Source organism: Muntiacus reevesi, chromosome 18, assembly GCF_963930625.1.
Source record: "Muntiacus reevesi chromosome 18, mMunRee1.1, whole genome shotgun sequence".
Lineage (NCBI taxonomy): Eukaryota > Metazoa > Chordata > Mammalia > Artiodactyla > Cervidae > Muntiacus > Muntiacus reevesi.
The window spans coordinates 51,191,072-51,302,902 of record NC_089266.1 but is presented as its reverse complement, the minus strand read 5'-3'; the positions used below and the strand labels follow the sequence as shown (position 1 = coordinate 51,302,902).

The following is a 111,831-nucleotide window of genomic DNA, read 5'->3' as shown; positions in this document are numbered from 1 at the left end:
CAAAGTACCCAGAGCAATGACATCCATGGAGACAGAAAGTATAATGGTGGTTTCCAAGGACTGGGGCAAAGGGGCATGAAATGCTATTGTTAAAAGGATAGAGTTTCAGTTTTTCAAGATGAAAGAAAGTTCCGGAAATAGATGGTAGTGATGGATGCACGACAATGTGAACAGATTTAATGCCACTGAACTGTACAGTTAAAAATAGTTAAGATGGGTTAAACAAAAACATGATTTTAGGAAGTAAGTTCAAAATAGATTTGATAAATTTGGGGTGGTGAATAAATAGGATTTTTCATCTACAGCATCATCTCCAGAGGTTACAAAAGTGAAGTGAAAGTTGCTCAGTCATGTCCTACTCTTTGTGACCCCATGAACTGTATAGTCATGGAATTCTCCAGGCCAGAATACTGGAGTGAGTAGCTTTTCTCTTTTCCAGGGAATCTTCCCAACCCAGGGATCGAACCCAGGTCTCCTACATTGCAGGTGGAGTCTTTACCAGCTGAGCCACAGGGAAGTCCAAGGGAGCCTGTAATTTCTGCTAAAGTATACTACCTCACTCATTTGAAAACAAAATGTGAAAGTCTATATGTGTGTAATTGACCAACTGACATTTTATTAAAACTCCGTCCAAAACAAAAATTAATATAATAAATTTTGTGTTATGTGTATTTCATCACAATTAAAAATTAAAAGCAATTTTTAAAGTTACTAGTAGGTCTAGTAAGACTGACAATTTGGGGAGATAAATGTTTATTTCATTTTGGTGGGGGGGGTGGGGGAGCAGTGTCACACTCTGCAGCTTCTGGAATCTTAGTTCCCTGACCAGGGTTTGAACCCCAGCCCTCAGCACCGAAAGCTCTGAGTCCTAACCACTGGACCACCAGGGAATTCCCATTTCATCTGTCCTTAAACAGAATTGGGATAAATGGAAATATTTTAGATTTTAATACCTTTAGAATTTTAGCATTTATTGATCATCTGTTCCAAAATTACCCAAACAGAAATACTTCTACCCCCATCAAAGAACATTTACTCTCTAATTATGTTCTTCCAGTGATTGGGAGCTTTTATAGTGATGGGAGGCAACTCATTCCAGCTCCTTGATGCTCACTTTGGTTTGTAATTCAAATTTCCTATGCTTTGCTGCTTTGTCCACCTGTAATCTACAAAAATGATCACCCTGTTGCACTAGAGTCAGTCCTATTCTGATACCACCATTTAAAAGACTACACTTTATTAATGAATGTACTTTTTGTGTCTGTGTTCTAACTTACATGACTTTTCCAGCATATGTTTTCTAGTCTTCAGGAAACATAACAGGGTAAAAATGTTATGCTTTTAAAAATACATCAACTAGAGACACATAGATTAAAAAAAAATAAGGGTCACTCATTCTTCATTTAGCCTCATATCCCAAAGACGATAATTGTCTGTATGTGTTTGGAATATTTTCAAGTATAAACAAATCATTCCATTGTATCACAAATTATATCACACTATGAGAAGGAAATGGCAACCCACTCCAGTATTCTTGCCTGGAGAGTCCCAGGGATGGAGGAGCCTGGTGGGCTGCCATCTATGGGATCTCACAGAGTTGGACACAACTGAAGTGACTTAGCAGCAGCAGCAGCATTCATATTGTTCTATAGCTTACTTTTCTCTTTTTGTGATCTATTCTGTGTTAATTATCAAAACTTATTCTATTCATGGAATATTTTGAGTCATTAATGGGCCTTTCCTAGTGACTCAGACCGCAAAGAATCCACCCGCAATGCAGGAGACCTGGGTTTGATCCCCAGGTCAGGAAGATCCCCTGGGGAAGGGAATGGTTATCAATTTCAGCATTCTTGCCTGGAGAATTCCATGGACAGAGGAGCCTGGCAGGCTACAGTCCATGGGGTGGCGAAGAGTCGGACATGATCGAGTGACTAACATTTTTTTTTTGAGACATTAGTGAAAACATATATTGTTATGACCGTAACAATGCATTGGGAAGGATTTTCATGATACTGCTCTGTCTTATCTCTTCCTTATTCAAAAGTGAAAGCTTTCTTACAAAACAGGTTTTGATTTGAATAATATCTAAACCTAAACTCTGATTAAAAACAAATTTAAAATCTGACAAATTGCTTTTGAAGAGTTCCTATGGGAGAATATCAAAGTTAATGAACTTTTACTGTACTTTGAATTTCTGGTGTCTTTTTTTTTTTTTTTTTTTTTTTGACTTCTTGAAACTGTTAGCACTAATTCTTGAAAAAATTCCCAACCAATAGAAATCCTGTAGTCTCGCTGGTACCCTATTTTTTTCTGAGGATATTAATTGCTTCTTCCTGCAGAATCAGATAGAGGTCATTTTTTTGTTCCATGATCATTAGAATCAGATAGAGGTCACTTTTTTTTTGTTCCATGATCATTCTCTACACTATCTTTGAAATGTTGCTTACATTTTGCTCCTTAATCTCTACTCCCCTATACAACTGGTATTTGCTTTAGGGTCAAGTCTGAGATTCTGCCAGGCTTGGAAGAAATATCTTCTATGACATTCCTGACATATAGTCATTTAAATCGTAGGTGGAGGACTTCCCTGGTGGCCCAATGGTTAAGAATTCAACAGTGTAGGAGACACAGGTTCTGTCTCTGGTCTGGGAAGATTCCACATGCCACTAGGCAACGAAGCCTGTGCTCCACAACTACTGAGCCTGCGCTCTAGAATACGAGAGCCACAACATTTGAGCCTGTGGGCTGCAACTACTGAAGCCTGAGTTCCCTGGAGCCCATGCTCTGCAACAAGAGAAGCCCCTGCAAAAAAAAGCCAAAACTGCAACTAGAGAGTAGCCCCCACTCTCCACACCTAGAGAAAAGCATGCACACAGCAACGAAGACACAACACAGCCAAAAATAAAAGTAAGTAAATATGTTTTTAAAAGGAGAAAAAGTCCACTGTTATCTGACATAGAAAAAAATTAATATATTGAAATCTGTTGTAACTCTATACATTTACAACTAGCTATCAGAATAAGAAATTAGGAAAACAATCCCATTGACAATTAAAGAATAAAGTTGCTAGGAATAAATACAACTAAGGAGGTAAAACACCTGTATTCAAAGAACAATATATACATGATGAAAAATTGAAGACACACACAAAAAGGTAGAAACATACACTCTGCTCGTGAATTGGAAGAATTAATATATTAAAATGATCACACTGCCCAAGGCAATCTACAGATTCAATGCAATCCCTATGAAAATGCTAATGATATTACTCATAGAACCAGAACAAATAATTCTAAAGTTTGCATGGAAACACAATAGCCAAACAATCTTGAGAAAGAACAGAACTGGAAGCATCACACTCCCTGATTACAAATTATATTAAAAAGCTACAGTAATTAAAACAATATGGTTGTTGTTGTTCAGTCGCTAAGTTATGTCTAACTCTTTGCAATCCCGTGAACTGCAGCACACCAGGCTTCTCTGTCCTACACCATCTCCTGGAGTTTGCTCAAATTCATACCCAAAGAGTCAGTGATGCCATCCAACCATCTCATCCTCTCACCCCCTTCTCCTGCCCTTAATCTTTCCCAGCATCAGGGTCTTTTCCAGTGAATTAGCTCTTCACATCAGGTAGCCGCAGTATTGGGGCTTCAGCTTCAGCAACAGTCCTTCCAATGAATATTCAGGGCTGATCTCCTTTAGGACTGACTGGCTTGATCTCCTTGCTGTCCAAGGGACTCTTAAGAGTTTTCTCCAGCACCACAATTCAAAAGCATCAATTCTTCAGTGCTCAGCCTTCCTTATGATCCAACTCTCACATCCATACATGACTACTGAAAAAACCATAGCTTTCACTATATAAACCTTTGTCAGCAAAGTGATGTTTCTGCTTTTTAATATGCTAAGTTTGTCATAGCTTTTCTTTCAAGCAGCAAACATCTTTTCATTTTGTGGCTGCACTCACCATCTGCAGTGATTCTGGAGCCCAAGAAAATAAAATCTGTCACTGTATCCACTTTCCCCCCATCTATTTGCTATGAAGCGATGGGACCAGATGCCATGATCTTTTTTTTTAATTAATTAATTTTTTACTGAAGGATAATTGATAATTGCTTTACAGAAGATCTTCGTGTTTTGAATGTTGAGGTTTAAGCCAGCTTTTCTACTCTCCTCTTTCACTTTCATCAAGAGGCTCTTTAGTTTCTCTTCACTTTCTGCCATCAGGGTGCTGTCATCTGCACATCTGAAGTTATTGATACTTCTCCTGGCAATCTTGTTTCTAGCCTGTAAGTTATCCAGTCTGGCATTTCACATGATGTACTCTGCATAGAAGTTAAATAAATAGGCCCTTGGCTAAGAGGAGACTCCGCCTTGGGCCCGCCGGTGTAATAAACTGCACTCCACTATCTGCATTGTCCTTCTGAGTGAGTTTGTTTCCCGGAAAGCATGGCTATAACATTTGGTGCATTGTTGGCCGGGAAGCTCCTCACTTTGAGGAGACAGGTCTCATTTGAGGCCACCCTGAGGCTTTGTAGCTTGAATCTCCTAGAGGGGGGAAGGCGCCTCGCCCCTCTGGAAGGATTCTGCTTTTCAACGCCCGGACCTTTCACGTCAGCAGGTAGTGGACGGCAGCAGGGGAACTGAGCGCTCAGTTAAACTTGCAGGTATTGTCCCTTGATCCATCACACCAGAGTGTAGAAGGCATACCACGCTGACCCAGAAGACGCCGAGTGGACCACCCAGAAGGACCCCACCGACCCACGGGAAACCAAGATCATTCTGAGGAGGAAGAAGAAAACGAGGTCCCCCCTCTACAGGATGGAGCTGGGTAAACGACTCCTGCTGCTCGGCCTCACCAATGTAATTCTGAACTTGGGTATGTGGTGCTATGCCCCTGTCAGTAATAGACAGACTCCCCTAGTGGGTATCGCCACTCCGTTATGGGGACTTTAACAACAGAAAGGAACTTTCCTCTCTCTCACCAACCATAACCTTTCTTTGCCCCCTGGTGTTGGAAGAAGCTATCAATGAGCCAGGGACATAGGGTTACATTTAACATGAACATCAGCCTTATGGAAATAACAAAGGCTTATACCTCATATATGAGAATTAAAGAGGAAAAGGGCTCCCTTGCAAAAGGGGGACAGGCCTCCCGGTGCCTTGAGCAATACTACCAGGTCTGGGATGAATATTTCTGGATGACTCCTGAGAAAGGACAGTTGATTGCCCCTGCTACTATTTGCTGGGAACAAAAAGAACAGAAAGTTGGATTTGGAGACCATCCCCTAGACCCAAAAGAATTGTTATTTGTCCCCTGAACAAAGTAAACAAATCTTGGAAGTTACCTATCACCCCAGTCAGTCTGCTCAGTGGCCCGGTTCCGACTGGTCTGGAATCCGCTGGGTAGACCCCAGTGGGACCCAGTGGCTCTGTGGGCTTAACTTATGGCCATGGTTACCAGTTGGCTGGGTGGGGCGTTGAACATTAGGATTTGCTTTCACCCATGGCAGAATTAAGCCTAGCCTACACCAGCCTCCAGTAAACCTGCCTTATCTGCATGCAAGATGGACACGATCCGTGTTCCAATGGTATGACTATCTTGCTGCCTTGTTTGTACCCTCTGTAGGGACAACGGATATCATGGTTAAGGTAGAGGCCTTAACTAATTTCACTAAACAGGCCCTCTTAGACAGTACTAAAGCCATTCAAGCTTTGAAAGAAGAACAGATTCAGATGAGGAAGGCAATACTTCAAAATAGGATGGCATTAGACATACTCACAGCAGCCCAAAGAGGGACTTGCACCATAATTAAAGTTGAATGTTGTGTGTACATCCCTGACCTGTCTGGAAATGTATCTACTGCCTTGGAGGATATGCAAAATCAAGTAAAAGCCATGTCTAATGAACTGTTGTTACAGTAATCTTGATCATACTGCTTTGTGGGCCCTGCTTCCTACAATGCCTTATGAATTTTGTAACCCAGAGGTTGATAGCATTCCCTCATGTGGGTGGCAGGAGGGCTAAGGTACAATATATCTCAATAAATGATGCTCGTTATGGAAACTAAGAGCATCAAGAGAGGGGAATGAAGAAGGAATTCATAGGGCCTGGACTCCATCTCAGGCCTGTCCGTGCTGATCGTGCGCGGCCACCTCTCCACTGGACTCTGATCTCTGTGCTTAGTGCCTGTGGGAATGACAATGGAAGGATAAGACCCCCTCTGGGCAGGGGAATCTTGAAGAAGAGAAAACAGACACTAATCACCCCTGCCTCCGGACAGTATCTATCGAAATGTAATCACAGGCTTATTGGTTATTAACTGGTTGGAATGTAACCGCGGGCTTATTGATTATTAACTGTTTGAACACATAACACGTGAATGATGGGGTTATTGTGATTGTATTTACCCTTCCTTTGTAAGCCTCAAGGTATTTGAGGTGGTGGGTTTGGACACGTACACATGGGGTATAAAAGATTTTCACAAATGCTGGTTGGGGCCCTTGGCTAAGAGGAGACTCTGCCTTGGGCCCACCGGTGTAATAAACTGCACTCCACTATCTGCATTGTCCTTCTGAGTGAGTTTGTTTCCCAGAAAGCATGGCTATAACATGACCATTAATCTATTAGCTGTGTTATCAAACATTTTGGAGAGAGTTTTAATTTATTTTGAAATATTTCAGATATATAAAATGTATAAAAGCATAAAAATACTTACCTCCACTATTAGCAAATAAAAGTGAAAGTGTTAGTTGCTCAAAAAAAAAAAAAAAAAGAAGTTAAATAAATAGGGTGACAATATACAGGGTGACAACTGAACACCTAGAAGTTCTTGGTTCATGTATTGCTGGAGCCTAGCTTGAAGGATTTTGAGCATTACCTTGCTAGTAGGTACAATTGCCTGTGTAACTGTATGGTAGTTTGAACATTCTTTGGCATTGCCCTTTTTTGGCATTGGAATGAAAACCAAATTTTCCCAGTCCTGTGGGTACTGCTGAGCTTTCCAGATTTGTTGGCATAGTGAATGCAGCACTTTAACAACATTATCTTTTAGGATTTGAAATAGCTCAGCTAGAATTCCATCACCTCCATTAGCTTTATTTGTAGTAATGCTTCCTAAGGCCCAAATAACTTCACACTCCAGGATGTCTGGCTCTAGGTGAGTGATCACACCGTTGTGGTTATCCAGGTCATTAAGACCTTTTTTGTACAGTTCTTGTGTGTATTCTTGCCACTTCTTCTTAATATCTTCTGCTTCTGTTAGGTCCTTGCCATTTCTCTCCTTTATTGTGCCCATCTTTGCATGAAATATTCCCTTGGTATCTCCAGTTTCCTTGAAGAGATCTCTGTTCTTTCTTGTTCTATTGTTTTCCTCTATCTTTTTGCATTGCTCACTTAGGAAGGCTTTCTTGTCTCTCCTTGCTATTCTCTGGAACTCTGCATTCAGGTGGGTATATCTTTCCCTTTCTCCTTTGCCTTTCACTTCTGTTCCCAGCTATTTGTAAGTCCTCTTTAGACAACCAGTTTGCCTTCTTGCATACTTTTTCTTGGGGATAGTTTCCCTGACTACAAACTATATTATCAAGCTACAGTAATGAAAACAGTATGGTATTGGCACAAAAAGAGACATATAGGTAAATGGGACAGAATCGAGAGTCCAGTTGATTGGGCAATTAATCTATGGCAAAAGAAGCAAGAATATACAATGGGGAAAAGAAAGCCTCTTTATTTTTTTTTTTTAATTTATTTTTTTTTTTCTTTTAGGCAACGTGCTGGAAAGCCTCTTTAAATAAATGGTGTTCGGAAAATTGGACAGTTACATGCAAAAGAATGAGACTGAACTATTTTCTCACACCATGCACAAAATAAACTTATAATGGATTAAGGACTCAAATGTTAAACCTGAAACCATAAAAGTTCAAGAAGAAAACACAGGTAGTAAGCTTTTTGACACTGGTCTTAGTAATATTTTTTTGGATGTGTCTCCTCAAGCAAGGGAAACTAAAGCAAAAATAGCCGAATGGGATTATATCAGATTAAAAAGCTTTTGCACAGAAAACTACAACAAAACATAAAGGCCACTTACTGAATGGGAGCAAATATCTGCAAACAATATATCTGATAAGAGGTTAATATCCAAAATATACAAAGAACTCATACAACGCAACATCAAAAAAATAAACAACCTGATTTAAAAATGGCAGAAGATCTGAATAGGTATTTTCCCAAAAAAGACATACAGATGGCCAACAGATTCATGAGCGTCTTTGTTCAGCACCACTAATCGGATATATGCACCTTTATGTTCATTGCAGCATTATTTAATAGCCACTATGTGAAAGTATTGAGTTAAACAAGACTGTGGTCCTGTGATCAAATTGGCTAGTTTTCTGTGATTATGGTTTTAGGGTGTCTGCCCTCTGATGCCCTCTTGCAACACCTACCATCTTACTTGGGTTTCTCTTACCTCGGATGTGGGGTATCTCTTCACGGTTGCTCCAGCAAAGCGCAGCTGCTGCTCCTTACCTTGGACGAGGGGTATCTTCTCACGGCCGCCCCTCCTGACTTTGAACGTGGAGTAGCTCCTCTCGGCCCTCCTGCGCCTGCACAGCAGCTGCTCCTTGGACTGATCACTCACCTAGAGTCAGACATCCTGGAATGTGAAGTCAAGTGGGCCTTAGAAAGCATCACTATGAACAAAGCTAGTGGATGTGATGGAATTCCAGGTGAGCTATTTCAAATCCTGAAAGATGATGCTGTGAAAGGACTGCACTCAATATGCCAGCAAATTTGGAAAACTCAGCAGTGGCCACAGGACTGGAACAGGTCAGCTTTCATTCCAGTCCCTAAGAAAGGCAATCCCAAAGAATGCTCAAGCTACCGCACAATTGCACTCATCTCACACGCTAGTAAGGTAATGCTCAAAATTCTCCAAGTCAGGCTTCAGCAATACATGAACCAAGAACTTCCAGATGTTCAAGCTGGTTTTAGAAAAGGCAGAGGAACCAGAGATCAAATTGCCAATATCTGCTGGATCATCAAAAAAGCAAGAGAGTTCCAGAAAAACATCTATTTCTGCTTTATTGACTACGCCAAAGCCTTCGATTGTGTGGATCACAATAAACAGTGGAAAATTCTGAAGGAGATGGGAATACCAGACCACCTGACCTGCCTCCTGAGAAACCTGTATGCAGGTCAGGAAGCAACAGTCAGAACTGGACATGGAACAACAGACTGGTTCCAAATCAGGAAAGGAGTAAGTCAAGGCTGTATATTGTCACCCTGCTTATTTAACTTATATGCAGAGTACATCATGAGAAACGTTGGGCTGGAAGAAGCACAAGCTGAAATCAAGATTGCCGGGAGAAATATCAATAACCTCAGATATGCAGATGACACCACCCTTATGGCAGAAAGTGAAGAGGAACTAAAAAGCCTCTTGATGAAAGTGAAAGAGGATTGTGAAAAAGTTGACTTAAAACTCAACATTCAGAAAACTAAGATCATGGCATCCGGTCCCATCATTTCATGGCAAATAGATGGGGAAACAGTGGAAGCAGTGTCAGACTTAATTTTGGGGGGCTCCAAAATCACTGCAGATGGTGACTGCAGCCATGAAATTAAAAGACGCTTACTCCTTGGAAGGAAAGTTATGACCAACCTAGACAGCAGGTTAAAAAGGAGAGACATTACTTTGCCAAAAAATGTCAGTCTGGTCAAGGCTATGGTTTTTCCAGTGGTCACGTATGGATATGAGAGTTGGACTGTAAAGAAAGCTGAGCACTGAAAAATTGATGCTTTTGAACTGTGGTGTTGGAGAAGACTCTTGAGAGTCCCTTGGACTGCAAGAAGATCCAACCAGTCCATCCTGAAGGAGATCAGTCCTGGGTGTTCATTGGAAGGACTGATGCTGAAGCTGAAACTCCAGTACTTTGGCCACCTCATGCGAAGAGTTGACTCATTGGAAAAGACCCTGATGGTTGGAGGGATTGGGGGCAGGAGGAGAAGGGGACGACAGAGATGAGATGGTTGGATGGCATCACCGATTTGATTGGCATGAGTCTGAGTAAACTCCGGGAGTTGGTGATGGACAGGGAGGCCTGGCGTGCTGCGATTCATGGGATCACAAAGAGTCAGACACGACTGAGTGACTGAACTGAAATTATATATATATATATATATATATATATATATATATATATATATATATATATATAATAAAAATAATGGAATATTACCCAGCCATGAAAAAATGAATGAAGTGTTGCCTTATGTGACAAATGAATGAACCTAGAGGGTATTATGCTAAATGAAAAATCAGACAAATACTATATGATTTCACTTATATGTGCAATCTAAAAAACAAAACAATTGAACCAACAGAACAAAACAGAAGTCATAGATAGAAAAAACCAATGGTTGCCAGTGGCAGGTGAGGAAAGGAGTAGGTGAAAGAGATTAAAAGTACAAACTTCCAGTTGCAAAATAAATGAGTCATGGGTATGAAATATATTGTGTTAAGAATACAGTTTATAACTGGTCATTCAGCTGATAAAAATACACTTGCAATACAGGAGATACCGATTCGATTCCTGGGTAGGGAAGATCTGCAGGGGAAGGGATAGGCTACCCACTCCTGTATTCTTGGACTTCCCAAGTGTTAAAGAATCCACCTGCAATGCAGGAGATCTGGGTTTGATCCCTGGGTTGGGAGAATCCCCTAGAGAAGAGAACCCACTCCGGTATTCTGGCCTGGAGAAGGGAACCCACTCCAGTATTCTGGCCTGGAGAAGGGAACCCACTCCAGTATTCTGGCCTGGAAATTCCATGGACAGAGGAGGCTGGGAGGCTACAGTCCCTGGGGTCGCAAAGAGCTGGACTTGACTGAGCGACTTTCAACACCTTTGTATGGTGACAGGTTGTAACTAGACCTATTGAGTGATCATTTTGAAATTCTAGAAACACGAAATCACCTGTGTAACAGGAACTAACATAGTATTGTAGGTCACTTATACTTCAAAAACAAACAAACTCACATAAAGGGAAGTCAGGACTTACTTGGCATGGCCCTCTGGCTCGTGCTTCCGATGGAGGGGATGTGGGTCCGATCCCTGGTCTGTGAACTAAGATCCCACATGCTGTGGCATGACTAAAAACAAAACAAAACAAACAAACAAAATAAACCAGAGACCAGATCTGTGGTTGTCTGAGAGGGCAGGGGTAGGCGGAAATGGAATGAAGGCAATCAAAAGGTACAAAATTCCAGTTGTAAGATAAATAATTTAAAAAAAAGATAAGTACTAGGATGTAATGTACCACATGAAAAACACAACTAACACTGTTATACATTATGTATGAAAGTTGTTAAGAGTGCAAATCCTGAGTTCTGATCACAAGGACAAGTTTTTTTCTATTTTTAAAAATTTATATCTATGTGAGATGATGAATTTTCACCATAGTTACTGTGACAATCATTTCATCATGTATGCAAGTCAAATCATTGCTGTACACCTTAAACATACATAGTTCTGTATGTCAATTACATCTCAATAAAACTGGAAGAAAATAAATAACACACAAAAGCAAAGAAGAAGACTGATACATTTGACTACGTAAAAACCAAATTTTCTGGAATTGTATGATACATGAGTTATATCTCAGTGAACTATTAGAAATCTGTATTTCCTATGTGTCCAAAAATATCCTCAAGTCAAACTGTGAGAATCATTTGCAGCACTTACGGTAGTTAAAAGGGCTTCCCAGGTAGCGCTAGTGGTAAATAATCTGCCTGCTAATGCAGGAGATGCAAGAGCCATGGGTTCTATCCCTGCGTCGGAAGGATCCCCTGGAGTAGGAAGTGGCAACCCACTCTAGTTTTCTTGCCTGGAAAATTCCATGGATGGAGAACCCTGGCAGGCTACAGTTCATGAGGCTGCAAAGAGTTGGACACAATTAAGCATGCACACACAGACACACAGAGTTGAAAGATAAAGTTCTTTAGTGTACACAGAACTCATACAAATGATGAAAGAAAAGACGAACAATCCAAAAGAAGTAGGATCTAATAATATAGATAAATTAGAGAAAAACAGAAAACTTTGAAAATAAATTTTTTGTTTTAAACCAGATGTTTTGAAGGTATTTGATCTTTGGAATTTAACCTTGCTGCTCTGCACCCCCAGTGCTTCCAATCCTACTTGATCTTTTAATTTACCTGATATCTTTGTCATTGTTCTATGTGGTTAGTTTAATTGATTGGAACCTGAGCTAAGGAGACGCCAGTGTGACTTTGAGCCCCATCAAAATTAGCCACTTCTTGCTGAGAACTGTTTCATATCATGGAACTTTGGCAAGCTGCCTCACAAGTGTGTGCCATTATTCTCAGAAAATTTGAGAGAAATGTGGCTGGGTCATTGCAAACTGTTGAAAGCAGTTTGTCGGAAACCTGAAGCATAATATCCAACTGATGCTATTGGTAAAAATGTCTTCAAAATAAAAGGCATCAACACTATCAGTCTTGGAATGACTTTTTCCCTTAAAATTGCATTCAATTTCCTTAATTTATACACTCATGTGGAGTGTCTAATGTGTATAAAACTCTGTGGTTGGGCCCTACTTTCTGGAAAATCATGTTTTAATCATTTATTTATTTAGGTTTATCTATCTTTTTTATCATTAAACATTTTTATTGACATCTAGCTGATTTATAATATTATGCTAATTTCTGCTGAATAGCAGTGACTCGGTTATACACATATACACATTCCTTTTTTATATTCTTTGCCATTATGGTTTATCTCAGAATATTGAATATAGTTTCCTGTGCTATACAGTAGGACCTTGTTGTTAAGGAAAACCATATTTTAGAGAGAAAGACTCAAAATAAGAGCTTAATAGTCCAAGGACATTTTCTAACTTGGCATCTTACATTCAGTTACTACCCTGTTATTAATCCAGAAACTCAGAGAAAGACAAAAATTGTATGATTTTACTCATACGTAAAATCTAAAAAAACAAAAGCTAACTCACAGAAAAAAATCCACAAACTATAGTAAAAATTTGCTATAAAACAGCTGGTACTGACGTAGTAAAGAATTCCTTCATTCAAAATTAAATATCTTCTAGGTAGCAGGCACTGTCCTAGACATTGGGAATTTGATAAGGAATAAAATGTTGTCTTTACTCCCCAGGGAACAGTGAAGAGTTATAATTTAAAAAAATATTTGTCTATTTACTTGGCTGTGTGAGGTCTTAGTCGTGGCACTCGTGATCTTGGCCGCCTCATGCGGGATGTTTTCTTGCGGTGCACGGACTCTCGAGTTGAGGCATCTGTGATCACTGGTTGTGGTGCGTGGGCTTAGTTGCTCCAAGACATGTGGGATCTTAGTTCCCTGACCAGGGATTGAATCCATGTACCCTGCATTGCAAGGCAGATTCTTAACCACCGGGCCACCAGGGAAGCCCCAGGAATTATAATTTATAAGGCATATTTATATACATTGCTTTCTTTGATTCTCACAGAAGTTCTATGAGGTAGTCATGAAGAGACAGAGGCTCAGAGAGTTCCAAGAATTGCCCAAGGCTATTCACACTGAAGTTTTTCTGAAGGCAAATTTATATACAACAGGGATTAATATTTTGTGTCTGAATCTGGAGAGAATCTGGTGATCTGACTTCTTTGTAATTCCTTTCTTTTTATGGTAGGCAAAAGGAAAAATTTATCTTAGCTAGTAGTGCATTTTACTTAATATTTGGAAAACCAGCAGTGTTCTGACTGTTTATCTCTTGAGACTACTTAGACAACAGTCTTTGAGAGATCTGAAATGATAGCATAAAAACTCTAAAGTTCTCTCATTGGAATTTTTGTTATTTTCATAAAACTAACATAAATTCTGTTTAATGGAGTAGAGATTTCTTTTTTTTCTTGTCTGTAATGTGTAGCATAGGAATATATTTCATTTTCTCTTGGGGTGTTGCAGTCACACAGACACAAAAAACAACTGTTATTGCATGGAGCTTCTGGAAGGCAAGAACCTCATCCCATTCAGCTCTGTTATGTCCCTCTTTCCCAACTTGGCAAGATGCTATGAGCTACTTGGTAGATCTTCATTTAAACCTCAGGTTGAGGGACTTCCCTGGGGGTCTGGTTGTTATGAATCTGCCTTCCAATGCAGGGGTCACAGGTTCCATTCCTGGTTGGGGAACTAAGATCCCACATGCCGTGGGGCAACGAAACCTGGGTACCACAACTAGAGAAGCCCCTACCTGCTGCAAACAGAGAAACCCAGAGCAGTTAAAGAAGCAAAAAACAAGCCCAACAACAAAAGCCTTCAAGTTGAAAAGAGTTAGGAAAGAGAAACTGAGTTATAGAAACAGTCTTTTGGGGGACACAGCAACATTCTTCAGGGTTACTATTTCAGATAATGTGGTTAATTCCAAATTTGCAATAAAAAAGTTAGCTAAAAGTTCTACGAGTTTCTTTCAGTATTTAGTGAAAATAAAGTGAGGATGAAATGGCTTCTGTATGTAAGTAAGAGCGTTCTGGTTTGTGTTTTGTGTTGGCCAGTATTTTCTTCCCACATAATTGACAGTCTTTGAACAAAACTTCAAGAAGGAAAGAGCTTTGACTGCAGAAAGAGGAGGTGGAGAGATTGAGCAGCGTTGTCAATGTGACTCTGCTTATACCACCCCACAGATTGTCTGATGTTGGGCAACCCAGTAAGCTGGAATAAGAAACAAATCTTTCCGTGGAGTCTTTACTCGATAATAACTATTCTTGCCCTTTGACATAGGCACAGAGGGAGAGACAAGGGGCCGCTCGGATTTTGAGGATTCTAACCCTGAAGTGGAGCAGAGGTCTCAGGTGTTGCTAGTCCAGTTTCCCCAGAGCAATCAGAGGCCAAGAACCAGATGTCTCATTTGTTGCTTGAAGGAAATACGAGATCTAGTAGCCAACTTTCTTCAGAAGTGTGTGCAGATATTTGAGTGCTTAAAGGGAGAGGTTCTAGTGTACTTCCCAGGTGTCACTAGTGGTAAAGAACCCGCCTGCCAATGTAGGAGATGTAAGAGACAAGGGTTCAACCCCAGGGGTCAGGAAGATCCCCTGGAGGAAGGCTTGGCAACGCAGTAACCCACTCAGTATTCTTGCCTGGAGAATCCCATGGACAGAGGAGCCTAGCGGGCTACAGCCCACAGGGTCACAAAGAGTTGGACGCGATTGGAGTGACTTAGCACACGGTGTACAGTAGTGAAAAAAGGCAAGCAAGGTCTGCTCTGAAAACCTTCTCTAAAAGTTTTAATCCAACTATGTGCGTGTTGACTGAATCGCCTATTATCTGAGTCTAAGCACCCTTTTGTCTTTTACTAACTCACCATGAAAAAGACAATCTGAGAGCAGAAAGCATGAATAGTATCAGATTCTAGCTGATAAAATGGATTAGGATCCCTTTCCTTGGAAAAGTGACCACTCTTTCTACTACCTGGAAAGAATGAACACCATGTGCTGCAGGTCAAAGCCAGATTCGTGCAACATTAATGAGTTCCGTTTCTCCATTTTTCCATTTCTAGGATGTGTCCTCAATTGCATTTTGGAAATGTAAGTTCTTTCAAGTGTGATTTCTATCTTGTATATGCCAGTGTGACTATGAGTAGGGAGCTGGCAAACTTTTTCTGTAAAGGATTACATAGTATATATTTTAGGCTTGCAGGCTATAGCGTCTCTGTCATGACTACTCAGTTCTGCTGTTACAATGCAAAAGCTATCAGAGAGACTACCTAGATGGATAAGCTGGCTTGTGTTCCCATCAAAATTTATTTATGGACACTGAAATTTGCATTTTATGTAATTTTCCCATTTCACAAACTATTTTTCTTCTTTTGATTTTTTTTCTTCAACCATCTAAAAATGTAAAGACCATTCTTAGCTTATGAGTAATCTGAAAAAAAAGAAGGTATATTTAGTCCATAAATCATAGTATGCTGATCTCTGGCACAAAGGACTGGTTAGTTCAGTTAATTAGGACCTGGTGATGATGCAAAAGCTGTGGATTTAATCCTCATGTGAATGATCAAACCAACTTTGCAGTGATGAACCTGTAGCATTCTCAAGTCTCACCCTCAGTTCTGGCTGGGGACTTGAAGACGTGGGCACCACGACAAGCCAGCAAAAGACACCACTTCCTCATGCTTTCGTTTCTAGGGGAGCTTGCTGATGAGTATTCACACTTTTTCCATCACTTGCAAGTTTTCAAATTCTGTTTTTTTCAGAGTAGTGTGACACAAACTGTTGTGTGCATTTGCATTACCTGTTATTAAGGTAGGAAAGTCAGGAATCCATGAGGCTTTGTTGTTGTCATGTAGGGAAACTGGCTCCTAAGCATTTTGGATAATTTTCTGAGGAAACCCAACCGCTGTGTTGTGCATACTTAATATTAATCTTGGACTTTTTTTTTTACCAGGAACATTTCATCCTGTGAATGCCCTAAGCAATTCCCTTAGGCTTACTCTTGCACTAGGGAAAAACAGGAATACTTTTGTTTCCTGCTTAGGTCATCTTTGAACAGTTTTGTAAGACCCAGAGTTCTATTTACATTAACTAATCATTGCGCTTAGCTTTGTGCTATTTTCTTATCATTAACTTCCCTGACCTAAATTTTCTTGCCTCTTTCACCCCTTGTAATTTTCCGCTTTTGAAATGGCTTTGTTGTTGAGGTGAAGAAACTGGCCATAGGGGATTTGTGAAGTGTTTTAGAGGCCTTGGAAGAGATTTAAAAACAAAGCCACTCTTTGTCTCTTATAATTGTAAACTGACTTAAATTTCTCCAAAATGATTTTTCAATTATAGGTTTAAGTAGGTTCAAGGCTATTCCAGAAAGGTTTTGTCATGGGAAACATTTCCTAAACTTGATGTTACTATTTTGAGGTTTGAAGGATTGACTCCTGCCAAATTCTCTGTGTCATTGATTACACAAAAAAGCTTGTGCAAAAGACCTGGGTTCAATCCCATTCTGCTCAGGTCTGAAAACTGAAGATCATGCCTGATAACTCTTTTTTTCTTCTACCCCAATTCCATGAAAAACCCTGTCAAATCTGCCTTCAAAATGCATTCAGAATCAGATCACTTCTGACTTCTTCCTACAATTGCTGCAACCCTGACCCAAGCCCAAACCTTTCCTCTCCTGGGTTACTGTGAAAGCTCTCCCTGCTTCTTCCCTGCTCTGATTATTCCATTTCTCTTCTTCAGACTTTTCTCAACAGAGCAGCCGAACTGTCCAGTTAAAACTTAAGTCAGGGTCTTAATCAGGGGAATGGTAAGATGGCAGAGTGGGAAGATCCTGGACTCACTTCCTGCCATGGGTCCACCAAAATTATAACTATTTACAGAGCAACTATTGGTGAGAAAGACCTGAAGACTAGCAAAAAACATCTTCTACAACTAAAGATATAAACGAGGAAGCACCATGAGACAGGAGGAGGGGCAGAGACGTGGTATAGTCAAGACCCATAGTCTCAGATGAACAACCCCCAAACAAGAGGATAGTTACAATCTCAGAGGTTCTCTGCAAGGAGCAAGAGGTCTGAGACATACGTCAGGCTCCCAGCCCGGGGGTCCTGCACTGGGAGGATGAGCCTACAGAACCTTTGGTTTTGAAGACCAGAGGGGCTTACTTCTGGGAGAGCCAGAGGGCAGTTGGAACAGAAACCCTCCTCTTTTCTCTTCTTTTTCAAAAATATATTTATTTTTTCTCTGGAGAAACTCCTCTCTTAAAAAAACTCACTCATAGGACTTGCCCGGTGGTCCGGTGGTTGAGAATCTGCCTCCCAAAGCAAGGGGACACGAGTTTGATCCCTGGTCTGGGTAGACCCCACATGCCTCAGGGCAACTGAGCCTGCGAGCCACAAGTACTGAAGGCTGAGTGCCCAGAGCCCTGCAAGAGAGGCCGCCACAGTGAGAGCCTGCACACCGCACTAGAGAGTAGCCCCCGTTTGCCACAGCTAGAAAAAACCAAGACCCTGTGCAGCAAAAAATAGACAAATAAAAACAATTTTTAAATGTTAAAAAAAATAATCACTCATGGGGAGTTGCCTGGTGGCCTAATGGTGTGTTGGCAACAGATGTGAAAAAGAGAATCCACATGCACTGTTGGTGGGAGTGAAAATGTGTGCATCCATTATGGAAAGCAGTGGAGATTCCTCAAAATTTTAAAAACATGGAAATTCCCTGGTGGTCCACTGGTTAGGGCTTGGTGCCTTCACTGCTGGGGCCCATGTTCAATCCCAAGCCATGTGTTGTGCTAAAAAAAAAAAAAAAATTAGAACTACCCAAGTAATCTAATCATTTCACTCCTAGGTATGCTTCCCTGGCGGCTCAGAGGTTAAAGCGCCTGCCTGCAATGCGGGAGACCTGGGTTCCATCCCTGGGTCAGGAAGATCTGCTGGAGAAGGAAATGGCAACCCACTCCAGTATTCTTGCCTGGAGAATCCCATAGATGGAGGAGCCTGGTAGGCTACAGTCCACGGGGTCACAAAGAGTCAGACACGACTGAGCGACTTCACTTCATTTATGTGAAGAAAATATAAACACCAAATAAAAAACAGATATATGTACCCCTATGTTCATTGCAGCACTATTTACAATAGCCTCAGTATGTGTGTGTGTTGCGTATATATATATAAATGAATATTACTCAGCCATGAAAAAAGAATGAAGTCTTGCCATTTGTGACAGCATCAATGGATCTAGAGGATATTATGCTAAATGAAATAAATCAGACAAGAAATGAAAAATACTGTATGATTTCACTTATGTGTGGAAACAAACAAATGTAACAAAACAGAAACAGAGTCAATAGAAGCAGAGTCCAAACAGGAGGATTCCAGAGGGGAGAGACGGGAGGAGAAGGTAAATAAGTGAGGAAGATTAAAGGTACAAACTTCCAGTTGTGAAATAAGTAGGTCATAGGTATGAAAAGTACAGTATGGGGATATAGTTGATGATTATGTAATATCTTTGCATGATGACACCCATCATAATAGATATTGTGGTGTTCATTTTGAAATGTATAGAAATATGGTATCACTATGCTGTGTAACAGGAACTGACATAGTGTTGTAGGTCAGTTGTATTTCAAAAACAAGCAGACTCATAGATAAAGAGATCAGATTTATGGTGGGGGAGGAAGAGTTGGATGAAGGCACTCAAAGGATACAAACTTCCAATTATAAGATAAGTAAATACTAGGCGTGTTACCACATGATAAATATAATTAACACTGATGTGTGTTGCATATGAAAGTTGTTAAAAGAGTGAATTCTAAGAGTTCTCATCACAAGGAAAAAAAATTTGTTTTTCCTATTTCTTTAATTTTGCATCTTTCTAAGATGATGGATGTTCACTAAACTTATTGTGGTAATCAGCTCACAATGCATGTAAGTCAAACCATTATGTTGTATGCCTTAAACATATAGTGCTGTATGTCAGTTATAGGCCTTTCCCAGTGACTCTACTCTAAAGAATCTGCCTGCAACATAGAAGACACACAGGAGACGCTGGTTCAATTCCTGGGTCAGGCAGATCTCCTGGAGGAGGAAATGGCAACCCACTCCAGCAATCCTGCCTGAAAAATCCCATAGTCAGAGGACCCTGGTGGGCTATAGTCCATGGGGTCACAAGGAGTCGGACATGATCAAGTGACTGAGCACAAACTGCCTGCAAGTCAATTATTTCTCAGAGATACTGGAAGGAAAAAAGGAACTGAAGTCAGGTCATGCATGCATGCTCAGTCCCTTAGTTGTGTCCGACTCTTTGCAACCCCATGGACTGTAGCCCCCCAGGCCCCTCTGTCCATGGGATTCTCCAGGCAAGAATACTGGAGTGGGTTGCCATTTCCTCCTCCAGGGGATCTTCCCGACCCAAGGACTGAACCAGCATCTCCTACATTGCAGGTGGATTCTTAACCACTGTGCCACCAAGTCAGTTCATATCTGTTCTTAAAACTCTTTAATGATTTCTTCTGTATCTCAGCATAAAAGCCTAAAAGTCTCAGATGACTTTATCCTTCACCCCAGGCCCCCCTTCTCTTACCTTATATCATTTAACTTTCCTTATTGTTTACTCAGTTCCAGCCACACTGGCTTCTTTTTTTGCTTCTCAGACAGCACACTGCTGCCCTGAGGCCTTGGTACTTCTCTTCCAGAGGCAAATGTTCCAAGCAGAGTATGCTTCTTTCAGATCTTTGCTTAAAAGTCATTTTTACAAACACATAGAATGGCTAAAATGAAGAAGGCCGAGGGAGTTCCCTGGTGAGCTAGTGGTTAGGATTTGGCGCTTTCACTGTTGTGGCCCAGGTTCAGTCACTGAGATCCCTCAACCACAAGATACAGCCAAAAAAAGAAAAAGACGGGCATATTCACATTTTAGCAGAGATAGGAGAAGTTTGAACTCTCATACTTTCCTGGTGAGAGTATGAACTGGTTCAGTCATTCACTATTAATCATTAATTACTAACACTAAACATACCCACTGCATGACACAGGGATCCTGCTTCTAGGCAAATACCCAAGAGAAATGAGTACTTATGCCCACCAGAAGACACGTATAAGAATATTTATAGCAGCTTTATTTATAATAGCCCCAACTCAGAAATAATCCAGATGTTATCAACGGGAGGATGGATAAAATGATTGTGGTGTAATCATGAAATTGAGTACTTGATAGCAATAAAGAGAATAACTACCTTTACTTGCAACAGTATGGATTATTTTTTTTTCAACTTAAATAATAAACATTTATTTCTCACAGTTCTGGAGGCTAGGAAGTTCAAGATCAAGTTGCTGGTGTATTGGGCGTCTAGTGGGGCTCTCTTCCTGGCTGCCTTCTCACCGTGTCCTCATGGGATGGAGAAGTTGTCTCTTCCTCTTGTAAGGACACTAATCCCACAATAGGGGCTCCACCCTGGGGACCTCATCTAAACCAGACTACTTCTTTAGATTCCACCCCCAAATACCATCACGTTGGGGATTAGGGATCAATATATCAATATAGAAGCACGCAAATGTTTAGTCTATAGCACAACTTTTGCTGATATCAAGCAGAGAAAGGAATGCATGGTGCAGAAGAACTGACTGACGAATTTTATCAGTCGACTCCCTATGCCCACGGACTTGATTGATGAAAACCTTAAGACTTCTGTTAAGTCACTCAGTCCTTTGATCAGTTACCATGGCTTTAATTACGGTTCAAACCAGTCAATCCTAAAGGAAACCAACCCTGAATATTCATTAGAAGGACTGATGCTGAAGCTGAAGTTTCAATGCTTTGGCCACCAGATGCAAAGAGCTGACTCTTTGGAAAAGTCCCTGATGCTGGGAAAGATTGGGGGCAGGAGGAGAAGGGGGCAAAAGAGGATGACATGGTCAGATGGCATCATCGACTCAACGGACGTGAGTCTGAGCAAACTCTGGGAAGGATAGGGAAGTCTGGCAGGCTACAGTAGTCCATGGGGCCACAAGGAGTCAGACACGACATAGCGATTGAACAACAATAATGATTGTTCATCACTCAGTATAAGTGTAGACCTATCTAACACCATCTTTCACTACTTAGCCATATAAACAGAGGCTTCTCCAGAAGCATACAGGTTTATCCAGCTCAGGGCTACGGAAAGGTGATACCACACAGCTCTTCCCCAGCTTGGGGAATACATGTCTATGACCTAATGCTGATTTAAGGCAGGAAGCCTATTCCACAAAGCCTTCTTCACCTCAACATAAGACTCCTCAGGCCCTGACACCTTAAGACACACAACCAACCCTCAGGTAAGTGTGAAGTTTCACCAGATCATCAAATAAACCACAAAACTTAAGGAAGATTACACGAGGGCTGACATTTTTGAGCCTGTCATAAAATATGTCGAGAATATAGATCTCAGTGTTCCTTTAAAGGAGGTGGTTATCAGGAAGGAAGTAGCTGATATCATTTGTTTTTCTTTTATGGCATCAAGAGTCTTGACTGGGTCTTAAGCTGTAGAAAAATGCCAGTATACATGCCCTCTGTCATCTGCTGTCTTTTGGTATAAGCTGTGTCGGTGGGAAGGAGGAACTGGTGAGAAATAGACGCAGTGTGCACATGAGATTGTATGTATCAAAGAGCAAAGTCAATAGTGAAGCAATGCGTCTAAGCATAATTAGGTTTTTAAGATCCAGATTCTGGGTCACTAAGCAATTGTGTTACTTTCCTCTGAGTCCTGTCTGTCTTTTTTCATCCCCTCTGCTAGTGGTTTATGGGCCGAGCTAACTTCCAGTGCTGCACTAAACATCACCCAGAGAATCTAAACACAAATACCCATTGGGGCTTAGCTTCCATCTGGGGAGGGAACCGTATGGATTAATCTCACAGATGTTACATTGAGTGGAAGAGGCCAGAATCCAAATGATATGTACTTTAGAATTCCATTTATCTGAAGTTCAAGAACTAGTAAAACATCAGTGGTAATAGAATAGTAGTGCACTCCTAGACTTTATTTTTGGGGGCTCCAAAATCACTGCAGATGATGAAATTGATGATGAAATTTCATGACTGCAGCCATGAAATTAAAAGACGCTTACTCCTTGGAAGGAAAGTTATGACCAACCTAGACAGCATATTAAAAAGCAGAGACATTACTTTGCCAACAAAGGTCCGTTTAGTCAAGACTATGGTTTTTCCAGTAGTCATGTATGGATGTGAGAGTTGGACTGTAAAGAGAGTTGAGTGTTGAAGAATTGATGCTTTTGAACTGTGGTGTTGGAGAAGACTCTTGAGAGTCCCTTGGATTGCAAGGCGATCCAACCAGTCCATCCTGAAGGAGATCAGTCCTGGGTGTTCATTGAAAGAACTGATGTTGAAGCTGAAACGCCAGTCCTTTGGCCACCTGATGCAAAGAGTTGACTCACTGGAAAAGACCCTGATCCTGGGAGGGATTGGGTGCAGGAGGAGAAGGGGACGACAGAGGATGAGATGGTTGGATGGCATCACCGACTCGATGGACATGAGTTTGAGTAAACTCTGGGAGCCGGTGATGGACAGGAAGACCTTGCGTGCTGCGGTTCATGGGGTCGCAAAGAGTCGGACACGACTGAGCAACTAAACTGAACTGAACTGCACTCCTAGAGGGGCATAAAAGAACCTTCTTGGTTGCTGTAAATATTCTATATCCTGACCTGGTCTGTGGTTACAATATGAACATACGGAAAAAGTCATCAAGTTGTACAGAGCTGTACACGTTATATACTTTATATTATGTATATTATACTTTAATGATTAAGAAGAGAAAAAGTAAGCGACTTCCCTGGTGGCCCAGTGGTTAAGAATCTGCCTTCCAATGCAAGGGACATATATTCGATACCTGCTCAGGGAGCTAAGATCCCATAGTCCACGGGGCAGCTGAGCTGGTGAGCTGCAACTAGAGAAAAGCCCACACACCGTGACTAAGACCCAGTACAGACAAAAATGAGCAACAACAAAGAAAAGTAAAAGAGAGAAACAAATTCAGTTATCTAAAATAGCTCTTTCTACCTTCTCACCTCTCCCTTATGATCTGTTTTATTTTAATGCAATAGCACATACCACCAGCTGACCTAGTTTATGTATAGTAATGTACTTGCATATTTATTATTCATATCTGTCTCTCTCACTAGAATGTAAACTCTATGGGAGCAAGGACATTTTCTGTTTACTGCTGTACCTCAACGCTTAGAACAGTGCTTGGCACATAGAAGACCTCAATAAAGACCTGTTAAATAAATGAGTGGCTGTGTTGCAGCTTCAGCACTGGATCTACTTACAAGTCAGTTTTTGTCTGGCATATGAAATACTCTTCTTTCCTGCTAATCAGCACCACGATTAATTTACAAACTGATTACAGATTGAAAAATGGGTTTCAGGACAGTGATGCCAGTCTTTAGGTTGAGCTGCAAGTGCTGAGTTTTTACTGACAGAGATGTTAGTTGGTTGATTTCTGGGTCCAAAGTTAAGAAAGCAGAAGAATCAGGGTATCAGTTCACATTTCTTACTCTACCAAGATAGTTGAGTTGTTCAGTGTGATTTTCTCAGAAGCCAGACGAAGAAGAATAAGGCTTTGTCTCCCTAAGCTAACTCGCTGTGCTGTCATCAGGATCTTTGACCCTGGAATCCCATAGAAAGAATTAGCAAAGCAAATCTTAAGAAATGTGATATCTGGGGAGGGAGGCGAGAGGGGGGATCGGGATGGGGAACACATGTAAATCCATGGCTGATTATGTCAATGTATGGCAAAAACCACTACAATATTTGTAATTAGCCTCCAACTAATAAAGATAAATGAAAAAAAAAAAGAGAAATGTGATATCGTAAAATGAACAGGATAGTGGCGGTGGTCTCTCCAGACCTAGAAAACTCTGGTTGATTGCAAAAAACACAGGGAGAGGATAAGGAATAGACAGGACAACTAAGCCTATGCCCCAAAACCACAGTCTGTATGCTGCAGCCCCTGAAACCTGCCGGCCTGGAGCCCTCACACAACTAGAGAACCCACACGGAGCAGCAAAGACCCAGCACAGCCACGACTTTCAAAAATAAACAAATAAATTGATAAAGAGAAATACTTAAGTGAAGAAATACACCATATTTCTGGAGAATATTAATTGGCATAAAGATATTGATATTATCAAATTGACTTTTATCCACCAGATCCTCATAGAGGATCTTTTTATATTCTTGAGTATTTATTTGAGTTTTGAAACAAATTAAAGTGTCTTGGGGTTTTCACTGTATAATTCTTTCAACCTTTCTTACTCTTCAAAAATTTTCAGAACTAGTATGGATGTAGAGGAGTGAGCAGGCAAGACCAACAAGGAAAGTGTTACCGAAAAACAGTGGATATGAGTGTGGGCTTGCCCTTTCAAAGTATAATGCTGTTTCCCTAATAAACACTGGAACAGAAACCAAGACAGGTCAACAGAATACAAACAGGTATCATTGAACAGACCTTAGGATAGATAAGTCCATGACATTTTCATCATAGTTACTAATCAAACATTCATTCCAAGCTCACCATGTGCCAAACACTGTTCTAGATTCTTTACATATACGAACTCACTTATTTATTTTTAGGTAAACTTATCTCTTTCTCTTTATTTTCATTTAAGCTTTTTATTTGATCTTGGAATATAGCCAATTAATAACGTTGTAATAGTCTCAGGTGGACAGTAAAGGGACTCAGCCATACATACACATGTATCCATTCTCCCAAATTCCACTCCCATCCAGGCTGCCACATAACACTGAGTACAGTTCCCTGTGCTACACAGTAGGGCCTTGTTGGTTAACTCATTCATAAATTAACTACTTTAATTAAGAATGGGTCTCTGGAGCCACACTGCCTGTGTTCAGGATTCTGTCTCCCATCTACTACCTGTGTGACTTTGGAAAAGTTATTGAACTTCTCTGTGCCTATTTTCTTAACTTTAAAATGTGAATAATAATAATTACCTATCTCAGGGTTCTTAAGAGGTTAAGTTAAAGTTGTATACAAGATGTATCACAGTAGATAAGAAATGATATGATCAATTGTGTGAAGAAAATTGGATAAAAAGACCTAGTTGGTACCATATACTGAAAACAATTTCCAGAACTTAAAGAAATATATGTTAAAAATAAAAGCAGGGAATTCCCTGGCGGTCCAGTGGTTAGGACTTGGCACCTTCACTGCTGAGGGCCTGGGTTCATTCCCTGGCTGGGGAACTAAGATCCTGAGTAAGTTGTGCAACACAGTTAAAAAAAAAAAAAGGAAGGAAGCATGAAGTATTTAAAAGAAAATGTATATATTTAATTAATCCTAAAATGAATGGGTTTCTAAGTATACAAGGAAAAAGAAATAATAAACTTGTTAGTCGCTCAGTCCGACTCTGCAACCCCATGGACTGTAGCCCTCCAGGCTCCTCTGTCCATGAAATTCTCCAGGCAAGAATACTGGAGTGGGTTGCCAGCTCCTGCTCCAGAGATAATAAACTTAAATACATCAAAAATTGAAAGTTAAGAAAAAGAAAAAACTTGGATATAGATAAATTAATGGACTAGATGATGGGTGGATACACTTTAAAAAAAAGGCTGAAGTATAGTGGGGCTTCCTTGGTGGCTTAATGGTAAAGAATCCGCCTGCCAATGCAGGGGACATGAGTTCGATCCCAGGTCCAGGATGATCCCACATGCCTCGGAGCGGCTGAGCCCATGCACCACAGCTCCTGAGTGGGGCTCTGAAGCCTGGGAGCCTCGAAAGCTGAGTCCACATACCCTAGCTCCCGTCCTCCACAAGAGAGGCTGCTGCAGTGAGAAGCCCTCGTATAACAACTGGAGGGTATCCCCCACTCTCTGCAACTAGAGAAAATAAGCTCAAAGCAACGAAGTTCGATCACATCCAATAAATAAATTAAATTTTAAAAAATGGAGTGTAGTTGATTGACAATGTTGCTTTAGTTTCAGTGTACAGCAGTGATTCCATCACACATGTATGTGTTGATCTACATTACTGTTTGGACTCTTTTCCATTACAAGATATTGACTACAGTTCACTGTGCTATACAGTAGGTCCTTGTCGTTTACCTATTCTATCCATAGTAATGTGTATCTGTTAATCCCAAATTTCTAATTTATCCCTTTCCGCAACCTCTGCTATCCCCTTTGGTAACCATAAATTTGCTTCCTGTGTCTGTGAGTCTTATTTCTGTTTTGTAAATAAGTTCATTTGTATCATTTTTTTAGATTCCATGTGTAAGTGATACAATATGATATTTGTCTGACTTCACTTACTATAATAATCACTAGGTCCATCCATGCTGCTGCAAATGGCATTATTTTATTCTTTTTTGCAGCCAAGTAATATTCCATTGTATACATGTACTGCTTCTTATTCATCCATTAATATTTGATGGATATTTAAAAGTTTTCTATGTCTTGACTATTGTAAATAGCGCTGCTATGAACACTGGGGTGCGAGTATCTTTTCAAATTAGAATTTTCATCTTTTCTGGGTATACGCCCAGGAGTGGGATTGCTGGATTAAATGGCAACTCTATTTTTAGTTTTATAAGGAACCTCTGTACTGTTTTTCCATAGTGACTGCACCAATTTACAATCCCGTCAATAGTGGAGGAGGGTTCCATTTTTTTCCACACCCTCTCCAGCACTTTTTATTTGTAGACTTTTGGATAATAGCCATTATGACAAGTATGCAGTGATAACTCATTGTAGTTTTTATTTTTCCATTTCTCTAATAACTAATGATGTTGAGCATTTTGAACATGCTTTTATAAATCAGAAAAACATAGAAAACAGGCAAACTATATAAACATTTACAAAAGAAAAAATACAAATTGCCTAATGGCTACAAGCAGATGGAAAAAAATGTTCAGTCACACTGATAAAATATAGCTCATTTAAATCAATGAGATAATAAACTAATAAATTGGTTTGGATTAAAAAATAGAATGTTTAATGTTGACAAATGCATCATAAAATAGACACTCATGTAAAGAATAAATGTGACATGACCTTCTGGAAAGTATTTTGGCAGATTGTACTGAGAGTTGTAAAATGTTACATATGTTGATCTTGTGATCTATTTGTTGCCGGTTGAATTGTTTCCATCCAAGCAGCATGTTGAAGTCCTAACCCACAGTGCCTCAGAATGCAACCATATTCTAAAACTAGGTCATCACTGATATAATCAGTAAAGACAAATTCATATTGGAATAAGGAGGGCGATGACCTCAATATGATTAGTGTCCTTTTAAGAAAGGAGTATGTCATAAGAGGCTTCCCAGGTGGAAGAGTGGTAAAGAATCTGCCTTCCAATGCCAGAGACACAAGAGAGACAAGTTCGATCCCTGGGTCAGGAAGATCCCTTGGAGGAGGAAATGGCAACCCACCCCAGTATTCTTGCCTGGAAAATCCCGTGAACTGAGGAGACTGGTGGACTACAGTCCATGGGGTCGCAAAGAATCGGACACGACTGAGCAGGCACGCATGCGCCCAGGAAGGCACACGCCCTGTGAAGACAGAGGCAAAGAGAGAGAAGAGGACTGAATGGCTATGAAGGCAAAGATTGGAATGATGTCATCTGGAGGCAAACCAATGCCAAGGATTGCCATCAAACAACAGAAGAATGAAAGAAGCAAGGAAGAATTGCCCCCTGCAGTTTTTAGAGGTGGTGTGGCCCTGCCAACACCTTGAACTGCTGCTTTCCAGAACCATGAAACGATACATTTCTGTTGTGTGAAGCCACCTAGTATGAAATAGTTTATGTCAGCCCTAGGAATCTAAAACACTATCTTTGGGGAATGATTGATATGAATAAAGATATGTCCAAAGATATTTATCACTAAATTACTTATAATTATGCAAGTTTAGAAGTGACCAAAATACATAACAATAATAGAATCATTATGTGAAATATATTTAGAATGCAGAATATTATAGTGCCAATAAAAATCATATTTTTGAAAGTCTGGATAAACATTTCATAATATAATAAAAGTGAGAAGAGGTAGCAAATAACACTGCTTTTACCATAAGACTGAAACTTTACTTTTAAATCATAATTTTACATAATTATATATTTATAGAAAAAAGCTGATGGTAAATACAGGGTCAATAGTGGTTAGCTTATGTTCTATAATTTTAGGTTATAGATTATTTTCTATAATTTTCTACAGTTATCATTGCAAAGTATAAATATTAGAAATGTAAGAAAGAAGAGACCTAGTATATTTAAATTTGATGGTCTCGGAGACCAGAAAGAAAAAAAAAAAAGGAATTACAGGCATCCAGTTTATACTATTTCATTTCTTCACACAGCTGGGACTTGTTTTCCCCTTGAAATACAGCCTATTTTTAGAGCAGAAGGTGGCAAGGACGTAATTCAGGCCCAAGCCCATGTTCCTAAGTACAGAACCAAGGGTAGAGGCTGTCAGTTTGACTCTGGTATTTTATTTTTTTTATATCGTAGACTATAGAGACTAAGAAAAACACTGAGAAGATTCCAAGGAGATACAGAGGATATTCATTCTCACTTGAAATGCTCAGTTATACTTCAAGATAACCAGTCCCTGTGACTTCCCTGGGCGCGGTCCAGGGGTTGACTCCACTCTGCCACTGCCCGGAGCCGGGTTCAATCCCTGGGTGGGGAACTAAGACCCCACAAAGCTGCAATGACCAGTCTTAGGTGACCCCAAGTGCCCAGCAAGGAGTGAAGCTTCATAGGCCTGGAGGAGCTGCAAGAAAAGGCATTTACAGGAGGAAGGGTATGATGCCACAGCTGCAAGTGCCGTGGGCTCTAGAGGGCAGCAAGGCCTCACCCAAGGCCGTGCATGGCAGTTACGTTACTTCACCTCACTGCATCCTCTCGGAGGAGTGATACAATCTGATGGCTCTCTTCCCTCCCTCCCCTCTCCCTCTCCTTTCCTCTCTCTCGTCTTTCCTTCTCTTACAACATGGTGATTTTCTACAATGGAAGTGCTTCCTTAGGATGCCTTTCTTTTGTTATTGCTGTTTGTTGTTTAGTCACCGAATCGTGCCCAACTCTTTGCCACCCCATGGACTGCTGCGCATCAGGCTTCCCTGTCCCCCACCATCTCCTGGAGTCTGCTCAAACTCATCACTGAGTCGAAGATGCCATCCAACCATCTCATCCTCTGTTGTCCCCTCTCCTTCTGCCCCTCCCCTCCCCTTCCTCTCTAGATCAGTTTTTTTTTGCATTTCTGCAACATTGTAACTTGGTATAATTTTGTGGTAAGGCGACATGACAATAAGTATCAAGAGCTTTAAGTTAAGGAAAACAAGAAAAGGAAAATAATTACAACGGTAATTTGTCTACTTGCCAGTTCTGTGCCATATACATAGCATACAGGATCATAACCTCAATCCCCAGAGGATCTGGGAGCTTTAAGCAAAGCATTCAAGTCACACAGGTGGTAATAGGCAGGGCTGAACTTTTACCCAGGTGTTCTAATTCCAAATTCTGTGTTTCTATCCACTCTGCTACTTTGCCATACTATTCATACTCTTTGCCTCTGAATTCTGACTCCTAGAAAGGTATCCTACAACTCCTAGAAAAGTAATTATGTGTGGATGTGAGAGTTGGACCATAAAGAAAGCTGAACTCTGAAGAATTGATGCTTTTGAACTTTGGCATTGGAGAAGACTCTTGAGGGTCCCTTGGACTGCAAAGAGATCAAACCAGTCAATACTAAAGGAAATCAGTCCTGAATATTCATTGCAAGGACTAATGCTGAAGTTGAAACTCCAATACTTTGGCCACCTGATGTGAAGAGCCGACTACTTGGAAAATACCTTGATGTTGGGAAAGACAGAGGACAGAAAAATAGGGCAACAGAGGATGAGATCGTTGGATGGCATTGTCGACTCGATAGACATGAGTTTGAAAATCTCTGGGAGATAGTGAAGGACAGAGAAGCCTGGCGTGCTGCAGTCCATGGGGTAGCAAAGAGTCAGACACGGCTTGGAAACTAAACAACAAACAACAATAACAAAAGAAAGGAATCCTAAGAAAACACTTCAGTTGTAGAAAAACACTGTGTTGTAGTGTTAGAAAGGAGAAAAATTTGAAACACTATTATTGTCTAACAATAGAAGAATACCTGTACTATGGTGCACCTATGTTATAGAATATCATATAGACTCCCATGAAGACTCTGTAGGTATGAAAAAAATATTTCAGATACACTATTTGGTGAAAACAGCAGAATATGAATGGTCGTATTCATTAATTGCAGCAACATAAAAACATGTGTATATAGGAAATATAATTGAAAGTAGCTGTGGATTGAGGTTGTTTAATTGGACGGGCTGAATTTTTTCCCCTTAGTTTTAAAACAATGATCTGAAATGAACAATCTCACATAATCCCCTTCTCAGTACGCTAGCCTCAGTCCAATTTCTTTACTTGTTCCTCTTCTGTTCAGAACAGCTCCCCAGTTTCCATTTGCTTCTGTTGAACTCCACAGCATGAGCTTTTGACACTCAGGTCCGTGTGCAGAAGACTGGCCCAAATAGGAGCCACACATTTCCAAAAAAAGAAAGAAACTGCATGTATCCAGAACTCACTTCACCATTTCTTCCATCTCAGCCGTGATCAACAGTGTTGAGCTGCATTTTTAAAAAATTTTGTTTTATTTTAAAAGATATTTATTTATTTAATTGTGTCAGCTCTTAGTTGTGATACGCAGAATCCTTTTTAGTTGCAGAATGTAGACCGTCAGTTGCAACATGTGGGATCTAGCTCCCTGACCAGGGATCGAACTCGGAACCCCTGCATTGGGAGCGTGGAGTCAGTCACTGGATCACCAGGGAACACATGAACTGCGTGTTTTATTGAAGAATTTGTCCTTCTGTATTGCCCCTCCACAAAACAGGGTCTTTCCCCCCCCACATACCTCCATTATAACAACATTCCTTTGAGGACAGTTGTCCCGTTTATACACTTGCATGCAGCTGTTGGTCACGGGGCTTCTCAACCTCAGCATCACTGATATGTCAGCGCAGGTAAATCTTGGCCGTGTGTGTCCTATGCATTGTAAGATGTTGAGCAGGATCCCTTACCAGACGTCAGTAGCATCACTGCTCAAAAGTGTGACTCCAGATATTGCCAAACGTCCCCTGGGGCTGGGGGCAGAATAACTCTGGATGACAATCCAGCGAATGTTGGCGGCACAGTGAGAACCTGTAGCTGACTGTTATGCCCCACTTTGACCACAAGAGGTCTCCCTAGACCCCATTATGGTTCCATTCTGGCACACACAGGGCGATGGCCGCCACCAAATAGGTTAATCATCATGATTCGGTGGGTGGCAGCAGCAAAAGGTTTGCAAACAAAAGCATTTGATCTTCTGTGCAGAAGAACTCCAAATAAATTAAGGAGACATTTCACTCTAAAAGAGGGAGCTTTATTCCCATAGTGCGGTCATTCAGTCGCTCAGTCGTGTCCGATTCTTTGCGACCCCATGAATCGCAGCACACCAGGCTTCCCTGTCCATCACCAACTCCCGGAGTTTACTCATACTCATGTCCATTGAGTCGGTGATGCCATCCAACCATCTCATCCTCTGTCACCCGCTTCTCCTCCCGCCCTCAATCTTTCCCAGCATCAGGGTCTGTTCCAGTGAGTCAGCATCAGGGTCTGTTCCAGTGAGTCAGATCTTCACATCAGGTGGCCAAAGTATTGGAGTTTCAGCTTCAGCATCAGTTCTTCCAGTGAACGCTCAGAGTTGATTTCCCTCAGGATTGACTGCTTTGATCTCCTTGCAGTTCAAGGGATTCTCAAGAGTCTTCTCCAGCACTAGCATCAATTCTTCGGCGTTCAGCTTTCTTTATGGTACAATTCTCACATTTGTAGCTTTGATTACATGAACCTTTGTCAGCTAAGTGATGTCCCATAGTGTAGGCTGTGCATTACTGATTTGTTGTCAAAGAAAGAGGAATGGAAAGTTAACTGTAGTGGAGAAACTCAACAAACATGACCTCAGCCAGGGGACTGAGGTCAACATCAACACTGATAAATCATAATGATAGTACCTACCCTTGACATACATGATGAAATGGCACTTTGCCTCTGTGATCTGCCTCCCCAGTACCCTGTGACCCCACTCTAATCATGAGAAAAAAACAGCAGACAAATCCCAGTAGAAGGCATCCTACAAATACCGGGCCAGGACTACCCAAAACTGTTAAGGTCATTAAAAACAAGAAAAGTCTGAGAAACTGTCAAAACCAAGAGGAGCTGGGAGACACGACAACTAAAGATAAGGTGGCACCTGGATGAGATTCTGAAACAGAAAAAGAACAATAGGTAAAAACGGAGGAAATTTGACTAACTATAAACTTAAATTAATAATAAAGTGTCAGTGTAGGTTCATTAATTAGAACAAAAGTACCATATGCTCAGATGCTCAGTCGTGTCCAACTTTTTGCAACCCCAGGCTCCTCTGGAGTACTAGCCCACTAGGGTCCTCTGTCCATGGGATTTTCCAGGCAAGAATATTGGAGTGGGTTGCCATTTCCTGCTCCAGGGGATCTTCCTGAGCCAGGGATAGAACCTGGGTCTCCTGCATTGCTTACATTAATACTAATATAAAATTTTAATAGTAGGGGAAATTGTATACAGGTGTCAGGTTATATGGGAACTCTGTACTCGGCTCAATTTTTCTTTAAAACTATAAATTAAGTCTATCAATTTTTTAAAAAGCATCCGATCAAGCACTGCATTGGTAAAATAGGTGGAGATCTTAAAATGGTGGATTTGCTAGAACTCTGATCTAAAAGGAATCATTTGATGACTAGTGAGAAATGCTACCATCACGAACCAATCAAGCCCATTGCTTTCTGCTGTGGTATCAGGTAAGAAAGGCAAAGACTGATACTGAAGAAAACTTTGAATGGAATAAAGGAGCCCAGCTAACACATTGGTAAATGCACCCTGACCATACAGTGAGAATATCAACTATTTATATCTCACTGATACCCCCTTTCAAGTTGATTATATCTATTCCAGTTGAGGAAAATTGAATCTCAGCAAGATTATATATCTGCCTAATATCGTAGAACTATTATGTGGCAAAACGAAAACTCAGCTTTTTACATCCGATTTTACAATCTTTGCTTTTGACTCCTGTTCAATATTTCCTCCCTATATGTGACAGCTGAGGTTATTCATGTCTCTGTAGAGTATATATTATGTAATTTTAAAAGCGTTGAACAAAAACCAGAAGTCTGCATCCTCAGTTAGCTCAGGATACCAATTTCCTTACCAGAAAATTGTGGATAATAATACCTGTCTTGCTTACTTCACAGGGTTATTTTAAGAGTCAAATGAAAGAATACATGAGAAAACGTCTTGGAACCTGTGAAGCATGGCATTGTACCCTTAACACATTTTCATTCATGCAGCTTTTTGCAAAGATGTCTGTGAGCTAATTGCCAGATGGAATTTGTGGAGCTGACGGAAGGGAGCTTTAGACTGGAAGGCTTAGAAGAGAACTGTGTCAGCCTCAAATCCTCCCTTGGAGGATAAGATCCCCAGCCTGTGGTCTTCACCACTGACTGCACGTACCAACTTGGGAGCTTTTAAAAGCATCCATGCCCAAGTTCCACGCCAGACCAATTAAATCACAATTGCTCATAGTGCGGCACAGGCATGCTCGGTTGGAAAAGCTCTCCAGGTGATTCAAATATGCAACCAAGGCTGAGAACTGCCATCCTAATTGATCTAAAGTTAGCCCAGTTCCGTGGGGCCCACCCTACCCTTCCCGAGTAGGCTGTTCTGCTCTTCCAGAAACTGCTGGCGTTGGCGCATTGCCATCAGGCAGTGAGGCAAAAATAAAAGTCTGGTCAGCCAAGCTGCTGAGACAGCTGATGATATTGTCATTTGACTAAAGGAAATAGATCTATGTCAGTTTTATTCAAAGAAAGAAGAGTCCAGTCACGGGAGGGAGAATGCTACAGAGGCTAGCTTTGCAATCCTGCAGCCCTCTGCTGCAGCAGCAGGCCGGGAGAGCAGAGAAGCTGCTCGGAGCCTGTGTAAACTCAGCTCTGTGGGTCAGTTTATCTTGGCTATTGTGTTGTCTGAAGAGCTTTTTTTGTTGGGAGCCTGGGCCTTGGGGCCTGGCAGACCAAAGCAACCATCAGCTTTCAAGTCAGTGAATTAACACTGTTCAAAAACTGAGACCGAAGAAGAAAAAGCTGTTGAGCAGGAATAACATTAGATGTGCTATAGAGTGAACACAATTCAGAGCTGGAAACTCCCTTGTTTTAGAAACCAGGCCCAGGTTCTCATATACTACTTTTTCAGGGTCTTCGGCAGAAGGATTTAGGTTACTGCAATGCCAGAAGAGAGGGCTGAGATAAAGTCATCTGGGGAAACTGAGGGTCCCTGTCTTCTAGGGTCTGGGCATTACTTTGACAAATTCAAGCATTCATTTTGCTCTTTGTTTCTCTGGGGAAGGGGCCTGCTCCACAGCATGGAGGATCTTAGTTCCCCAACCAGGGCGCCCTGCATTGGAAGAACCGAGTCTCTAACCAATGGACCACCAGGGAAGCCCCAATAATTCATCTTGTCATAACTTAGGGGTGGACCCACGTTAACCAAGCTCACAAGAGTCCGATGTTGAATTATGCAATATCACTGGATGGTACGTTCTCAACCATCTGTTAGAAAGACAACATGGGGAGCCATGTTGGAATCAGAAATTATACTTGAAAATCAAGAATGCAATTAAATGAGTTAGGTGATCTTACAAGATGGTGTCTTCAAGCTGAATTCATTCAGCCTTTCTGCAGGGGTGAACAGTTAAGCAGAATAAAGTACCCCAGACTCTGGCTGGGCGCCTTCTGTCTGAATCATCATCTTGCAGTTGCTGATAAATCCTTGCTGCGGGGGAGTCATTTTTTTCAAACCAGGGGTCTCCAAATGTTTCTGGTTGTATTTTCCTAACAGCAACAACAACAACAAAAAGTAAAGTCAGTTTTCCAAATCATCTGTGGATAATTTTGATTTTTTTTTTTTTTTTTTGCTATCATCTTCTTGTCAGATTTGACAAGACAGCTATTGCTTTTTCCTGAGTAGTGTGGCTGACGGCTGATATTAAAGGTAAGAGAAATGTCAGCCTCACCATTTTCTTGTTTGCTTGGGCCTTAATTAGTAGCATTATCTTTAATTTGTGGTTTCTCTGCAGGAAACTTGGTAACCTCTTGTCCATTTTACGAGGGTTAACTTAATGGAAACTGAACTCGGTAGTGTAAGATTACCTGTAAATCCATTAAATGGGGCACAGTAAACTTCAAGGTGCCTCAGGCTCTGCTCTCCCAGTAAGGGAGGTGCCACTGTCAACATTTCCACTGTGGAATTCCCATTCTTTGCTCAGATACCGCAGCCATGAACGGAGCTATTCTTCAGACCATATATAACACAATGCATTCACTCAGAGACTAGGATATTTTATAGCTTTGGATACAGTAACAATATACAATTGTTCTTATTTAGACATTTGGCCTTAATCCCCATATGGAAAGTCCTAGATCTCTATCTAGGGCTTCCCTGGTGGTAAAGAATCTGCCTTCTAATGCTGGAGACAAGGGTTCGATCCCTGGCTCAGGAAGATCCCCTGGAGAAGGAACTAGCAACACATTCCAGTATTCTTGCCTGGGAAATTCCACGGACAGAGGAGCCTGGCTGGCCCATAGGGTCACAAAGAGTCTAACATGACTTAATGACTAAACAAATCTCTATCCATTTGCTGACTAGGGGAGTCTTTTGTGTAGACGTCCAGTCTCTTCCATCACGGTTTGCTTCTCCTTATTGTTACTTCTGGAGGGGACTTTTATCTGAAGTTTTGGGGGTGCCTAAGGAATACACTGCTCTACACAGAACCATAAAGCGAGCATGAGAGAACCATGAGCATCGTCTCATTTCACTATTAGAAGAATGGTTTTATTTAAACTCAGAAGCAAAACAGCCCAAAGCAGAGCTAATTTGGTTGACGGGATCAGGATGAACTAGTTTTACCTCTCTCTCTTCAGAGACTTCCATTCCTGGGAAACTTTCCACTGGGTTTGAAAATTATGGCTCTGGAACATTTAAAAATTGGCTGAGATGAAATTTTCATTGTAATTGGTGTTCTGCTATAGGTGAGTCTGCAGGCATTTGAGACATTTGTCTGCAATGGATTAACAGCAAAAGAAAGTCTCCTGATCCATGGCTTGCTCCCAAAGACAGCACGGAGTTTGGACTCTATAGTCAGACTGTGTTGGGTTGTTCTTTTTATTTCCTCCATAGAGAAATTAACTTTATTTTTAATAGGTGATACATATACACGATACTTAGTGGGAAGGCTCCCTCCAACTCCTCACTCCCAGCTCCCAGTTCTTCTCCCAGCAGGAAAAACAGGTACCAGTTTCCTGAGCATTCTCCTAGAGATAGTAAATGTGTATTCAAGTATACTTCTATATATCCTACATATATTTATATTTAAAAAACTAAACAGTGGCATACTTTGTACTGTTGTACTGCCCCATGCCTTCCCCCCACCCCTGCTGCCTGGAGTTCTTAGAGTTTGTTCTCTCAATTCATTCATTCGACATGTATCAATATTTACTGAGCACTATGCTAGATTGAAACATTGTTCTCCACTCCTCAAGGGAGGGGTATACATCCTGCTCTCTGCCATGTGAATTTTGAGGCTCTTTCACAGAAAAAAGTGAAGTATACTTCTCTTCTCTCTTGATTTTGGACTTGATCACATCATTTTCTTTGAATAGTGGGTTGCAGACCCAAGTGACAATGTGTCAGTCAAGGGAGAGGCTTTAAGAGGCATCATATGTTACCACATACTTAAACACACATCAGTGATCCCTAAATGAGAAGACACCAGAAGCCAATTTCAACCCAGCCTGTGACCCTTAGCCTGGAGTACAGGTGCCTGACAGATTCATGAGAAAAAAATCAATGTGTTTTGTGTGTATGGGTAAGCTACTGATATTTTGGTATTGTTTTTTATGTGCATACTCGGTCATGTCCGACTCTTTGGGGCCCCATGGACTTTAGCCCACCAGGTTCCTCTGTCCATGGGATTCTCCAGGCAAGAATACTGGAGTGGGTTGCCATTTCCTCCTCCAGGGGATCTTCCCAACCCAGGGATCGAACCCAGGTCTCCTGCATTGCAGGCAGATTCTTTAATGTCTGAGTCACCTGGGAATCCCCACTGTATGTTAGCCAGAAGCAAACTAAGACCTCTATGAGCCCAGGCACTATTCTAGGTGGTTAGGTTCATTGGGAAACCAAAGACCCTTGCCCCCATGGAGTAGATATGTAAAACCTGCCCTTTATAATGGCTGCATAGTATTCCTTCAGGCAGAGGCACTGTAATTTATTCACCCAGTCCTTTATTGACAGATTTAGAGTATTTCAAAGCATTAGTTTTAAAAGATGAAAATCCTATTTTCAATATAAATGCATAGAAACCATATATTAAAATTTTTTATTTAACCCATTAGTGAAGAAACTACCAGGATGACAAAGTTGTTTCAAAACAGAATATGCAAGTTGAAAATCATAAAATCAGTGGATAAAAAGAAATTCTGAAATAGCAATTATGGTAGATAACTAGCTAATGTCCTACAGGGTGAAAATAATAACATTTTAAGTTCTCTACTATTGAACAGAAAAAAATGATCATCCCCAATTATCTATTTTTTGGAAGATATTCCCTGGTGGCTCAGTAGTAAAGCATCCACCTGCCGGTGCAGGAGATACAGGTTTGCTCCCTGGTTCAGGAAGATCCCCTGGAGAAAGAAATGGCAACCCACTCCAGTATTCTTGCCTGGAGACTCCCAAGGACAGAGGAGCCTGGTGGGCTACAGTCCATGGGGTCACAAAAGAATTGGACATGACTTAGTGACTAAACTGAAACATTATCAGTTTTAGAGAGTCGTAAAATTTCTGGGCTTTAATCATTTATAAAATTACATTTCCCGGAGAGTCAGAGTTTTCGCTAAAACTAACAATTTTACAATATCCTTTAATGTCCATCTTCATGCACATGTGTGACTCCATCTTAAGGATAAATTCCTAGAAGTGAAATTTCTGAGTATATTAACTTCTTATTTTGAGAGAGGTTATCAAATTGCCCTTCATAGAAATCATACCAATTTACCTTATTGCAAACAACATATGAGTGTGTATTTTGTCATGGGTTCTTCAACACAATGTTTTTATTTTGGGGTTTTTTTTTTTTTAGTTTTTATTGGAGGATAGTTGCTTATAGACACTAACACTGTTGTTAGTGTCTACTGAGCAGCAAATCCAACACAGTGTTACTGAGCTTTTTACTACTTGTCAATCTGATAAGACAAAAATAGTACCTCACTGTAATTTTAATTTACTTTTTTCTTGTTATCTGTATGGTTGAATATTCATATCTTTACAAGTTATTTCTTTTTCTTCTACTGTGAATTGTCACTTCCTATTTTTGCCTTCAGAAAAACTAGCCCTCAGGCTGTCGCATGTGTTCCAATTTTTTTCCACAGCTGCAGACTATTTCTCATTGTAGTTCTACTATTTACTATCTGTGTCAGCCTGGGCAAGTTACTTAACCTCTCTGAATCTAAGTGACTTATCTGTGCTGCTGCAAAGTCACTTCAGTCGTGTCTGACTCTGTGCGACCCCATAGACGGCAGCCCACCAGGCTCCTCTGATCCTGGGATTCTCCAGGCAAGAACACTGGAGTGGGTTGCCATTTCCTTCTTCAATGCATGAAAGTGAAAAGTGAAAGTGAAGTTGCTCAGTCGTGTCTGACTCTTAGCCACCCCATGGACTGCAGCCCACCAGGCTCCTACGTCCATGGGATTTTCCAGGCAAGAGTACTGGAGTAGGTTGCCATTGCCTTCTCCCAAGTTACTTATTTGTAAAGTTGGGATAATACTATAGTCCTCAGTCCCATAGTTGAAACCTTGGCATAGATGTGTTTTAAATTCTAGAATCTGATATTCTAGATATAGAATATATCTTTCTATATATTACATAAAACCCCAGGGTGTATGAGCTCTTCCAAATATTAATATTCCAGTAAGAAAGGTATGAACATGTCAGATGGAACTAATAAAGCCTATGAATAACCTCATGTCAGTTGAAGCTTGCCATCAAATAAGCTATGTCAAAGTTTACAAACAAAATCTTGGGGACTTCCTTTGTGGTCCAGTGGCTAAGACTCTGTGCTGCCAGCACAGGGGGCCTGGGTTCAATCCATGGTCAGGGAACTAGATCCCACATGCCTCGACTAAGAGTTTGCATGTGCAACTAAAGATCCCCACATGCCACAACATAGATTGAAGATCCTAAAGCACAAAGAACTGCCACAGCCAAATAAATAATTTAAAAAATCTTTTAAGGCTTTTTACATCAGTTTAAAAATTATGCAGGAAAAAAATAAAAAAAAATAAAAATTATGCAGAAGAGAGTCATCTGCAAAAATTATGCAGAAGAGGGGTAATTGATTGTGAGGCATAACCTATTAATTATACCAATATTGAGACTAGCCCACCCAGGAAGAGTTGGAAATGTAAAGACACTCAGTAAGAGTGAAAATAAAGAAGGAAAATGCAATTGCTTGCATCCTCCCAAATATTTTTTACCCTACAGATTTAGCTATTGAGTACCACTGCTTTGTTATTGTTTCATACAGGTTGTGTCAAATTTTTAATTTTTTAAAGCTTGTTGAATTTTGGAACTGTGGGTAAGGTATGTAATTCCCTTTCCCCACAGTGGCAGACCTTCTCCCCAGTCGAATAGTAGGTAGGTTTGTAAGGTTAGTACACCTGTGTTATCTTCCTCATAAGGTTATTGTGAAGATTGGATTAAAATGCGTGGAAAGTGTATCAGCTGTTGCATTTAAGATGGAAGTTCTCTTGCTTCTGGGCCCTTTGAGTTTTGCTTTGTGGGGGTAATCTGATGTTTGGATGAGTTTCCTTGTCAAAGTGACTGGAATATTTGAAGAGAAGAGGAGCGAAGACTTTGTCCTCTTTGATGGTGGAGAAGAATGAATGAATGGGCTTTGAAGCTAGAAAGATCAGGGTTCTTAATTCCATAGGACCAGCTTCTGTAAAAAAAAAAAAAAAAAGAAAATGGAGGAAAATACCTATCTTGCAGGTTGCTTTGAGGATTAAATATAACGAGATAGAATAGAAACTGCTCTGTCCACAACACGTGCTCAATAATGAGAGCAGCTGTTTTGTTCGGCGTGTGTTCAGGAGGGCTGACGCATAACCCTTACCCACTTACAGTCTGAAAAGCACATAATCAGCCACTTTCACGACTGAAAGTGAGGGGCTTGGACAAGGATCAGAGAAAGCATCTATTGTACGTCCAGAAACAAGGCACTGTTGCCATGATGTGTCTGCAGGAAGATGGCACCAGGCCCTCCTCTGTGATGTAACGTCATGGGACTTTCCGTGTTGGGGAAGATGGCAGAAGGGGTACAGTGCAGCCTGGGAGGAGAGCGCCCCCTCCCCACCCTGGCTGTTTTCCTAGGTGGTGTGGTAGTGTGACAGCCTGTAGCCTTTAGAGTTCAGGAAGTTTCCATCGTGCTGTGATTTTAAAATGTAGGCAGCTCCTTTCATGACGGAATATCCTGAAGTTTCAGGTTAATGTGGTCACACCATCAGGTCAGACCGCTATAATTGATCAGTGGACTCTGAAGACAGAGCTTATCCATTCCTGCTTGGATCCCGACTGGTTTCAGCTCAGATATAAACCTGGAGGGAAGGCCTGTCACGTGCCAGGTGCTGAAAATATAAAGACAATCTGATAAGGTTCCAGCCCAGGAGGGACTGGCAGAGAGAATGGATAACTGAGATCTCTTAAGAGGGAGTGCAAAGTGTGGAGTGGTGTGATGGAGTTATGAATACACAGCTGTGGAGGGGGCACCGGGAAGAGAAAGAATAGGAGAAACTTCTCCAAAGAAGTGCCATTTGATCTTTGAACTGAGTCCTCGAGTGAAAGGCTTTGAGATGGGATGAGCAAGGAGCAGAGAGGGGAGGGGCATGAAGCAAAGTGAAACAAACTGCAGGGACTGGGGTGGGAGGTGGGGAGCATGTTCATTCACTTGTTCAGTTATTTATTCCACAAGTATTGGTCGTGTGCCAAGCGCTCTTCCAGGCACTGGGGAGACAACAGGAAGGATGGAGATGTCCCTGACTCGATTGTGGAGTTTATACTTTAGAGCTGGATAACAAGGTAAATAAACAAGGTAATTTCTGAGAGATAGGTGTTATGAAAAGCTGGAGGTAGGTAGAATAGAGAGTGCCTTGGAGGGGAGAGCATGCAATGACTGAGAAGCCTCGAAGAAGGAAGTATTAGACCTAAGAATCAAGTGGTGAGAGGCAACCTTCTAGTGCTTCAGGTGGAGGGAAGAGCAAGCACTGACTCGGTAACGAGACTAGGCTCGCTGTGGACTTCTAACCCCCTTGTTAGGACTCCCACTTTCATTGTCAGGGCCCTGGGTGTGATTCCTGGGGAGGTGGGGGTGTGACTAAGATCCTGCAAGCCGAGTGGGACAGCCAAAAAGTAAATAAATAAAAAAAATTAAAAAAAAGAAGATGATGACGACTAGGCCCAGTGTATTTAAGGAACAGAAAGGTGGCCAGCTCCTCGGGAGCAGTGTGAGAAAAGGGGAAAGACCGGAGAGGTGGGCTGGCCTGCTTAGCCTTGTGGTCATCATAAGGGGTTTGTTTTGAGGAAGTACCATCTGGCTGCTGCAGAGAGAATGGACTGGAAGCAGGGAGATCAGTTGGGAGGCTATAGCTTACTCTAGGCAAGAGATGCTGTGGCTCCGACAAGGGAAGGGGCAGTGGAGATCTATCTCATGCTCAGAGGAAATAGAATATGCATTCTTGAAGTAGAGCTGACAGGACCCGCTGATGCACTGCTGCCGGGGTGAGTGAAAGGAAGAAAGTGCGAAAGTTTTGCTCGTGTCCGACTCTTTGTGATCCATGGACTACAGCTTGCCAGGCTCTTCTGTCCATGGAATTCTCCAGGCCAGAATACTGGAGTGAGTAGCCTTTCCCTTTGCCAGGGGATCTTCCCAACCCAGGGATCAAACCCAGGTCTCCTGCATTGCAGGCAGATTCTTTACCAGCTGAGCTACTAGGAAAGCCCACCATGAGCATATACAAGGGACCTCTGAGACTTCCCTGGTGGTCCAAGGTTAAGACTGTGCTTCCAACCCAGGGGGCATGGGGTCATCCCTGGGTGGGTAACTAAGATCACCCACTGTGAGTGGCATGGTCAAAAGAAAAAAAAAGTGAGCCTTTTCACGGTAGCAGTGATGTCAATATGGCAACAGTAGGAATGTGGGATTGGAGAGAGCGGATGCTGGAAAAGAATGGCTGTGAAAGCTTTGGGAATGAACGAATTCAGCCACACACAGAGGAGACAACGGTCCTGGGCCACTGACAGAGGCAAGCTGATCGATACCCTGTCTGTGGGGTGATCTGAACGAATTTATTTACATCTCTCCCTGTATTTTTCCACCTCATCTTTGCTCTATGGGATAGATATCTGTCCATTCTCACACTCTCTCCATAGGCTCAGCCCTCTGTTCTTTCCGTAGGTTCTTTGGAAAACCACCATTCAAGCCAATCACTAAAGTCTGCACAGAATAGGCCGTGAGTGAATGTGTCCTGAGAGGCCATTCAAGGTGCTTTCAGAGAGGAAGAGAAGTTGTTTCTGCTACTTTGTTTCACTTCTACCTCCTCCCGGGAATAGTTCACAATGCTGGCTCTTTTGACAGGGAGGAGGCATGATCAGGCTTATTTCATCTTTTTCTGTTGGCTGCCTGGCTTGGGTCTATTGTCTCTAGTCTTGCAGTCTGGATGCCTCTTCCAGTCCCCGGCAAACACGCGGCCGGCCTGCAGGGGTCCTCAGATCTCCCTCTGAAGCTCCACACCAGGCTCGTCCTCCTTAGCTAACATTATCTTTTATTTAAAACAGTAGCCACCAATCTTGTTACATAACATACCAATATTCCAGGGTGTTAAACTCATGCAGGGCCTGCTGCTGGGGAGTGGTGATCTGGCAACAGGTGTATTCACTAGGATGTTGTTGAAACGTTGTAACAAGTTTGACTTTCTGGACCTGCTTAGATTTTAGGGCCTGGAGGGGACTATTTCAATCTATTTCAATCTTCTTTGTTTCAAACTGCGGCTACTAAGGTCTAGGAGAGAGGAAGAAATTTGCCCAAGAGGCAGATTAGGGCAGAAATCAAGATCTCAATAATCTAAAGAATCTACCACTTCTTCACAGATTAAGGATTAAGTGCTAAACCTTTCTTGATTCTTTATCTGATAAGTATTTAAAATTTTTTGGTTTTAAACTTTCCAAGTTCATCAACTGTGAACAGTGACAAGGTGCTCTTGTTTCAACTGAAAATGCTTACACTGAGACTGGTACATATGTGAGATGCCAATGTGTTTCTGGTATTTTTTGTTGTTTTTACTAACATTAGGACTGGATTCACACCCAACCATGCAACGTATATTATCAGAAAACATCCAAATGAGAAATATATTAACTGAATCAAACGCATTTTAAAGACAGCTGGCTGGAGTTGTGGTGAAGTTTGAGCTACCTGGGGATCTACCTTGGGTACCAGTCTCCATTTTCGCACAAACCAGCGTGGAAAGGGGTTGAAGACAGTGTCACCTCTAGAAGTGCCTCACATTCTGACAGCGGCTCTAAACAAAACCTGGGGTTTCCTACTGCTTTCTGAGCAATTGCAGAATCCCAGAGGCCAAATGAAAAGGCTGAACTGCTCTCTGCCCCTGATCCCTGGCTGCATTCTTTCTCAAAGTGACCTGTTTTCTTGCTGGGAGACTGCCCCACTCCGCCCACCTGGTGCCTCCCTAGATTTCCTGATAGCCCTGGGCTTATTTTTTAACCGTCTCTTCCGTGAAAAGCACCGCTCCACTGACCCAGACTGGGCGCACCGCCCCTATGGTCACTGACCATCCTAGTGTCCCGGGTGAATCGTTTCTCTTCGAAAAGCCTTAGAAAACCAGCAGCAATTAGGGGCGAGGTGTCTTCCAATGTAAATGCCTCTTATCCTGCATTTAATGAGCCCAGTTTAAGGAGAGCAGAGAGACAAGGGGAAATGCCTTGCTGCTGAGTGGGGCCTGGCGGGGGCCCCCTCGGGCTGGCGTTGTCTTATTACATTCAGCTGCCCTGGGTCCCGAGAGCCTCTCCAGGTAACTTAAGACTGCGTTAGGGGCGGCTAAGGCGTGAGGAGTGAGTTACTGTCTTAGCTCCTCTAAGCAGATGCAGCACTAGAAAGCGCCCACCCCGGGTTCTAGAAACCCCAGCCTTGACCTGGAGACAAACTCCAAACCCAAATAAACGGTCTCCGCCCGGGCGCCGAGAGCCTCTCCATCGTCATCACCCTTCCTCCCCGTTCCTCGGGCCAGCCGCCCCCCGCCTCGCCAGGCCCGGCGGGCTCAGCCTCCCCAGGGCTGGATCCCGGCGCCCGCCTCGCGCCCCGCACCCAAGCCCGGCGGGGCCCGAAGGGATGGTGGGGGGTGGGGGGCGGAGGTCGGGGAAGCAGGGGGCGGAGTTCCGTCCTTCGCTGATTGGCTCGCGGCGGATGGGCTGCGGCCGGGCGCAGCCAACCCGCGGCGTGTTGCTATGTGCTGCGCCGAGGGGATAGGCGCGGGGGCGCGTCCGTCACCCGGCAGCCCCCGGCCCGGCCGGGAGGGATGCGGAGCGGCGGCGGCGGCGGCTGTGGCTTTAAGAGCGCGCCCGGGGCCCGGGATCCGGCCGGGCGGTCCTTCGCTGCTGCGCATCCCCGCGGAGCCGAGCGCGGCGCGGGCCGGACGGGGCTGCGGGCTGCCCGGGTGAGTGAGACGCGAGCGCGGCGCGCGTGGGCGTGGGGCGTGCTGTCAGCGCGGGGCGCCCGCTTGGGGCGCGGGACGCCTGTCCCCGTCCCCCCCCAACCCCGCCCAGGGGCCCCGGCGGCCCGGCTCCCTCGGAGCGCGCGCGGCACCCTCCGGCCGGCGCGGCCGAGGTGGAGTCCGGCGCGGGGGTCGCCCCGGGGCGGGGTGGGGGGGCCGCGGGCACAGGGGGCGGGGAGCGAGCCGCCGGGGCCACGTGATCGGTTTGTTTACAAACACTGCCGGGGCCCGGCTGCGGCCCGCCGCGGGCGCCGAGGGGGCGCGGGTCCCCGGGTCGGGGCCGGGGACCCGGGCGACGAGCCGGGCTGGTCTGGGGCGCGCGGGGCAGGGGCGGGGGGTGTGAACCTGGAGATCCGATGGCCGCGCCTTTCTCAGCTTAGTTCCCGCGGGTTGGGACTTCGTGGGCGGGGGGCCAGGGTGAGAGTTTCAAGCGTTTTCTGTCCCCGATGTCGCTGGGTCTCCGCTGGAGACACTGGGTCCCGGGGCGCCGCCCTCGGTGCCCCCCAGCCCCCCGCCTCTTGGGAGACTGGCCGCCCTCAAGACTCCGAGGAGCACTTGGCCGGCCCCGGTCAGAGGTAACCGCAGCAGAGTTCCTGCCTGGCCGCTTCCCGGCGCCTCCCCAGCGCCCTTGCCAAAGAGGTGGGCGCGAGTTCACTCCTGCCCGACGGAATCAGGGGACCTCTCCAGCGAGTATCTCTCGGGAAGTGGGTCTGGGGGGCAGCCCCGACCCCTCACTGCTTCAGGTGCACCCTCCCTGGCCGCTGACCTCCTCTGGGTATCTTTACCCCAAGTGGTGACTTTTCTCTCGTTGGCGAGGGTGGGGGGGAGGGGAACCACCTGTTCTTTTGGACCCGGCCCAGGAGCCTGCCACCTCTGACTTCACTCTCGGCTTACAAGAGCTTATAAAGCCTAGGGAGTGAGCGCCCTCGGTTTTTCTGTGTGATGTAGCTGACCCGCCCGCGATTCCGCGGCTTTGAATGGCACGGGGAAACCGCTCCTGGGCTTCGCTGGGGTTTTGTTTTTTTTTTTTGGTTTGGTTTTTGAGCTCTGGCCTCCTTGTCGGTTGCTCTCCTCGAGTCTTCAGGCTGTTTTCAGTAAGTCGTTGCTTCTGATGAGTCTAAAAGCTGAAAAGACAGCTAGCTACTCTTTTTTTTTTTTTTTCTTTTTGGCCACATCCTGCTGGCAGGCGGGATCTTAGTTCCCCCATCAGGGATGGAACCCACGCCCCTTGCAATGGCAGCTGGAGCCTTAACCCCTGGACCACCAGAGAAGTCCCAGCTATTCCTTCTTCCTCCTGGCTCTTCCTCCCATGTTCCTCTCTTCTGGTCGGGCCAGATGAGGCTGCCTGTCCTTGCATTGGGCAAGAAGGCATGCTGTCTGATTCCTTGTGTTCCACTTGCTCCCAGAACATTGGCCATACAAGGAACCTAGGGGATTGAAAAGCTAAGTGACTTGCCCAAGGCAACCGATGTCACTGGTTCTGGGGTGAGACGTGACTTCACATGCCTGATGCTGTCCAGTGTTGTCCTAATTCTGAGAACTCAGGGCCTGGTGGTTAGTGGGCCTGGATTCACCCTTCCCTGACTTTCCTTTGACCTAGTCACTGCCCCAGGAATGCACTGATGGGTTGAACCTGAGTTCTCTCTATTCCTTAGACTGAGACTGAGCCTCCCCCGCCCGGCTCCCTACCCACCCATAAGGGAATATTTCAATTCTTCTAATGTATGATAATGAGTGTGCAAGTTCTTTACCAAGGAACAGGTCCAGCCTGGGGAGAGTTGTACAAACTTCCCTTTGGCACTTTCCGTATCCCCAGCTCCTTGAGAAGGGTCTGGGGCAGGAAGAAGCCTTGGGCTGACCCCCCTGTTCGGTTTGACATTGCCTCATCAGTTTAGGATTTGATAACAGCCTTTGTGTCTTGATAACTTGTGCTTGAACTAAAATCCAGAAGCTCGGAATTAGGGGTGAAAAATGGTAAATAAATACCATGCGTAGGAATAGCATAAAATATTCCGTAAAAATATTCCTTCATCCCTCTAGGAGAGTGGTTTTCAAACTGAACCACAGTGATGAATACATTTTACGTCACTGCACAGAGGTCCACAACCGCTTAAGTTCCCAGAAACAATAATTGCCCTGACTACCTGTAGTGTGTTCTATTTATAATTTTTTCCTACTTAATTAAAAAAAAATCAACTGCTGGTCATGACTCATGGCTCACAGTTTGCAGAAACATTGCTGAAGTTCTCAGACTTAAATATGCATAAAGTCGACCTGGGTAGTGTTTAAACACTGTAGTTTGTAAGTCCAGTCTGGAAATGTTTATTGTCAGTGGGGGACATTTTTAATAAGTGGGCCATGAGGTTGTGAGACAGATGGTTGATAAGAAACGCTGAACTAGTGGGAATTGGGGGCAATGAACAATGATATGCAAAGCCTTGGTCAGATTATGTGACCCACACTGTATACAAACCCAGGACCGCTGATCTGTTGCAGGCCCAGGCTTTGAAACGTCTAAGGGTATAGTGTTTGCTTTCAACTGCCTTGAAGCATTGGCCCTGAGAGATAGGCATGGGCCCTGTTATTCCCCACAGCACCCTGCTCCAGTCCATTTGAGGGCTGCTGTTCACTCTTCTGTACGTTCACTATTCTGGATGTTTCTAGGTGTGTGGGGTTGGGGTCATGAGTAGTGCTGTTGAACCTGCTGCATTATTCCCAGATGTAGGTGAATTTTCAGTGTTTTAATGATTTTAATGGTTTTGAGTTGAGGATAACAGTCATTGTGCCTGGGACATTAACAGTCTGGCCAGCAGGAAAGGTTGATTTTGTTTAGTATCTGGGTATTTCAGGCTGTGTAACCTGGAGGAAGGGCATACTAGTGATTTTATTTTTGTTGGGAGTGGGGAGGGGAGCCAGGGCTTTGTCTGTTAATAAGAAGTGACAACAAGTTTCCATGCCCCCTTGCCGACCTCAGCCCAGCTTCTTTCCTGGGTGGTGGCTCGACTCCTGTGTGCAGTTGGATCTTGATTAGTCACCTGTTTTTTGATGCTGTTACCTGTCTCTGTTACCTGTTCCCTGGTAGCTCAGGTAAAGAATCTGCCTGCAATGCAGGAGACTGGGGTTGGATCCTGGAGAAGGAAATGGCAAACCACTCCAGTATCCTTGCCTGGAAAATCCCATGGACAGAGGAGCTTGGTGGGCTGCAACCCATGGGATCGCAAAGACTCGGACACAACTGAGCGACTGACACTTTCACTTCGCTTTACCCATCTCTACTTTCAAGCAGAAACACACGCCTGCTGCTTCCACATGTTGGATGTTTCCCTCTTATTGTTGTGTCCAGACACGTTGGTAAAAGAAGTTTCTTCGAATTAATCAAAGCTGCAGTTTAGCTTCAGAAAAGATTCAAATTCAAATTCATCCTTCTGTGGTCCTTCCTGCCAAGGGTATGCCTTATTTGGGAAGGCTAACAGTGGGATCGTTGAAATTAACTTTAATAATATTCAGTCTGGTCTAGCAGCTCACATGGAGAGTGTTGAGTTTTGAGCCTCTGGAATAGAAAAGAAAACAACAAAAGGATGGCCAAGGATACGACATCCTAGGATGGGAAGAGCAGGTGGGATTCAAATAGAGGTCTGGATCAGTTTTCTTTGTAAATTATCTTGGCATTTCCCTAGAGTCTGTCAACCAAACCACCAGTTGCTCTGACAATTGCATTCCCTTCATGATGATGGGGTATAAAGCTCTGGAAAAGGAACTGTCCTTTTTACTTTTAGCATCTAGTGATGGAAAGCAGGTTTCCCTGGCAGCTCAGTGGTAAAGAATTCGCCTGCAATGCAGGAGATGCCAATTCAATCCCTGGGTCAGGAAGATCCCCTGGAGAAGGAAATGGCAACCCACTCCAGTATTCTTGCCTGGAGAATGCCATGGACAGAGGAGTCTGGCGGGCTACAGTCATTGGTTTTGCAGAAGACTTAGGGACTAAACAACAACAAATGGAAAACCAGGGCCTACAGGCTAAAGTGATTCCCTTAAGAGTTTTGAGTTTGGTGACACTACATCTCTCTGAACTTCCCTTGGAGCTCTGACCACAGCCCTGGAGATTTTACACTAGGGTTATGCCCCTCCCGTTGCCCTTCAGAAGGAGTCCACCTCCTTTCCCTGTAGCCCCGTCTCCATCTTCTCCCACCTCATTCCCTGCCGGCCTTCACTTGGTCTGTTCTACTTCAGGCTGGCTTCAGTCTACTGCAGTGGCCTTCCAGAAGTTTCTAAAACATGTAAGGTTTGTTTTTGTCATGGGGCCTTTCTGCTGGTGCCCGGTCTCCAAATTTTTGCATGATTGGGTTCCCTCACTTGCTTCTCAGAGAGCCCCTCCCTGACCTGTTATCTAGAACAGTTCTCCTTCCCTGCCCCTCAGCCTCTCTTAATCCCCTTAATTTTTTTTTTCCCCCAAAGCATTTTAATACCATCTGGAAATGTATTGTCTACTTGATGGCTGGATTGGAAGCTCCTCTGTCTTGCTCACTGCTGACAGTGCCTGGCAGGGAGTAGCACAGGGTAAATATCTAATTGTTGCTGGAATGAATGAATGAGTGAATGACCAAGAGAGCCAAAGTTTAGAGTCTTTTAAGAGTAGGAACTGTGAACAAAGCTAGTGGAGGTGATGAAATTTCAGGTGAGCTGTTTCAAATCCTAAAAGTTGATGCTGTGAGAGTGCTGCACTCAGTATGCCAGCAAATTTGGAAAACTCAGTAGTGGCCACAGGACTGGAAAAGGTCAGTTTTCATTCCAGTCTCAAAGAAAGGCAATTCCAAAGAATGCTCAAACTACCACACAGTTGCACTCATCTCACATGCTAGCAAAGTAATGCTCAAAATTTTCCAAGCCAGGCCTCAACAGTATGTGAACCATGAACTTTCAGATAGATGTTCAAGCTGGATTTAGAAAAGGCAGAGGAACCAGAGATCAAATTGCCAACATCTGCTGGATCATCGAAAAAGCAAGGGAGTTCTAGAAAAACATCTACTTCTGCTTTATTGACTACGCCAAAGCCTTTGACTGTGTGAATCACAATAAACTGTGGAAAATTCTTCAAGAGATGGGAATACCAGACCACCTGACCTGCCTCCTGAGAAACCTGTATGCAGGTCAGGAAGCAACAGTTAGAACTGGACATGGAACAACAGACTGGTTCCAAATCAGGAAAGGAGTATGTCAAGGCTGTATGTTGACACCCTGCTTATTTAACTTCTATGCAGTGTACATCATGAGAAATGCTGGGCTATGAAGCACAAGCAGGAATCAAGATTGTCGGGAGAAATATCAATAACCTCAGATACGCAGATGACACCACCCTTATGGCAGAAAGTGAAGAAGAACTAAAGAGCCTCTTGATGAAAGTGAAAGAGGAGAGTGAAAAAGTTGGCTTAAAACTCAACATTCAGAAAACTAAGATCATGGCATCTGGTCCCATCACTTCACTGCAAATAGATGGGGAAACAATGGAAACAGTGACAGACTTTATTTTTTGGTTGTTCCAAAATCACTGCAGATGGTGACTGCAGCCATGAAATTAAAAGACACTTGCTTCTTGGAAGAAAAGTTAAGACCAACCTAGAGAGCATATTAAAAAGCAGAGATATTATGTTGCCAACAAAAGTCCATCTAGTCAAAGCTATGGTTTTTCCAGTAGTCATGTATGGATGTGATGGTTGGACCATAAAGAAAGCTGAGCACCGCAGAATTGATGCTTTTGAACTGTGGTGTTGGAGAAGACTCTTGAGAGTCCCTTGGACTGCACGGAGATCCAACCAGTCCGTCCTAAAGGAGATCAGTCCTGGGTGTTCATTGGAAGGACTGATGCTGAAGCTGAAGCTCTAATGAATGCTTTGGCCACCTAATGGGAAGAACTGATTCTTTGGAAAAGACCCTGACGCTGGGGAAGATGGAGGGCAGGAGGAGAAGGGGCAACAGAGGCTGAGATGGTTGGGTGGCATCACTACTCAATGGACGTGGGTTTGAGTGAGTTTTCCGGGAGTGTAGTTGCTTTACAATGTTGTGTTAATTTCTCTCGTGCAGCGCAGTGAATCAGGTACGTGTAGATAACACATCCCTCCCCTCTTTTTTGGATTTCCTTCCCATTTAGGTCATCACGGGGCATTGAGCAGAGTTCCCTGTGCTGTGTAGTAGGTTTTCATTCATTGTCTATTTTATAATATTTTGTTTTCAAGAGAAGAGGAGGAAAAGAAGTTTTCTATTCCTTTTCCTGAGATTTTCTGTTCCTGTGGAATTACTTTCTTCTGAGATTTCTGCCTCTCACAAATTTTTCATCCTTTTTTTTTTTTTTATTTTTATAGGTTGCCAAAGTCTCTAAAATCTCCACGGTTATTTTGTTGTTGTTGTTATAATAACTCTTGCCTGCTCTACTGGCCTCACTAGGCTTCATTGTTCTGACAAACATAGTAATCATGTTTCATTAATACTAGGCACTATAAGTAGGGCTAAGAATCTTGACTTTGGAACTAGACAGCTCTGTGACCTTGGACATTTTCTCTGAGTCTCTGCTCCTTATTTGTTAGATGAGACTAATAATAGTTACTATCACACAAGGTTGGTGGGAGGATTAAATGAGAGAATGTACAGGAACCCAGGTCCCGGGCCTGGTACATGAGCTCTTGGTATTAGCTATTAATAGCAAGAGTAATGTTAATAGTTAGATTCTCTCTCTCTCTCTCTCACTGGCAGGAATTTCCATTGATTTGGGAGTGCAGTAAGACAGGGAAAACTACCAAATTTTACATTAATGTAAGTAAATGAAGACCAAAAAGGTCACTTAGATTTATCAGAACTGGAATGGAATGTAGAAGTCATCTAATTGGAAATTGCTACCCAATTCTTAATAAACATCCATGTGGAAGAAGTAATATTTATAGAAGTGTTTGGAAGAACAAGTTGTCTACCTGGTCTTAGTTTTATCCTTGATTTAAGTTGGGCCAGTGAAAGCTGCATGCTTGGGCCATGTTAGCTCAGCACCGCCAGAATTACTTTCACTGAGATGAACTTGGGTGTCCTGCCCCTTGCTTTATGGACTGATGCTCTCCAAAATAGCTTTATGTAACTTGCTACTATATTTTTTGTAAGAGTTTACATTGTTGAAGACTTAAGCTACAGCTTCATTTAATGTCTCTGCTAATTGGAGAAATTTCCTTTCAGAATCCGGTGCCAGGAAAAGCTTTGCCTCTCCCAAGGAACTGGAATGATTTTCCTTTGTGGACAATTGGGTGTAACTGATCATATTTCTCTTTTTGCTTTGGCTGCCAGGAAGCAGAGAAACAAATTTGTGGCTTGACTTTAATAACTGTTGGGCCCTGTATCCCAATTTTTTCCAGTGGTAACTTTATCCTTTTATTTTCCCTGCTTTTGAGCTAATGGTTTATAACTCTGTATTATTTAGATATTTGCTGGATTGGGCATTCAAATCCATTTTAGGTGTTACATTTTAGAGACATAAATGTTGAAGCTCAAACAGGCAGTAAGAACTTGCTTATTGATGCACAGAACTAAGTAGGGTGCAGCATAGACTGTAAACTGTATCTTTTATTTCTCAGATCCAGGGCTCTTACAACTCCTGTGCATCTTGGAGGAGTACCAACTCCTGACTTAAACTCTGAAGAACTCATAATGTCTCAGTGCTAGGCCAGGCCTCTCTTCTCTCTCGGAATGGGGCTGAGCATCTGCCAGTGAGGTGTGGCTCTGCCACCTGAAGCCCTGTTTCCTGGCCGGGTCACTGACCTCTCTGGTCTGTGTTCCAGGGCAGTCAGGCCTCCCCGTGGTCTTGGGAATGCAGTCTGTCCAGGCTTAGTGGGTTTTAGCTGAAATAAGAGTCACTGCTCAGGATGAAATTAGCCTCTAGTGTCTGGAGTTCCCTTGGCTGTTTCTTGCCACGAGAGGAAGGCTTGCTATCCAGATGGCAGATGGGTGCCGGATGCTGTTTACTCGCTAAGTCGTGTCTGACTCTTTGCCACCCCATGGGCTGTCGCCCGCCAGGCTCCTCTGTTTTCGTGGGATTTCCCAGGCCAGAATACTGGAGTGGGTGGCCATTTCCTTCTCCAGGGGATCTTCCCAACCCAGGGATAGAACTTGTGTCTCCTGCTTGGCAGGTAGATTCTTTACCACTGAGCCCCCAGGGAAGCCACATTCATGCCACTGAGGCTCAGAGTCCCCTGGGTGTGAGCAGTGGTTGAGATCAGTTGGGCAGAAGAAAGTGGCTTTATTTTAGCTGATGTGAATTTTATTATAGGAAATATTGACCTACCTAATGATTTGGTTTGTTTTCCCATGGTGTTCTGGGTGGGAGTACCTGTGGGGCAGAACATATCTTGCCTGAGTCAGGAAAATTTCGATTCCTTTTTTGAGATAGAGAAGAGGAACCTCTGGCCTGGGGCTGAAATTCAACCTTGATTTTATTTCCCTGGGTAATCATCATTCAACAGATGATAAGACCTTTGGGAGAAAAAGATAAGTTATAATATGGCCCCTAAGAGCATATCCTCAAACAGGAGTGATTAAGGCATCTATGTCAATAACCAGTGTACAAGGTAGAAAGAGTCTGAAGTCCTTAGACTGATAGAGAAAGAAGGGTAGGCGTTTTGGAGATAGGGCTGGGGGGGAGGACACAGTGTGTGCACAACCATGGGGGTGTGAACGTGAGCGGAAATGTACGAGGAGCGCCAGGAGGCGTGTATGATGCAAGGAGAAATTGCTTGGGCTCCCCAGAAGTGGACTGTGACTTACATTCACAGTAGAACTCTGGACGATGAAGACCCGTGCACAACAGCCTAGCTGACATAGATCATTGTTGTTGAGTTGCTCAGTCGGGTCTGACTCTTTGCAACCCCATGGACTGCCGCACTCCAGGCTTCCTTGTGCTTCACAATCTCCCTGAGTTTGCTCAAATTCCTGTCCATTGAGTCAGGATGCCATCCAACCATCTCTTGCCCTCAGTCTTTCCCAGCATCAGGGTCTTTTCCAGCGACTCAGCTCTTCGCATCAGGTAGCCAAAGGATTGGAGCTTCAGCTTCAGCATCAGTGCTTCCATTGAATTTGATCTCCTTGCTGCCCAAGGGACTCTCAAGAGTGTTCTCTAGTACCACACTTTGAAAGCAATTCTTCAGCGCTCAGCCTTCTTCATGATCCAGCTCTCAACATCCATACACGACTACTGGAAAAACCATACAAGGGTAACAGGCATCCTCAAAAGTGAGACTGTCCCTAGGGATTCTCTACCTTGATTGTCTTAAGAATTCCTGACCCAGGTAAAGGGCTATAGAATCAGAATTTTCGGAATAGGGAATCTAATAAGAATAAGCAAATAATACCCCTGCATATCCCCATTTCCCAGATTTTTCTAGGCAGCCCACCCTACTCATGCCCGAGGTCTGGAAATCACTAAGGCAGTTGCTCTCCCAGGCAGAAACCAGCTACTAAACCTCCTTAACCTCTGGCCTCCTTTCCCTTAGTTTCTCTGTCTGCCTCTTCCTTTTCTTCTTTTGTTTGTAAGTCCCTGTGTGTCATCCATTGAATTTGTTTTCCCTTAATCATTTTCTCTGACCACTTTCGTCATTGTTGGGGTGTCCCTACCTAAACTGACCCACCTCCAAAGGGCCCGTAAGGTAGCAAGGATTCGCTTTCAGTATTTGCTGTGCTAAGGGTATAAACATGTGTGTTATGTAAATATATATTAGATAGGGCTTTGGGTTAGTTTTGCTTACATGATTCTTAATTTGTTTTCTTCAGGATTTGAGGGGGGAACGTATTTCCACCCGTGACTGCAGCCTGAAAGCTAAATACCCCATTAGCGTGAAGACATGACAAGAACTGAAAACTAGCTTTCTGCTGTGCCTACTCTGCTGTCCCACCTTCTGGTTCCAGTTATTCCCTCCCCTCATTTGTTTTCTCAGGTTGCTGCAATTAAAAGTTGACTCACTGGGCCAACCCTGGGAGCCTGAAGATGTTTTGAGAGAACTTGAGAAAAACTTTGTTTTGCATTGTCATTAATTGACTTGGTCTCTTTCTCCGGGAGGTATTGTCTTGGCTCAGGACCAAGGATGCACCTCTTCAGATCACTTTCTGTCATGTCTTGGTTGAAGGATCCCCTGGTGGGGTGGGGTGTGGTTCCCAGATTCAAATCTCAGTTCTGGTGCTTTTCTATTTAAGCCACTGGTGGCTCAGACAGAAAAGAATCTGCCTTCAGTGCAGGAGACCTGGGTTCGATCCCTGGTTTAGGGAAGATCCCCTGGAGAAGGAAATGGCAGCCCACTGCAGTATTCTTGCCTGGAGAATCCCATGGGCAGAGGAGCCTGGAGTCCTGTGGTCGCTGGGGTCAGAAAGAGTCAGACACGACTGGGCAACAAACAGTTTGACTTCACTTTTTGGTACTTTCTAGCAGAGTGACCTTGGGCAAATTGCTTAACTTCTCTTGGGCTTTTTCATCATCTCTCAAATAGGAGTAATCATAATAATACCTGCCTCTCTGGGTTGTTGTGAGGATTGAGATAATATGTATCGAGTGCTTCACCCCTCATGGGCCCACAGTAAGAAATTAATACATTGTGGAGCTCTGGAGGCTTTCTGACAGTTGCTGAAAGGCCTCAGTGACTCTTCCTATGTCCTTCGCTCATTTCCTACCTTCCTTCTCTGAGCTCTTAGTGCCAGCGGGGCTTGGGGCTAGCTATGACAGATGATCAACTGGATGTGGTTCCTGGACGTGATCAGGAACGACACAGCATCTAGTGGGAAGATTAACCCATAAACTACTAGCTTTGTGGAGGCCTCTGACAGTATGTGAAAAGGCTGCACCAGCAACATGCTTGGCTCCACCTAGGAGTGCCAGGCTGAAAAGGAGATGCGGCTGTCATTCTCACGAAAATCTGCCATTCCCATGACAGGAAGAAGCCAGAAATTTGCTCTAGAATCAATCTGTCTCCCCCACCCTGTTCCTTTTCCATTCCTTCAATAAATGGTCACACTAGGTGACACTTTAATTCTTAGAACAAAATGCATCCATCTCTGGGGTGGTGACGGCCGAGACTTTGGACGTACAGGCAGCCTTTTGAAAGTGCCTCTGCCCGTTTTTTTCCTCCTGAGTTTTAAGTCCAGTTTCCAAATTCCAATCGTGGAAAGGCAGGGAGCCCAGCCACAGATGTCAGAGCCGAGTTTTGGATTTATTTGAATTGGGAGATTAAAGTGAGAAAGCCAAAGGCATGCTGACAGGGGAACAATAGAATGGTATTGGCAGATTTGGGATGGATGGCTTGTAGCTAATTGGGGCCCCAGCTGCGCCCTAGGGGAGCAGCAGTTAAAGAGAAATCAAGGTCATACAGTGCCCGTGTTCCAAAAGACAGTCATTTATTCAGTAAATAATATTGGATCTTTGAGTGTGTGAGACACAGACGACAATCAAATAATCATCTCAATAACAACGGTGACAAGTGCTATCATGTGGAGTTGGGGGTCTGTCTTGGTGGGGCTTGGAGGAGTCTAAGGTAAGGGTTCCCTTGAGAAGTAACCTGACGACTGGCCACATCTCATACTCTGCTTTCCAAGACGTTTTCTTTATGGATCTTCTAAATGGCTGCTTTACATAGCAGTTAATAGTGTAGCCTTGTCTGGGACAGAGGAATGGGCTGGATCCCTGTCTGGGGCCCAGATCACGGGAAGAATGTATTCATTTTGTTTTAACCAGGATTATCATCTCTGAGCATGGCCAAGCAGAAAATGAAGGACTCACACTGAAGGTGACAGTCCCTGGGGCCCGGCAAGTGGGTAGATCTGGTTTCTTTGAAACGTGGAGCAGAGGCAAGGTCAAGGGACCCTTTCCTCCTTGGCCTGAACCAAGTCTGACACTGCATTTTCTCTGACTCAGTCTTACCTAGAACAGCAGCTCAGACTGCCTTGGGGCTTTAGTGGGGACCCTCCTGGAAGAGAAGGTTCCTGGGTGGGAAGTCTGGGGGTTTCTTTAGGGGTCTAGAAGCCACTGCCGGCCTCGAGAGGGTGCCTTGGGAAGTTGCCCTAGGTGGGCAGTGGTGGGAAGGGCCAGGGGAGGCTGAATGGGAAGTATTTCTGCCAGCAGACAGCAGCTGGGTAAAGCCATCAGAGGTTATTATGATGGGACCTATCAGAGCTAGGGCTCCGCGGTCCTGAGTTTCAACCTGCCAGCCCAAGTGAGTTTACATCAGAAGAGTCTGTGGAACATTACTGGTGTATGAGTCCCATGTAATGCCCGGAATTCAGTATTTTAAATGTACTGGATAAGGGCAAAGTAAGGAGACTATAAAAAAATACCAGCTTTATAGGGCAGCACAGAGCCAGTGATGGTCATTCAGTTTACTCGGTTAATTAACATTTATCAAGAATCTCCAGTGTGCTGGATACCCGGAGTCCTTGGGAACCAAGGAGGGTGGGTGGATAGAGACTGGACCTCTGACTGCAGGAAGTTTCCAGGCAGAGAGTACCATTCCAGAGATCGGTTTTTTTGCATGCCGGATGAAGGGGGCCCCTAGCTCTGCTTAGGCGCTCTTTTTCTTTCGGCCTGTGAGATATGTGAGATCCTAAGCTCCGCAACCAGGGATCAATCCTGCGTCCCCTGCATCGGCAGCACTGGGCTGCCAGGAAAGTCCCTCCTCAGGGTCTTATTGGAGCTGGGTATTAAGGGATGAGGAGGTATTTCCTGGGCAGAGAAGACAGGCTAAGGCTTTGCAGGAGGCTGAAATAACTTGAGAAAAGGTAATGAAGGAGCTCGGTCTGACGGGGAGACAGGTTTGCAGCAGTGTGGGAAGCTGACGAGAAGATACAGAGAATTGGGCCCAGGCTTCAGTGCCACCTCACGGGGGCTGAACCTTGCCTTGCAGGCTGCTAGGAAACCACTGGAGGTTTGAAACATGCGAGAGCTGTGATCAGATTGTGCTGTATAAATAGAATTCTAGAAGGGGCTGGGTTGGAGAGGTAAGCGCTGAGTCAGGGGGACCAGTTTAGGAAGTTCAGGATGAGAGAGAGGACCTGGCTCCCAAAGCTGCCGGCTGTGACTGAGGATGATGGTGGGGGGGTGGGTTGTCAAGGCAGTCAGCTGTGTAGGGGACAGGCTGGGGTGTGTGTATGTGTGTGTGTGTGAGTGTGTGACATAGAAGGGAGAGAGAATAAAGGGAGTTTCCTGCCTGGGCAGCTGGGCCTCCAGGAGGAGGGAACAGAAGAGGGGGAAAGGGGATGGGAGCCAGGGGGCGGGGGAGAGATGGTGCTGGCTTTGGGAATTCGAAGTGCTTTCCTAGGAGCCAGAAAGGGGTCCCCCTGTAGAGAGGAATCCACGGACTTCCTTGGTGGTCCAGTGGCTAAGACTCCACGCTTCCCATGCAGGGGGCCTGGGTTCGATCCCTGGTCAGGGAACTAGATCCCATAACTAAGACCCAGTGCAGCCAAATAAAAAATAAATATTAAAGAAAGAAAGAAAGGAATCCAGAGAGGTATTTAGAAGACTTGAGTGTGGATGAGAATGCTGGAGGTGTAGGGGGTGGGGGGAGGGCAAGCAGGCATCTGGTGGAAGCTCCTCCAAGGAGGAGGAGGATGGAAGAGCTGCCTGCGAGACTGAGGCTCCATCAGAGACCAAGGAACCCAGAGAGGCAAGAGGAGGCCCGTAAGGGAGAGTTTCAGGGGAAAAAACAGCCCAGCGAGAGAGCTGAATGCAGCACCCGGGCCAAATAAGTGCTAGCATTCAAAAGTATTAGTGTTTGGACTTGGCATGTTGGAGGCTGCCCATATTTTTGTTACTCAAAAGCCTGGTTGTGATAAATGATATTCGTGGAGCGCTGCCAGAAGGCTGTGTAGCTCTCCCATTCCTCTGGAGAGTCGATATCGCTGGATCCAGCCAGACCATCCGAAAGCCACGTTCTTGGGCCGCCCTCATTTGACCCCATGTAGAATCCCAGTTACTGAATCGTCAGTGTTCCTCGCGCTGTCCATTTTCGCGGAGGGGCCTCTGAGAAAGTCTTGCAAGAGAATACCGTGGTGGGAAGGGCTGACGCACTGGGGCTCTGTCCTCTGGCTTGCTCATTTCTCCTGCAACCACCCAGAGGAGAAATGTCTCTCAGAGAATCTGTGTCCTGAGCAGCCAAGATGCTTTCATTTCATAGGAAATACAAAACGTCTAACGGCTGGTATTTTCTTTTCCTGCCTTGGTTCTTGGGGAGCTCAAAGCCAAATTTGCAGTTGAAATTCAGAAGATCTCTAGCAATTTAATAGCATGCATTTGTGTCCTAACTCTCTTTTTGTTCTTTAGTTCTTCCTACCCTAATTTCTTAATCTATTTTAATAGCGTTGTATGATTTGTGCTTTTGTAAAGCCCCCTTAAATCCTTTTTGGATCTTGATGTTGTATAAGAAAAGGAAGGAAGCCATCAATGAACCTGAGCCAAATGTGCTTGGTAATGAATCTTCAGACAGGTTGTATTTGGTTAGAATTGTAGAAACAACCCAAAGTAATATCTGATCTCTTCCTAGCCAGCCAGCAACAGCTATTGGTATGTAATGACTAGTAAATTACTTGCAAGTTTCAGAATATTCAAGAGGAAGTGCCTCTTCTCTATGCAGATGTTCTAACAGATGTAAACCTCACATGGGGGCCTCCCAGGCAGAGTGCTGAACTAAGGGCCATGTGGAAATATATTGTCTTGCTAACAGATGTTGCAAAGCACTGTCCAGCCAGTGGACTCTGCAAGGCTGGGATGTTTCTCTGACCTCGCAAAACAGAAGGTTGGTGGGTGGGCACTTTACTCTGGGGCAGGGTTCAGCTGGCAGAGACACCATTACAACATGAAATCAGGTTTTTAAGAGCTGAAGGAATCCTAGAGATCATGTTGGATTATCATCTGACAGATAATCCCCCTGAAATCAAGACTAGACCCTGTATCCAACATAGAGATGAATGGTTGGTTTTGTTTATGAAAGAGTGGTTTCCTGAATATCCAATTTTTTTTTTTTCATCAACTAGATGGATTTAAAGTACCACCTGAGTTCAGAGGTATAAAGTGGTTAACCATGAAGTGATAGCATTGTTTTTCCCACGTGCCTTGCACATCAGCTTGTGGCAGTTTTAATACAGAGTTTCACTAAGGTTTTCAGTAGCGGCCCCCTCCTGGGATTAGTAGAGTCAATGCAGACTACAGAGGTACCTTCCATTGCATGAAGTGATGGAGTGGTCTATTGTTCAGTGACACTGCAGTAATGTCAGATCCCCAGCTAAGCCACCAGAACCTGCTTAAACCACAGTATACCTTTAAGTGGATTAATTTAGGCCTAACCCTCTAACCACCATGAGTCAACCTGGCAGACAGGAGCACCGCTCATTCAGGTCCTGTGAACAGGAAGGGTTCCCGTGTTTTCTTCTCTCTTGCTGGTGAGGATGATTAAGGTTATGGAGTACCAGCCACATGCCAGGTGCTCTGCTGAATGCTTCACTTGCATTATGTCATCTGATGCTTTTGTCTCCTCCACGAGGTAGGCACTGCTAGTCTCTTTCAGGCAGCTTGCCCAGTGGTGATGCAGCTAGTGAGAAGAACCAAGACAGGACCCAAGTCCCTCTCTAATCCTGTCCTCCTCACCAGGGGAAGATACACCACCCACTTCTCTTAAGTGTCACCCTAGGGAAACTGGGTCTCCTCATTTCCTGGGCAGAGTCGAGGATTCTGGTGAGATCAGGAAAAAGGGGAAGAGAGAGGAGTATCTCCTGGGATTGAGGTTTTCAACAGCCATTCTGTCTCTTCGTTTTTTTCTGTCTCCAGTCCCAGAATGGCTCACCTGTCCCCTTTCCACTGCAGCCTATTTCTTGCCTCCAGTTGTGTCTTCTCTCTTTCCTCCTGGAACAAGCTGGTCAGTCATGCTCCTCCCCTCCTGTCCTTAAAGCCAGCATGAAATCCTCCTTAGGATTCCTGAGAGTTCCTGCAATAAGTGTGTGTGTGCTCAGCTGTGTCCGACTCTTTGCCATCCCATGGGCTGTAGCCCACTAGGCTCCTCTGTCCATGGGATTCTCCAGGCAAGAATACTGGAGTGGGTTGCCATTTCCTCCTTTAGGGCCTACAATAAGTACAAGATGGAAAAGCTGGAAAATGGTTAAGCTGTAACCTCAACAGATATATATATATGTGTGTGTGTGTGTGTGTGTATGTATTTATATATAGATAGACAGCTTCTGTTGGTGGCTCAGTTGGTAAACAGTCTGCCAGCAATGCAGGAGACCTGAGTCCAGTCCCTGGGTTGGGAAGATCCTCTGGAGAAGGAGCGACTGAGCGACTTCACTTGGTTTCTTTCCTTCTTTACTGTATGCCAGGTGCCTGTGTTAAGTACTTTATAGGTTTTAGCTTAGTCAATTCTCACAAGAGCCTTATGAGGTCATTATCAGTGTTCCTAGATTTCGATGAAGAGAGCAAGGTCCAGAGAGTTAACTTGTTCAAAGTCACACAGCTAATGAGTTATTGAACTGAGATTTGAAATCCTGGAGTCTGTTTCCAGAAACCCTTTTTAAAAAGAGTTGTAATTAATTACATATTGCACAATATGATATTAATTTCAGGTGTACAACATGGTGATTCAATATTTTTTTTTCAATATTTTTATACATTATGAAATGACGACCACAGTAAGACCTGTCACCATACAAAATTATTACCGCATTGTTGACTGAATTCCCTGTGTGTACATTTCATCCTCATGACTCATTTATTTTATCGCTGGAAGTTTGTATCTCACCTGTTTTATTTGTCCCCCCACACCTCTCTGTATCAGTGACTGTTTCTGTTTTATTATGTTGGTTCATTTGCTTTGTTTTTAGATATATAAGTAAAATCATATGGTATTTGTTTTTCTCTGTCTGACTTATTTTACCGTGCATAGTACCCTTCAAGTGCAACCATGTAGCTGCAAATGGCAAGATTTCATTCATTTCTATGACTGAGTAATATTCCATTGTGTGTGTATATGAATAAATATATATATATAGTATATATACCACATCTTTATTCATCCATCAATGAACACATGTTGCTTCAATATCTTGGCTATTGTAAATGGTGTTGCAGTGGACATAGGGGTACGTAGATCTTTTTGAATTAAGTGTTTTAGTTTTCTTTTTTTCAGTTAAATATCCAGAATCCATCTGTTCACCCACTGCCTCGTGTTGCCTTTCTGAAGGACATGAGAGGGATGAGATTAAATACATACATGCTTTTTAAATACATAACACTGGCTGAATGCGGAAGGTGGGTTTAAGGGGGAAGGAGGCTCAGCCCTGCCGGGGCTATGTGCATCAGAGATGCTGTGTTCCTGGCAGTGCTTTAGGGCCTTTGCGAGCTTGGCCATGAGGGAAGTCGCCCCTTAGGGGAAGGAACACTGCTGTGGTTCCTCCAGCGCACTCACCACCTTGAGAGGAGAATTCTGGGTTTAGAGAAATGTCATCCCAGTGATCGCAAAGGTACCATCTACCTTGCTTGAAAACAAGCTAGACAATCCTAATGAAGCAGCAGGAAAACCATGTCTGTCTCTGAACTCTCTGGCCTCCTTTTTCTTTTTCTTCTTTTTTTTTTGAAGCAGCAGCATCTTTTGTTTTTTTTTTTAATTTATCGACCACTAAAAATAGCAACTGCTACAGTTTTGGTGTTTTGTGTGCCAGTACTGTGCGTGTACTTATATCCTCTCATTTGATCCTCCTCACCCTGAGTATGTCGGTTTTATTAGAATTGGGGGAGCGGGGGGTAAGAGGAGTTGAATAACTTGCCAAAGTCACTCAGCTACAGTGGAGCAGAACCAGTCTCTCTTTTTAGTTTACCATTTTCACGATTTTATTTTTATTTATTTATTTTTTTGGCCAGCCCATGGGATCTTAGTTCCCCGACCAGGGATCGAACCCACACCCACTTCATTGGAAGCGTGGAGTCTTAACCACTGGACCACCAGGGCAGTCCCCTACCACCGGTTTCTGACTCCACAGAGCCCACTTCTTTTCCAGGCAGTCTTTGCCCGCCCTCCTCCAGAACTACAACCCACAACAGCAAGGAGGCACACCTCGGGGTGGTCCTGGCCTGTGGCTGGGGGGGGTCACTTCCCTCGGCGAGTTGCGCCCTCCCCGTTTCTGGGGCTCTGTGAGATCAGATGCAGCTTTGCTCGCTGTCACTTATCCAGTGCCTTCATGACTTATCTGAGGGCTCGGTACCTCCCTCCCCTCCATCCTAGGAACACGCAGAAGGTTCTGTTTTGAGTTCCACCTGGGCAGTCGTGGCTTCTGGTGGAAAACCCAGTCCATGAGGTGGGATGTCTAGGTTCGCTGTGCGCTCCCTGTGAGTTTGGCTCTCAGCGTGGCGTATCTGAGGTCTTTGTTTTTAATCATAATAGTTCACATCTTTTCTTTCCACGCCAACCAGCAGGGGCCAGCTGGAGGCGGTAGCAAATCTCCCTTTAATTTCCACTGTGATGGATTATTATTTCGCTTAAAATGGTGTTTAATTTGTACACGTGCCCTGAGGCTTTTAAGTATCGAGCTCATTTGATTATTGTTGGAAATCAATTTAAACTCCACAATGTGTTCAGCAAGGTGGACTCAGGAAGCCCCATGGAGCCTGTGGCCCCATTAGCAGGTACCGGAGTCCAGAGATTAAAATGCGGTGAGTTCTGCAGCCCCGTAGCCTTAACTTCTTCCTTAGAAAAACAAAAACAAAGCTATTTCATCTTCCTTCCTAGCGACTGACTTCTTTTTACTTCCTTTTTAAAAACTGACTGCTTTTTAAAGAAGCAGCTTTTAATATTTGATCTTAAGAGGGGAGGAGACAGTAATTGGTGATAAGTTTTTGGTCTCCAGCTCTTCACTTTTTCTCTGACTCAGCCCATTCTTTCTTCTCAGGCTCAAGGACCCATCTCTTGATCCTCCTTCACCTTGCTTTCCACTTTCCCCCTCTTATTCCTTCTCGTCTGCCCCACAGCAGTTGAACAAGATTCATATTTCAGCAAGCCACTTTTTCTTTCTTTCCGTCTTGGGGAAGGAGTCACCTTTTGTGGGTTCCTGTCAGTTCCTAGGAATGAGTGGAGAGTTTGAAAGGAGAGCAAAGTAGAGCAAAGTCCAAGGCTGTTCCAGGCAGCTTGTGATGTTGCTTGCATGGTCCATTTTTCTCTTCTTAAGTTCTGAGCTGGATGAATGTGTTTGTGTGTGACACGTGCATGTTTAATGCAGGCTATGAGTGTCGATTTCTCCAAAGGTTTGTGTAGGTTTTGAGATTCACATTTGAAGCTAAGCATAACCACAAATCCCTGCCTGTGAACTTTTTTGGGGGCTTTCCTGCAGAAGAGAAGTGAAAAAAGAAATAATTCTACTCTGGGGAAATGCATAATTTAGCAGCCGTCTGCGTGTGTAAGAAAACAGACTCTGGGGCTGCTCTGTAAACCCAGACTGGCAGCCAGGGCTCACTGTTTCCTCGCCTTCCCGCAAGTTTGGATAAAAGGCGGAGAGGCCAGAAGCAGTGCTCCCCCTGGTCTCCTCCAGGCAGCGGGGGCCCTGGCCTTCAGGAGAGCCTGGCCTGGGGCAAGCCTCCCACCCGCTTCGCCTGCCCTGTCTTTCCTGTTCCTGCCCCCTGACCTTTCACCACTTCCCTTCCTGGAAATGCTGCCATTCCTGAGAATAGCACAGGAGTATTGTAGAGTTCTAGGATCTTTCAGGAAGCCCCAAGCAGGGTCCTTGGCTCTTTCCACCACCTGCAACACTTCAATACCCAACAGCCTTGGTCTACCGTGGGCTTTGGTTTGGACCACTCACCTTAGCGTTTGCAGAGTAAGCATAGGGTGAGATGTGGGGGCTCTGATCCAAGGGGTCGTGTTGTCTCCTGTTTCCTGTTGTGGCCAGGCCTCACGCCGAGGCAAAGCTGAGCAGGTGAATTCTGACCCCCATCCATGCACGTGTGCTGAGTCGCTTCAGTCGTGTCTGACTCTTTGTGACCCCATGGACTATATAGCCCGCCAGGCTCCTCGGTCCATGGGGTTCTCCAGGCAAGAATACTGGAGTGGGTTGCTGGGCCCTCCTCCAGGGGATCTTCCTGATGCTGGAATCGAACCTTCATCTCGTACATCTCCTGTGTTGGCAGGCAGGTTTTCTTTTCTTTTTTTTTTTTTTAACCACTGACGCCACCTAGGAAGCCCCTCTTAACCCTGCCCTTCCCATATTCTTCAAGTATTTCTATGATGCTCAGTTTAATCTGATTACTCTTTAAAAAAAAAAAAAAATTTATTTGGCTGTGCCGGGTCTTAGCACATGGGTTCTTTTTAGTTGTGGTATGTAGGATCTAGTTCCCTGACCAGGGATTGAACCCAGGCGCCCTGCATTGGGAGCACGAAGTCTCAGCCACTGGCCCGCCAGGGAGGTCCCCGATTACTCCTCTTTAAAATTAGCGGTGGAGACTCTAGCAGCCAAGACACTGTGCCTGGGCCCCTCTAGGTCTGAAGCCCTTTAGCAGTTGGACATTTCAGGTGACCAGTTGGTCCCTCTGGATGTGGCGCTTCCTTGGCTTAGCTCTCAAGGGACATGCGGGGTGAGAGATGATGACCACTGCTGTCCTGGAGCCTAGTGCTGGCTATAGAGTGCCCCAGGGGCACAGTGGCCTTCAGCAGCGCAGCAGTGGGAAGGATGCCAGGGAGGAGGGCGGCTTTCGTGCTGAAGATTTGGTTCCAGTGGAGGTCTAGAGGGAAAAGACTGTGATTGGCGGGCTTTGTCCGAACATCCAGATGGATCCCAGGCATAATGCGGCAAGGAAGATCTGATTTTGTTTGTCTTCCTCCCCCGTCTCTCTAAATAATTTTATCTTCAAAGCATGACGCAGGCGTTAATTAACACTCTGGCTCTCCTGGGAGGTAGGCAAGTGGGAACACCACCCCCGTTAGTGAAGAGTGAAGCCCAGGGAATAGGTAGATCCAGAAGCCTCAGGTCTGTGAGCCGCAGAGAAGCAGAATGGGTCTCAGCCCTTGGGGTTTTGCCCTCAGACCTTTAACTGGACATACCCCGGGAGCCACCCCTCTTCATGTCCTTGTTCTCCATGGGAATCACAAAGCTGAGGCTGTGGTAGAAGAAATACTTGGTACTGTGGGGTGAGTAATGGAAAGTTTGAGTGTTGAAGAGAAATTCTGGTCAGACTCACTGTTATTGTGAATTTGAGATGCAGGAGTCTGATTCTGCCATTAGTTGCCTTCATTTTACTTGCTTAAAAACAAATGCACTGAGCATCTCCTTCTGAACAAGGTATTACAAAGAGAATCATTTCTCACAAGGACTGCCTGGCCATGAGGGATCCTCTTGGTTGGGAACTTAATCCTTTGTATCCTGTGTTTTGTTTATACGCACAAGGGACCGTGGGGTTTGTTGCCTCTTCAGATGGTGACTTCAACTGCTGGAGGACTCCTGGCATTTGGAGTTGAATACACATCTATCTGTGAATTGTTGACTGTAGGAAAGTCATTCTTCTTGACTGGATCAGGAGAATGAGACCCCCAAGGGTCCTCTCCCTGTGCTGTAGGTGGCATATCTTTAAGCCTGGCCTTTTCTATAGCTGTGAGTTTCCCTCGTAGCTCAGCAGCAAAAAGTTTGCCTGCAATGCAGGAAATGCAAGCTTGATCCCTGAGTTGGGAAGATCCCCTGGAGAAAGGAAATGACAACCTACTCCAGTGTTCTTGCCTGGGAAATCCCATGGACAGAGGATCCCGGTGGGCTACAGTCCATGGAGTTGCAAAAGAATCAGACACAACTTAGTGGCTAAACAACCACCACGTCTAGGAAACTTCCTGGGGGTGGTGATCATGCCAGTTTGCTGGACGTTGGTAGAATAACTCCTGAGAGCCCCGAGTCGACTCTGAATCTCCAGCTCTAGAACTGCAGCAACCGTGGGATCTCCACCGGTTTCTTTCTTACTCGTTGGGCATCTTGGCACAGCGCAGGAACGCAGAAGGGGGATCTTTTTGTGCTGTAAATGCTGCCCTCTCTCGGGTGGCAGCTGGACTCTGCTGGCTTTACAGGAAGCCCAGCTCCATCTAGCTAATGATATTCGCTTATCTTGGCCCTGCAGGCTGCTGAGAACCAGCCCGAGACCTCTGCTTGAGGGTCCTTCCTCTGAAGACATCACCAGTGTGTGGAGCCTGCCGCACACCCACCCCCCGCCAAACCACGGCCTTTACCTGCGTCTTTCGGTGTTTCCCGTGCGACCCGTCCTGTGGGAGTGCCTCGTGGGCCACCCCAGAGTTCACCCCCCGCTCAGCAGCGCCAATGGTGAAGATGACCAGATCCAAGACTTTCCAGGCTTATCTGCCTTCTTGCCACCGGACCTACAGCTGCATTCACTGCAGAGCCCACTTGGCCAATCACGATGAACTTATTTCCAAGGTACATGTTCGCAGCAGGCCCTCCTTGCCGACCTCGGGGGAGGGCGCTTCTGGGTTCGCAGACGTGGACAAGCTCTCCCAAAGGGCCCGGGACGTTTGTATTCCTCCTTCTGTCCAGGGAGGGCGGATCTGCATGGCTGTCTCACTCAAAACTAAGAAAGAACTCGGAGTTGGGGTGGGGGGGTAGATATAGTACTAGTTTAATCTGCAACTTTGGAAAATGGGTGTCATCCCTGTTGACATCCCCAGGTCGTGGGGAGAGGGGCCAAGGAGTGATTGGAGCCTTGCAGCCAGCTGGCTTGGCCTGGGTTGGCAGATGAACTCAACGCGGGGGCTGCCCGCCTGGAAAGGACTTCTGAGAAAGGTGGTAGGTAGGAGAGAGAAAGGTAGAGCAGTTAATGGCCGAAATGAGAGGGAATATTGCTTTTTAAGCTCCCGGGGACGGTTACCAGCTGGTTTAGTTACTAAAGTGGGTGACCGACCTCTGGGTGAGTCACAAGTGGCTTGGTGAAAGCTGACCCACTGGCTTGTGGGTCCCTTCAGGGCTTCTACATGAGGTAACATGGCATGACATTTGATAACAATCAGAAGATGGGAACCCCGTTTTCCCTGAGGAGCCTTGGCAACTGCTCCGTAAAGCTGGGGTGAGGGATTATTATTCAAACAACCGAGTGTCCCAGTGGGAGTCCAGACCCCGGCTCCTGCAAGCAGCGTTCTCAGGGGTGCTCCCTCCCTCCTGGCTCTGACTTCCCAAGGGAGGAGAAACAGCTTTGCTAGGCTGTATGAAAAGGAAAAACAGCTCAGGGGGGACTTGTCCCTTTATAGGTGGCCCGTGGGAGCTGGCTCCGAGGGACCCCAAAGCCAGTGCTCTGTGGCAGCCTTGAGGGGTGGGGTGCGCAGGGAGCGGGGAGGGGACATACCTGTCCCTGATGCTCGTGCATGTTGATGTGTGGTAAAAACCATCACAATTTTGTAAAGTAATTATCTTCTAAATAAAACAAAAAAGCATTCTTTGGGAATGGCTACCCACTCCAGTACTCTTGCCTGAAGAGTTCCATGGACGGAGGAGCCTGGCGGGCTACAGTCCCTGGGGTCTCAGAGAGTCGGACATGACTGAGCGACGAACACTTTCACTTTCACACTTGAAGAATGTAGACTTCATATCGTTAAAGTGAAAAAAAAAAAAAAAGAAACTTTTATGCTAACTCAGACTAAGTTAAAAAAAAAAAAAAACCAGTGTTCTTGATCTGTTTACAAGAGGTGCTAGAAAAGATGGCGCCCGCTCCCGGCCTCTGGCTCGGTGCGCCGCCGCCGGAGGGAGGAAGGGCCGGCCGCCACAGAGAGTGCCGTCCAGCTGGCCGGGCTGACAGGAAGCGGGGGAGCCGCGCCAGCAGCCGCGTCTGGTGGCGGCGACCCGCGAGTCAGGGCTGCGGCTGGAGCGGCTCCTCCTAGGCCCCTCCCAGGCTCTGGGGTCACCCCAGAGCTGGAACCCCGGAGCCCTCGGAGGCCAGGCCTCGGGCCCGCCGGCCCTTCTCTAGGTCTTTGCTGCTCACTCTCCTCAGCGCCGTTCGTGTTCCGGCCAGCCTATAGCTTCCTCCCCTGTCAGCCCACTCATCTTGTCTCAGATTGCTCTTGGATCTTTTGGGAACCCCCTGAGTCTGGAGGTTTGGGTGTGGGGAGGCTGTGTCAGTGAGAGGAGAGAGGTGGTCAGTCCTCTTTGCTTTGGAAGGGGGCCTGCAAGCTTGGAGGGGAAAAACATGTGAGTTGTCCTGTTCCTGGAAGTCTCCAGAGAAAGCGGAAGCCAAGATGTCTTTTTAACTTCAGGGAGAGGTGCTGTGTGTCCTAAGAAATGGAGGTAACCGTAAACTGTGTGTAGGTACCTTCCAAGTACAGAGGACTGCTGCCTAACACTGTATAAATAGTACCTCACTCATTCCCTCCTAAGACGCCTTTGAGGTAGGTGATGCTAGTCATATATTACATGGATGGAGAAGTTGAGACGCATACAAGTTGTCCAAGAACTCAAGTCTTGAGTTCTCAAAGAAGAGAGGGCAATGACTTTGAGTGTGTTCGGGAAGAATTTCTGGAAGAAATTTGAGCTGGGCCTTGTAAGATGAGCAGAAGGAAGTATGTGGGGGTGGTATTGGCTGTCAGAGTGATGTCTTACCTCTGTGGCCTGGTGCACATGGCCTTGGATGATCTGGCAGAGCCTAGCTTTAGAACTAGGGTTCCTTGCTTAATGTTCTAGTTCAATTCAATTGCTTAGTCATGTCCGACTCTTTGCAACCCATGGACTGCTGCACACCAGGCCTCCCTGTCCATCACCAACTCCTGGAGTTTACTCAAATTCATGTCCATGGAGTCAGTGATGCCATCCAACCGTCTCAACTTCTGTCGTCCCCTTCTCCTGCCTTCAATCTTTCCCAGCATCAGGGTCTTTTCCAAGGAGTCAGTTCTTCCCATCAGGTGGCCAAAGTATTGGAGTTTCAGCTTCAGCATCAGTCCTTCCAATGAATATTCAGGACTGACTTCCTTTAGGATGGACTGGTTGGATCTCCTTGTAGTCCAAGGGACTCTCAAGAGTCTTCTCCAACATCATTCAAAAGCATCAATTCTTCGGCTGTCAGCTTTCTTTATAGTCCAAGTCTCACATCCATACATGACTACTGGGAAAACCATAGCTTTGACTAGATGGACCTTTGTTGGCAAAGTAATGTCCCTGCTTTTTAATATGCTATCTAGGTTGGTCATAGCTTTTCTTCCAAGGAGGAAGTGTCTTTTAAATTTCATGGCTGCAGTCACCATCTGCAGTGATTTTGGAGCCCTCAAAAATAGTTTGTCAGTTTCCATTGTTTCCCCATTGATTTGCCATGAAGTGATGGGACCAGATGCCATGGATCTTAGTTTTCTGAATGCTCAGTTTTAAGCCAAAGGGTCATTGCTGCCCCCTTTCCCCCTCCCCCTGCACCCAGTCCTCATATCCAATCCACAGGTAAGTCCTGTTAGCTCTGCCCTCAAAAAAGATATTTCAAATCTGGCCAGTTTTCACCATCTTCCCTTGTCTGGACTCCAGCAATGAGCTCTTTTTAACTGGCCTCCTTACTTTCACTCATGCATCTTACAGCATATTTCCGAGAAGAGCCACAAGGATCTTTTCAAAGTGTAAAGATGTTGCAGGTCCTCTGCTTAAAATCCTGAAGTTAGAATAAAATTCAACCTTCAAAGCCTTACTCGCTGATGTACCTGCAGCCTCACTAACTTTTTTCATGGCCTTAGCTGATCTGGCAGAGCCTAGCTTTAGAGTTAGGGTTCGTTGCTTACTGTTCTAACCTCTTGGCATATCCAGCAGTATTTCCCTGGATTTGCAGATAGGGGTATCTCAGGCCTCTGTGCCTCAGCCAGGAGCGTCCATTTTTCTTTTTTTGGCCATGCTGCACACTATTATGCGATCTTAGTTCCCCGACCAGGAATCGAACCCATAACCCCTGCATTTCTGAAGCATAGAGTTTTAATCACTGGGCTGTCATTTTTCTTTACCTCCTTCCTCTCTCCGAGGAGTTCTTACACATCCTTTTCCTCCTGGGGCCATATCCTGTGAGCTTTGTATGTTTGGGTCAGAACCTGGCCCACGTCAAGAGCTCAATAAATGATCAGATAAACAGATGGATGGCTCTTGTTGGGCCTGGGGAGAAGACAAGTGATGAGCAAAAAAAGACTTGATGTCCTGCTTCCTACACCTTTTGGGGCAGAAAGCCTCCTTCACAAGTCCAGGCCAAAGTCAGCACAGGCTTTAGTTTCATTGGCTACAATCGGTGCACAGATGGGGCGCATTGGGGCTTGATGATTTAAAGAGCTGGGTTAAATTCCTGACTGCGGGGAAAGCGAGGGAACTGTGGCTGGCATCGCACAAAGATTCCTTTATTTCATTCCACAGCCACCCCCGGCGTTAAATAATCTATAGATTTCTTATGCAAGTCCGCTTAACGGAAAGATCATTGCCCCAGCCCCCTCCCTGGAAAACAGGCCTTTCTTTTCATTTTGTTTCTCTCTTCCATTTAAGAAAGTTCAGGGAGAGAATGTTTCTCCTGTTCTCCCCTCTTGACATAATCTCCTATGCGGTTTCAGAATCCACCCAGTGGGAGTTAGGAGCTGGGAAGCAACTAACTGGAGCAGCAGTGTAATTAAATGATACTTTGTCCTTGTAATAGAGCCTTTCATCTGGAAGCTTGACATTCCATTGTTTGGGTTTTTGTTTTGTTTTAAGTGAGTCTGCCTTCACTATGGAGAAGGCGACACAAAGGTGCAGAGAACTAAAGCTCCGGGGCCAGCAGAGAGCTGGGAACAGAATCGGGACTTCAGGCTTCCTTCTTATCAACGTAGCTAAGCCTCCATGGAAATGTGTAGTTGTCGGGTCTTAAACAATTAGGGTCCGTTTTGATATGGTGGTAGAAAGACTCCTGCACTGGGCTTTCTGTCTTCCCAGCTCTCTCTAGATTCCTAGAGGCCTCGTTCGTTGCCTGGAATCAGCTGTCCAACCTCTGTGTCTCACTTTCTCACCAATAAAATGAGTAACATTTGCTGTGTCGATGGCTAGCAGTTAGCACTTGTTGTGTGCTTACTACGTGCCATGGCCCTAACAGCCCTAGGAGGTAGGTCCTACCTTATTTGAGTGTCGGGGGAGCAGGTTTACCTCACTGGGTTGTTATGAGACTGGATGAGATCATGGATGTGTGGGTGGTTTGCAAATCACAAAGCTCTTTGCAAATATAAAGTCGTCCCTTTGCTTCTCTTGGTCTTGATGTCCCCCCCACAAAAAAAAGGCAAGGAGATGGGTGGACAGGATTGTTACTGCCTGACACCAAGCAAATTGACTTTATACCAAGATAGTTTTGCTTTAGAACGTGGAGCACAGGAGTTGGATTTGCAAGGCTAAGAAGAGGACAGCAAGGCTGTGTGTGTTGGCAGAAAGGTAACAGCATTTGCTCTGTAGGATGCTGGGGATGGGGGGGTGCCGGGAGGGGATGCTGCTTTTTGAATCGATGACAGAGCTATCTAGGGAATGTGCTGAGGCCTCCTACAATTGCTTTCTTAGGGGGTGTTGTGGTCTAAATGCTGAAGTGTTTGCACTCATAGGTATTTTGAGTTGGCACGAGGAATTGCTCACGCTGTTGTTTCTCACTTAATGGTGCAAGTCACAGTATAAAAATACACTTTGGTTATAAAATAATAATAGCTTTTCCATCAGAGCAGTTGCCCCCCCCCCCCCCAGTGAAAACAATCTAATGCTCACTTCGGTGGATGCTATCTATCACGGCAACCTGGATCTTCACAAAGCCTTTCCTGAAAACCTGTCTTTCGTCCTTCCCTCACCTGCTTCCTGCTAGCCCTTGGAGAGGCTGGCAGGGAGGCCACTTAAGAATGGTGAATTGGACTAATCTACCGTGAACCCACTTGGGCACGTTGGCTTCATTCCGGGACACAGGTTGCCCTAAGCGCCCTGGGTCCTTAGAGGGAAGGTGTCGGAGGCTGGTACCCAGCCCGGTCTCCACCTCACCCCCCTGCACTGCTCAGCGTGGGAGCAGCTGGGCCTTCTTGTGAGGCTGCAGCCTCATTAGGGAGCAGGTTCTTTTTGTTCCCTGTGGAGTTCCTTTGGGCTCACACTGGTGGCCTTTGGGTTTTTCCTTCCTGCCTAGACACTAAATGCAGCATCACTGTGAGAAAAGTGGCAGGGAGGAAGGTGCTCTGAAGTCTTGTATTGACCTAGTGGCAGCTGAGAGGCCCACTTGCCCATTTCAACACAGTGTTCTACACCAGGGCTCCCAAAAGTCTTTTTCCCCCAGCACAATGATGACTTAGAGATTGTGGACAAAAGCAGGGTACCGTCCAGTCCTGTCAACTCTACCTGTCAAGGATGTATCTGTCTTCATTCCCACCACCCGCCAGCTTGTCTTTAATAGATAATAAAACTATCTCTCCAAAATGTTAATGCAGTTATTTTTGTCCTGAAAACCTCATGTGAAAAATAAATACAGGAACAGAATTTCTAAAAAAAAAACAAAACTACACATTTCTTTTTCTCTAAGTGCCCTGGAAAATGTTATAATAAGCATTGGATTGTATTAGTTATATTAGTGACCACTGTGTCACATTAAATGGCATAATTCCTAAAGAACACATGCAGTAAGACATGGGTCTTGAAGATAATTCTGTTAGCTTACCTAATTTGCAAAATATATCAGATTGTAATTTTATTAGTTGAGCAGTTTTGGTATCCAGTGATGACAGTTATTTTTTACCAAAAAAAACCCACACAAATTTAGTAAAATTAGTTTTTCATTCTAGCAGGAGGGGAAAAAGGCAGATTGCATATAAACATGTAAATGTCTGTCTCATTAAAAGTGTCCGTTTTTGTTTCTAAAATCTTGGAGACCCAGGACTAGAGTGATTGATGGGTTTTAAGAAACAAAAGGTTGAGAACAATCGCCACTTTGGGACCCATGCCAAACAGCGGGTGCCTTTGCTTCTTTTGCAATGTTTGCAAAACACTGTCACATGTTTGTCAGTTTCCTAAAGAGCATTTCTGAGGTGCAGTGAAGGCAGAAGTGATAAATTATGGAAGTGTTCCAACATACGCCAGTACCCTAGTTTAAAGACACAATAAATTTTGCTTTTGTAAAGAGAATCGCATATCCAACCTAAAGCTTCTTTTGCTCAACTGTTTGATCTTTGAAAGCTCTAATCTCCTGCTAATGAAGTGTTAGTTCTTGGGGGGTGGGCGGGGGAGCGGTGTGGGGTGGGGGTGGGGTTGCAGATGAGCTGTTGACCACCCAGGAAGGGGTGGCAGGTGAACCATGTCTATACAGCAAATCTCCAAACAAAGGAATGTGGTTATAGTGTTTCTTGGTGAAAAGAGATTATAGATTATAAAATATCATCTCTTACAGTATCTTCTCCCCATGGGGCAGAGACTGAATCAATTCAGGGTAAGATAAATCATAAGTTAGGCTGGTATAATTTGTGTAGCATAATTGTTCAGAGTTGGGACCACCTTCCCTGGATATCAGAGGCCTCTGGTACACGTGGGTGATGGCAGTGGGGCCTGTGCCTGTAACTTGGTCACTGTTTCATTGGCCGTGTTCTATTATTGCATGAATAAATATGTATTGTGGGGTGGTGGCGCACTGTACTAGTTGTGGGGTGTGTATGTATGTGTGTGCATGTGTGTATGCGCATGCATGCACACACTCAGTCGTGTCCTACTCTTGGACTCATGGACTATAGCCTGCCAGGCTCTCTGTCCATGGAATTTTCCAGGCAAGAATACTGCAGTGGGTTGCCATTTCCTACTCCAGGGAGTCTTCCCAACCCAGGGACTGAACCTGCATCTCCAGCGTCTCCTGCATTGGCAGGCAGATAAGTCATCCACCCCCCTTTTTTTTCCTTAGAACAATTTAACGAATTATACACATATATAGAGGGCTTCCCTGGTGGCTCATAGCTCAGTTGGTAAAGAATCCACCTACAATGCAGGAGACCCTGGTTCAATTCCTGGGTCCTGAAGATCTTTAAAGTCTTTATTGACTTCTGTCTTTATTTTAATTTTATTATTTTAACTTTTATTTAATTAAAGACACCTTATGTCTTTAATTTTATTCAAAAAAGTCTTTATTGAATATTGCTTCTGTTTTATATTTTATTTTTTTGGCCATGAGTCACATGGGATCTTGGCTTCCCAACCAGGGATTGAACCTGTGTCCCCTGCATTGGAAGGCAAATTCTTAACCCCTGGACCACCAGAGAAGCCCCCAAACTCCTTATCATAGGTTCCAACTTGAATCTACTAGCTTATATGCAAATACTATGCCATTTTATATAAGGGATTTCAGCATCCTTGAATTTTGATCTGTGAGGTGGATTTTTTTGATCTGTGAAGTGGACCAATCCCCTTCAGATACAGTAGAATGACTGTCTTTGACTTGATGTTTATCTTAGGTGCTGTCTCTCTCTTTCTTTTGGCTGTGCCTCAAGGCTTATGGTATATTAGTTCCCTGACCAGGGCTTGAACCTGGGCACCAGCAGTGAAAGTGCCACATCTTAACCCCTGAACCACCAGGGAATCCCACACCTTATGTTTATCTTAAAGCATTTATCACAGTGTAATGATGCATATCTCCCAGTAGCCTGTGAACTACTCATGGAGGTGATTGTGATGTCATCTTTGTGTTTCTGGCCCCTGGCACAGCTCTTAAATACTGGCCAATTTCCAGGGAGTATCTGTGCAAATAACTTGTTAGCTCTCTCAGAGAAAGACAGAATAAGGGGCTCTACATCTGGGGTCTCTGAACTGACTTCAAAGGGTCCCTGAAATTGTATGTTTAATTCTACATTTATGTATATTTTTCTAGGGAAGGTTCCATAGCTTTCATTAGATTCTCAAAGGATTCTTGATGAAAAACCCTTAAGGTCTATCTTTCTAGAAACAAAAGTTCTAGGAAGACTTGGTAGGAGTGATGTCCTTTGAAGCAAGAACCTAGATGTGTGGAAGTGGATGGGGAGGGACTTGTAAAAGGAGCATCATGAACAAAGAAGTGAAGGCCCGGAGTGTGTGGGGAGGGGCCATCCTTTTGGGTCACATAGTGAGGAACTGTGTGAATATGGATTGAAGTCAGGTTGTTGGGAGAAAAGAAGTTGGTACTTTATTCTGCTGGCAGTTGGGTGCCACTGAAGGCTTTTGAGCATGTAATGCCCTGACCAGAGCCTGACTTTCAGATGGCAGATATCACGGTGTCGTAGGTGAACTACTGAAGAAGAAACCAGACCTGAGGGAACGGTGGTTCATGCACGTGGTGATCATCAGGTGCAGACTGTGACCACTGCTTAGGAAAGAGCTGTGAGCATTCTAGGGCTTAGAAAAATTCGCTCTTTCATTTATAGCAACGAACAAGAGGAACTGAGTTCAGGAAGTCACACTTTTTGGATGGGAGGCAGACCTGTCCTACACTCTGTGAAAATTAATGATCTGGGCATAAGCAGAATTGCTCACCAATTTATTATCAAAGGAGCTGCTGGAGATCAAGTCGAGTGAATCATCTTGTGTTGTTTGCTGCAGACTGCAGGCAGCTGGAGCACAAATCTGCTCAAATGCGGTCCTTTCTATGTGGTTGCTTTAAATACCAAAAGGAAATGTTGACTTGAGCTATGAGGCGTACCCTGAAAATTAACTCTGCGGTTTGCAGATGCCTGTAAGGTTCCAATCCTAAGATTGGTTTGTGCATTTGTGTGTTGGCCTTCAGCAAGGACACCGGTGATTGCAAGCTTTGTTCCTTGTGAAAATCCAAACTCTTTTCAGCAGGGCCCTCTCCCTGGGAAGCAGGCGGTGGAAGCAGAACCCCATCCCCATGTTTTGTTGGAGCGCCAGCACTCTCGAGGTCTCTGGAATGGTAAAGCTGCACCATTGCTTCTTCGGTTGTTTATATTTGGGGACCTGACTGGAATCCACTATCATATGCTGATTGTTCATTTCAGTAATATTTTTTTGTGTTTCAGATGACATGCCAGGCCTAGGCTGGGTGCTAAGGATAGGGAGAAGAAGCCTACTGAGATCACAACATTCAGGGAACCTGTGATCTCTGGGCTACATGGAAACGTAAGGCTCACTGAGAGGGCAGAAGAGTGTTACAGATGAGGTTGTATTGGTGACCTGGAAAACACAGGATGGAAAATCTACATTGTTGCTGTTAACTATTATTTATAGAAGATCTACCATGTACTTGGGACTCCTTACTTTACAACGGCCCTTCAAGGTGGGAATCAGGTGACTTGCCTAAGGCCATGGGGTAGTCAAAAATGCAATACAGGTCTAGATGGGTCTCTGCCCTCTTAACCATAGTTTGACCTAGGTAGCTCCTTTGGCACTGTTTTCTGGGTCTTGTTAATATTGGTGGTCAATCCTATTCCTCTTCCCCTCCTGTCATTTTTCTTTCCTGGAAAATCCTTCTTTTTCTCGTGTCTACTCATTCTTGAAGACCAGCTTAAGTATTTTCTAGGATGTCTTCCTGGATACAGGGTCCTCTCCCTCCACTGAACATCAGTAGTAATCACCGCCTGGTTGTTTTGTTCATTCAGCAATCAGTCATGACTGTCTTGTGATAATATAGCCTACATGACTGTGGTTACATGTACTTTTTCTTATGTGTAATCGTCTGGTTTCCTAATAAGATTCTTAATGACCCGGAGTCACAGACTCTCCGAGTATTAGAGGCTTTGAGCCGGGGTGTTTCTAGTTCTGCTCATCATGTTACAGGTTAGGAAACCAAGGCCCGGAGAAACCGAGTGCCTCTTGACTCTACACTTTGCCACCTCCTCCCCGCCACACACACCACCTACCACCGTCCACTTAACAGGTGCTCGAAAATGCTAAAGGCAGCCCTGGAGGAGAGCGCAGGCAACCAGGAGAAGGACAGTATCAAGCCGTGTGATCTTGGGCAAGACTGTTCTCTCAGGCTCTCCTTTTTCTTCATCCATCCAAACTTTAGATCAGACTGTCACTGAAGGTTCCTTCCACCTTCCCCATCCTCTGATTCTATTCATAAGATAGCAGCAGGAGATGATGCGAGGCAACATAACTCAGTGATTAACAGTATAACATTTGAGTCAGGCTACCCAGGTTCAAACCTGGCCTCCTCACCTAAATAGTTATGTAAGCTAAGCAACTCCTGGGTTGCTCTCGGTGCTCTCATTGGGAAAGTGGGAATCATGTTCATCTTAGATGTCTCTAAGATTTTTTCTGTGGACATTAAGTGAGGTAATCAGTATAAAGTACTTCTCACGGTGCCTGGCCTATCGGAAATGTTCGGTAAATGTTGTTTTCTGTGCACATCACTAAGCAAAGTGAAAGTGTCAGTTGCTCCGTGGTGTCCAACTCTTTGCCATCCCGTGGACTCTAGCCCTCCAGGCTCTGCTGTCTATGGGATTTCCCAGGCAAGAATACTGGAGTGGGTTGCCATTTCCTCCTCCAGGGAAAAACTCCGAGACCCAGAGATAGAACCCAGGTCTCCAGCATTGCAGGCAGATTCTCTGCCATCTGAGGCACCAGGGAAGCCTAAGCAAAAACCAAACAGAAAGTGACAAAGAGGCAGGTCCTGTCACCGTCACCCGTCACAGTGCCAGGGTGACAGCTGCAGCAGCAGCTTCCATCCTGCTCTTGGGGTTTACCTGCAGGTAGCTGGGAGGCCTCTCTGGAGTTTAAACAGAAAAACCAGCCCCCTGCCCCCTTCCCCTCCAGTCTGTGCGGTGGTGTGATTTTGCCCGTGAACCACACATCAGACAGTTTCAGAGACCTCAAACTACCATGATAGCCGCAGCAGCCCAGGCAGCTGGGAGAGAATTCGGGGCCTCAGTGTGGGAGCAGCAGCTCAGAATTGCTCATCAGTTTGGTTCACCTTGTGATGCTCCACAGTGGGTATAGGGCGAGATGCTGTTTTTCTTATCTTTCAAAAACAAAACCGAGAAAAAAAGCATCTCTGGTACCTTTGTTTTCAAAGCACTCAGCCAGCTACCAGGGGGAGGATTTGACCCGGTGACCCAGAGTATTATCTCTGGGGTCAGGGCTGTCTTGCCAAGGAGAACCTCAGCTCCGGGTTCCCTCCCCTCCCTGCCTATTGCTGGTGGCTGGACAGTGACTCAGAGGAGGAGGAGGCGGGGAGGAAGAGAGGAGGAGACGGCTCCGCCAGCTGCTGCAAAAAACAACATCTCATCCATCCATCACCTCCCTCCCCTCCAGACCACAGTGAGGACAGGGGGCAGCGCGGGTGGCCCTGATTCTCCCCTACCCCTCACGCCTAACACCTTTGGGTCTCTGAAGGGACAGTTTATGGTTGTCAAAAGGGAAATTATCTACCTTTGGAGGGCCTAGGAAATTCCTTTTCTTCCCTGTTAGGACTGGTTCCACCAAGAGCCTTCACTGTAGCGTCAGCTCTTACAGATGAATGAGGAGAAGCATATCCCCTGACGGGGGAAATGGCAGGCCAACTCCAGGATTCTTGCCTGGAGGATCCGTGGACAGAGGAGCCTAACGGGCTACGGTCCACAGGGTCGCAAAGAGTCGGACACGCCCAAGCACACACACAAAGGCAAAAGGTCTCAGTGTGAAACCTCCTGTGCTAAGCCCTGCCAGTTCGGGGTTCAGCGAGCTCCTCTGACCTGTTAGATATTGGGGAGACAGTGGCATGTAGACGTGGGCCTTGCCTTCACCCAGCTCGCACGCAGAATCCTTTGGTTACTAGCAAGCCCACCGTCTGAAGAAGCAGCCAGTGGCAGGACAAGTGAGGACCTCCGTCCTGAGGGTTGGCTGAAGCAGCTGAGAAGCCAACATTTCCATATCGTCTTCTGTCCTGTTTGCCTGGTTTTCAGGAGATGCCAAATGTGTCGCGCTCGCCCTCCGATTGCCCCCGCTCCCCCCACTGCAGGCTCTGCGGGTAGCGTGTGGTGGCCAGCGACCCAGGCCTGTGGTTCTCATGTGTCCTTGGAGGAATGTCTGCTCTTAGGATCAGGCCTGTCTCACCCTGGGGTGGTGGCTGCCTCGCACGCTTCACCCGTAGCCGGTCCCTGCCCTGTACGTGCCAGACGTGCCACCGGGCAGGCGGGGCTCCGAGGAGTCCTTTGAGGTCCATCCCAGACAGATTCACCCAGGAAACCCAAGGGGAGAGGAAGTGAGAAAAACCAGACTTCCCGGAGCTCCTCTAAGCCCCAAGTCTCCGTATATCTTGATCCTCCCCTTTGCAGGAGAAAGAAAAACAAAACAGTATATTTGTGGGGAAGGAGAGAGGTCCTCCCAGTCTCTCTCCTCCTCTATAAAAACACCAGGCCAGGCTGCCCTGGGCACCGTGGGGGCAGGTGTCGGGTAAGCAGGGAGGAAGGAAAGCTGATAAGATAAGGTCTGACAAATCTAGGTCAGCAGGCTGCTGCCAGACACCTGTGTGACTAGTCACCTTGAAACTGGCGGGAGGGAGGGTGGACCTTTGTTCAGGGTTCGGGCCCAGACTAGCTGGACCTTGTTTGTCTGTTTATTTAATAAACATTGCTTGAGTACCATTAAACCAAGCCAAGTCATGTGCTCGGGTGCCCCAGGCCCCTGTGTGTGTGTCTCTGATAGGGAAAATCTCCTCCTGGATCCCAGGCCGGGAACCAGAGCTAAAAAAAGCAATGACATCATGCAAAAGCCAGTCTGGTCCACTGACTTCCAGAGTGGGGGCAGCCAGTCCCTTGGTAGCAGGGCGGGCCTGTTTGGAGTCTTCATTCCCTGTTCCTTCAGCTAGATCAGGGGTCAGCAAAACTTTTCCTGTAAAGGCCAGATAATACATAGTTAAGGCTCCGCGGGCCGTATGGTCTCAACTGCATGTGTGCATGCCAAGTCACTTCAGTCGTGTCTGACTCTTTGCGACCTCTTGGACTATAACCCACCAGGCTCCTCTGTTCATTCCAGGCAAGAATACTGGAATGGTTTGCCATTTTCTTCCCCAGGGGATCTTCCCAACCCAGGTATCAAACCCGTGTCTCTTATATCTCCCGCATTGGCAGGCGGGTTCTTTACCACTACTGCCACCTGGGAAGCCCCTCAACTCTGCAGTCATAGAAAATTCATAAACAAGTCAGCATGATTATGTTCCGGTAGCACTTTATTCACAAGACAGGTGAGAGGCCCCATTTGGCCCTAGAGAATTGTTTGCTGACCCCTGATGATTGGAATGACCATTATGAGATCGGTGTTGGAAGAATGGGTCAATGTGATTTCAGGAGGTGTCCCAGATCAACAGAGGGGCTCTGTTTGGTAGGGATAGTACAGGAGTTGATGGACGCTTTTCAGTGTCATGGTCTGATTGGCGCCAGGGAAATCCTCTGCTCGGGCCAAACTGCATCCTCAGCCATCTAGTGCACTGGTTCCCACCAAAGGTTACACGGTGAGCGAGCCAGACAGTGCCCGTAGTTTCAAACGATCTCATCACTTCCGTGGGAAAACAGCGTGGTGCCCTGTAGGTGGCGAGTCATTGGCACCACCTTATGAGCCCTGAATGAAGAGTCAGGCCACCTCTGCCCTAGGGCCTGGCTTTGCCACTGAATGTTGAGTGTGGCCTTGAATAAGGCACATGACCTCTCTGAGCATTCAGCGTGTCCTGAGTACTAGTATATGAGGCACTGGGGATACAGAAATGGACATGATAAAATTCTTGTCCTGAAGCAGCTCATGATCTAGTGGGCAAAAGAAAGAAGTTAACTATTACAGGCTGAAGTGAAATTCAGACTTTGAATAGGTGATTATTTAGGCTGCTTACAGGGTCAGAGAGCAAGATGAGTGTTTACTAAGTGAACACGAAAGAGGAGTCCATCCCAAGCAGAGGCGTAGAAACGTCGTAGCGGAGATCCAGCCTAAAGGACCGCAGGTAAGAGATGGAGAGGGCAGGTAGAGGGAAGCAAAAGGTCAACATGGGTGGATCACATGGGCCCAGAAGGCCAGGGAAGGAGTTTAGACACAATTCTGTATGCTGCATGCTCTGGGGAGCCACGAAGTTTCCAAGCAAGGGAATAATAACCTTTGGTTCCACTCAGCTTCTCTTAACTGCTCTAAACCGTATGCCTATGAGCTCTGTGTGAACAGGAATGTTGATATTGTATAAAGTTAATAAGTGCTGATAATTAAGCCAGTGGCTGTAATTAATAACCCGGCCAGTCCATTCCTGGTGATGCTGTCAGCTAAACGGCAGCCAGATAAATTACTGGCCAACACCCAGCACCCGTGACTCTGAGATGAAGGCCTTTCAAAGTACGCTGGGACCTGGGTTATCTGGTTCGCTGGGTGAGATGCTCCCTCTCCTATGAATTCCTAGCTTCTTGAGCTCACTCACTGAGTCATCATAAGCAGACCGTTGCAGCCTGCATGTATGGATTTTTTCCTATTACTTTCAAGGGAGAACTGAGTTGCAGAATGCAGATGACTTTGGTGTATGTCCTTTTGAGGCTTAGGCCAGGGAAAAGTGAAGGAGGAGATTAAGTGGCTTCTACAGCCTTCATGTCTTTTAGGGCCTGAGAGTAGTTGAAACTGGCTTTGGAAAATGGAGGTTCTTGGGCAGTGATTCCCAGGACAGAGAGGACATCAGAATAACCTGGGATAAAATGGCTGGTCTCCAGGTCCCAGGGATTCCTGTTCTGTAGGTCTGACTGTCACTGGGAAGCCCCTACTAGGGGAAGGAAACAAGTCTCCTAGGACACCCGGTTTAAGGAGGCACTCTATTTGGGCTTCCCCGGTGGCTCAGACAGTAAAGAATCTGCCTGCAATGTGGGAGACCCAAGTTAGATCCCTGGGTCGGGAAGATCCCCTGGAGAAGGGAATGGCAACCCACTCCAGTATTCTTGCCTGGAGAATCCCATGGACAGAGGAGCCTGGCGGGCTACAGTCCACAGGGTCATAAAGAGTTGGACACGACTGAGCGACTAACACTTTCACTCCATTGTAGGTTATTGTAAGATATTGAGTATAGTTCTCTGTGCTATACAGTAAGTCCTTGTTATTGGTGGTGGTGGTTTAGGCACTCAGTCATGTCCTACTCTTGTGATCCCATGGACTGTAGTCTGCCAGGCTCCTCTCTGTCCATGGGATTTTCCAGACAAGAATACTGGAGTGGGTTGCCATTTCCTTCTCCAGGGGATCTTCCCAACCCAGGAATCGAACTGGAGTCTCCTGCGTTGCAGGCAGATTCTTTACCAGCTGAGCTATGAATGAGGGAAGCCCTCATTGTAGGTTATTGTAAGATATTGAGTACAGTGCTCTGTGCTGTACCGTAAGTCCTTATTGTTCACCTATTTCATCCAGAGTAGTATGTGTCTGTTAATCCCAGATTCCTAGCTTATGCTCCCTCACCACCACCCACTCTACCCTTTAGTAACCTTGCCTTTGTTTTCTATGTCTGTGAGTCTATTTCTGTTTTGTAAAGTTTATTTGTGTCATGTGTTTAGATTCCACATATAAGTGATTAGCATGGCATTTGTCTTTCTCTGACCTGCTTCAGTTAGCGTAGTGCCCTTCAAGTCCACCCAGGTTGCCGTATGAGGTGTGATTTCATTATATTTTAATGATTGAGTGGTATTCCATTGAACCACGTCTTCTTCATTCATTTGGCATGGACACTTAGGTTGCGTCCATGTCTTGGCTCATATTGTAAATATGGGCTTCCCTGGTGGCGCTAGTGATAAAGAATCTGCCTGCCAGTGTAGGATTCATAAGAGACTTGGGTTCAATCTCTGGGTTTGGGAAGATCCCCTGGAGGGAGGGAGGGCATGGCAGCCCACTCCAGTATTCTTGCCTAGAAATCCCATGGATAGAGGAGCCTGGCGGAAGTCAGGTTGACGGAAGTGACTTAGCACGCACATGAACATTGGGGTGCATGTATTTTTTTCGAATCAGAATTTTCTCCAGATATATACCCAGGACTGGGATTGTTGGATCATATGGCAAATCTCTTTTTAGTTTTTACAGGAGCCTCCGTACTGCTTTCCACAGTGGCTCCTCCAATTTCCATTCCCATCAACAGTGTGGCGGGGGGGGGGGGGGGGGGGGTTCCCTTTTCTCCTCTTGTTCCCATTTTCAGATGAAGAAACTGAGGCTCGGGTGAACTGAGTTGACGGAAGGGGACTCAGCTAGGAAACGGAAGTGGTAGGACCAGAGTTGGAATTCAGGTGTGATGCGCGCCCCGCCCCCGCCCCCATTCATTCCCCAGCCCACTCCCCTAAGAGCTCTACCTGGAGGCCTGTTTCTTGCTCTGAATTAGCAGAGGAACTGAGAGCCCAGCCTCCTCTCTTGGTCCTTCCCTGGCTGGCTGCCTGGCTCTGAAATCTCCAGGTAACTTCCTGTTCCTGGGATTTAGCACTTGGCCCAAACCCAGCACCCCATATTTCCTTTTGCACTTGTTACTGGGTTTCCGGGTGCATACACAGCTGAGGCTCCCTGGGGAGGGGGCAGAGGAAGGGCACCCGTGATCCCAGACGGGCCCAAGAAGAGTTCTTCTTTCTTAAGCTGTTTACCGATTAACTCCCATTGCTCCTGAAACCAGAAAGAAGAGGAACTCGAGAGTCAGCAGGGCTCAGAAGCCCTAATTAATTTGTGGTCCAACTGGGTCAGGGGGAGTGACCCTGGGCAGTGGCCTTTTTTTTTTTTCCCAAGGACATGTCTGCTGAGGCTCCCTGGGGCAGGGTTCCCTGCCATGAGGGAAGGCATTCCAGCCCTGCTGTCTCCCCCCTCCACCCCCCCAGCCCGGGGGAGTTAGATCTCCTGCGAAGCTCGTGTCTGCCTATTCAGTCCCTTCCTCCCCAGCCCTCTGGCCGGGCGCCTCCCGGTGTTAAGTTGCCCCAAATACCCAGTCTCTTATTTCACATTCTCAGGCAAAGATCCCACAGCCAAGGTGCCCTTTCAGCTTAGCTTTCCCATCCGCTGCTCACTGACAGATAAGCTCCTAAGAGGAGCGCAGGGTGGGGTGGAGAGGTGGGTAAGACCAGCGGGCAGACCCCGCTGCGCCCTTTGTCGTGGGGCCCACTGGGTCCGGCAGCGCCACTGCGGGGCTTGATGATGGGGTGAGCCCTGGGTGGGGGCCCCCGTCCTTCGTTGGCAAGTGGAACTGGACTTGACTGAGGCACAGTCATACATACACTTAGGTTTTACCTTCGGCTGGAAATCGGAGGCAGAGAGTCTGTAAGCGTCCAGAGACAAGGAAACTCTGTGTTCCATGAGCACGCAGGCTGGGAGAAGCCCGGCCTATTTGCACCTCCTCTGCCACGGCTGTGCCAGACTCCCCGTCCAGGCCTCGCAGAAACGTCTCGTCCCTCGGGCTGGATGGAACTGAGACACGAGTGCTGCTGCGGGTCGAGACGGGGAAGAAGCCAGTGGACAGAATGTTCCTGCGCCTGGGCGGAACAGCCAGCCACGGCACAGGCCGGGTTCCCTGGGAGGCGAGCTGAAACCTTGCTCCTTTCTGTAGCCAGGCCATATCTTGAGTCACAGTCGAGTCCCTGCCAGAGGAACTGGTGTTAGTTCAGCTTTCTGAAGTGATAGATGGACTTAAAAATGAGAGTGACCGGGAGGCCTGCCCTGTTAGCTTCGCCAGTCTCCTTGCTCTGGGAAATGGATGTGGACGCTGGACTTAAACTACCACCTCTTTTGTCTTCCCTTCCCCCTTCATTTGCAGCCAAATCAAATACCTGGAACCTGGTTGTAGGGATTGCTATGGTATGTGGAATTAGTCCATCCTCTGAACAGTCCCAGGGAATTTTCCCAAGAAGGGAGAATACAGGCCAACCATGGCCTCCTTGGAGGTAGGTGTCAGTGTGAGAGAACCCAAGAACTGGGCCTCTGTATATAAGTTGGTGTTCAGAATATACTTAAAATGATATCCCAAGTATCCAGAGACAGGTTTAAAAATGTGTTCAGAAAGGTAGCAATTTATTGTTTCTCTTGGAATAAGCCTGGCCTGTGCATTCTCCCAGGAGCCTTTGCCTAGATTAAAAATAGATCTGAGTAGCACTTCCTGCTTGGCAGATGGCTGATAGCAAATGCTAGGGCTTGCAGCTGACCTTTCCTTTCTGAAATCTGCTCTGTGTTTCCATGATGCTAATTGAGTCCCTCACTAGACCTAATCAAAGAGCTGGTTGCAGAGAAACTCGGCTTGCTGTGTCCTGGGTAGGCTCTGTTCATGGAGCAACTTGAAAGCGCTGGAATTTGCATGGAAACACCCACTCAGTGGTCCAACTGGCTGGTCCTTGTTTAAAAACTAACAAGTTCTGCTTTCAAAGTTGCTGTCCAGTGCTGTTACAGATCCCACACCCTCTCTCCGCCCCCATCAACAGGAAAGATCAATGGGTAAGGGAATGATGTGTGTACAATAGACAAGGCTCACCCACACTTCCAAACAAAGGAGCTGCCCCCGGCGTGGGGGTTGCTTTTTTGAGTTTAACTTCTGGGTGTGGCTCTGTCCTCATCAGTTTATCTTTTTAAAAATTATTTATTTATGGCTGCACTAGGTCTTGGTTGCTGCGCACGGGCTTCTCATTGGGGTGGCTCAGGGTCCCTGCGTGAGTAGGCAGATTCTTTACCCCTGGATCACGAGGGAAGTCCCCATCAGCTGTCATATAAAACAGGCGTAATACCGGAGACAGTGCCCTGAGGTGGTATCAAACTAGGGCAGATACAAGATACTGTTGTTTTTCTTATTATGTAGCGAGCATCTGGGGACCACTGCTCACTGAGTTATTATCCTTCCCTGGGAAAGAGGTGCGCTTATAAGCAGGCTGTGCCGCGGCTGTTTTCAGTCCTCTTTGTCATCTTCACCTTGGAGGAAAGCCCTCTGCTGGAATTTAAGCATCTTTGGGACAATTTACACCCTCTGGGGCTACGCAAGGTCTGGGACATTAAGTATTTGTAGATTTAAAATTATGGAGGCACAGCATTCTTTCTTTATGGCTGTGCTGGGTCTTCATCGCTACACAGGCTTTTCTCAAGTTGCAGGCGAGCTGAGCCTACTCTCCGGCTACAGTGCACTGGTTTCTCGTTTGCCGTGGCTTCTGTTGCTGCAGATCATGGGCCATAGGGCACAAGAGCTTCAGCATCTGCAGCCCGTGGGCTCAGTAGTTGTGATACCTGCTCTGGAGCACGGGCCCAGTAGCTGTGGCACATGACCTTAGTTGCTCTGTGGCATGTGGGATCTTCCTGGACCAGGGATCGAACCTATGTCTCCTGCATTGGCAGGCAGATTCTCTCTGTCTCTCTTTTTTTTTTTTTTTGCAGGCAGCTTCTTTACCACTGAGCCACCAGGGAAGCCCTCAGCCATATCTATATTATTGAACAGTTAGCTCTCACCCCACCCCACGTCTCCTATTTTTAAAATATCATAGACTGTGTTACTGTGGGAAAATCTCTTTGCCCAGGAGATGATTTTCCAGCGCCTGATACTTCAGCGTGCCTTAGGTTTTTCTGTTGGCCAGGGAAGAAGGTTGAGCACCAGAATATGTGGCAGGGATTTAAGTCTCTAAGTCTTGAGGATGAGTCTTATTGAAGAATTAGATAAGATAGACCAGCTGATGAGCAGAAAAGACCTTTTATCCAGATAAACAGGAAGTTGAAAGGACACCAGAAAAGAGGTTCTGACTCAGAAATATTCATTTACTGTGCAAGGCGTCTACTCTCTGGAGAATATGGACTCATGGAATATTCACCCTTGTAAGAAACCTCAGTCAACCCCCTCATTTCACAGATGATGCAACTCCCAGTGCAGAGGGGCAGGGCTCTGCGTGAGGAAGGCATGGAGTTGGAGGCAGATGATGAAGCCTTGCCTGGCTGGGGCTGGGAGCGGGCCGGGTGGTGGTTCTGACCCGCTCTAGACAGAATACTGAGAATCTCCACTGCCCAGCTTTTGCACTTTGGCAAGCTCGTAATGCACAGATCTTTCTAATATTTGTATCCTTGAGTGAGTCCATAAGAGCTCGCTGGCTGTGATTTCTTCAAGCCCTTTTAAATAACATTGTCTCTTCGTTCATAACTATTTCATTTAACTCTGCTCCTGACTAAGCCCAGTCCCTGGGGATGCATGAATTTGGAGGTTAAATGTAGATAGATGCTAATACGCTCACGGGAGGAAAGTCTGGTAAGGGACCTGTGGCCTAGCAGGGAAGACCATTTACTCAGCCTGCTTTAGTTTGTGTGAACAACCTGACTGGTGAAGCAAGTCCTTGTGCTTTGATTAGCATTTCCAGGAGAGGAAAGGGGTGTTCAGGAACCCCTAAGATGAAATGAAAAAATCAGGTTAAGAAGACAGTGAGAGACTGTGAGGGTAAAGCCGTGCCGCGTACAGGAAAATCGAAGGATGCTACCACTTTTCAAGGGCCTGGCTTATGCCAGTCACTTTACTCTCTGCGAGGTGGGTACTGTTACCCCACTTGACAGCTGAGGAACTCGAGACCAGAAAGGGGAGCATCTTCAAGAACACACGATAGAGAAAACCCCAGAAATGGGATTTGAATCTAGTTCATCTGCTAAACTGGGAGAAGCTTAGCCCGTGGAAGGAAACCGCGATGTGAAGCTCTAGCCAGAAGTATTTTTTGGCACCAAAGGATGTAAAGATGAAGGATTATCAGAGCGACTGGCAGCAGAATGGGCTTCCTCGGGAGGCAGGGTGTTCACTATCCCTGGAAGTATTTAGGCAGAAGTTTGGTGAAAATAGGGCTTCCCAGGTGGCGCAGTGGTTGAGTCTGCCGGTCAATGCAAGGAGACAAGAAGAGACACAGGCGGGTCTCGATCCCTGGGTCAGGAAGGTCCCCTGGAGGAGGAAATGGCAACCCACTCCAGTATTCTTACTGGGAAATCCCATGGACAGAGGAGCCTGGCGGGATACAGTCCATGGGGTCGCAGAGAGTCTGACACAACTGAGCACACTTCAGTCTTTGGTGGAAACGTGGACAAGAGCCATGCGTCAGGTGAGTGGTTGACCCCGGCTCCTCAAAGCCCAGTGGTCTCTGAAACTAAAACTGGATAAAGTCATATGTATATTTTGTTTTGTTTGGAGATCCTCTGTGACTGTGGAGGCCTTTTGCCACTATACCTAACCTGCAGTCCACTTCATGAGATTCCTACGGACTGTAATTTGTTATTTCTTTTTTTGAAAGCTCCCCAAAGCATTCTTTCAGCTTCTCTGCTCATTCTGCGTCATGAAGTCCATGTACCCAAAAAGAGGGGAGTGGATTTTTAAGGGCTTCTTTGCTTTTCTTTTTCCGTGAGTTGTGAAATGAGAATCATTCATTCAGTTGTTACCTGGGAGGGCTGGTTTCAGGCTAGGTTGCAGAGAGCATTCTCTTGGTGGCCCCTTAATCAGTCGAAAGCATTGTTAAGTTTACAAATTAAATTTTATCCATTCTCCCAAGAGTGACCAAGCCCTGGTGAAGTGATTCACCCTAACATAACTCACAGGAAGCTAATTGGTAGACCAGAATTCTAATTAATTTACAGTGGAACAGATAATCCCTAAAGCTTAGATGTGTGTTATCTTCCTTGAAGGTAAACCCACTGAGCGAGTGAATTAAATTTAGGCAGTTGCTGAGTAAATATGGAATCAGAGCAGAGGAGGGTGAATAGCTTAAGAGACTTTCATCAGTTTTGACAGCTTGATCCATCCTTCTTCTTCAAAGAGACAGATTTTCCAAGTGAACACATTCTAGAAAAATCTTGGGACCTGGAGTCAGAAGCTGTAGGTTTATGTATTGACCTTGACTTACAAGCTTTGGGAAACTGGGTAAGTCACTTGAACAGCTCTGGACCTCAGATTCTTCCTCTGTTGTTTTGGAGGTAAATCAATTAACATATGTGAAAGATCTTTAAACATGTCAGTATTAGTCTAATTCTGTTGAGCTCCTTTCTTTTAGGAAGTCACTTGGACAGCACCCTTGTCATCCCATCTTCATTCTTCCTTAGATTTTGGAGCCAGACTGCCTGGGGTCGCTGGCGTATGTTGGTATTTGACCCTGTGTTGGCATATGTCTTAACCTTTCTTTGTCTTGCTTTCCTCATCTGTAAAACAGGATGGATGAAAGTACCTCCCTCATTAGATTGTTGACAGGATTAAATTACCTGGCTTATGTAAAAACAGTTTGAATCCTGTCTGGAATATGTTGGCTTAGTTGCTCAGTCCTGTCCAACTCTCTGTGACCCCAGGGACTGTAGGTTACCAGGCTCCTCTGTCCATGGAATCCTCCAGGCAAGAATACTGGAGTGGATTGCCATTCCCTTCTCCAGTGAAAGTCGCTTAGTCATGTCCAGGTCCTTGCAACCCCATGGACTGTATGGTCCATGGAGTTCTCCAGGCCACAATACTGGAGTGGGTAGCCGTCCCCTTCTCCAGGAGATCTTGCCAACCCAGGGATGGAACCCAGGTCTCCTGCATCGCAAGCGGATTCTTTACTGGCTGAGCTACCAGGGAAGCCTTGTATAGCATATAGTAAGCATCATATAAATATGAGCCACGACTATTATTATTTCACCATTTCCAGTTTATTTTAATGAGCATCTCAATTTGGGCTTCCCCGGGGGCTCAGTGGTAAAGAATCTGCCTGCAATGTAGGAGACACAGATTCGATCCCTGGGTTGGGATGATCCCCTGGAGAAGGGAATGACTACCCACTCCAGCAGTCTGGCCTGGAGAATTCCATGAACTGCATGGGGTCAAAAAAAGTCAGACACGACTGATCTACTTTCACTTCACATCTATAAACTGTCTCCAATTTCACTATCATGATTGCTTGTTAGAAGATATTTAGAAATCAACTCCCCCCCCCCCCCCCCCCCGCGCGCGACCCGCGCCCCCCCCCGCTCCAATAGCATGTGGCTTCAGTCTTGCAGGGAACCGTTTCTGTCTGGACTGGTTGCAGGGGAAGTCTTGCTTGAGAGTCTGTAAGTTTTGCCCACTGACCTTCCAGAAATCCTTTGTAGTGTCAGAACATTTTCGTTTGCCAATGCCCAGTTGGCTTTGGGAACTGAAGGATATACTGAAACCTAAATCCAAGAAACTGATCATGTTCTTCCTAGATATATTAATTTGCTTTCTTTTTAATTTCAGGGGCTTGTAGTAAATTGTTTTTAAAGGCCTGAAAAAGTTTCACACACATGATTTCATATGATCTCAAAATAAACCTTTAAAAAAAAAAAATCCCTCTTCCCCTATACTGCCCCTCCCCGCATTCCTTTCCCCACCAGTAACCACTGGTTTGTTCTCTATGTCTGTGAATTTGCTTCTTCTGTTTTATTCACTAGTTTGATTCCACATATAAATGATATCATACAGTATCTGTCTTTCTTTGTCTGACTTACCTCACTTAGAATAAAAGTCCATCCATCTTTCTGCAAATGGCAAGATTTCATCATTTTTTTCTGACTGAGTAGTATTCCATTACATATATATATATATATATATATATATGTATATAAACATCTTCTTTATTCATTCATTTGTTGATGGACATTTAGGTTGCTTCTGTACCTTGACAATGATAAATAATGCTGCTGTGAACACTGCAGGTAGGGAGGGGTGTGCACATATCTTTTTGAATTAGTGTTTTATTTTTCAGATATACACTCAAGAGTGAAAGGGCCTGATAGTTTTGAGAGAAATTTGAGCTCCATTATTTTAGCCCCCTTAGAAATTTTATTTTTATTTATTTATTTTTAAGGTGACACTGTGCAGCATGTGGAATCTTAGTTCCCCAACCCAGGATCGAACTGGGGGTGCAGAGTCTTAACCACTGGACTGCCAGGGAAGTCCCCCCTCCAGCAGTTTCAGTTTTATATTTGAATTGCAAAGGGCCCAGCTTTAATGAGACTTCCCTGATGGCAATGGCTGCCATTGCATCCTGATTCCACCTGTTCACTCTGTCTCAGAAGCCACTCCCCCACCCAGCAGACATACAGGCTTTCTTCTGTAGAGGGTAGGGGCTTGTCTGATCATAGAAACCCCCTCCTCTGTATCTTTGTGGAGAATGCAAGTGTCCCAGGACTTCTCTGTGGAGAGAAAGGAGGAGAACAGGTTGTAGGGAGCTGCTGGCATCTGCTGAATTTGGAAGGTCTGATCATTAAGTAACTTAGATCCTGAAGCCTCCACATTTCAGCAATAAAATGTGGCACCCAGGCCCCACACCACCTTTTGTTTTTGCCATTCAGTTCGTTGTATCGTGTATGCTCCCATGCCCTTGGAATTTCATGACTCCACACTGCAGATATTTCCTCCTCTAGAGCCAGTCCCTTCCCTGCCCCTCCCTTCATCTGGTTCAGGAACTGGAGGGTGAGTGGCGACCTCCCAGAGCTCAGAGGCAGCCAAGCTTCTGCCCCTAGGCAGCACACACGTGGCTTTTTACCCCATGCAGACCTCCAGACAGATGTGTGAAAACTTTCTGTAAACCATAAACACATACAAATGGCTTTATGCTTTCCTAATCTTTACTGGTGACCTGTGTCCCAGTGGAAGTCCTACACAGTCAGGAAATTCTTCCCTTATAATGAACCCAAGTCTCTCTTATTTCCATATCAGTCCACTTCCTCCTTATTTGCAAAGAAAATGGAAGAAATCCCCTTTGATTGTCTTTCCTCTTAGCTAATTGCTCAGTCTTTAAACTGCACTCAGGTTCTAATTGTGGAAGTTTTCATCATTTTCATTGTTCTTTATTATCACCCTTCCCACTTTCTCCATATGCTTCCTCAAGGGTGAAATTCAGACAAGGTTATTTTGCTTGGGTTTCAGCTCTTTGGAATGGAGCCTGTGGTTTACTTTGACCCTGAATAGCAAACTCCACCAGGCTTGGATGCAGGAAGGAATGAGAAAGGAAAAAGGACTGACCTGACCTTCCCCAGGAGAATCTTGAGGTGGGGTGTTCAGCCCACACCCCAAGGGAGGAGTTTTACTTATCCTTTATTGTGTCTCTATCTAATACCTCTGTTACCTTCTCCCCAACAAGGTACAGAGTACAGCATATAATACCATGAGCAAATCCGTAAAGACAGAAAGTAGGTTTGTGGTTGCCAGGGACAAAGGAAATGGGAGGTGACTGGTAATGATGCAAGGTTTCTTTGTGGGGTGTGAAGATGTTCTGGAATTAGATAGTGGTGATGGTTGCATAACCTTGTGAATATACCAAGAGCCCCTGAATTGTATACGTTCATGGTGACTTTTATGGTAAGGTTCTATCATGCCATGAAGTGTACACAGTATTATTTATTTCTTATACAAATCTGGTGTGAGTGTGAATACAATTTTACTGTGCGCATTTTATAGATGAGGAAGTTTACTCTCAGAGAAGTAAATTGACTTGACCGAGTTAGTAGCCTCGTGAGTATGTGGCCACGCCAAGGCTCCAGCTCTGGCAGTCCCATATCTTCAAAGCCCATGTGATGGACATTGTGCCTATGGACGGTACTTTAAAAGGTTCGTATTATTGTAACTGGTAAGGGTCATTGGCAGCTGTAGGGCCATCCCTATATTTTTATGGATTTTGAAGAACCAGACAGAGTTAACTTTTTCTTCTCTCTTCTGCAGGCTCCTGAAAAGGCCAACGAGGGAAGGTGGAGAACTGATCTCCTTTTCCCTCTGCACTTGGTTTACCTTGTTTTACTTCTTGTTCTCAACAACTTAGGACGTGGGCATGTTTTCCATCCACAGGTGTAAAAGATGTGGAAGTCCAGAGGGTAGATAATTCTCCCAAAGTCAAGTAGAGCTAGTAAGTTGCAGTTGTAAAGCCAGGATTTTATCCTGAATTTCTGAGCCAAGATGAGATCCTCTTATGTGCAGATACCCCAGGACTGGCTCCCAATCGTTAGAGCTGAGTAATCAGGTGGGCCTCTGCCTGCCTCATCCCTGGGCACCTCCTGGAGCATGAACTCAGGTGATGATGAGTGACCTTCCCAGAGGAAGGAGCCTGAGAGGCCCTCTTTATGCGAGGAGGACTTCATGCCTGAGCCTGTTCGAGAGAAGGAGGAATCCGCATGTTTGCTCTGTTGCCACCTCCCCCGACAAATATTCGTTTTTCAATGGTCCTCCTGCTTTTGAAAGGAATTGCTGCCTTCCAGACTTTCAAAGGGGCCAGAAATCAGTGGTTTTGGCTACCAAACAGGAAACTCAAAGCCTTTCCGTTCCTTTGAGCTGGCTGGAAGGGCTGGGCCTGAAACTATAACTTTCCTTTAAAGGACAGAAGAAAAGTTTGGGGTAATTTTTAAAAAAAACAGCAACTAAAAAAACCCCTTTCCTGGAGTCCTGAATACCAGCCTTGGTTGATATACAACATGGAAAAGAGCTGCCTTGTTGCCTGGCAGTCATGATAGGAAACAAATGTGTCTGACCGTCTGTTTGGGCTCTCCTGGTCTGAAATCCTGTTTGCTCCGTTCTAATTGCTCCCTGCACTGGCTTTCTGTCTCCCCACCTTCCGTACCACCCTCCCTCAAGGGAGCGCCGGGCCGCGCCTGGTCGTGCCAGGCTGGGCCGGGCCCCACAGGATACAGCGACCCAGCCGGGCTATTCTTGTCTGTGTCTATTTGCAAGATGCCTGTTGTTCTCCGTGAATGTTTTTCTCATCATAAATGTTGGCTTGGCAGCGGCCCAGCGTGGAAGCCATGGCGGAAGAGCTTGCAGAATCTCCCTTGTCCTTACAGACTCAGCTGGTCCCAGATGCAGAGCTGGGGAGACAGGCTCCTCGATGCTCTCGCTAATGGGGTGCCGCTGTGGGTATCGCCACCTGATGGGTTCAGCACCCTTCGCAGAGCGTGGGCCTCTGCCAGCACACCCTTGGAGAAGACGCCTGGAGGAGCCGGGGTCGCCCTGGGAGGCGCCTCTGCGCCTGATGCAAGACTCTTCTTCATGTGCCCTCCCCCACCCCACTGTCTAGGAATTCGAATGTGTGTCAGGCTAGAGAAAGCCACTCTCTCTCTCTCTTTTTTTTTTTACTTTTCATATGATTTTTTAAAATTGATTTATTCTTGCATTCCTATACACTAATAATGAGAAAACAGAAAGAAATTAAGGAAACAGTTCCATTCACCATTGCAACAAAAAGAATGAAATAATTAGGAATAAATCTACCTAAAGAAACAAAAGACCTATATATATAGAAAATTATAAAACACTGATGAGAGAAAGCCACTCTTAGGCCCTGCCTTAGAACCCCAAGAACAGTCACCTCTGAGCATTTAAAGTCACATACCCCTACCAGGAAAGTGTTTTGAGCATGTACTCCTAATGTGTCTATTTATAAATGGTTTACATGGGCTTGCTAATTTGTACATTATAAACATTTATTAGAAATTTTTAATAATTTATGCAATTTTAAAGGATGGAAGAAAAAGTAACACAATTATAACTTTTTAATCTTACTTTATTGAAGGTATATGTGATTGAATATGCTCTCTTTTCAGGGGGAAAAAAATCTTCGTTTATCACTTTCTGATTCAGTAATTCAGAAAGTGAAAGTGTTAGTCGCTCAGTCGTTTCGGACTCTGACCCCATGGACTGGGACCCGCCAGGCTCCTCTGTCCGTGGAATTCTGCAGGCCAGAATACTGGAACAGGTAGCCATTCCCTTCTCCAAGCATCTTCCTGAACCAGGAATCAAACCCGGGCCTCGTGCACTGCAGGCAGACTCTTTACCATCTGAGCCACCAGGGAAGGCCTCAGTGATCCAGAGGTGTGTCTGAAGACAGTGCCCTTCAGTACTTCATTCTAACTATTGCCCTTGCTAAAAACTTCTTTACAGAGAAAGGTAGATCCAAATGGAATATTTGTGGGAATTCCCTCGTGGTTCAGTGGTTAGGACTTGGCACTTACACTGCTAGGGGCCTGGGTTCAAGTCCTGATTGGGGAAGATTCTATTGGATTTCACTAGCAAGAGTATATTTTACTGTACATAAAAATAATTTTTAAAAAATCCAATGAGTTTTGACACATGCATAGTCTTAGGCACCACCAAAATCAAAATGAGAAAATAATTCCATCTCCCATGTTACTCCTTTGTAGTCAAACTCACCCCTTACCCATAACCTCTGGCAACCACTGATCTTTTTTTTTAGCCTAAAGCATTTCAAGCTCATCCATGTTGTTACGTGTATTAACATAGGTTTTCATTACATTTGGGTAATTGAAACTGCCAAATGCTTGTCCAGACTTGGCCATTTTGCAGTGTCCTTGAGAGCACTTAGTTTTGCCAGTTAAAAAAAATTTTTTTGGACCGTTCTCATAGGGGTATGTCAGTTGTTTTTCGTTTGCATTGCCCTAGTGGCTAGTGATGTCCAGCATCTTTTCATGGGCCTGTCCCATCTGCTTATCTTTGGTGAAGTCTCTTCAAATCTTTTGCCCATTTTAAAATTGGATTCCTTATTGTATTATTGAATTTTGAGGGTTCTTTATACATTTTAGATACAAATCCTTTGTTAAAAAAGCAGTATGTAGATATTTTCTCCCAGTCTATGATTTGTTCCTTCAAAGTGTTTTTCAGAGCACAAGTTTAAAATTTTGATGAAATCTAGCAGTTTTTTCCCTTTATAATTTGCATTGTTGATGTAGTATCTAAGAAGTCTTTTCTAATGCAAAATCAAAGATTTTCTCCTGCATTTTTTTTCTTAATAGCCTCCATTTTGAATTAGTTTTTTTTGTACAGGCATTTCAATTTTGAACTACAAAGATCATATAAAATGAAAGCATTGCTAAATACCAGCTCTCTCTGTAGTACAAGTTTCTTTGGAAAAGGTGTTACGTTTCCATTCCCTGTCAAAATGTTGCCTTTACTTTGAAGGGGCAGATTTAGTGTGTGTGTTTTAAAAAAAAAATATTGCCAAGTCAGTATTTTGTCAGCAACTTTTTGTTAAGATAGTTTTGGAATGTTTTTTGCAAAGGAAAAATGCATAACTTTATCTTTAGATTATTAAGTACTTGGGTGTAAATGAACCTTTTTGGGCTACTCTATCCCATTATAAAACATTACAAGGATCCTACTGTTTAAAGATCCTATTTTTATAACATCAGTCTCATTATTGACATCTTAAAGCACAGAAGTAGCATTTTTTTTTTTTTTTTAAAAAGGAAGTTAGAGGCAATTGACTCATGGGTTAAATATTTTGTAAATGATGCCAGATTTTTCATGCTATGTGTTGCAGGTTCAGAGAGACATTGAACATGGTTCATGTCTTCAGGGAGCTCACAGTCTAGTGAGGGAGTTAGTTAGACAGGCAGTTGAAATCAAGTATGCTGAGAGCTAAGGAAAAAGGAACAGGCAGTGAGCAAAACGAGTCCCGTCCATGGGTACCAGGGGGTGCCTCTTCTTGGGGAGGTCAGAGAAAACCTTACGAAAGAGAGGAGGCTGAGCTGAGGCTTGAGACTGGTCTAGTGAAGGAACCTCCCCGTCTTAGGGAGGATCGTGGGCAAAGTTGGTGAAATGCAAGTTCCAGGAATTGCACATGGTTTGGCCCGACTAGAGCAAAAGACACAGTGGCAGAGTAGCACGAGAAGAGACTGCAGGGGGTGGTGGGACCAGATGGTGAAACTTGTGCTGCCCTGGTGGCGCTTGGGTGTCTGTGCGCTGCAAGACTGAACTAACTGGTTGGCCAAATGTATGGTCTGTTTCGCTGAGACATTGTCTCATCTGAACACGTGGCATGGACTTCCAGGTTCCAGGTCTCGAGGCTGTAACACTTGGATTCATGCTCAGTTCTAGCCTGGAGCTCATATGTTCCCCGGAGATGCTTCAGGACCCAAAGGAAAGAGAGCTGGTTTTGCCTGAGCAGCAGCTGGGGAACACCTGCTTGCTCCTCGGAGCTGCACCTGGGAGCCAAGGCTTCTGGCGTATTTGCACATTGGAGGCAGCCAACCATCCAGCTGCCCCAAAGACAGATTTTAACCCTTCTCTGTGGCTGGCGGGCCCCGATCCCTTAAGTCCATTGCTTCTGATGGCAGCTGTCTTGGACGCAGTGATCTGTGTCCTATCTGGTTCTCTCCTACCCTCTGGTCATCTGTTAACCAGTCAGCCCTGGATCTCTCCAGCCACTGAATAACAGAGGTCATGGGAAAGTCCCTTATTTTGTTTGGTTGTTTCTTTCCGAGTGGTCTTCAGAGCAGACGAGGATGTTTAATTCAGGGTACATTTGTCAAGCCACATTAAAAATGCAGGCAGCAGTGTGGGACATGGCTGGCTCATGTCAGCCAGACATTCCAGTGTAACCAGAGGAGGAGAACATGGACAGGCCCGTGTTAGAGGAAGTATTGCAGGGTGAGCGTTCAGGCTCCGGTTTCTCCCAGTCCCTGCCATCCTCCAGCCAGAAGAAAGAAGCTCCTATTTGTTGGTTTTGTTCAGTTACTAAGTCGTGTCTAACTCTTTGTGACCCCATGGACTGCAGCCCGCCAGGCTTCCGTGTCCTTCACTGTCTCTTGGAGTTTGCTTAAACTCATGTCCGTTGAGTCAGTGATGCCATCCAACCATCTCATCCTCTGTCTCCCCCTCTTCTCCTGCCCTCAATCTTCCCCAGGATCAGTCTTTCCAATGAATATTCAGAGCCGATTTCCTTTAGGAATGACTGGTTTGATCTCTGTGCAGTCCAGCTCCTATCTAAGCTAGAAGTTAAAGTGGGATTACCCTTTAGTGGGCATTCCTATGACCTGGAGATCAAGTTGCTTATACCTCAGAAAGAGAGAACTCCTGCAGTGCAGGTTGGTTGGTTGGTTGGTTTGGCTGCACAGCCTGTGGGATCTTAGTTTCCCAACCAGGGACTGAACCTGTGTGCCCTGCATTGGAAGGTGGATTCTTAACCACTGGGCCACCAGGAAAGTCCTCCGTGCTGCATTTAGGAAGACAATGACTGTTAGAGCAATTAGGGTCTCCAGGAAAGTAAGACTAGTGAGAAGTGTGGGTTTGGTGGTTCAGTCTTACCTTGGGAATTCTTTGCTGTCTCCTGAGGGTTGTACAAGAGGGCAGGGAGAGGTACTTGTGCCTCTTGCCGTGCCCTGGCCACCTCCAGGAAAGCTGTGGGCAGCACAGATGGCCAAAAGCACATGGGTCCAGGAAAGGCCAATGTGGATTAATGCTGTCTCCTTGCCAATCCAAGTGTGGGCTGACCCGGGTTCCGTAGCTTTGTTTGTTCTGCCTTCTCCTCCTCCCACCGTGCCATCTGCCAGCTGGACAGTTAGCTGCCTCACTGCTCCCCTTTAGCTCTGTCAGTCCTGCAAGGTCATGATTGTTGTGCTTTGGGGCTGGTTTCCCCCCTGGGTGGGTGAAATGGATCTCTAACCATTGATTTGTCTTCTTGCATTTCAGTCGTTCCAAGGAAGTCAAGGACGAGCTTACCTCTTTAACTCAGTGTGAGTGTCTCTGAATGGTACATCCATTGTTCGGTGCAAATTTTGAGGGATGGGGAAAAGCAACACTCCATGATGATGACACAGTGGAACCTGTCCTCTCTGACACACACACACACACACACATAACACACAACCCTGTGGATCATTATTTAACCACACATGTTAGCCAGTCATCCTTGGGGAATTTGGTGGGGGGTGGCCATCATTTTGGGCTAAAAATAACGTAAGCAGTATTCCAGTAAGCAGAGAGGGCTGTAGTCTCCTAGCAGAGAAGCTGGCGTGCTTCTTCTGAAGCCTGACCACGAAGGTCTCAGAACTAGACCTGAGACGTGTCTCCGAGGAAGAGAGGAGGATGAACAGAAGACCCCAGGATCCGCTGGAGGACTGAGGCTGGAGGAGGCTTTGTAAAGTGGGGTTAGCCAAGAGCCTCTGTCCCCCCGTATGGTCTGCCACAGCCCTCAGCATCGTTTACAGCTTTCTCTGGGAAAACAAGCCTGATGAACTGTGAAAATGGAAATCTAGCATGTTCAGCTTGAAATAATAGGTGCTCCGTGAAGGAGTTTAGGTAGCTGATAGATGGGGCTCACTGGTCCCTGATGAGGACAGGACTCTGCTGCCATGATTGACATCTCTGGTCATGGTCCGTCCTCAGGAAGCTGTGCTCAGGCTGTGGGCTTCAGTGTGGTTGTCCGTTTGTCCCCTTAAATCACAAGCCTAAAAGCACTGAAGAAAGAAAAATTCCAAGCAAAGTCTCAACCATAAAGACTGTTTTAAGTCGACTCACTGAATCAGAACTTTCAGATCTGACAGACAACTCAGTGGAGATGTTTCTACGTGGCTGCCTTTTGGAGGTTGCTACTAGTTTCGGTTAGAGGTGATGCTCTTAGCGTTGGCTTCCCTTCGGGCAGCCATATTCAGTTAATCTTTTGCTGGAAGTTCAGCTTGAACAACCGATGGGCATTTGCCTGACTCCCCTCTTTCTCTCTCCCCACCCTTGGCACAGAGTTAATGTGGGCTGCGGGCCAGCGGAAGAGCGTGTGTTGCTAACAGGACTGCACGCCGTCGCAGACATTTACTGTGAAAACTGCAAAACCACCCTGGGCTGGAAATATGTAAGTACCGAGGGGTCTGGTTGGTGGAGAGCGAGCCATAAAGAAACTAACAGAGTCGGACACTGGAATGCAGTCTCCCAGTTGCTTCCCCTGGCTTTGTAGGATTGTCTTCAACGAGGATGGGAAACTGAGTTCCAAGAGCAGTTCCTGGCACACATGCGTCCTCTTTTCATTGACACTCCACTCTTCCTACTCAATCCTTCACCTGCTCCTGACACACACAGACACACAGACACACACCCTCTCAGTGTAGTAATAGTGAAAAGTGAAGTTGCTCAGTTGTGTCTGACTCTTTGCGACCCCATGGACTGTAACCCACCAGGCTCCTCAGTCCATGGAATTTTCCAGGTAAGAGCACTGGGGTGGGTTGCCATTTCCTTCTCCGGGGGATCTTCCCAACCCACGGATTGAACCCGGGTGTCCCGCATTGCAGGCAGACACTTTACTGTCTGAGCCACCGGGGAAGCCCAGTAGTAATAACAATGGCACATAACATCTCCTGACGGCTTACTGTGTCCCAAGCATACGTTATTTTGTTTACTCTTCCCAGAATCCTTAGAGTGTGGGCCATATTTTAATCCCTAGTTTACAGATGAGGAAACTGAGGCTTAGGCAGGGTGATAGTATGTCCCGTATTGTCTAGTCATCAGGTGGCCAAAGAAAAATAGGAGTGCAGGTAGTGGTCTGACTGCAGAGCTCTTTGCTCCAGTAAACATCCCCAGAACATTTTAATTTTTTGACCATGCCACGCAGCATGTGGAATCTTAGTTCCCTGACCAGGGATCGAACCCACATTCCTTGCCCTGGAAGTGCAGTCTTAGCCCCTAGACTGCCAGGGGAGTCCCTCAACAGATAGTTGTAATGTCTCCTTGGCAGCTAGGAGAGCGTGCAGAGCCTTGCCAGGGTGAGAGGAGGTTTGTGTATTCTGTGAAAGTCAACTTGTATTATTATTGTTGTTGCTGCTATTATTATCGGTAGATCTTTTCACAGTGCTTTTCTCTGTCCTCTCTGTCATTGTGGGGATGTTGAAAAGTCAGTCTTCCTGTTTCTGGGAGAGAACTTTATTCCATGTTATCGCAGAGGGTTGGTGTGGGGCTGGCTGGTAGGACCTGCTTGGGAAGGAGCCTGAAGGAACAGTCAGGACCTCCTGGAGAGTGCTAAGGATGTGTCATGTAGGTTTGTTGATGGCAGCAAAGACATTGCTCTGCAGGACTTTGCTGGTGGAGGAGCTTCTGCATATGTGGAAGCAGGGAGCATAGGGGAAATCTCTGTGTCTCTGTGTTTCCTGCTCCTTTTTTCGATGAGTCTAAAACTGCTCTAAAAATATGAGTCTGTGTGGAAAAAAATATATTGAGCAAGAAAAGCCAGCCATGAAAGTATGATTCCGTTGAAATAAAGTTTAAAAATACTCAGATCATAAAAACTGCAGCAGGTAGAGTCTCCAGGGAAGGAGCACAGCCTTTAGATTCTGTCTTTCATGTCTTCCTCGGAATGTTCAGAATGAGAACGGAAAAACCTAGACACTGTGTCACGATGCTGAGAAGGTTCAGCCGCAGGTTCATCTGGGAGAAAGGGCCTTGGCCGATCTGATTCCCCTGTGTGGCCACTGGCCCCCTCTGTGGTCTGGGGGGCCACAGTTCTGTTTTTGATTATCCAGAAACGTTCTGCCCCTTCTTTGTTTCCCAACTTCCTGATTATCTTATTCCTTGAAGATGTGCTGGATTATAGACAGAAAATAATCCTGAGTTGGCCAGCTTGCCTCCTTACCTTGGGTAAAATGATTAAGTCCTGGGGACTTCCCTGGCAGACCAGCGGTTAAGAATGCACCCTGCAATGCAGGGGACCCAGGTTGGATCTCTGCTTGGGGAACTAAGATCCCACATGCCGCACAGAGTGGCCAAAAAAAAAAATCCAGTCCTTTGACAAAGCTTTATTTATTAAGATAAATAGACTTTTATTTATTAAGTTTAATAAATAATAAATAAGCTTTATTTATTAAGATAAATAAACAAATCCAACTTTGTGTTGGATACAAAAGTGAGTGAGATCCAGTTCTTGCTCTCAGGATGCTTACAGTCATGATACTTGGGAGGAAAGCCAAGTATAAAACAGCTGGACAGGACAACAGGAATGTCCCAAACATTCCCTGATCCCCTCTCACATACCAGGCCCAGTGCTCCAACCTTTCATTCTGTTATTCCTTCTGACCCTTACGATGACCCTGTGAAGTACTTGCAATTATCCCAACTTTGTAAGTGGAAAGTTTATAATTCTGCAAACTATTAATGGAAGTCAGATACTTAGATAATGTTTTTGATGCTGGGAAGCAGTAGGAGCGGGGTTTAATCTGCGATGTTTGTGTCAATTCCAGATCCAGTGTTCTGTCCCCTGGAGTCCACTTGTGATATTTTGCAAGTGTCTCGAGGCTTGAGGGGTGGGCGTATTGACTTTCTTTTCCCTCTCTCTTTTTTTCTTTAAAATAGGGACACACTGTCACTTTCCTGGTTTTATTTCTTTCCTCCCCCTGTATTCTGAACACCCTACCATGGAACAACAGGTCTTATTCCTAAACCATATTCCTCTGTTGTGTACACATCACACTCAGGCAGACGGAGCTGGGGAATAAGGAGGTGTCAGGGAAATTACTGCTGAGCCCACAGCTCTTGTGTGTGTGTGTCGTGTGTTTGCATTTCCTCTCGACGCCCCTCCCCTCTCTGCTACGTGGAATGACTCCTCTCTGAACCGAGAGACTCAAGTCTGAACTCGTGTTGAGACCCAGAGCCCCTGCACCCTAGAACAGAAGATACAGTTCATACAATTGCTGCCTAGCACCTATCAGCAGTAGGATTCAGCTCTTTCCTGATTTGGGGGGCTCAGAAAGGAGAGTTTGTCCACTGTTCTGCCCATCGAGCTTCACCATCTGATGATCCTGACACCCACTGGTTTTTAGATGCCACACCAAGATGGCTTTCAGTATCTGTTTCTGCAAATAGAATATCATCGTGATGCCACACCGACGCAGGGCTTATTTCTGTGGGGCTTGTTAGCTGGGAGAGCCTGCGGCACTGTTTCAGATGGACACGTCCCAGCTGGTTTGTACTAGGTTTGCCCTCTGGAGGCCTCGCAGCCGAGTGGGGCTCAAGGGCTGACAGGTCCTTCAGCCTGCAATTCATATAGCTCCTTGCTCCCTGGAGAGGGCAGTGACGGAAAAACAAACTTAAGCCATCTGACATGGAAATAGCAAGATAAGAAATAAAAGAGAGACCTGTTTGGCAATACGGTACCCTTTGTTCCTCTCCCCGAATGTCTTTTCTCTAAGCCTAACAAGCATGGTTTAAAATAATGGCACAGTGGGCATTCCCTGGCGGTCCAGGGGTTAGAATTCAGTGGTCTCACTGCTGAGGGCCCGGGTTCAATCCCTGGTCAGGGAACTAAGATTCCAGAAGCTGCTTGGCACAGCCCCCCAAAATATTAAAAATGTGACACAGAAACTCTGTGGATACCTCCATGGGATGGATTTGTGGTTGACATAAAAAGCTAAGTGCCCATAAGATTTTACAAGGCAGACAAAACACAAAGTAGATATACAATGACCAAGACAGACAGACACAAAATAGATACAAGTTATGCTGTATGTTTGAATGTGGTTAAGTGCTGTGGAGAAGAGTAAAGCAGGAAAAGACAGGGGGCAAAGGGGATGGCTGTAGGGGAGGTTGTGGTTTTCGATAAAGACCTTACTGCGATGATGATGATGTTTGAGCAAAGATGCTAAAGGAACTCTACTGCACATACTGAGAAACTATTTAGGATACTTACATTTAAAAATATTTAAATTCTACTGCAAATACAGAGAAAGCGCTGGTGATGCCTCAGTCCTGCAGTTAAGCCAAGGGGACACGGCTTGCTTGACTGGTGGGCCTTCTCTGTGAGTCTCGGTGAGGCTGGGCCAGACTTCAGAGGCCCCGAGGCCCGTCACTGGCCTTGCCTTTGCTCCTGTAGCCAGAAGTCACCTGCGCATCTTTGGTCATTGGATGTCTCCTCTTCCTTTGTGTTTCCGTAGGAACACGCCTTTGAAAGCAGCCAGAAATATAAAGAAGGCAAATACATCATTGAGCTAGCACACATGATCAAGGACAATGGCTGGGACTGAGGGGAGAGCATCCAGCCAGCCCAGCGTCCACGCGAATGCCATCCAACCGAACATTCTACCCAAGCGTGAGAGAGTGATGAACACTTGGTTCCATCCATTTAGGGGCCTTGCCATCTGGGGCATTCTCCCACCCTGACGCCATCTTTCTGGTGACCGGCCTCTAAACCGCTGTCTCTCTGTCTCTTTGCTTTGTATCTGTTTGTGAGTTGATCCTGGCTTCTCTCTCTGTTCTAGTGTTGGCTGAAAAAACAAAACAACAAAAAGGAACAGACGCCTGCCCGCATGGCGGCAGCCCACTTTGGCGAAGGCCCCAGGGCCCTTGAAGAGCTGCCGGAAGGCCGCTGGGTCGGGAGCGCAGTGGCCCAGCCTGGGGGTGTGAGGGTCCCGGGTGGGCAGGGGGCGGGAGGGGAGAGGTAGGAACAGACCTGTGCTGCTCCTGGAGACCTGGGAACTTAGGCTTGAAATAATCGACTTGTCTAAGAGGACAAAGAGGAAAAAAAAAATACCTCATGACTTGCATTCTCTCTGATCAGAAGCTTCTGTTCCTGACACCAAATGTGCCAGGTTAGCAAATGAGAGCACAAGAAGGATGGCCCCTAATCGTTGCCGGCGGGGCAGGGGGCCGGCCTGGTTCTCCCGGCCCGAGCTGGTGGGGGGGTGGTGTGTCCTGGAGCAGGGGATGACTTGGGGAAAGCCCAGAAGGTTTTGATGACTCTGATGCCTCACTGCTCCTCTGGGTGATCTCTGCCTCTTCAGCCCCTGTAGGTGACAGGAGAGGGGACTGTCATTTGCAATGTGCGTGAGATGCAAATATCCCAAAGGCTTTGACCAGCAATCAAGTTAAAAAAAAAATCAGTGATTGAGGATAACAGGGAACAAAGCGGGGGGAGGTGCAGTTGGGGAGCTCTTGCAGAAATGGCCTTGATCTTGGGCCAGAGAAAATAAAAAAGTAGAACCAGTTAGCAATTCTGACTGACCTTTTTTTCTGAACCTTCATAAGAGAAGAGCACTATGGCAAGGAAGTGGGGGTGGGGTGGGGCAGAGCCTGGAATAGTTTAGGTTTGAACTGTTACAGGTTAAGTGCATCTTTTTTTTTTTTTGGTATGCATTGGCTTCACTGAAAACAGCAGTTCTTTATGCGTATGAGTTTTTGGGTGTTTTCCTCCAGCTCTATCATTGTAGTTGTGGAAAACAAAGTCCCAAGGCTTCGAGTTTAGTGATACCCTGGCCGGTAGATTCCTCATGCCCCTAACTTGTTCTCTTTGTACTTGAATGTTTTTGTGTGGAGAGAAATCTGTCCGTGTGATCCAGCAACGGGAAGGTCTTCGATTTGATGTCAGACGGCAAGTTATAAATTCCAGTGTTACACCCCACCCCCGACCTCCCCATCCAAAGTTCATTATATTAGGGAAGTGGGGGAATGCATCCCTGTGAGGCTCATGAGAGAGGAGTTTGTTGCATTTAATCAACACTGTGAAGTCTGTTCTACAGCAACTTAGCCAGTATGCAGTGCATGACCGAAACTCATTTAACTGAGATGATTTCATTGCTTAGACTGAAAATATTATCATTGCTAAAGATATGTGTAGGTTATGTTAGGTAATTCTCAGCATCTCATTCTCCCAGTAGGCTGATCCTATAGAAAAATTCACCTTAAAAGTCACAAAAGAGTGAGTTGAAGGAGAACCTGTAAAATTGTTAAGCAAGATTAAAGCAGCCAACCCGGGATGTTTTCAGAATGGAAGGAGATTCCCAGAGAGGGTGAGTCTGTCGTGGAAATGCCTTCTTGCGTCTCTGGGGGCTGCTGGTGTGACGTGGGGCATGAGCCGGGCGTGGTCCTGCCGGGGTAGTGCTGGGTGAAGAGCGAACGGGAAGCCAGGTAGCCCCACGTTTAGCAGCAGGCAGCCTCTGCGAGACAAAGAGGGTTCTGCAAAACCAAATTTGGTTCCCAAAAAGCTTCTTGGCCCACATCATTCGGTGCTTTAGCGATCCTGGGAGATTAAGTTGTTCTCTCCACTGTTACTAAAAAGCAGACCGAGATTCAGAAGTCTTTCATTTCCAGTCCCAGAGACACAGTTCCTCTGGTTCCCAGGCCCAAGATCTCAATTAAAAAAAAAAAAAATCACTTTCAACTTTCACATTCCTAAGCTCGTTTGCCAGCCCAGAAATCATAAATTCCCCTCTGCGTCCCTGCTGAAGGTAGTGGCTCTCATTTCTGTGTTTTGATTAGCCCCTTTACTCAGGGAATGTCCTGGCTATTGATAATCCTTTCCAGGAAAAGAAAACAGGGAGGGTCAGGATAGGGGGAACATGTAGGTGTGTAAAAACCAAGCGTGGTCATATAGAAACTGGACGTGAGGTGCCCTAGAATGTTAAAGGGGCAGAGGAGACCGAAGTGCCACTGTTCACCCTTGGGGATGGGGCCTCTGACTTTTGCATGGATCAGAGCAGGCTCCAGTTAGACCCGGGTTCTGGTGTTGTGTTTTGCTTTAATTTAAATTACGATCCATTGAACATCCAGTGGGCACATGGTGCGAGAGAGCTGAACAAAATGCTGGTTTTTCCATAATGACAAGGGTAAAAAAAAAAAACAACTCATTAGGCTTTCCCTAAGAAAAACCAAAAGTGCTTCTTATGAGTTGAGCTCCATTCATGGCTTGTCTACTAATGTCTGGCAGCATCGGAGAGACCGCAGCTGAGCGAGGGAGATGCCTCAGTCGGTTCATTTTTTAATTTCCTCACCAAATTATGGACTCAGAGCATAACCAAAGACCTCATCCGTTCACCCCTGGTGGGTTTGGGGAGCTGGAGTTCGATGGTAAAGCTTAGGTGGGGTGCCCAGAATAGGGAAAGGGAGAAGGGGAAAAGAAAAGGCATGACGTGCTAGACCTCAGCCAGCAGCTGCCTTCCTTTTCAGCTGAAGTCCAGCCGGCAGATCCTAGTTCCATCTCCCTTGTGCCTCCCCAGGTCATGGCGTGGGCGGCCCTGGATTCCACCCAGCCCGCTGGGATGTTAGTCTCAGGCCGCTGATGGGTTGACTTGATGTGTATCCAACCCAGCCGAGCTCAGCGTCCACGGAACGTCAGCTGGGCCTGCCCAGTTCCCTGGACAACAGGATGATGGAGACAGGATAGAGTCAATCTTTACTGGTGGATCAGTGTGTGAAAGACAGGTGTCCCCTTTATAAAAAGATTTTCAAGAGGATATATAAGAAACAGTTGCTTGTGAAATATACTTTTGTAAATAATATTTAATTTTTTAAATAATATATTTGGTGCTGTTTTCTCAGATCCCCTGAGAGCACTTTTTATTTTCATTTTTAAATTCTCTAGTTTCCTCTGCATTTCTTGAAGTATATCTTAAGGGAAACAGTGATCACCAATATACTCTTGCAAAAGAAAAGGAAAGGAAAAAAAAAACAAAATCTCCATCACTTTAGTCTGGACAGAGGCAATAAATGAAGCAATGCCTCTGTATTTCTTCCCAATGGAACTGACTCTGCAGTACATTACCAGGTTGAGAATTGAAATATTTTCTTGCACCGCTATTGGTCAGAAAAGAAAATAAAGAGAATCAAATAAATTTAGTAACAACTTAGAGCGATTCCTCTTGTTGGAAGAATTTCCAACAGATGGGAGTCATGTTTTTAATTGTTTGTGTGAGTGTGTGTGTGTGTGCGTATGCGTGCGCGCGCGTGTGCGTGCGTGTATGTGTGTGTGCGTGCGTGTGTGCGTGTAAAGCCTTGCATTGTGCCTCTGGTTTTCGTTTTTTGGGGGACACTATACCTACAGTTTACACCTTGTGCACATGAGATTCTTCTTCCCTTTCTCTCTGCTGGTTTTGTTTCTGAGTGGACCAACAGCACAACCCTCGAGGAGTGTTTTCCCGAGCTCGGAGCTGTTGCGTGTTTGCTCCTCTGTCTGTGTGTGCTCAGCTTTTCCAGGCTGTAAAGGAAATCTGTTGTTTGTGAAGACCCAGCAGAGTTGCAGCTGTGTCCCTCACTGAGATGTGAGGGTGTCCTCATCATGGACCCAGGGCTCCAGTTGTTGTGGAAGCCACATCATGTTAAACATTAAACTGGTTTGGGTTGAAAAGAATGTCAATAAAATAATACACATATTTTGTAGGTAAATAGCTTTTTTTTTTTTTTTTTTTTTAAGGTCACATTGCCTCAGGTTCAGGAAGAGGCTGGGAAATCAAATATTGAACACAATCAACTTAGATTATTTTTTTTAAAAAATGAGTCTGCCTCAAATGAGAAAACATGCTAGTGGTCTAGGTCAAAGAAAGAGATATATTAATATTTAATATTTAAAATTACGATAACGTCATGAAATCAGCCAGCAGTGAAAGATAAAGCCAAGAAGAAACAAGCCGTTCTCATATTATCAAATTCTACCTGCCCGTATGTTTTTGTATAACATTTGGGTGAAAGTGAGAGTCAGTTCCCTTTTCCAGCCTGCAGAGACTATCTTTCAGTACAGACTCTGCCTATTTATGCTTGTGTTTACAAACTGTATTTGTTGGGTTTTGTTTTTCTTTTATCTTTTTTTTTTTTTTAAGTGGCATTTTCAGGTCACTTTGCTTCAATAACAAAGAAAATTATTTTCAAGTAATTTGTCTTCACCATTTCCTGTATTTGTACATAGTGATTCAGTATTAGAGAAAAGTGCATTGTTTCTGTCATATTTCCAATCTGTGTTGGTGCTCATTTGAGAAAATAAAGTTTTCAAATATGAATTCTTTGCAGGGCTCCTCTGTCTTAATTGACCCAACATGTTTTATCTCGACGTTTAACACATGAAAAGTAACTGAAAGGTCAAAAGGAGGTCGTCTGTCTAAGCCCATTCACAGATCTGTCAACTGAGGCCCTAGGGGGTTATTTTCTCTAAGGACACTTGGCTGATTAATGAATAAAAACCAGGTCTCCTGTTTATCTATAAACACTTCTGGTTTTGGAGATCAGAAATGCAGGAGTGACCTTTATCATTTCTGTCTACTAAGCCCCCTGTTAACCTCTCAACATTTTCTGTTTACACCAATTTTCTTTGGAGATAAAAATAATGTCAAGAAGAGGCAACATTACCTCTGAATGGTTGGCTAACAAAGGGAAATAGTTGACTAACAAAGGGAAATAGTTACAATATATGGAAAAGCAAGTCTTCTCACTCACTGAACAAATAATAAACATCTATTCAGTTCTAGGTGGCTTCCCTCGTGGCTCAGACTGTAAAAGCGTCTCCCTGGAGACCGGGGTTTGATACCTAGGTCAGGACGATCCCCTGGAGAAGGAAATGGCAGCCCACTCCCATATTCTTGCCTGGAGAATCCCATGGACTGAGGAGCCTTGCAGGCTTCAGTCCATGGGATCGCAGAGTCGGACACAACTGAGCAACTTCACTTTCACATTCAGTTCTAGGGACTGGGTAAGGCAATTCAACCATCCTAACATTGCAGCTGTTTATTTCCCAAATACCTTTCCCTCTAGTCTTGTCTATATGCACACACAGCCTTGCATAGCCAGTCATTATAAGTACAGTTTTCACAAGGCTACTTCTACCTAAACATCATCAGTTTATTCTGTATTTTAAAGCATTTTTTCAGAAGATTGCATCCATAGCTTACAGGGTTCCCGCCTTGTGCAAGCAACCTAAATAGCAGAGAGGATATTAAAGCCACACAAGTATATGTGTTGTATGTTTTCACGTTGGTAATAATATTTTAAAAGCCCATTCCCTATTAAAATAGCAGATACCATCTCTACTTTCCCGGACTTTTTACTTTCCCATTCTGGCCCCAGCTACAGTTGACTTTTATTTGTCCTTGAATGCATTATCTCCTTCCTGTGACCTGTTTTGCTTCAGTGGCTACCCTGTTACTATTTCATTTGTGTTTGCCTTTGGCAGCCACTGATGGGGGAAAAGATAACATGTGCAGGAGAGGACCAGACCTAAACCACTGCAGCTGTCCAGGAGATCAGGCTGGAAGAAGGGATCGTTTAGTCGCTAAGTCATGTCCAACTCTTTGCAACCCATAGACTGCAGCCCACCAGGCTCCTCTGTCCATGGGATTTCCCAGGCAAGAACACTGGAATGGGTTGCCATTTCCTTCTCCAGGGGATCTTCCCGACCCAGGGATTGAACCCAGAGCTCTGGCATTGGCGGGACCGTTTACCGCTGCGTCACCAGGGACGCCTCCTGAAGAAAGGGAGGGGAAGGCAGGGATGTTCATGGAGTGTCTGGTTTGCGTGAGAGCCTGTGTTGGACTCTTTGCTTACACAACCTCACATAGGATGTTCACAAGGAAGTGTTTCCTCATATCATCCTAGGCGTTCGTGGGAGAGCAGGGCAGATGATCATTCTCATTTTGTAGATGAGGAAACCAAGGTTTGCTCATGACAGGGTGAGGAATTACAGCCCATCTGACCTTATGCTCTTGGTTCCCTACACCGTGTCCCTCATGTTCGCCTCTGTCTTCTCCTGCCCCCATTCTAGCGTGCTTTACGGGACACTTGCCCAGTCTGCCCACCATGGCTGTTTAATAAATAAGGATTGAGCAATGCAAATTAGAAAAGTGGTGCAAACAAAGCCACAAAGCTCAATTCTACCTGAAAAGTATTGTGTCCATAGCTGAGTATAAGCTGAGCTTTGTTGCTTCTTTAATACTCTGTAATGAATTACATATGTAATCCTTGGCCCTTTGA

At 45.1% G+C, this 111,831-nt stretch overlaps 1 protein-coding gene across 5 annotated transcripts; it reads left to right on the top strand.

The window, feature by feature from the left end:
• The first annotated feature begins 45,323 nt into the window (after positions 1-45,323).
• YPEL2 (yippee like 2) lies at positions 45,324-109,871 on the top strand. Of its 5 annotated transcripts, none has more exons than XM_065910389.1 (5): positions 45,324-45,461; positions 67,651-67,964; positions 99,823-99,866; positions 100,870-100,978; positions 105,039-109,871. In XM_065910389.1, exons 2-5 carry the CDS (start codon positions 67,848-67,850, stop codon positions 105,126-105,128), a joined length of 360 nt encoding a protein of 119 aa, XP_065766461.1. In that variant the 5' UTR covers positions 45,324-45,461; positions 67,651-67,847; the 3' UTR covers positions 105,129-109,871. The 5 variants fall into 5 exon arrangements, 4 of the variants coding, with proteins under 4 accessions (XP_065766461.1, XP_065766464.1, XP_065766462.1 ...); XM_065910392.1 differs by lacking the exon at positions 45,324-45,461 and adding an exon at positions 46,074-46,093; XM_065910390.1 differs by lacking the exon at positions 45,324-45,461 and adding an exon at positions 62,799-62,817.
• The last annotated feature ends 1,960 nt before the right edge of the window (positions 109,872-111,831 follow it).

Coding starts and splice junctions, on each gene's coding strand:
- YPEL2 (XM_065910388.1), top strand. CDS start 89,120: ATGAAGGATTATCAGAGCGACTGGCAGCAGAATGGGCTTCCTCGGGAG. Junction 89,474..99,822: donor GGACAAGAGCCATGCGTCAG/GTGAGTGGTTGA, acceptor CTTGCATTTCAG/TCGTTCCAAGGAAGTCAAGG. Junction 99,867..100,869: donor GCTTACCTCTTTAACTCAGT/GTGAGTGTCTCT, acceptor CCCTTGGCACAG/AGTTAATGTGGGCTGCGGGC.